The following is a 144,179-nucleotide window of genomic DNA, read 5'->3' on the forward strand; positions in this document are numbered from 1 at the left end:
TTATGCACTGTTCTTGAGCTGTAGATACATATTTCGCAAGAGTAATGAAAAGTTGGTAAAGAAATGGTATGAGAAGGATTTGGGTTTGAGGAGTATTATGAATGACAACTACATATACTCATTGAAATTTAGGGCTTGAAAAGAAAAAGAAGAGATTCAACTGACAATGAAAGTGCACTCTCAAACGGACTCATGAGAAACCTAGACATCTGATGATTAAAAAATCATCAGACGAGGGATTGTGGAAGTTGAACATTTTTCGTAAATTTACCTCATAACAATGTAGAAATGTGCTTTAATGTTGCTAGAAATGGGGTCTCTAGTTGGCAGTGGTTTCCACTCCGTCCAAGTAGGGACCCTCACTCTAGTCACGGTAAGGGAGTCACATAGCTAAGATAACCCCTGTTAACCCCCTTGGTTGCTTGGCAGGAGCAGCCAGGCTTATCTCAGAGGCAATGTGTAAAGCATTTGTATATACACACACAGTAATGCATTGAGAGCACATCACAAAAGGACACCACATTAGTTTAGAAAAATAACCAATATATATCTGAATAAAATTAGACCAAAATGACAAAAATCCAACATACACAAGTCAAGATATCACTTTTAAAAGGTTCACAATAGTTCAGTTCATAAGAAACTATGGGTGCGTCACGTTTAGCACAAAGTACCCGGGATGCGTCAAAATCAAGCCTTAAACAGGTGCAGGGGAGGTGAGGCACCGGAAAAGTAAAGCGATGCTTCGGTTCCTTACTCCTAGGGGAGGTTATGCATTGGTTCCTTACTTCCAGGGGAGGTGATGCGTCAGTTCCTTACTGCATCGCTGGGGAGGTGATGCGTCAGTTCCTTACTGCATCGCAGGGGAGGGGATGTGTCCGTTCCTTATGATCAGAGGAGGTGATGTGTCAGTTCATTCCTTACTGTGAAGGAAGGTGATGTGTCGATCTCTGGACACACAATGAAAAACTTGGCACCCAGGGATGATGCGTCAAAAATCTAGATGCGCTGTGTCAATGTGGTGGCAACAGAACACACACTGCGTCAATTTCTCAGCTGTGAAGTAGGTGATGCGTCTATACTTTCTGCCACACAGCAGGGCCTGAGTCAGCGTGCGCCACAGCCGTTGGTGACACGGTGCTCAGGATTCAGCTTGCGGCTATCTGTCAGCCACACAGCAGGCACTGTGTCGATTCTTTGGTCGCACAGTAGCGATGCATTGGTTTTTCAACCACACAGCGGAGTTGCGTCGGAAACAAGGGCTCTAAAAGTTAATGCATGGATTTTCTTCTCAGATTTATCAGATTCCACTTCCAAAGGCCAGGAACTGACTTTGCCACCACTTGGCAAGTCAGGGCTCTCTACAGAAGTGAATGGGCACTGGTAGGTGAACTCTTTGATGGCCATGAGACTTCTTAACAGGAGGCAGGCACACACAAGCACTTGGAGAACCTTGGAAAGCAGGCTATAGAGAGGAAACTCCAGTCCTTTCACTCCAGAAGCAACAACCAGCAGGCCAGCACAACAAAGCAAAAAGCAGAGTTCAGCATCCAGCTCTTCTTCCTGGTGGAATGTCCTCTTAGTCCAGAAGTGTTCTGTAGTTATGGTGTCACAGCTCCAGTGCTTATACCAGCTTCTGCCTTTGAAGTAGGCAGACTTAAAAGGACGGTCTCTGTAGTGCACAAGACCCTGCTTTTCCCTCACCTGGCTCCGGATACACGACGGGGTGGAGGCAGCTTTGTGTGAGGATAGGCACAGCCCTATTCAGGAGTCAGTGACAACTACTCCCACCACTCCAGCTCAGGGAGACCCATAATCCTGGTGATGGGTCATCAGTATATGCAGGGCACACTGCAGCTCCCTTTCTGTAACTGTCTACAGTGAATGCACTAATAGCCCAACTGTCAGCCTCCCACAGACATGGATTCCACATGCAGGCAGAGGCCCAGAATGGCAAAGCAAGAAAATGCCCACTTTCTAAAAGTACTGTCAGAATGAATAATGGAATCAATATAGATAATAAGGTGCACAATCGCAATAGAAGGGTTAAAATGATGTCAGAGAGAGAAGAAACCACATACACCCATGGTTTTAGTTTGATACAATCATATTTTATATTTTACAAACAAAATTCCATATACAGTGAAAAAGAAAAATGTGCGTAGTGTCCCCAGTGAGAAACAGGAACCTAAAATATTGGTGACATTATTGTGACACTATTTCACAAGGTTTCCAAGGTATTCAAAAAATTTGACCATTTAGCAACTCAATACATAATATACAGCAGCTATATATAATAATATGCTCTGTTAATGGTTTGCTTTCTTTTGTTGACGACGTTTCGACCCTATACGTGATCTAGGGTCTCATCAGGACCTATGAATTTAGGGACATCTGATGGGTAGAATGCGCAGCTGCGTGAGGTGTACGTGCCAACAGTGGGTGAAGGAGGAAAAGGAAAACGGGATAGTGACAACGACACCCAGCCGGGTACTCAAGTGAGAGTGAAGGCTGGCACTCTATGGGTAGCTGAGCACTGTTACTGTGTTGATGATACACAGAGACATGTATGAAGACGGTGATGAGGAACTCTGGAGTTGATGTTAATCACAAGCGGAGCTGTCGCGCTGGGGGGTGGGGGAGAGCAGGATCAAGGCTGATTTGCATATGGCTGGGTCTAAATGGAATGGCATGCCGTGCAACAAAATTATGGATTCGACCCATATCTGTAACTGGGGGTGAATGTTGGATTTGTTCAGCATTCCGTCCATCGTCTGTTCTTTTTGCAAAGACACCAGGTCAAACAAATGTTAGTCATAGAAAATGCATGTCAAAATAGTGGTTAGAGAAAATTTGCTTTTATTAAAAGTGCAAAAAGTTAAAATGCTGCTTATTTCTGCAGAAGGCTCCCATTTCTATCCTTCTTTCGTTGCTAAGCTTCACTATTTGCTTTATTCTTTCCTATCCCTTTAATAAAATAATTGCATTTTTGTAAATGCTGATTTAATGTTATAACTGAACTGTATAACTTGACACCCTCGTGAAAAGTGTTGTTTGCTGAAAAATGTATTTCTTTCTTCCTCACACCATATGATTTCATCATATTTTAGATAGTTTCCTCTGCCATGTGCTTATAATGAACAAGTATATTAAAGAAAGAAAATGCTTGCTGTAGGTTGAAATTCCATAGTCCAACCAGGACATGCTAGATGTTAAGGTTTCAATTCATAAGAGCAGTCCATTGTTACACAATGAGATATTGAATAGCTAACAGAGTAGGCTTGCACAGGTTCTCATGAGAACCTTCCCAGATGTATATATTTGTAATACGCTGTAGCCACATTCAAATAACTACATGTTGACATGGATGCTTACCGTTGGAATAGAAAAAGAAGATGACAGACCATCTGAAGATCCTTTCCTATTGGTTAGAAATGATTTAACATTCATAGTGTGCAACATGTTTTGTGCTTTCTATATAGTATGTGTTCCTAGCTAGAGTTAAGGCGTTCTATGCACCCCTACCCTGCCATGTCTCTTAGCACTTTGTTGTACTAACCCAGATTGCCACAAGCTACCACTAGCAGTAGTTTATTTGTTTTCCTTGCCCTTGTGAGGAGGCTTTCTATCTTTATGCTGATCATAGCAACTACTACGATTCATTACGTTTACCTGTTTTAACAGACAGTTGCTACAGCAGCTCTTAGGGAACTCAGGCGATTGTCCAGAACTACTCGTTATAGGGAGTTAGACTTTTTCATAGTTATTATTCTTTTGCTCTGAATTTGACTTGCTCTTTTCTAAAAAGAACTCTTTGAGTTCTCGCTAGGAAAGGTTAGGTCCTTTAGATTAAGATGGAGAATAATTCCTTTATGAAACATGCTCTTCTTTTTGTATGTGTGTTCTAATCAAATGTTCTCAACATTTTTGTAAAGGTGTTTATTTGACTAATCTGAATAAAAAGAAATACACACTGATCTCTTAAAAAGAAAAGAAAACTTTTAAAAATTCATTAAACCTGCCATCATTGACTGAACATTAAATGCTGTCAAACAATGATTATTTGAAATATGTTTGGGTTGTGCTCTGTTCTAATACTGTGGCAAAGATTCATCCATCAGAAGAGCCATGGAAATTAGAGTTTCTTAGTTAGTAAGTTTAAACTGGATATATTTATTACATTTTTATGCGGTATCCCTGCTCGCAGGAGTTACGTCTTCAGAAAATATATTTGGAAGTATGTTCAGTGACGAGACTTTCCTCCGCAAAGGGGCTTATTCGTCAGATGGGATAAGCTGAATTCTCGTTTTTAAAAAGAAGTGTGAAAGGGTGTGTGCGCGTGGGGGGGACAAGGAAGGAGAAGAGCTGCTGATAAAGAGGTGCTATGAGCTTGGCAGTTGGATAAGCCCAGCTTCACCGTTGAACGTACTGCTTGCTATCTGCAATAACCAGAGCAGCCCCTCCCTTCTCGAGAGGAGAATGCGCTGTCTCCCGTGCCAGTTTTGGAGGGTCAGAAAGCGGGCAGGGGATCAAAAACACGAGGCTCCGGCGCCCAGCTGTTCCGCTCCGTCTGTCCTTTACTTCTGGACAGGTTAGCGGACACTGAGAGCGAAACCGAATCGATGGCGTCGACGGAGCCCTCGCCGGTGGACAACGGCGCACGTGAGTAACGGTTACTGCCGGGTGGTATTTATTTGTGTTACCACGGAAGTCCATTTCCGGTGAGGGAACGTTAGGCCCGTTCCACTGCGACAACACTTGAAATATTATTAAAGTTGTGTTAGGTTTCCGTCTACTTCCACACGTTCGAAATGGCAACGAGTACTGCCTGAAAATTGTTCTCGTAATTATCGCAAAGAATAAGAACAGTGGAACATCCTAATACTTTTCTTGTTTGCTGTCGTAGTAAATACGATGCAGTTTAACACGAACGAATGGCAGGATGTTCATATTATTTATTTTTCTGACAGAAATTCCGAATTCAAGTGAATTCACGTTTCGTTTTTTGTACTTCACTTGAAAAAAGACAACTGGAGCTAGCCCAACTAAATAATTAAGGGGTGGGTTATGAAAGCCTGTGCTCGCGAAGATAATACCACTGCTCCTAAAAGCTGTCTCACTTCATTCGTGTTTCAGGCCCACCAATCAGGCCATGGCATCCTGTAACTTGATGCTAATGCTGAGGAAAAAGCTGGCAGGCCTGCGCATGCTTAAAGAGCAACTAACTGAATTTTTATTGAACATAGTGAATGCTTACAGCAAGGAAACATTACAGTACACTCTAAAGAATATATATATATATATATATATATATGATGTCTATATATATATATATTTATTTTTTGGGGTTAAATTCACCTTATAGTTTAGTTTCATATATCAGTGAAAACCTAAACGTTTTGAACTAACAAATCTACAGAAATTCTACAGTGATAGCAGCGCTTTCTAGAACTTGTCGGGGAGCAGGTTTGCATGCCATGCACTGCTTATGACATCACTGATGTCATGTCCTATGACATAATTTATTCTTATGTGCTCCCAATGCACCATAGGTGTGTAGAGGTATTGAATAAATTGTAAATGTTTGAATTGAAGACTAACTGTCTGCAGGTCAGTTGACTTTTGTTCATTATGGTTCACACACGTTTTTTGGTAATGCAAAAAAGGTTTACAGCAAGGCAAAGATTCCACATGCTGCATACTAAGTACTGTAAGCAACTGTACTGTAAGTAATTGGACAGAATCGGCTGGCATGAACATTTCTACTTAACATAGAATACTGTGTGCACCTGGTACTAACCTTTGTACATGAGCTTGTTTTGCTTCAGAAGATGAGCTATCAGTAAAGTTTTCACCACAGTATGAAGGCTGCAGGTAGTATGATCTATAGCACTCCAGACCTTGGTCATTTTAACCCCTTGCATGCTGATGACGAGCTCAGCTCGTCATCAGCGTTACCTGCCGTGTGCTGATGACGAGCTGAGCTCGTCATGTAACGCGGTAATTTTTAAAATGCCGCATACCGCGGGAAAAGCCGCCGCACGCATGCGGTTAAGGGAAAGCACAAGCTACAAAATCCACATGATAGAACAATATGGAGTCACAAAACTAAATTGTCTTTCTCTGTTTTGATGATTTATTTTCAGCCACTTTGCCTCTGCTTTTCAAACCTCATTCATGCATTAGCCAACACGTGTTTCGTTGATTTGAACAGTAAATTGCACAACAGTTATTCTGGGTCGGAATTACAACTTTAAGTTGAGAAATTCCCATTAAGAGATCCTAAGCGAGACCGCCCTGATCAAGTCATAGGTAATGCCCTAAGACGACGAAACACGTGTTGGCTAAAGCATGAATGAAGTTTGAAAACAAGAGGCAAAGTGGCCGAAAATATATCACCAAATAAGAAAAGACAATTTTGTTTCGTGACTCCATATTGTCCTATCATGTGGATTTTGTAGGGGGTCCCTTAAAGTTATGCAATTTGTTTGCTGATCCTCGATTGGGATTGGGTGAAGTGGGTAAATCTTCCCTCTTTAAGAGCACAGCGGTTGAAAAAACAAATTTTAGGCAACTCTGTGTGGTTTTCTGCGAGCCCCTTAGTCCTATGAATTCACCGAAATCATATTACAATTTTAAGTGTATAGTCGCTCTTTAGATGAGTTTTGCATAAAGTGTACACTGTACTTAGTAGAAACTTTTTATTTAATTGATTTTTTAAATTAATTTTATTCTAGGAGTTTTATATAGCACTGACACGACCCAGGGGGTATCAGAGTGCTTTACAGCAACGTATATAAGTCATAAATAGTCAACAGTACAATAATAACCAGAGATTCTAGATAGGTTTCAATTCAATAACATGTAGCAAAAGTTCCGTTCAGTCAGAGTGAAGTATTGCTCTTGAGGAGTTGAGGTAACATAGGGCAGTTATTGTTCAGAGGGATAGCGATGAACAGTTGAGGAGCAATTATTTTAATTGTCTCTTGAAGCTCGTGAAGGAGGGGTTGGTTCTGATATGTATTGGGAAAGAGTTCTAGATTGTAAGGGCATTGCTTGAGAAAGAGCGTGAGAGGGGTTTTTGTTTGTGTCTTTTGGGGGGGGATGAGAAGGAGCATATTGGAGCTTCTTAGGTTTCTCGATTTTCCTGCTTTTGTGAGTTTGGCTGTGAGGTAATCTGTTCTGCCAGTGTGTAGGACTTTGTGGGTGAGACAGGCCGTTTTGAAAAACACTGCGCTTCGATGTGAAGTCACTTTAACATTTACAGTGTATGTCATTTGGTTTCTTATATGTGATAGCTGGACACAGGTTGTGTCCCGCTTGGTAAATTGCTCTACTATTTTTTTATATACATTACTATTCATGTTATTAAAATCTGTCCGGCTGGACAGCAAAATATAGATTTCAATTTTGGTCTATATTCATCTGGATTGTCCTATCCTTGTTGATGTTTGGGACCATTGTTTTTTGTAACACTATATACTCCCAAAGGTCCCAGACCGATTGCTACTTTTGGGTTCCCTTGTTTTCTGTAATGAGATGTCTTTAACTTTTACAACACAGGGGTGATGTGGTCACGTTTCTTAGCTCCTGTGACCCTTCTTACTGTTGCATTTAGGGTCGCTCTCATGGGGGCTACGTGTGCTTTGGGTTCTCCAGTGAGTGTGGCATTAGCTTACCATAGTCTAGCCTGACAGAACTAGAGCTTGTGTTGCTGTTTTAGGTCATTAGCTGGTAGGAAAGGCTTGATTTTGTTGAGGAGTTGTAGGCTGTTGAAGGAGCTCTTTGCTGTGGAGCTTATGTGAGAGCTCATGTTTAGTTTAGTGTCCAGAGAGATCCCCAGAGATTTAGCTGAGTCAGCTAGAGTAAGCTTGCAGTTTAGGGAGTCTAAATTGTTTATCCATTCTTGGATTTGTGTGCAGTGGTTGTGATTGGAGAAGGCAAAAAATTTGTTTTTTTCTTGGTTGAGTTTGAGGTGGTTGAGTGATAGCCAGTTTTGAACTTTTATGAGTGTGGAGTTAAGTCGTTGAATGTCATTAAGGTAGGATATTTCTAGGTAAAGCTGGGTGTTGTCGGCCTATAGGTGGTCGGAGATATTTGCTTGTTTTGCAATGGTAGTGAGGAGTTCCATGTAAATGTTGAAGAGAATGGGAGAAAGGACTCAGCCTTGTGGGACACCTCAGGTTATGGGAGAGATGTCGGACATGGAGTTGTTGGGCCCGATTCACAGAATGAACTTAAAACTCAATCCTAAACTTACTACTATTTTGGTATTCACAGAATGTACTTACTACTTTTGGTATTCATAGAATGAATTTACTACTTTTGGTATTCACAGAAGTTAGGATTTTGTCTTAAGTCTGTCTTAAGTCTGTCTTAAGTCTGTCTTAAGTCTGTCTTAAGACAAAATCCTAACTTCTGTGAATACCAAAAGTAGTAAGTTCATTCTGTGAATGCCAAAAGTAGTAAGTGGTTTCTGTGAATACCAAAATAGTAGTAAGTTTAGGATTGAGTCTTAAGTTCATTCTGTGAATCGGGCCCGTTGATTTTAATGAGTTGTGAACATTTAAGTAGAAATCAAGAAAACCATTTCAGAACAGTGCATCATCTCCGATATGTTTTTGTAGGGCATCTAAAAGTAACCTGTGATCAACCGTATCAAAAGCCACCGAGAGGTCAAGTAGGACAAGGAGGCAGCATATGTTTGAGTCAAGGGAATTGTGACTGTCATCTGTTATACTCAGTATAGCTGTTTCAGTGTTGCAATCCTTCCTGAATCCAGACTGGTGTTAATCAAGTAGGTTGTTGGAACCCAAGTGTTGGTTGAGTCTGGAGAGAACACATTTCTCAAGGATTTTTGCTAGGAACAGAAGGTTGGTGATGGCTCTAAAGATCTTGAGATCGTTCTGGCCTGCATCAGATTTTTTTTTGAAGGGGGTGACTTGGCCTTGTTTAAGGTAGTCAGGCATCAGTTGCTCTAAGAGCTGTCAATGATCTTGGTCCATACAGGGGCTAAGGTGAGGATGAAGTTTTTAGCCAGGGTGGCAGGTAGTGGGTCTGCATAGTAAGGGGAGGGTTTGGAATTGGCAATCACCAGGAAGATGTCCTCATCTGTGATGGGTTTGAAGACCTTCCCCTTTTGGGCGTGGAGGAGAGTCTTGTGAATGGATTACTTTGGCGGTTAAAGAGGGAGGAGTCTGTTTTGGGGATCATGGAGTGAACTAGGGTTGGGTTTATCTCAATTTTGGGTGAAGAGTCGCTGGATTGAGTCTGCAGGTGATAGTCTAAGGAGAGATCGATTTTGGTGATTTTCTCATTGAAGAATTTGGCCAGGTTGTCACATTGTAGTTTTGACGCAGGGGAATTTTCTTTGGCAGGTTTTATTTCAGATAATGTTGAATGAGCTCTTTGGGGTCGTTTTTTGGCTTTGTCTAGGGCACTCTGGAAGAAGGTAGTTTTCTCTTTGACAATGCTTTTTTTTGTAGTGCCTGCATTCTTTTCTGAGTTAGAGAAGGTTGGCCGAGGATGGGTTTGTTACCCAGAGTCTTTCAGCAGCTCTGAGTTGTCTTCCTTCAGAGTTGAGGTCTCTGTTGAGCCAAGCTCTCAACAGGGTATCTCTGACCTTTTTGTGTTTCAGGGGTGCTACTCTTTGGTGTATTTCTCATGAGAGTTTCACTGTCTGCAAACTGTGTGGTACAGAGTAAAGTATCTCCATAGAGTAAACAGTGTTAACAGTCCCTACCTTTCTACTTATATCCACTTCATTTCTCAATAAAGGTTCAGTGAGGTTTGATGCAGGTAAAGACTCTCCGTAGTATTGCATTAGTTAAATAACAGGGCTTGGGTGTCTGGAGGAACTTGTTTTTCCTCAAACAGTTGTATACAGGCTGAACACCGTGTGCACTATAGGTTACCATTTTATTTGTGGTTCATAGTCACCATGAACTCGGCTACCCATGATGTGTATGGAATAGGGGCAATGTTGCAAATAATACAAACTTGCTTTACCTATGGAGGTTCCTCCATGGCCTAGCATGCTTGTTTGGGGGATGGGGCACACAGCCCCTTTCCCTGGGCAAATTTCGGCCGCAGGGACCCCATCCCCTGGGGCCTGGCGCAGTTATCAGGAGAAGGGGGCAAGCAGCCCCCTCCCGGGCCAAATTTGGCTTCAGGGACTCCATCTCCTGGCAACATGTTTAGGGGGATGGTGGAACGCGTGCCCCCATTCTCCAGGCCGATTTCATCCTCGAGGACCACCACCCCTGGGGCTTGGCACCATTTAGAAGGGTAGGGGGCCCCTCCATGGTCCGATTTTGTCACCAGAGCCCACATACCCAGCCACTATATTGAAGGGGGAGGAAGAATGTGCCCCCCCCAGGCCGATTTCAGCCCCGGGGGCCCCATCACTCGGAACCAGGCACTGTTTAAAAGGGGAAGAGGTTCGCTTTCGGCCTGGGCCCTATGTTAATATTAGGGGGAGGTGACACACAGACCCCCTTCCTGGGCAGATTTCGGCCACAGGGACCTCAAATGCCAGGGCCCAGCGTTAATGTTGGGGGCCACGTGGCCCCCATCGCTCGGCTGATTTGAGCCTGAGGACCCCATCTACTGAGACCGTAATTAATATTAGGGCGAGGGGCCATGTGGCCCCCCTTCCTGGGCCCATCCCCCGGGCCCTTCACAATAAAAGGTGGGTGCCCACCCAGGGCACCCACCATAATCTCGTTGGGGGCATCAAGTGTAGCCTAAGGATCCCATGGCCCAAGCCAGCTCCCTGGAAGCTCCCTGGAAGCCGGGGTGAGCCTGCATTGCTACTGCCCTCAGGGACCAGTAATAATGCTGCACCCGGCAGGAGCAATATTTAAATCTATTACCCTGCCTGCATCACTGCAGGCAGGAACACTGAGCTAAAGTTCCCAACCAGTGGGTAGAAGCATTTTTGAGACTCCCACCAACTGCGACGGACAGCAATCACCATGTCCAAGGGGCAGGGACCTCAGGATCTAGACTGTGAGCCTGCCCTGGGGGATGAGCTCCCCAGGGCCAGTAATGGCTCAGGGAGGTGGGCCGGGTGGCCCCCTTCCCTTAAAGGAATTGGCCCGAGGAGGACTCCTGGGGCTTTTTTCAAGCTCAGGGAGAGGGCGGTCTCGCAACCCTCTCCCCTTTAAGTTACATTATGGTCCCAGGGGTGGGCTCCCCGGGTCCTTTAATGGCTTGGGGAGGGAGCTGCACTTCCCATCTGCCCATGCAAATTGTTTTGACTCCAGAGGTCGGATCGCTGGGGCCTCTGGATGCTTAGGGAAAGTATGGTGATGGATTAAACCCAGATCAGTTGACTGGGGGTGAGTGTTTGATTTGCTCAAACGCTCCGTCCATCATCCCCTTTTGTATCGCTTTGTTCACCCTAAGTTGGCAGGATATGCTCAGACGTGAGTCCCTTGCTCACTTTGCCACTGGATTCAAGCTAGCCTGGCTGATGACGGCTGAAATGCCAGAAACCGGTCCCAGGATGCTTGTTTCCGGTCCAGGGAAGACATGGCTTTGTCAGTTTGGGCTGGACTGTTCCCATGAGGCACAGGGTCAGACTGATTTGCATATGGCCATGTCTGAACTGGGGTGGCGGAGTGAGCTAAAGAATGGTGATGGATTAAACCCAGATCAGTTGACTGGGGGTGAGTGTTTGATTTGCTCAAACGCTCCGTCCATCATCCCCTTTTGTATCGCTTTGTTCGCCCTAAGTGGGCAGGGTATGCTCAGACGTGAGTCCCATGCTCACTTTGCCACTGGATTCAAGCTAGCCTGGCTGATGACGGCTGAAATGCCAGAAATGGGTCCTAGGATGCTTGTTTCCGGTCCAGGGAAGACATGGCTTTGGCAGTTCGGGCTGGACTGTTCCTATGAGGCATAGGGTCAGACTGATTTGTATATGGCCATGTCTGAACTGGGGTGGCGGAGTGAGCTAAAGAATGGTGATGGATTAAACCCAGATCAGTTGACTGGGGGTGAGTGTTTGATTTGCTCAAACGCTCCGTCCATCATCCCCTTTTGTATCGCTTTGTTCGCGCTAAGTTGGCAGGGCCTGCTCAGACGTGAGTCACATGCTCATTTTGCCACTGGATTCAAGCTAGCCTGGCTGATGACGGCTGACATGCCAGAATCCGGTCCCAGGATGCTTGTTTCCGGTCCAGGGAAGACATGGCTTTGGCAGTTTGGGCTGGACTGTTCCCATGAGGCACAGGGTCAGACTGATTTGCATATGGCCATGTCTGAACTGGGGTGGCGGAGTGAGCTAAAGCACGGTGATGGATTAAACCCAGAACAGTTAACTGGGGGTGAGTGTTTGATTTGCTCAAACGCTCCGTCCATCATCCCCTTTTGTATCGCTATGTTCGCCCTAAGTTGGCAGGGTATGCTCAGACGTGAGTCCCTTGCTCACTTTGCCACTGGATTCAAGCTAGCCTGGCTGATGACGGCTGAAATGCCAGAAACCGGTCCCTGGACGCTGGTTTCCGGTCCAGGGAAGACATGGCTTTGGCTGTTCGGGCTGGATTGTTCCCATAGGCACAGGGTCAGACTGATTTGCATATGGCCATGTCTGAACTGGGGTGGTGGAGTGAGCTAAAGAATGATGATGTATTAAACCCAGATCAGTTGACTGGGGTGAGTGTTTGATTTGCTCAAACGCTCCGTCCATCATCCCCTTTTGTATTGCTTTGTTCGCCCTAAGTTGGCAGGGTACGGTCAGACATGAGTCCCTTGCTCACTTTGCCACTGGATTCAAGCTAGCCTGGCTGATGATGGCTGAAATGCCAGAAACCGGTCCCAGGATGCTTGTTTCCAGTCCAGGGAAGACATGGCGTTGGCAGTTCGGGCTGGACTGTTCCCATGAGGCACAGGGTCAGACTGATTTGCATATGGCCATGTCTGAACTGGGGTGGCGGAGTGAGCTAAAGAATGGTGATGGATTAAACCCAGATCAGTTGACTGGGGGTGAGTGTTTGATTTGCTCAAACGCTCCGTCCATCATCTCCTTTTGCGTGGATTAGGGAAAGGGGCCACACACCCCACCTCCCATTTATAAACACAGCCCCAGGGTAGACTCCCCATGGCTTATAATGAATAAATCGGACCCTGCCCCCACGTTTGTTTTTGATCCTTCGAGTGTCGCGGGATTGCAGCAATTTTTCTTTTTTTTCTTTTTTGGTCTCGGGGGATTCCTCTGGCCCCCTCATGGGGCCTAGGTTATCAAGGTTACTCTATCCTGCTCCCATATATCAGGGCCGGACTGAGAACACAAAGCAGGCCTGGCAATTCAATTAGACTGGCCCCGAAGGGGGTGGTGCTAGTGTGAAGCACTGGTGCTTCACTAAACCGGCCCACAGTACTGCTGCTTTTGTTAATGGGGGCCAATATTGCAGCACTGCTGCAAAACTGGCCCACAGAAACAACAATGCCCCCCACTGTTCCAAAACCGGCCCCCACCCTTCTTGCCTACCGGGAAAATGCTAGATGGCCAGTACGGCCCTGCCATATATTATTTTTTTAAGAGCTTCAGGACAGGGGATTAAGCCCCCTAGTCCTGTAATGTCTGTCTGCAAATTGCTTCTCATGTTCTCAGCAAAATTGTTCTCATGTTCTCACTCTCTTGGGAGTCTGACTCCTGCATGAGGGAGATGGCAAAAGGTAAATAAAGCTCCCTGGACCAGTCATAATGCTCAATTTTTAAATTGGTGCTCCTGTGAGAGTTTTGTTGACTCTTGTGAGCCCGACTGCCAAAATATACATTTATTTTTTACCTTAATTTCTCAAAAACTATTAAATAAATTTACACCAAATCACAAAAAGCACAATCTGTGGACCAAGATGTAACTTCCTCCCGAATTTAGTGTAATTCCGTTCAGCAGTTTTGCTGTAGCCTTGTCTAAAGAAGTCTATAGAAAATGCATGGGGATTTTGTGTTTTGTGACCCCCCCTTTTTTCTCGGCCCTGCTTGACTGATCACTCCGAAACTTTACAGGGAGAAGCTTAGGTAAATGAACGTTTTTTTAGAAAGTTTTATGAAGATTCGCCAAACAGGGCCAAAGTCAGTAGCAAACCAAAAAACGTTCTGTCTATGGAAAAGCAGACCTAACTATAACTACCTAAGTGGTTGAGTAGTTCTGTGGGTATGTGAGTAGTTGTATGGGTGAGTGAATGGATTATTTCAGAGGATGTTTGGGTGAGTGATTGGCTGTGTGGTTGAATAGGTGGGTGTTTGAGCAGCTGTATGGGTGAGTGAGTGGTTTTGTGAGTGGCAGTATGAGTGAGTGTGTGTGTGTGTGAGTGGCTGTATGGATGATAGAGTGGTTGGGTGAGTTCTTGTATGGGTCTGTGATTGGTTATGTGAGTAGGTGTATGAGCGGGTATATGGGAGGTTGAATAGGGGTGTGAGTGGGTCTGTGAATTATGTCATCAATGATGTCACTGACCATGTCATGAGTGATATAAATGTGAGGTCATAAGCAGTGCATTGCACAGGCGTAAGTTATAATGAACTCAGGTAACTATAATTTCTGAATTTCACTGGTTTTATATTATTGAAATCTTAGCCTAACTATAATGTCACTATAACCTTTGTTTGTTTTAGTGAATTTTTAGGATTTTTTAAAATATTGTTTCTAAACTATAACATCCCTGTAGCCTTTGGATTTTTTGAGGGAATTTATAAGGTTTTTCAAATCCTATTTCCTAACTGTAACCTTTGAGAGAGAGTTTGGGCGTGAGTGTCTCAGTGGGTCTGTGAGTGGGAGCATTAACCTCTGAGTGGGTCTGTGAGTGGGTGGGTGAGTCTCTTAGTGGGTTTGTGAGTGGCTTTATGGGTCTGTGAGTGGGTGCAGGAGTGTCTGAGTGTATCTGCCAGTGTATGTATGAGTGCCAGAGTGTGTGAGTGGTTGTCTACGTGTCTGTGTGGGTGTATCAGTAGCTGTGTGAGTGACTCAGCCACAAAGGGACCACATCTGCCCTTTTATCCAACAAGAATCCACAGTTTTGCACAAAATAGCTACCAAAGTGGATTTCTTTCTACTGGTTAATTACAAAGTGCTACCTCTTTAGGTAAATGTCCCGTACATATTCTACACCACAGCTGCGTAATGAAGCAAGTGGAATTGTCACCAGTTACCTTGTGTGTGTTTAGCAATGTGATGGTTCCTTTATCCAGAAATATGTGATAACATCAATCCTTCTATAGAGAAGATGACAAGACCACAAAGAGGTAAATCTCCATCAAGCAAAGGTCCTTCCTCTTAACTATATGAATAAGTGCTTCTCTGCTTAGTAGAGAAGCCCTCATATTCCTCAGCATCAAGAATTCCTCACCAAAATCGGCTTGTTAAGTTGTCCCTCATCCTGGGAAAAGGCAGGAAGACCTTTGGAAACTACTAAGGGCAGGGCTAAATGGGGAAGCATCCAAGGGATTTCCACATTTGCATACTCCTAGCAATTAAAAGGGAAAACCATGGACTCTGCTTTCACCAGGAGAAAACAAGAAATAACCCACTTCTCACTGTCACATACAGATTGTGCTCCAATAGATCAATGATTCAGTCACCTTTACAGAGGATTCCAGATTGTTTTTCAATATGGAATTGTGAGAAAGCACACTTGCTTTGCATTCACCAAGCCCAGGAGTTAGGATCATATGTCCTTTACAAAAGGGACGCTTCAATGGGGGCACCTGCTATGTTTATATGTAAGAGTGCTTCCTGTTGAGGTTTAATTTTTGTGAAATGAGCATCAGGGCCAGAACGGCCCCTGGGACCCCATTTCCCCCCTGGCCGTTACTGACTTAATGGGGAGAAGGGCTGAGGATCCCCTCCCCAGCAAGATTTCGGCTCTGGAGACCTCTTGCCCTGGGCTTGGCTGAAATTTAATCGGGGAGGGGTGCCCCTTTCTCCGGGCTGATTTCACCCCAGGGACTCCATCCCCCAGGGCACCCAGTGTGCTTTGGGACTGATGGGGGAGCCTCAAACCCCTTGCGGTCCCAGCCGAATCCTGCCTCCTACGCAGGGAGCTACTGGAAATGCAGCTCCCTGCATGTGAGAGCAATACTTTAATCTCTTTCCCTGCCCGCATGTCTGCTGCAGAGAAAACAATGAAATGTCCACTTCCAACAAGGGGGAGCGGTTTGACTGCTCCCGCTTGCTGGAAGCGGAGTGATTGCTTTTGCCTGGCGGGAGCTATGTCCCGGGGATGGCACCTGGGCCATTAATGGCCGTGGGGAGGTGGTGGTACCTGGGGCTCATGGAGTTCTGCGTGTCCTCCTATTCATTTTATCTGTAGCCCAGGGGAAGTAGGGGGACCCAGGGGGTCAGCTCTGCCATCCTGCATTAATATAAACCAGAGCCCCGGGGAGTGGGTGGTACCCTGGGCATATATAGTCCCTGTGGCATAAATAATCCCTAGGAGGGAGGCCCTATTTGCCTCCCTCCTTATTTATTTAACTACACTTGCCCCCGGGGCCAGGCCCACACAGGGGCAATATTTAAAGCAAGTGCAAGAGACCATGTTTTTTTTTATTCACTGGGATATTAGCAAATATTTCATGAAACTCGCTGTGAATTTGGAAAAAAATGCTTTTTTTGCCTGGAGGAGAGCGCGACCTCTAGGACCCCAGTACCAGAGCTAGAGGGTCGGGGTATTCTTACCATGCCCCCTTTTCTTCTTTGTCTGTGTTTGTTTTTGGAAGATGACTGCCAACACTTCCTGGTTAAAGTGTTTGCAGCCAATCAGAGCTCTGCAGATCCCTGGACAAGCTTGTCATTATTCGCAAAGGCTTCGGATCGCAGATATACAAAATTGAATTTCCCTTCATTTCTTAAATCTTGAATATCTCTAAAACGATGGAATGGATTGCACCAAATCAAATAAACACGCTTTCTGGACCAATGTCTAGCTTTCTGCCAATATCAGTGTAATTCCTTCCAGCGGTTTAGGCTGTAGTTGTGTTCAAAGCCCCTATGAGAATTAACATGGGAAATGCACTTTTTCTTTGCCCCTGCTTGATAGATTGCCCCAAAACTTTCCATGCAGTACTAGAATTACCGGTGTACGGTTTTTTAAACATTTCGTGAAGATTCGGCAACTGGTGCCAAATATAAAGGCAAGTCAAAAAATGCATTTCCTACAGAAACATGTATATATATATATATATATATATATATATATATAACACCAAAGAACAACTCTGCTGCCTCACGACGTTAGAGATTGTAGAATAAAGACGCACCCCCTCGTATATTTAGAAGTTCAAGGCTGCTTTATTTTAACACGCTGCCTTCCCAACGCGTTTCACCTTCCCCCTGAAGGCTTGACGTCGTGAGGCAGCAGAGTTGTTCTTTGGTGTAATTGAAAACCGGCTTGGTCCTGCCGGAAAAGACGCACCACTCATGAGGAGAGTGCCGGCGTCGCAATCTTTGGGCTACACAGTAGCTATATATATATATATATATATATATACCGCTCCACTGCACCTAAGACCAGCGCACTCACGGACTGGTGCTATGACGCGGAGGTACAACCACGTACAAAATGCGCGCTCGCTCCTTTTACCAATTAGGTTTTCGAAAAAGCACTCGCAGGGGTCTTTGTCTTCTTGTCAAGATTTTTTATTCATTCAGGCAACATAATTATGTTGACTGTTGGCTGAACCATATATATATATACATATATATATGTGTGTGTATATATACATATATATATATACCCCCCTCAGCTAAAAAATAGTATTCCCTACGGAGAATTACTTAGGCTCCGAAGGAATTGCTCAAGGGACTCTGACTTTGAGGCGGCTGCCTCAGAGTGTCTAGCGCGCTTTTCCATTAGGGGATATGGTGAGAAACTATTGAGCAACACATTAAAGAAGGTTAGAAGGGTACCAAGGGCAACACTCTTGACTGCAGACAATCAAGCTGCAGGTCGAGAGAAGAAAGCTGCTGTGAATGAAGGGACGTTCAGGCTGATCACCCCCTATTCATCAGGTGCCAATGATTTAAGAACTATGCTCAATAGGAACTGGCACATATTACAGACAGACAGCATACTAAAGGAGGATTTACCAGCTCACCCTCTAATAACGTTTAGCAGAGCTAGATCACTGGGCGACATGTTGGTCTCCAGCCACCTGGAGAAACCAACACCAAAAACAAATACCTTGAAGCTAATGTCGGGGTTTTTTCCTTGTGGGCACTGTAAGGCCTGTGCCGGGAGTAGAAGAGTGTTATCGTACACCATACCCGACACGGGAAATACAGTGCCCATCAAGAAATTCATAACCTGCAGCTCCCAGTTTGTACTATACTGTTTGCTCTGCCCGTGTGGCCTTCGCTACATCGGCAGTACAATTAAGGAACTCAAACTGAGGATATTGAAACACCTTCAGGCAATTGAGAAGGTAGACACCGCATACCCGGTTGCCCGGCATTTTGCCGAAGAACATGGCAAAGATCGCAACAAACTCCAATTCTTTGGGTTGGATATTGTCCCACCCAATGTTAGAGGAGGCGATCGGCTGAGAAGACTCCGCAGGTTGGAATCGAGGTATATTATAGATCTTTCCACCAAATACCCGAGAGGACTCAATAGCGGAGAGGAATTGTCATTCCATCTAGGTAAATGATATTGAAACATCTACATTGCCTCCGGGGAATGGTCTACCTCCATGCTGTCTTTTATGAACTATGAACTATATGATTGCCATGTATGAATTCTACACTTCTCTTTGCTTGGTTTGATTTCTCTTTGTTGTGCCCTGCATCTATTTACCATCTATGCAGTTATTGCAGGGCTTATGATATGTATATATTTATATATAGAGAACTTTGAAAAGAGAAATCTATTATGATTATGGACTACATCCAATATCTATGAAAATAAGAAAGAAAGAATCTCATAAGCTTAACTTACTTTCTTCATTAGACTAGACTGAAAGAGATCAATAGACTCAATGTAAATAGTGTGTATAATATGCCTTGGATATTTTGAATATTACATTGATTGTAGTTAAGCTTTATGAACTTTGATAATTTTGATGATCCATATTTTGATATATTCTTTGATGAACTGCATTGTTATTTTCAGTATATGTTTAATGTAAGAACCATGATTAGACACCTTGTACGTAGGACACTAGCCGATCCACGGCTTTATTGAATGTCATAATCAAATGATATTTAATAATTATTACACTCCCTCAATGGATATAACACCATTCCAAGATGGCGCCCACAGTGGTGCATGAGGGTTGAGTCCTATGTCACTGTCAATGGATGCAAAGTAACTTTTTTAACTTGCTGTTTGCATGTCACGAGTGACACACTGACGAAGGCTCACGCCGAAACGCGTCTTGTGCTTTTTTCCCCACAATAAACCACCGTGAAACTGCTAAGCTCCTTGAGTGCTGCCTCTTTTCTTACCAACTGAGAAAAGTTCGAGCGTCATATAATATATATATATACACGCATATATATATGTGTGTGTGAATATATATATATATATATATATATATATATATATATATATATATATATATAAAAATATGTATATATATCCAATTCAGACCACCCCTAGTGGGAGAGATTAGAGGACTCAGCGGGGAAGGTTCTCTTTATTTGGAGAGTGCGAGGCATAATGCATTTCGGCGTTTAGGTATGCCTTCTTCAGACGCCCTTCACAAGACAAGGATTTCACACACTCACACACACACACACACACACACATATATATATATATATATATATATATATATATATATATATATATATATATATCTATACTACTATTATAAAGGAAGAACTTTGAACCTTTGAGGCGGGTAAACTCGGGAACCACAGCGCCAATCCACACACCCGATACATCGTTGTAATCGTCAGGGTGTGCAGATGGACATAGGCTATATAAACTTAATGAATATACGTTATTTAAAAAATTTACCGAAAAAAAAGTAGTCCCTTGGAAGAAGCGCCGTCCGCGACGTGCGTGCCGACGTGAGGAGCGCGGGGAGGAGCAGCGTCCAGGAGCGCAAAGAGGAGCGGCGGACATAGCGCGGGGAGGAGCGGTGAGGAGTGGCGGACAGGCGGTGAGGATCGGTGTACAGGCGGTGAGGAGCGGCAGACAGGCGGGGAGGAGCGGTGAGCGGCTGATGAGGTAGGTTATTTATTTATTTATTTAGGAGCGGTGAGCGGCGGAAAAATGAAGCAAAAATGAAAATCGTGAGCAAGAGGAAGCAAATGGAGCATTACAAAAGTGAGCCAAACGGTGCATTACAGGAGGAAAAAAGTACGCGTGCAGGTTACAAAATCGTACATCGTGAGCAAGAGGAAGCAAACGGAGCATTACAAAAGTGAGCCAAACGGTGCATTACAGGAGGAAAAAGTTACGTGTGCAGGTTACAAAAGCGTAGAAAGTAAATATAGAGGTATAGGAGGACAAAGTGACATGTGCAGGTAGCAAGAGGAAGCATATGGAGCATTAAAAAAGTGAGCCAAACGGTGCATTACAGGAGGAAAAAGTTACGTGTGCAGGTTACAAAAGCGTACAAAGTAAACATAGAGGTATAATACTGCAATATATGGAGGAAGGCTCCGGGGGACCCACGGACAACGTCGGGGCGGGCGGGGGCCCTGAAGCCTAATTGCTCCCGGACAACGTCGGGACGGGCTGCTAATATATATATATATATATATATATATATATATATATATATATATCGTAACAATCCTGACCGCTATCAGCGCTGTTTAAGACAGGCGCAGACCTCTTATCCAGTATTAGGGTATCTTTCATAGATTCACATGCCTGAATCATTCCCCGTCGTCGAGGCGGGAGTCCCACGGTAAATAAAATATATAATAGCAGTGCCTAAAATTTCTTGTAGTAGGCTGGAAAAGCCTAAAGGCCTAACTAGGCCTCAAAACTTAGCAGCCTATCTACATCATTATGTAAAAAGACCTGAAATATTAGCCTCAGCCAATCAGCTGTCCTCACCCTCTAGAACCTTCCCTGCTCAGGCAGTTCTCCTCAGATTTTCACCGCACTTCGTGTGTAAGGGAGTCTCCCTGAGTGCCTACTCAGTTTTTTGGATTTTCTAGCTTCAAAATGTCTGAAAGGAAAGCTCTTTTCAAACCCTGTGGAACCTGCTTCAAGAAGAGAGTCCATGTGGATGACAAGCACTCGGATTGTATTTATTGCCTACACCCTTTACATGTGGTGAAGGACTGTAGAATTTGCCGTACCTTCCCTCAGAAAACCATCAGGGATAGGGAGGCAAGGGTTCTTTTGTGGCTGAAGTCTTCATCTGCTGATGAGGAGGACAAAGCCTCAACTTCTAGCAAGAGAGCTAGATCCACGGACAATGCTTCTCCTGAGAGAAAGAAATTGTTGAAATCCTCTCAGAAAGCTTCAGAACCCTCTCAGAGTGCATCGGCTTCTTCACATGTGAGTACTACCCAGACCAAAACTTTAACTCTGGTGTCTGTACCAACTACTACTTGGACTTCTACCTCCTCTTCTACTTCTGTGGTTACCACTTCAGCTATCACGTCACCTTTGATGTCTGTTCCACCTTTAATATCAAAAACCAAGTCACAGTCTTTGAAATCCTTCTCTGCGAAGGCTCCATCGACTAAAACGTCTGCTCCGTCGACGACCGCACGGCCGTCGTCGACGAAAACAATGTCTCCAAGGGATTCGTCGTCAAAGACATCATCGACGACCTCGTCGACGAAGATCTCGTCGACGAAGACGCCACCATCGGACGCGTCGACGACGGCGTCGTCGGCGAGAACACCATCGACGACCCCGACGACGAAGGGATCGTCGACGAAGACACCATCGACGGCTCCGTCGACGAGGGATCCGTCGACGAAGACACCATCGACGGCCCCGTCGACGAGGGACTCGTCGACGAAGACACCATCGACGGCCCCGTCGACGAGGGTCCCGTCGACGAAGATACCATCGACGGCCCCGTCGACGAGGGACCCGTCGACGAAGATATTATCGACGGTCCCGTCGACGAGGGACCCGTCGACGAAGACGCCGGCGACGGTCTCGACGACGAGGGACCCGCCGATGACGGCCTCGTCGATGACGGCGTTATCGACACTCTCAACATCGAAGGACTCGTCATTGACAATACCTTTGACGGCCTCGTCGACGACAAAATCTTTGGCGTTGGCAGCGCCGTCGACGGAGAATCCGTTTACTGGGGCTTCTGCGCATCGGCTGCACGGTTCCCCACCTGCAAAAATACAATTCACTCATTTCCAAATGAAGACTTACAAAAGGCAGGATTATTCACATATATCTCCGCTCTTGCCATCACACATTTTGGAGACATACATGCAAGGAGAGTCAGAAGAAGGAGAAGAGGATGATGACCCCTTTGGGATTGCCTGTCACCCTTCTCAATTGCATATTAAACTTCAAGAGGATGATGAAGAAGAGTTTCAGGAGCAATATACGCATGACGTATACTCCACTCCATATCAGTCACCTCGTTCTAGACTTCCTCGGTCTGAGGACACAACACATTTACCTACTTCCTTAATACAGGACTTGCAAGCTATGTTGGCAGATTATCGACAGAGATTTCCGCCAACTGAGGGTGCGCCTGCTGGGTCATCTGCTCCGGCTACTGTGCCACGACCTCCGTCGCCAAGAGCTCCTTTGTCTCCACAGCCACGTACTTCGCCAATTCCTCAGGTTTTGGACAGTTCGTCCTCTGATGGTGACGAAAGTAGAGAGGAGGGAGAATTGCCGGATAACACTCCAGTGGACCCTTGGGAGGATTATGTCATCCCTACACCTTCTCCGCCACCTCCCCGTCCTTCAGACTCTCCACCTGAAGATATTGGGGGTTTTCACAATATTATGCAGAGAGCTGCTAATAGATTTCAATTGGTCGTCACAGTTGAGCAGTCGGACTGCTTTTTACATGACTTTAAGGAAGGGTATCGGAGAGTGATCAGAGCCATACCTATTATTGACTATATCTGGAAGGAAGGCCTCAATATTATGAAAACACCAGCCTCCATTCCAGCAGTTTTACAAAGGATTGATAAAAAGTATCGAGCACCATCCGATACACCTGCTTGTTTGATCGGCCATCCTCGACCGGATTCGGTCATTTCTCAGGCGGCGCAGCAAAAGTCCAAGAATCCTTCTGCTCCCATCTCAACGCCACCTGACAAGGAGGGAAGAAGGCTTGACGCCATTGGGAAGAAATTTTCTGCAAACGCAGCAGCATCCATTAAAGCAGCAAATTCCTTAGCTATCCTGGCTCGATATGACAGGCAGATGTGGTCGGAGCTCTCGGAATATCTTGAGCTGATCCCGGAGGATCATCAGATGGATGTACGCAGAATTGTGCAGGAAGGTGAAAGGGCGGCCTCAGAGATTATTGATTGCGCCCTAGACATTTCTAATACCAACTTTCGACAACTGGCTGGAGCAATTGTCCTTAGACGTCAAGGTTGGCTCAAGGCTACCACCTTTAGACCTGAGGTCCAAACCAAGATCTTGGACATGTCTTTCGATGGTGAGTCCTTGTTTGGAAAGCACATTGATGACGCTTTATTGGCTATTAAAACCGATACCGACACAGCGAAATCTCTGGGAACCCTGCAATACAAGAGGGGGTCCTTTAGAGGTGCAAGAGGTCGTGGTTACTCCTCCAGAGGAAATTATTCAAACCAACAAAATCGACAATATCAATCATCCTACAACAAACCATACTATCAATCTTCTAACAGGCAGCCTGCTTCTGGTTCTTTCTCTCGGCAGGGAGGACAACGGCGCTCAGGTAATCAAAGGAGAGATTCTAACAAGCGCCAATGAGCTTTGCCGGATGTCGGCCACTCCTCTTTCCCTTCCCGTGGGCGCCAAGATTTCCGCCTTTTACCATCAATGGAGGAAAATAACTTCAGATCAGTGGGTCCTGGATTTGGTCAGCAAGGGACACACTTTGGAGTTTTTACGAAAACCTCCCACAACGCCGCCCAGGGGTCCCCCTCCTCCTCGTCTGCGCTTACTCTTCAAAGAAGCCTTAAAGATGCTACACAAGAATGCAATAGAACTAGTCCATCCTTCTCAGAAAGGGCTGGGCTTTTATTCACGTTTCTTCCTTGTGGAGAAAAATTCAGAAGAGTGGCGTCCAATATTGGACCTGCGCAAACTCAACAAATATCTAAAGAAACAGAGTTTCCGCATGGTCACGTTGAAGGACATTCTGAATTGTCTGAACGAAGGAGACTTTCTGGCTTCTCTGGATATGCAAGACGCATATTTTCACATCCCTATTCACCTCAACCACCGCAAATTCCTAAGATTTCAAGTGGCCGGCGTCCATTTCCAATTCAAAGTCCTCCCATTCGGCCTCAAATCGGCCCCCAGAATCTTCACGAAATGTCTAGCCCCAGTGGCTGCAATGTTGAGGTCCCTGGGACTCCAGGTGTTCCCATACCTTGACGATTGGCTGTTAAAGGGTCCCACCAGTCATTCGACCATGGAGGCAGTCAACAAAACACTTTCACTGTTCTCGAACCTAGGATTGACCCTCAATTCTCAAAAATCTCAGCTCCACCCTCAACAACGACTAACTTTTCTGGGTGCAGTCTTGGACACATGCCAGTGCAAGGCATACTTGACACAGGAGCGTCAAAACAAGCTCGTCAAACTGGCAAAACAAATATCCGCAAAAAAGTCACTTTCAGTGCGGATGTATGCTTCCCTTCTGGGGATGTGTTCAGCTGCGATCAATCTCATTCCTATGGCAAGACTCAGAATGAGACCGTTGCAGGAAGAGTTGCTTCGTCAGTGGAAACAGGTCGAAGGATCATTCGACGACCGCATCAAAGTCACGGTCAAAATGAAACAGGCTCTTCTCTGGTGGTCGAAGACACACAACTTGTCGCAGGGTCTCACCTTCCTCCAAGAGATTCCGGACTACACTCTGACTACGGATGCGTCCATGGAAGGTTGGGGAGGTCACCTTCAGGACCTTCAGATCCAGGGAAGATGGTCTCATCAGTACCAACAGATGCACATCAACATATTGGAACTCAGGGCCATTTTTCTTTCCCTGCAAGCTTTCCTACCGAGGATCGTGAATTCGTCAGTCCTGGTGCGCACCGACAATACCACCAGCATGTTCTACATAAACAAACAGGGAGGAACGAAATCTCTTACCCTGTCACTGCAAGCTCAGGAAATGTGGGAATGGGCCTTACAGCACAACATATCCCTCAAAGCAGAGCATGTTCAAGGGATTCGAAACTCTCTAGCAGACAGTCTCAGCAGAACCTTTGTGGACTGTCACGAATGGGAACTCGAACAACATCAAGTAGACACAGTCTTTCGCCTTTGGGGGAGACCAACGCTGGATTTGTTTGCCACCCAGCAAAACAGCAAGTGCCTGTTTTATGCCAGCAGGTTCCCAGGACGGGGGTCAAGAGGAAACGCCCTCCTCATGAGATGGACCGGAATGTTTGCGTACGCTTATCCTCCGATTCCGCTCATTCCGAAAGTCCTGCAAAAGATGAAGAGGGAACACTGCACTCTCATTCTCATTGCTCCACGTTGGCTGAGACAATATTGGTTTCAAGAGCTTCTCCTGCTGTCTCAACAGCCTCCGTTTCGGCTCAAACCGACTATGTCGATGCTGACAAGAGAGGACGGTCAGATTCAACATCCAGATCCTCAATCGCTGCACTTGCACGCTTGGCTCCTGATTTCCTAGAGTTCAAAGACCTAAACATTCCCTCGGAATGCAGGAAAATATTGTCACAAGCACGTGCACAAAGTACCATCAAAACATACCGTTTCAAGTGGAAGAGGTTTTGTTCATGGTGTGGAGATAATGATGTTCATCCGCTGCAGGCTCCTCCTGAAGCCATCCTTCCATACCTGCTTTCTCTGGCTAAATCAGGTCTAGCTTTTTCTTCCATTAAAGTACATTTGGCAGCAATCTCCAGATTCAGGAAGCACTCCAACAAACCATCCTTATGTTCTTCCTCCTTGATCAAACAATTCCTTAAAGGTCTCTTTAGAGTTTTTCCTCCAGTTCGTCCTCCTCCTCCGGAATGGGATCTTAATGTAGTCCTTTACCAACTTCTTAAAAGGCCCTTTGAACCAATCCATAAAGCGGAACTGAAATTTCTGACTTGGAAAGTTGCAATTCTGTTGGCTCTTACTTCTGCTCGCAGAGTTAGTGAAATACAGGCGTTCACTATTACTCCACCTTTTCTGCAGTTCTCTAAGGACTTTGTTACACTTAGGACCAACCCTAAATTCATTCCTAAAGTGCCAACTCAATTCCACATTAATCAACCGGTCAAGCTTAGAACCTTTTTCCCGGATCCGAAAACTCCTGCAGAAAGGGTTTTACATTCTCTAGATGTCAAAAGATGTCTCAAATTCTATCTACAAAGGACAAAAGACATGCGTAAATCTACACAACTGTTTGTTGCCTATGGAAGACCCACCTTCGGTCAAGCTGTCACAAAAGCAACTATTGCCAGGTGGTTGTCCTCCACAATTACCTTCTGTCACGACAAAGCCAATAGACCTTTATCAAGGAAGGTTAAAGCTCATTCCACGAGAACAGTGTCGACCTCTACGGCCCTTTTCGCTGGAGTGACTCTAGAGAACATTTGCCGAGCTGCTACTTGGAAAAGTGTGCACACTTTTACCGAACATTACTGTCTGCAGTCGGCAGTTCAAGATGACACAGCTGTTGGTGATGCAGTGCTGCAGCATCTTCTTCACTAAGGTTGGAAAGATTATATATTTTAAACTTTACATATTTATAATGCTGTCCTATCTGTTATATTCGAAGGTTTTGATGCATATGTTATGTTGACATGTTTTGTACTCTATTACCTTCCTGGTTGTGTGGGGATTGATTTATATTTTCTTTGTCTCCCACCTTCCTCTATCGACAGACATGATGTTACTGCTTGCTATTCTGATTCAGGCATGTGAATCTATGAAAGATACCCTAATACTGGATAAGAAAACGAGTTACTTACCTGTAACTACGGTTATCCAGTATTGGTATCTTTCATAGATTCACATGCACCCACCCTCCTCCCCGGTAGGGCAGTTCTGGCTATGGATACTACTTCTCACTTGTGCTGGGAAAATCTGAGGAGAACTGCCTGAGCAGGGAAGGTTCTAGAGGGTGAGGACAGCTGATTGGCTGAGGCTAATATTTCAGGTCTTTTTACATAATGATGTAGATAGGCTGCTAAGTTTTGAGGCCTAGTTAGGCCTTTAGGCTTTTCCAGCCTACTACAAGAAATTTTAGGCACTGCTATTATATATTTTATTTACCGTGGGACTCCCGCCTCGACCACGGGGAATGATTCAGGCATGTGAATCTATGAAAGATACCAATACTGGATAACCGTAGTTACAGGTAAGTAACTCGTTTTCTTCTCCTCTTTTTCAAATGGATTCAAGCTTTGAAATAAAGCGCCATCACACCATAAATCGTGTCAGCAGTGGTGGTTTATTTTCAGCAATTACAGAGCAAGTGCTCTCCTCGTCGCGTTTCGCTCCGCAGGCGGAGCTTGGTCACATGATATATATATACACAAAAAAAGGAGAGAACTCTGGGTGGTATAGGGGGACGGGAAAGTCATCAATGGCACAGATTTGGTGACAATATCCCAGGCTGTAAGAGTAGTAGCTGTAGGGATACTAAGGTAGACTTTCCTTGTCTTATTTCAGTTTCCAAGGAAGGTCCCATATAGTTCTCCCCGGCACCAGCCTATCCATATGGAGCCAGTATTTATCTGCGACCCTGAGGGACCATTCAGACAGGACGCGAAGCTGGGCTGCTCTATAGTAAAGGAGGAAATCTGAAAGGGCCAGCCCCCGTGCTAATCGTGCTCTGGTCAGTAAACGATGGGATAAACGAGCCCTGCGGCCTTGCCAGATAAAGTTTGTCAACATTATCTTTAATTCAACAAATAACTCCTTGTCTATGACAATCGGCAGACCCTGGAAAAGATAGAGAGGCCGGGGCAGGACATTCACCTTCACCGCATTTATTCGGCCTATCCAAGTGATGTAAGCAGAGACCCAGATTTAAGTTGTCGTAACAAAGGGGGTACATTTGCTTAGTATAGGTCAGCTGAGTGGGGAGTAATTTTAATACCTAAGTAGGTGATTTCTTTGTGTCCCCATCTAAAAGGCGAAGTTGCAGTTATGGTGGTTACCACCTCCTGCGGCAGAGACAAAGTAAGTAGGAAGGATTTTGAGAGGTTAACTCTAAAACCCGCCACTTCCTCAAATCTAGTAAGTTCAACTTGTATGACAGGGAGGGACGTGATGGGATCCGTGAGGGGTAAGAGGACATCACCTGCAAAAAGAGAGATTTGTGTTCATCCAAGTCAAACCTGATCCCGTGAATGTTGGATACGCCCTAATGCAGGAGTCTCCAAACCGGTCCTGGAGGGCCGGATCCATGCCAGGTTTTTTGGATATCCCCATTGAAATACATGTAGTTATTTTAAAAATCTGGCATGGATCCGGCGCGAAAAGCATGGGTGAGAGAGGGCACCCCTGCCTTGTGCCCCTTGATAGACTAAAGAAATCCGAGGCTACTCCATTAACTAGAACTCAGGACTTGGGACGGTGATTGTTAGCTTTCACCATGCCCAAGAAGGTGTCGCTAAACCTGGAACGACGCATCACACTCATCACACTCATCAGGAAGGGCCAGTCAACCCGGTCAAAGGCCTTCTCTGCATCTGGGATATGCTTCTTCTACACTTTATCAATGAGAAGCATAATCCTGCGCAGGTTATCATGGGTCTGACGACCTATAATAAAGCCAGATTGGTCTGGGTGGATCAAGTGAGGAAGAATCCCCTCCAATCTGCTAACCAAGTGCAGTTAGCCTATATAAGGCGCACTGTTGGGGGCATTTTCCTGCTTTGGGGATCAGGGTGATTAACGCCTCTCCCATCGACTGAGACACCCGCCGAGAGGACCCAATTTCATTAAAGAGATCTGTTAGATGGGTAGTCAGCTCAGCGGCAAATGTCCTATAGAACTGGCCGTTGAACCCATCAGAACCCAGAGCCTTTTGAAGTTTAAGACCGTCTATGACTCTCTGAACTTCATTGTGTGTTATGGCCTGGGTGGGCCATGATATTGGTGGCAGGGTGCACCTGGGGGATCTCCAGTGACCCCAAATATTGGGATTGGGCTCCCTCATCTAGGGAGTCAGCTGTGTAGAGAGTTTTATAACATTGATGAAAGTCTCCTGCTTTCCCTTCCTCGCTATGGTGCGTGGCACCCCAGACATCATTTGTCTGATGTATTCCTTTTCCTGCTTGGTGCGAAGCTGTCGTGCTAATAGCGTGCCAACTTCGATTGCTACCATCATATCCCTTAGCTTGTAGACGCAGGAGGGACTTTTCTGCCCTATTGGTGTGAATGGAGTTTCCCTCTTAGTGCTGTGACTTTCCTTTGGGTCATTACGGATGGGTGTCTTTATGTAGCCTCTCTGTGCCTTGCAAATCCCTCTCTAGGGACAAACGTTGCGCTGCTTCTGCAAAGTGGTAGCAAGGGCAATACATTTGCCCTACTTGACAGATTTAAAGCATCCCAGTTATTCAAGAGGGAAGTGGTGTCTTTAGGATTATTATCGGTGACGAATTCCTTGATCAACTGTCTCAGCTCGTCAAGGAGGAGTTGATCCCTGCTAAGCATGTTGGGGAAGTACCATCTCTTGACTTTAGAGCGAGGTGCGGGCCAGTTGATCCTTATTTCTAGAGGAGCATGGTCTGATAAGCAAATTGGGTGCAAGGGTGCCACTGAGATCGCCTGGTGAAGTGCCTGACTAGTGAATATGTGGTCTATCCTAGAGTATGATCTGTGGTAGTAGGAGGAAAAATGAGTAATCCCGGGCCGAGGGGTTGAGGGATCTCCAAGTGTCTATCAACCCCAATTGTTGTGGTGGTATCCACAGCAGGGTCCCTAATGAGATTGAAGTACCCCACTAAAATGATGTCCCCCGTAGCACCCCCCGCGTCGTAAGAAATGTGAGAAAAAAGTCAGACTGCCCTGAATTAGGTGCATAAACCATGGCAATGGTGCAAGGGTGACCCATCAGGACCCCTTTAACCAGGAGAAATCTCCTAGACGTGTCCTTTTTTGTGTCGTGGGGTAGGAATTGAACCAAGGAGTGGAAAAGGAGTGCGACCCCATTTTGCTTAGTGGTGGCCGAGGAACAAAAGATCAGTGGGTAAGACGAATGTCCTCACCCTTCTTCAAGTAGGTTTCCTGGAGAGCAACCACCCCCACACCATGGTCCCCCAAAATGTTCAAAGATGCTGTCTCTTGTTGGGGTAGTTAAGCCATTGACATTCCAGGACATACAATTAAATGACAGGGCAAATGATGGGTCTCCCTATCTGCTGTCGCTGACGTTGTTTGGGACCCAGCTCCATTGCCCCCTCCCAGTGCACACCGCCTCCCTTCCCCCCGCCCCTCCCCCACCGGAGTTGTGCAAACATGTCACAAGCACAACGGAGAAAACAAGGAGAAAAAACAATAAACCAACTTACAACTGCTTTCACAACATTCATTGGCATGTTAGCAACATTCCCTTTGCTGGCGGTAAACTGCTATGGAATTTCTGTCAAATGTGTGGTAACTTTAAAACAGCTGGATCTCGAAAACCCTTGTTTTGCAACAACACTTCCACACAGGGCAACACTAACCATGAAGATGTTCCACCTCCACCTCTCCCAACCATCCCCTCACCAACCCAAACTCTCCCTCCCCATCAATGTCCTTCCCTCTCTGTAAGCCTCACCCTAGCACCGCTCCCCTTGCTTTTGTATACCACTGCAGTTGATACTGTCTCCCCACAGTCCCCTTTCTGTCTTCCCCTCTGCCGCAGTGTCCGCTGTACAATCAATCCTCGCTGTGTGCAGCTCTTATGCATGGTATGAATGAATCCCATACCTGCATTGATGATTCCCTATGCAGTAACATGGAAACGTGGGCTACTGTTTTTTTTCTTTTGAGGAAGGGGTCGAGGTGTGCTAGGGGGTGGGTTAAGTCTAAAGAGGCCTATTTATTTGCAGCTCCTGGCACTAATGTAGGAGAGGATGCGGCCTAAAGGTTAGAGAGAGGGTCGACCTCCAAGCTGGGGAACCGGGTTCGAGTCTCGGCAGGGACGCTCAACATCCTGTAATTCTGGGCAAATCACTCAATCTCATGTGCCTACCAAAACAAATGTGTCCGTCTTTACCTCAACAGGTGCTCATGTAAAACGCTCCGATACCTGCGGGTCGAGTTCTTGCTCTATATAAAACTCAAAAAAAGAATCTCGTTTTTTTCACGTTTTAGTATTGCAATTCACCAGCTGTGACTAAGAATACCAGAGAAAGGTGTGGTAGGAATGTAACAGCAGATAAAGATTAGCGTTGCAGCTAGAGACACATTCCACTTATCATTGTTTAGTGTGAGATTAGCCGCCCCTTACCAGGAAATATTCATTACCAACACCAGATCCACCTGTGTTTTCCACCATTCGCTTTTTCATGGAAGACTCAATTCTACTGGACTCAGTTTTGGAATTATGTTAGGCTGCACTCTCATCAGACCCGCTAAATTACATTTATACAGTGCTTACTACCCCAGACGAGGTGTTGAAGTGCTTTAAGAGCACATTTGATGCCCGATTCGAAATTGTACTAGTGCGTTTGCAGTTTTGAGCTTTTTCTATTGTTGCTCCTTTGAAGAACCCCTTCAGCACATTCCCACCAATTCTGTGGAGCAGTCTTTGTCATCCCCTGCTTTTCAGTGCATTTCTGACCTTCAGGATGTCTCATTGCGTTTACTGTCTCTACTGACACCTGCCGGGATGAGCATGCAACAGGGTCAATGTTAGGAATAGGGCGCCCTTTTATTTACAATGCTTAGAAAGGGCAGAAGTGTGGTACGAAGCGCTAGGTAATAAAAAAGTTGTTATTGTTATCATCAGCAACATCCTCATCACCCGGGTTGGCAGTGTGCCTTCAAAACGTTTGTGAAAACCCACATTCAATTTTGTGGAAGCTTACCTACTTTGCCTTGAGTGCCAGTCCTAGACTGTGTGTAACCCACCGCAGTTAGCAGCTCTGCTCACATTGAAGATTCCACTTTGGCGGCAAAGTTTTATTTCTGAGAAAGTTCAGTTCATGTTTTGTGAATCACTGACGTGAATTTGAACTTGTAAGTGGTGATATCTGTGCCTCAGTGATTCATATGTTAGGTGACCAACGCCCCATCTTAAGAAATATAACATTATATTGGGTAGACGATTAATTCCGGCCTATGGATTGAACATTTTGAAATGCACAGAAAGGAAAGATTTATGAAAAGCTGCACAAGACTTGTATGCTTTTTGCAGATGTGTGTCATTGCCCTATCGAATATCTTGGTGTGTCACATTTTTTACACCAGGTTTCTTCAACGAGTAACTAACTCTCCAGCTATTTGTAAGTAGCTCTCCTATGTGCATGCCTATCAACTAAAATACTCGGTCGAATTTAAATATGTATACCAAATTTGAAAAGTGCATGTAAGACGGAAAGAATGTGTATTTTCAGAATTCCTTTTCCGATGTCTGTAGAAAATGGTTGCATTTCCAAATATATTTAAAGCGTTTGCGTGATGAATCTTTCTACATTCGGAAGCATTTTAGTCATATTAGTGCCCTTGGTGCCTTATTATTATTATTATTATTATTATTGGGACATTTGTAGAGCGCTGCGATTACGCACACCGGCGTGTCCACGCGCTAAAAGTGGGAGAGGCAGCTAACAGGGGACACAGAAACTGAGCGGACAATTATTTAGTGTAGAGAAATGTTTTAAGTTTCGCTCGGAACCTAGCCTCCTCCGGTTCCAGGCGCAGGTCCATTGGCAGTTTATTCCAGTTAGTTGCCGCTAGGCATCTAAAGGACCTACCTCCCATGCGGGCTTTCTTGATTCTCGGGATCCTCAGTAGGCCGCCCCCTGTGGATCTAAGCGCACGTGTAGGATTGTACACTTCGATCAATTTAGTCAGAGGGTCGGGTGCCCTACCATTCAAGATGCGATGACAGGTGCAGAGGGCTTTGTATTCCACTCTCCTCCTCACAGGGAGCCAGTGTAGCTGCTGAAGGGCCGCCTTAGAAGGCGCCCTTTTAGGCAGTCTAAGAATCAAGCGCGCTGCCGCATTCTGCAGCACTTGCAGGCGAGCCATGCTTCAAGGGGTGTTGCAGCTGTTATGCATTACCTAGGAAGAAAAGCCTTTTTGACATTACAACTGGCAACCCTGCATGACACAATGGGTGATCACTGCTGGTAATGGTGCATGGGATGACCACTAATGTAATCTTGTCTCATGTGGGCACTATTGCAACCCTGCTACTGTTAGTATCTCAGGAGTATTTCCATTGAGCGCACTTAGCTCCTATTACAAAAAAAAGGTTGGAGACCCTTGTATTAGACTGTTGTGTCAGTCGATAATCACAGTTCTTTGTCAGTGAGCACCAAAAGTAAATAACCTTACACGGAAAGTCTTAAAGTTGCTAAAAAGTTTTATATTGTCACTCAATTGTATATGATCTAATCATGATGCTTTACAGCGGGGGTCTCCGCCCTTTTCATGGGTGAGAGCTAGTACTGATCAGAGAAAATCCTAGTGAGCTACTGAAGGTTAAACAACTTACATATTGTTACAAGCCACCCCCACACCTAGCTTCCTTGACTTTAAGCCTAATGTTCATAGAGCCGGATACCATGGTTTAAACAAAATAGTTTGACTAGGGTTACTATGACAGGGCTGCCATGCGTGTCAGAGCGTGGTCTTTGGAGATGTATGAACAAGGGTGTGCAAGAGTGGGATGTATGTGTAGTGTGACTGAGAGCCTGTGTGGTATGTTCTTGTGACACAGGATATGCCTTTTTGTGCAGGAAGGGAATCCTTAGCGGTGAAATAAAGTTAATTCTCCTTGTTGCGCTTCCCCTTGGGAATGCTTACATTTTTGAGGCATTGCCAGGTTTACTATTAGTAGTAAATCTGGGAAAGTACTAAAATCCATGGGTGGATGCTTGAGAACATCCACGCTTCACCCATGGAACATCTTCACAGGGCAGAGTAAAGCAAGGCAGCGACTTGCACTGTGTTGCATTACTCCAGATTTACTATGCTACCCAGTCTCTGGGCTGGAGGTTTGCTCAAAACCACATAAAAAGGACAGAATGCAGCAATACAGTTTACTGCCCAGGGTAAAAACACACCTAAATAATGCTGACTGGAATTCAATAAACACCGCCAAAAACATAGATAATAGTCTCGTAGCCCCGTTAATTTGGTCTTCATAACTTTTCCTCTAGCTCGAGCTAGACATTCTTTGGGCACGCTTGGAGTTTAAACCTGTTCACCAGGTAGATGCAAGCTGTAGGCACAGGAAATACACATCTTGTCCTGGCATCTTGGTCAGTGGACCCCCAGCAGAAGTGGTGCACATCGTCGGGTATCTATTACGGGTCAGAAGGTTCTGTCCTTCCTAAGATATGCTTTATTAGTGTGGACCGTGAGACCCTTTCCGACATCTTGAATATCACTCCCCTTTGTATAGTGCATGTCAAATGCTCCCAGTATGTCTCTGAGAGAAAGGAAAGCTTTAGCCAAGGGACCAGTGGATGTTGCGTCCACTTAAGGTATCTCAGTGTGAGGTCAACCACATCATATGACCTAAGGTGTCCAATGGGGGTCTAACACCTGTTCAATGTGCTTACCCATTACAATATTACTGTTTTGAGGAGAATATTGGGATGGTTCCTGATACAAACTAATCTTGAACTAGAAGTTAAATCAGTTTAGCAGCCTGCCCATCTTGGTGAGTTGCAGAGGACTGAGTCCCACTGCAGACAACAGAAGGTTAAATCACCCGCTTCCCTCACCTAGTCCTACTGTTACGTCTCTTGGTTCCAAGAGCCAGACCCGTACCAACCATTATGTAAATCTAAGGTGTACCTTGGCCTTTGTCGCTGGGCTCCAGAGGAGCTCTGCTTTGACGCCCTCACCTCCTGTGGTGGCTGGAATTTGAATGGTGCACAGGCAGCCTGAAGTACGTGTACTCAGCTTATTCCTCCACCCAAGAAACAAGCAGTAGTTTCATAGATCTAGCGCTGTTAATAGCCAAACTTAGTCAGCAGGAGGGCCACACTTCCTGAAATTGAGGTATGAAGTGTTAAAATGGGTCACATTAGAGAGCATGACATTACACATAGAGTAAGCATGGTATGAGCCTTTACAAGAAATAACACACACAAGAGAAGAGGAAGATCAAGACTGATCACATGAGAAAGGAGAAGGTGTACATATGAGACATGCAAACTAGAGTAAAAATGACTGGTGGGGTGCAGTAGGAAACTGGGGCTCCCTCCAGTATTTGCGGTACTGAGAGTCTTTTGCAGATGTTAAGTTATGAAGCAACATAAAAGATAACTTCGCACGCAGTTGGTTCTTCAAGGTTTATTCCATAAATACTCAAGCACCCCATTGGTACAGGTCACAGCCTTCTATTCCAGTGCCATCCATGACTCCAAGCCTTTAGATTCCACCACCCACTTGAGAATATTCAAGTGCATGAAATTCCAATAACCTAATACATCTCCCATCAACAAAGGAAAGGAAGATTAATTCAATTGTTGGGATGGGTGAATGAAATGTTAATGAATGTCGTGATATGTGCAGGCCCGACAACGACAATATCAGTAAATGCAATGTGAACGTATGCCATAGCCTGTGCCCACACACCTGCGACAACGCCCGGCAACGCAATGTCAATGTATACCGTAACTTGTGCCCACACAGCAGCGCCAGCATCAGCAATAATGATAATAATTAATGTCATAATCCATACTTGTACGATAATTTTATTGTTTCCAATAAGAACAATGTCAATGTACGTTCAGACCAAGGCAAACATAACTTCGACAACACCAGTAAGAGCGATGCCACGGTGCAGGATGACAACTGTATGCACAATATTGATAATGTTGATAACAATTATACCAGTGGCTACCATATTATTCTTAGGAGTTCCAACGAACTCACATCATTGCTGTTGGATTCACCCAAAGTGACCGTCCCATCAACCGCAAGTCAGAGATACGTGGTCAGGCCGATCCTGTGAACCATGCCCACGCTTATCAAGTAACAGGTCACAGGTGGGGTCCCCCATAAATTACAGGCAAACACACACCCAGGGAAAACCCTGTTTGATTCCACAGATAGATAGTTGCACCATAAACAAGTGTAAAGTAGTTAGCCTCCATAAAACCAATTTGAGCAAAGGCTTGCACTCCCTAAAAATACCATAAAGCTAGATACCTCATGCAGCTAGGTACACTCAGCCAACCAATCAGGACACGACATGCACATCACACATAGCCATCATGCGCTCTTCACACCAGACATTTGGACACATACACACTGGCCCACATTAGCTCTCCCAGAGGTCGAGAGCCATCTGTGTCCTATCAGATTTTGCATATGTAATTGATTTACAACTAAGATGCTCTTTAGTAATGTAGAGAACATTTTATTGTACCCCATGAACTGTATAAATTGACAGCCAAAACTTTGTACATCGAGAGACTTTGATCAGAAGCATTCTGTACAGGCTCTCCCGGTCGCAGTGTTTAATTAAACCAACTTGTTCCTATTTTGCCAAATGCTTCTTGTCTTTTCATTTATTCAAGGTAAATTCATATCTAAGCACCATAATACCTTTAGAACTGCCCAAAAAGTATACATAAATGAATGTGCAGTTAGCAGAAATGAGAAGGAAAAAATATATATCAATACTTAACCATATGAATTCTAGCACACAAAAGAATTAAAGCGACTAGGCTTAACAAAAGCCATTCCAGATCTCGCTATAAAATCCTTAGAACAACCTCTTCCTATTGCAGGATGTACATCACCACTGGTCACAGATGTGAAAACACTCTGTTCAATCTCAAAAGCAGACTGTACTGTAATAATGGGTTGCACAGACCGAGACTGTTTTGCTATAACAAGTAGTGTACTCTGACTAAATCATCCAACCAATCATAATTCACAACTTTAGGTACAACTCCTTTTAACTCCTTTCCTTCTGTTGAAAGGCAATCTACTAGCATGCCATACTTACAATCACTCAGCAATGGAGCATTGCACAAAGGTTTATCAACATGAAAAGGTTTGGTCAACCTGCTCATACTATTCTTCACCAATCTTCCTTTTTTGACTTTGATCAAATCCCCTACCATGAGTTCAACTTTTTTCACATAGCAAATTATACATATTCTTGTATTATGCTTGTTCATTTCCAACATGTTCCGTAAAACTCCTGGAAACCAATCAAGTGTACTTGTGTTAAGTATTCAACCCATGTTGTCCTTATTACTTCGCGTCCTTCCTCCCCTCAAATAAAAAAGGAACATGTCCGGTTGAACAGCATAAGGTAATCCTATATGCCCACACTGTTGGACATGGCCCATTTTCCCAAACTTTTTCGCTTTTCACCCCCCTATTTTAGAATGTCTCCACCATGGTAGAGAAATGTATAGGCCATGTATGGTGTGAGATGTCATGTGAAATGTAATGCAATGGTGTGCGCACCTGTAATTTCCCCATCAAGAGAATGTACCCTGGTAACATGCTGCGTTTAAAATGGATGCCAAGGCTGTGTGTAGTGCCACCTGACTGTGGTGGGTTAGCAGTCTAGTTGTTCGGTTCCCAGCCATCCCAGCTTTTGGAGGGAAAGCCTGGCACCCAGGGTGCTCTACTCCTCCCCCTGAGCCAGTTAAAACCAGTTCCCCAGACGCTTCTAGAAGCTTCAGGCACTGTATGGAAGGTGGGGTGAGGGGCGTATAATTAGGGGGGCTGTGCCACCATGTGGTCAGTCAGAGCGTAGCCTTGAGAGAGAGGGGACCTGCTGCCAGGGGGTGCCGCCACATGGGCCTGTGTGCTGGCCCATGAGCCCATCTTTAACCCCCCCACTGTCCACAGGGCCAGTGAGAGCCCACTGCTGGAGTTCAGGCTGCTGTAGAGGAGGAGTGCCACGTTACAGAGGAGAATGGTTTCTAAGACCTACCGCCCTTTCCTGATGAGTGCCCACTGACTGCTGACCTGGCCCAGAAGTGCTTGCTGCTCCCCTGCCTAGCTCTTCGCGAGTGCTACAACTGTGCCTGACTGCTGGCAAGCGCCTGGAGAAGAAGAGCGCTTTACCTGGCTGCCAAGGAGCACCTTTGACTGTGCCCAGAAGGAGGCGGGTAGCGCTACAACTGTCCCCATCTGGCCTGGTGAGTGCGCCGCTATATTTTGAGCGCCGGAGGTGAGGAGCTGATTCCTGCGAGCGCCTGAACAGCGCCAGGAAGAACTGTTCTATTTAGAAGCGCCGCAGGAGCCAACCCCGCGTGATCGTGCCCTTGTGCCGACTTAAAACCTGAGCGGCACACACGCGGCCTACCCCGCGTGTGTGCAGCGATGTGGTGCTTACTGAAGTCAACGGGAGCCCACCCCGCACTTCACTGCTGCCCAGGATCACCACCGCCGCCTGGGGGTCGCCAGAAGAAGAAGAAAGGAAACTGGTGCCCACACCATGTATTGCTGCCCTTTTGGTGCCTGTTTGAAATTGACGGGAGCCTACCCCGCATGGTGTTTCCACATCGGAGGGAACCTACCCCTCATTGCCATGTAAAGGATCACCGTTGACGGCCCGGGAGTCCCAGAGCGCTGCGCCGGCTTCACCACTGACGTCAGGGGAGCTGCGCTGGCATTGGCTGGAGCGTCCCCCGGAAGTCCCGCCCCGCCACCGGAAAGGAACTCAGGCCTCCTGGAGCCAGATTGGGGGCGGAAGCAGGAGGAGAGGAGAGTTTGGAGCTGGAGAGCTCTACACCCAAGTCCCAGGGTCCCAGGAGGGGAGGGGGCCCGGGTGAAGCTTAGTGAGATGGGGCTCTTCGGGAGAAGAGGAGAGCCCGTGCTGGCGCTGTGTCTGCTGGCCGGTGAGGAGCCTCGGGAGGCAGGAAGACGTCAAGGGCCTACCCCCCCAGAGCCTGGTGAGTGGGGCTCATTGGGGGACCAGTGAAGAAGGGAAGGGGCAGCGGGGCACATTGTCGGTGCCCGCCCCCGTGGGTCCTTCTCAGAGGACCGGAGTGGACGTGGGGGTCTTACCAGCTGCCCCGCTCAGCAGTGGGCAGCTGCAAGGTGCATCCGCCGTTACGTGATAGTCCACGTGGGGGCCACAGTGTGAACTGGGACACAGGGTCCCGGGAGCTCCCCAGTGCCACCGCCGTAGTGGGCCGCTGCAACGAGAGCACCTCTTCCTTTAGAGACACAACGAGGGGGCTCCCTAGGCGAAGTGGCGCCGACAGGATAACCCACATGCTGATGTGACCACTAACTTGGTGAACGTCATGCTATGAGGTTTTACAGCAGATGTTCCTGCCTAATGTATTATGTCACTGTGATTCATGCTTCTCGTTCCTACCTTATGTCGAATGCTAATGCTTTAGGTCTTTATTGCAGCATTGAAACTGATGGACTTACCTTTTTCATTTATCCTTTATCCCTTTGCAATGGTTCTGGCAGCGGCCCGATTGGCCCTGCCATGTAAATAATCCCCTTGTATATATTGCCCTGGTGCCAGTTGGCGCTATAGAGATTATTGTGATGTGATTACTATTATATGCTTGACACAATACAAAAGTTATTCTTTTCACCTTATCTGGTGTGGTCTCTTTATGTGGTGTGCCGTGTGTGTCGCCTGTGTGTACTGTGTGGATGCTTCACACATGTCCTCTGGAGTTTGGCCCGCCCGCTCTGCACCATGCTACCCCATTTCTAACACACACCATTTCCTTGATTTCTTATTCCAAATCCAAATTGTTGTTGTGAGATAACTCAGTGATACCTTTGATCACATGATTAAAACATTCCACATTACCATTCACTTCGGGGTGATACAACTCTATGTTCCTTACTAGCCTTATCCATTAATTCTCAGATAAAAACTCCCCCCTTGTCACTAATGACAGTTTTGGGAACCTTCCCTGTGAAAAATGTCTTCTAGAAATTCCACCACTGTGTTAGCAACAGCTTTGCACGCAACCTTGAACTCTGGCCACTTCGAAAAGTGATCGATGACTACAAATGCAAATTTGGGCAAACCATTCTCTCCTTGCACAGGGCCAAAAATGTCCTCACCAATTCTTTCCTATGATATCTGGGGCGTCTCTATGGGATGTAACCTTGTAAATCTCCACCACACAAAACTGCCACTAAGCAGTCACCCCATTCACTATTCTAGGAGAAGCATCAGTGAGACCATGTGATGTAAGTACTTTGGTTAGAGGCTTATTATCACACCTCAATACCACTTTAGCTCCTATATGAACTTTCTAAAGTTTGTGAGACACCACACGCAACCCAAAGTCTCCCTTTCTATTAGAGTATCTTTCCAGCTTGGATGTCAAAGCCCAAGAGGCACAAGCAATGACGTGCCACACCCTGTTATCGAGTTGAGACAAAACTTCCACTAATTATTTAACTCTAGCATCAGTGGTGATGACATTTTTGCACCTGGGATTAAACCTCTGTAAAGCTGGAACCCCACAAAGGTTTCTCTTGATAATGTCAAAAGCTTCCTGACACCACCTCAGACTCGTCAGATTCAGGACTCCTGTATGGCGAACCTTTAACACTGTTCTATATTTACGCCCCACATCCACTTGGGGCAACATTCCTAAAGGTCATCCCTAGACTGGTGGGTGAGGTCCCAGAGAAGCTCCTGGTGTTAGGGGGGAATTGGAATGGAGTTATGGATAAAATAGTAGACAGGTGACAAGGTGAACGGAGCAGGGTGGGAGGGTGCTCTGTTTTAATGCTCTTCACTGAAGCCATGGGTTTGCTGGATGTTTGGAGACTACACCACTCGAAGGAAGCAGGCTACACCTTCCACTCCCACGTACACCACTCAGTTTCCCACCTTAACCTCTTTCTGAGGCCTCAGGAACAGTCTCACAAAATCTTAGGGGACATTCGGATCACTCCCCGGGTAGTCAATGCTTCAGGCTGCGACACCAGTACCCACGAATTCGATGGAGCATGACCACGTGGTCTCTGCTGGACTCAAAGTATAAAAAATATATTGGTGAATCATTCGACTCATACTTCTCTCACAATAACAGCTCTATGAACTCTACAGGCACACTATGGGAGGCCTTCACGGCCACCTTATGGAGAATGGCTATAAGCTAGTCAACAGGGGAGAAATGGAGATGAGCTCGAACCATATCCCTGTGAGAGTCCCGTATTCTTGATCTGTAAACACAAAGCCGGAACTGTCAAGATTTGGTGACATAACACATAGAGAACTGTCCCACATATACCAGACTCTCTGACAGACCTAGACGGATGAACCAAGGCAAATATTGGGGGTCTCACAAAGCTGTAGCTAACGTAGGGGGAAGTACATTTTTACACTGTCTTTGCTACAATTTTAGGCACCATACACCAATCTCACAGACCCAGCAGGCCTGAAAATAACAGACCTTAGACTTATCGCCCAACAGTTTGCACAATGCTACCTATATGCCCCAAATGACACACTACCAATGGAGAAAATAGAGGCGTTTGTTTCTGATCTCCTCCTTCAAACCTATCAGACCAGGAATGGTTTTCCCTAGAGGATGACCTCACAGCTGATGAACTGACAACGGCCCTAAGCCAACTAAAATTGGGGAAGACCACAGGTCTGAATGGCCTCCCAGGCGAGATCTTCAAAGCATTCATGCATAAAGAAGAGACCCTCTTGCCAAGGTACTAAGGGAAGCCACAGAGAAGCGGCAGCTGCCTCCCGATTTTCAGAAGGCAGAAGTAATAAAGTGCCGAAATATGGGCACCCACCAGTTAACTGTTCTTCGTACTGTCCAATCTTCCTCTTCAATCTTGAGGTCAAAATTATTGCTAAGTCATTGGCAGACAGGATGCAAAGAGTGGTCCCCATCCTGATGCATAACTACTAGCTGGGCATAATGCGCCACAGCACTACCAGGCCTAATATTAGGATACTCCACAATGCTTGGCCCTGGTGAAAGATTGGGGAGGCAGAGGGTAGTTTTGCTGGCCAACATGGAAAAGGCATTTGACTTTGTAAGTTGGTTATATCTGCTTGCCCTGTATAGCCAACCTAACTTCGGGCCCAAATTCACAGCATACATAACATCATTATACACTGACATCACCGCCTTGTTGAGCGTGGGGAATTATTCCTCTGAGATCTTTCCAATACACTGGGGTACAATAGAGGGGTGCCCGCTGTCTCCACTTCTCTTTACCATCATGGCAGAGCCATTAGTATAAGGTTTAGACTAGATTCGCAGATAAGCAGGGTTGAATGGGGAAAGGGATTATCCTACAAGGTAGCACTATAGATGGACAAAGTTTTAAACTTCCTAACTGACCCTGAAGTGACTGGTCCCAGCGCACTCCAAATCCTTAGTATCTTTTAAGGACCCTCAGCGTTCAAAGTCCTCAGTATTCCTGGCAAACTGCTACCTCCAGAGCCAGGGATGGGGGGGGTAGCCGACCTCCAGGTGGTTAGCCAAGGGTTCAGGTTCCTAGATGTGTATGTCACACTAGATTCAAAAACAGCATGGGGACCCTGCATCTAACTCATAATGGAGAGATTAAGCTCTGCCATTAAAACGTGGTCACTGCCCCCCTCTCATTATTAGGTAGGGCTTCCAATTTTAAAATGGTATCCCTACCCCGGTTTCTCTATCAATTGCAGAACTACCCTTATGAGATCTAGTGCTTTCTATCCCATAAAATGAACTACATTCTCCACAGCTTTCTGTGGATCTAAATTTCTATGGCCAATGTCGAAGTCTAATGATTGTCAGTGGGGCAATGACACCCAAGGTGACCTGGCTTACACTGTAGAAAAATGGGCCCTCTGGGGACTCCCGGTCCACTTCATGTGTACTGGGGTGGAGAATCCTGCTAGACTCTAAACTTGTACTTCTACATATAAGCGAACACCTGGACAGTGATAGGTACAAAATGGCCCTACTGCACCTGCGTTTAATGGTTGCTAAAAGAGATATGCAAAAACAACAAGTGATGGACTGAATGTGGATCAATGTCACACACTCCCCCAGTCAAAAGATCTGGGCCCAAATCCATCGTTTTTTTGCACTCCACACCACCCTGGGTTAGACAATGGCGAGATGCAAATCAGCTCTGACCCTGTTGCCCCATGGGAACAGTCCAGTCCGAACTACAAAAGCCATGTCCTTCCCAGAACGGAATCAAGCATCCGAGGACCGGACCGGTTTCGAGGTAACACCTCTCTTCAGCCCGGCTAGCTTGACTCCAAGTGGTGTGGAGTGCCTGGGACCCACGTCTGGGCATCCCCAGCGCACTTAGGGCGGCAATTGCAAAAACAACAAGTGATGGACTGAATGTGGATCAATGTCACACACTCCCCCAGTCAAAAGATCTGGGCCCAAATCCATCGTTTTTTTTTTTGCACTCCACACCACCCTGGGTTAGACAATGGCGAGATGCAAATCAGCTCTGACCCTGTTGCCCCATGGGAACAGTCCAGTCCGAACTACAAAAGCCATGTCCTTCCCAGAACGGAATCAAGCATCCGAGGACCGGACCGGTTTCGAGGTAACACCTCTCTTCAGCCCGGCTAGCTTGACTCCAAGTGGTGTGGAGTGCCTGGGACCCACGTCTGGGCATCCCCAGCGCACTTAGGGCGGCAATTGCAAAAACAACAAGTGATGGACTGAATGTGGATCAATGTCACACACTCCCCCAGTCAAAAGATCTGGGCCCAAATCCATCGTTTTTTTGCACTCCACACCACCCTGGGTTAGACAATGGCGAGATGCAAATCAGCTCTGACCCTGTTGCCCCATGGGAACAGTCCAGTCCGAACTACAAAAGCCATGTCCTTCCCAGAACGGAATCAAGCATCCGAGGACCGGACCGGTTTCGAGGTAACACCTCTCTTCAGCCCGGCTAGCTTGACTCCAAGTGGTGTGGAGTGCCTGGGACCCACGTCTGGGCATCCCCAGCGCACTTAGGGCGGCAATTGCAAAAACAACAAGTGATGGACTGAATGTGGATCAATGTCACACACTCCCCCAGTCAAAAGATCTGGGCCCAAATCCATCGTTTTTTTGCACTCCACACCACCCTGGGTTAGACAATGGCGAGATGCAAATCAGCTCTGACCCTGTTGCCCCATGGGAACAGTCCAGTCCGAACTACAAAAGCCTTGTCCTTCCCAGAACGGAATCAAGCATCCGAGGACCGGACCGGTTTCGAGGTAACACCTCTCTTCAGCCCGGCTAGCTTGACTCCAAGTGGTGTGGAGTGCCTGGGACCCACGTCTGGGCATCCCCAGCGCACTTAGGGCGGCAATTGCAAAAACAACAAGTGATGGACTGAATGTGGATCAATGTCACACACTCCCCCAGTCAAAAGATCTGGGCCCAAATACATCGTTTTTTTGCACTCCACACCACCCTGGGTTAGACAATGGCGAGATGCAAATCAGCTCTGACCCTGTTGCCCCATGGGAACAGTCCAGTCCGAACTACAAAAGCCATGTCCTTCCCAGAACGGAATCAAGCATCCGAGGACCGGACCGGTTTCGAGGTAACACCTCTCTTCAGCCCGGCTAGCTTGACTCCAAGTGGTGTGGAGTGCCTGGGACCCACGTCTGGGCATCCCCAGCGCACTTAGGGCGGCAATTGCAAAAACAACAAGTGATGGACTGAATGTGGATCAATGTCACACACTCCCCCAGTCAAAAGATCTGGGCCCAAATCCATCGTTTTTTTGCACTCCACACCACCCTGGGTTAGACAATGGCGAGATGCAAATCAGCTCTGACCCTGTTGCCCCATGGGAACAGTCCAGTCCGAACTACAAAAGCCATGTCCTTCCCAGAACGGAATCAAGCATCCGAGGACCGGACCGGTTTCGAGGTAACACCTCTCTTCAGCCCGGCTAGCTTGACTCCAAGTGGTGTGGAGTGCCTGGGACCCACGTCTGGGCATCCCCAGCGCACTTAGGGCGGCAATTGCAAAAACAACAAGTGATGGACTGAATGTGGATCAATGTCACACACTCCCCCAGTCAAAAGATCTGGGCCCAAATCCATCGTTTTTTTGCACTCCACACCACCCTGGGTTAGACAATGGCGAGATGCAAATCAGCTCTGACCCTGTTGCCCCATGGGAACAGTCCAGTCCGAACTACAAAAGCCTTGTCCTTCCCAGAACGGAATCAAGCATCCGAGGACCGGACCGGTTTCGAGGTAACACCTCTCTTCAGCCCGGCTAGCTTGACTCCAAGTGGTGTGGAGTGCCTGGGACCCACGTCTGGGCATCCCCAGCGCACTTAGGGCGGCAATTGCAAAAACAACAAGTGATGGACTGAATGTGGATCAATGTCACACACTCCCCCAGTCAAAAGATCTGGGCCCAAATCCATCGTTTTTTTGCACTCCACACCACCCTGGGTTAGACAATGGCGAGATGCAAATCAGCTCTGACCCTGTTGCCCCATGGGAACAGTCCAGTCCGAACTACAAAAGCCATGTCCTTCCCAGAACGGAATCAAGCATCCGAGGACCGGACCGGTTTCGAGGTAACACCTCTCTTCAGCCCGGCTAGCTTGACTCCAAGTGGTGTGGAGTGCCTGGGACCCACGTCTGGGCATCCCCAGCGCACTTAGGGCGGCAATTGCAAAAACAACAAGTGATGGACTGAATGTGGATCAATGTCACACACTCCCCCAGTCAAAAGATCTGGGCCCAAATCCATCGTTTTTTTGCACTCCACACCACCCTGGGTTAGACAATGGCGAGATGCAAATCAGCTCTGACCCTGTTGCCCCATGGGAACAGTCCAGTCCGAACTACAAAAGCCATGTCCTTACCAGAACGGAATCAAGCATCCGAGGACCGGACCGGTTTCGAGGTAACACCTCTCTTCAGCCCGGCTAGCTTGACTCCAAGTGGTGTGGAGTGCCTGGGACCCACGTCTGGGCATCCCCAGCGCACTTAGGGCGGCAATTGCAAAAACAACAAGTGATGGACTGAATGTGGATCAATGTCACACACTCCCCCAGTCAAAAGATCTGGGCCCAAATACATCGTTTTTTTGCACTCCACACCACCCTGGGTTAGACAATGGCGAGATGCAAATCAGCTCTGACCCTGTTGCCCCATGGGAACAGTCCAGTCCGAACTACAAAAGCCATGTCCTTCCCAGAACGGAATCAAGCATCTGAGGACCGGTTTCGAGGTAACACCTCTCTTCAGCCCGGCTAGCTTGACTCCAAGTGGTGTGGAGTGCCTGGGACCCACGTCTGGGCATCCCCAGCGCACTTAGGGCGGCAATTGCAAAAACAACAAGTGATGGACTGAATGTGGATCAATGTCACACACTCCCCCAGTCAAAAGATCTGGGCCCAAATCCATCGTTTTTTTGCACTCCACACCACCCTGGGTTAGACAATGGCGAGATGCAAATCAGCTCTGACCCTGTTGCCCCATGGGAACAGTCCAGTCCGAACTACAAAAGCCATGTCCTTCCCAGAACGGAATCCAGCATCCGAGGACCGGACCGGTTTCGAGGTAACACCTCTCTTCAGCCCGGCTAGCTTGACTCCAAGTGGTGTGGAGTGCCTGGGACCCACGTCTGGGCATCCCCAGCGCACTTAGGGCGGCAATTGCAAAAACAACAAGTGATGGACTGAATGTGGATCAATGTCACACACTCCCCCAGTCAAAAGATCTGGGCCCAAATCCATCGTTTTTTTGCACTCCACACCACCCTGGGTTAGACAATGGCGAGATGCAAATCAGCTCTGACCCTGTTGCCCCATGGGAACAGTCCAGTCCGAACTACAAAAGCCATGTCCTTCCCAGAACGGAATCAAGCATCCGAGGACCGGACCGGTTTCGAGGTAACACCTCTCTTCAGCCCGGCTAGCTTGACTCCAAGTGGTGTGGAGTGCCTGGGACCCACGTCTGGGCATCCCCAGCGCACTTAGGGCGGCAATTGCAAAAACAACAAGTGATGGACTGAAGAGAGGTGTTACCTCGAAACCGGTCCGGTCCTCGGATGCTTGATTCCGGTCTGGGAAAGATATGGCTGTTGTAGTTCGGACTGGACTGTTCCCATGGGGCAACAGGGTCAGAGCTGATTTGCATAAAGCCATTATCTGACCCAGGGTGGTGTGGAGTGCAAAAAAACGATGGATTTGGGCCCAGATCTTTTGACTGGGGGAGTGTGTGACATTGATCCACATTCAGTCCATCACTTGTTGTTTTTTGCAATTGCCGCCCTAAGTGCGCTGGGGATGCCCAGACGTGGCTCCCAGGCACTCCACACCACTTGGAGTCAAGCTAGCCGGGCTGAAGAGAGGTGTTACCTCGAAACCGGTCCGGTCCTCGGATGCTTGATTCCGGTCTGGGAAAGATATGGCTGTTGTAGTTCGGACTGGACTGTTCCCATGGGGCAACAGGGTCAGAGCTGATTTGCATAAAGCCATTATCTGACCCAGGGTGGTGTGGAGTGCAAAAAAACGATGGATTTGGGTCCGGATCTTTTGACTGGGGGAGTGTGTGACATTGATCCACATTCAGTCCATCACTTGTTGTTTTTTGCAATTGCCGCCCTAAGTGCGCTGGGGATGCCCAGACGTGGGTCCCAGGCACTCCACACCACTTGGAGTCAAGCTAGCCGGGCTGAAGAGAGGTGTTACCTCGAAACCGGTCCGGTCCTCGGATGCTTGATTCCGGTCTGGGAAAGATATGGCTGTTGTAGTTCGGACTGGACTGTTCCCATGGGGCAACAGGGTCAGAGCTGATTTGCATAAAGCCATTATCTGACCCAGGGTGGTGTGGAGTGCAAAAAAACGATGGATTTGGGCCCAGATCTTTTGACTGGGGGAGTGTGTGACATTGATCCACATTCAGTCCATCACTTGTTGTTTTTTGCAATTGCCGCCCTAAGTGCGCTGGGGATGCCCAGACGTGGGTCCCAGGCACTCCACACCACTTGGAGTCAAGCTAGCCGGGCTGAAGAGAGGTGTTACCTCGAAACCGGTCCGGTCGTCGGATGCTTGATTCCGGTCTGGGAAAGATATAGCTGTTGTAGTTCGGACTCGACTGTTCCCATGGGGCAACAGGGTCAGAGCTGATTTGCATAAAGCCATTATCTGACCCAGGGTGGTGTGGAGTGCAAAAAAACGATGGATTTGGGCCCAGATCTTTTGACTGGGGGAGTGTGTGACATTGATCCACATTCAGTCCATCACTTGTTGTTTTTTGCAATTGCCGCCCTAAGTGCGCTGGGGATGCCCAGACGTGGGTCCCAGGCACTCCACACCACTTGGAGTCAAGCTAGCCGGGCTGAAGAGAGGTGTTACCTCGAAACCGGTCCGGTCCTCGGATTCTTGATTCCGGTCTGGGAAAGATATGGCTGTTGTAGTTCGGACTGGACTGTTCCCATGGGGCAACAGGGTCAGAGCTGATTTGCATAAAGCCATTATCTGACCCAGGGTGGTGTGGAGTGCAAAAAAACGATGGATTTGGGCCCAGATCTTTTGACTGGGGGAGTGTGTGACATTGATCCACATTCAGTCCATCACTTGTTGTTTTTTGCAATTGCCGCCCTAAGTGCGCTGGGGATGCCCAGACGTGGGTCCCAGGCACTCCACACCACTTGGAGTCAAGCTAGCCGGGCTGAAGAGAGGTGTTACCTCGAACCCGGTCCGGTCCTCGGATGCTTGATTCCGGTCTGGGAAAGATATGGCTGTTGTAGTTCGGACTGGACTGTTCCCATGGGGCAACAGGGTCAGAGCTGATTTGCATAAAGCCATTATCTGACCCAGGGTGGTGTGGAGTGCAAAAAAACGATGGGTTTGGGCCCAGATCTTTTGACTGGGGGAGTGTGTGACATTGATCCACATTCAGTCCATCACTTGTTGTTTTTTGCAATTGCCGCCCTAAGTGCGCTGGGGATGCCCAGACGTGGGTCCCAGGCACTCCACACCACTTGGAGTCAAGCTAGCCGGGCTGAAGAGAGGTGTTACCTCGAAACCGGTCCGGTCCTCGGATGCTTGATTCCGGTCTGGGAAAGATATGGCTGTTGTAGTTCGGACTGGACTGTTCCCATGGGGCAACAGGGTCAGAGCTGATTTGCATAAAGCCATTATCTGACCCAGGGTGGTGTGGAGTGCAAAAAAACGATGGATTTGGGCCCAGATCTTTTGACTGGGGGAGTGTGTGACATTGATCCACATTCAGTCCATCACTTGTTGTTTTTTGCAATTGCCGCCCTAAGTGCGCTGGGGATGCCCAGACGTGGGTCCCAGGCACTCCACACCACTTGGAGTCAAGCTAGCCGGGCTGAAGAGAGGTGTTACCTCGAAACCGGTCCGGTCCTCGGATGCTTGATTCCGGTCTGGGAAAGATATGGCTGTTGTAGTTCGGACTGGACTGTTCCCATGGGGCAACAGGGTCAGAGCTGATTTGCATAAAGCCATTATCTGACCCAGGGTGGTGTGGAGTGCAAAAAAACGATGGATTTGGGCCCAGATCTTTTGACTGGGGGAGTGTGTGACATTGATCCACATTCAGTCCATCACTTGTTGTTTTTTGCAATTGCCGCCCTAAGTGCGCTGGGGATGCCCAGACGTGGGTCCCAGGCACTCCACACCACTTGGAGTCAAGCTAGCCGGGCTGAAGAGAGGTGTTACCTCGAAACCGGTCCGGTCCTCGGATGCTTGATTCCGGTCTGGGAAAGATATGGCTGTTGTAGTTCGGACTGGACTGTTCCCATGGGGCAACAGGGTCAGAGCTGATTTGCATAAAGCCATTATCTGACCCAGGGTGGTGTGGAGTGCAAAAAAACGATGGATTTGGGCCCAGATCTTTTGACTGGGGGAGTGTGTGACATTGATCCACATTCAGTCCATCACTTGTTGTTTTTTGCAATTGCCGCCCTCTGTGCGCTGGGGATGCCCAGACGTGGGTCCCAGGCACTCCACACCACTTGGAGTCAAGCTAGCCGGGCTGAAGAGAGGTGTTACCTCGAAACCGGTCCGGTCCTCGGATGCTTGATTCCGGTCTGGGAAAGATATGGCTGTTGTAGTTCGGACTGGACTGTTCCCATGGGGCAACAGGGTCAGAGCTGATTTGCATAAAGCCATTATCTGACCCAGGGTGGTGTGGAGTGCAAAAAAACGATGGATTTGGGCCCAGATCTTTTGACTGGGGGAGTGTGTGACATTGATCCACATTCAGTCCATCACTTGTTGTTTTTTGCAATTGCCGCCCTAAGTGCGCTGGGGATGCCCAGACGTGGGTCCCAGGCACTCCACACCACTTGGAGTCAAGCTAGCCGGGCTGAAGAGAGGTGTTACCTCGAAACCGGTCCGGTCCTCGGATGCTTGATTCCGGTCTGGGAAAGATATGGCTGTTGTAGTTCGGACTGGACTGTTCCCATGGGGCAACAGGGTCAGAGCTGATTTGCATAAAGCCATTATCTGACCCAGGGTGGTGTGGAGTGCAAAAAAACGATGGATTTGGGCTCAGATCTTTTGACTGGGGGAGTGTGTGACATTGATCCACATTCAGTCCATCACTTGTTGTTTTTTGCAATTGCCGCCCTAAGTGCGCTGGGGATGCCCAGACGTGGGTCCCAGGCACTCCACACCACTTGGAGTCAAGCTAGCCGGGCTGAAGAGAGGTGTTACCTCGAAACCGGTCCGGTCCTCGGATGCTTGATTCCGGTCTGGGAAAGATATGGCTGTTGTAGTTCGGACTGGACTGTTCCCATGGGGCAACAGGGTCAGAGCTGATTTGCATAAAGCCATTATCTGACCCAGGGTGGTGTGGAGTGCAAAAAAACGATGGATTTGGGCCCAGATCTTTTGACTGGGGGAGTGTGTGACATTGATCCACATTCAGTCCATCACTTGTTGTTTTTTGCAATTGCCGCCCTAAGTGCGCTGGGGATGCCCAGACGTGGGTCCCAGGCACTCCACACCATTTGGAGTCAAGCTAGCCGGGCTGAAGAGAGGTGTTACCTCGAAACCGGTCCGGTCCTCGGATGCTTGATTCCGGTCTGGGAAAGATATGGCTGTTGTAGTTCGGACTGGACTGTTCCCATGGGGCAACAGGGTCAGAGCTGATTTGCATAAAGCCATTATCTGACCCAGGGTGGTGTGGAGTGCAAAAAAACGATGGATTTGGGCCCAGATCTTTTGACTGGGGGAGTGTGTGACATTGATCCACATTCAGTCCATCACTTGTTGTTTTTTGCAATTGCCGCCCTAAATGCGCTGGGGATGCCCAGACGTGGGTCCCAGGCACTCCACACCACTTGGAGTCAAGCTAGCCGGGCTGAAGAGAGGTGTTACCTCGAAACCGGTCCGGTCCTCGGATGCTTGATTCCGGTCTGGGAAAGATATGGCTGTTGTAGTTCGGACTGGACTGTTCCCATGGGGCAACAGGGTCAGAGCTGATTTGCATAAAGCCATTATCTGACCCAGGGTGGTGTGGAGTGCAAAAAAAAAAAACGATGGATTTGGGCCCAGATCTTTTGACTGGGGGAGTGTGTGACATTGATCCACATTCAGTCCATCACTTGTTGTTTTTTGCTAAAAGAGATATGGCATGATGGAAAGATGCAATCTCCCCCAGCGTTTAATGAATGGAAAAGGGCCAGGATTATTACGTGGGCATGGAGAAATCAGTATATATAACTAAGGGTTGCCCCAGGAAATACACCAAGATCTGGCAGGCATGGGCAGTGTAACAGGGGATTTGCCTGGAATCGGTAAGCCCTGCAATCAGTCCACTGAATGATGAAATCAGAGCTTTCGGGAGAAAGAACTTCTGAAATGGGGGATGTCACACCACTCCGATTTAGGAGGAAACACCAATGCGTCCAAATACCCCTTGGGGTGACAGTGTTGCGCTTTACAAATACTGATTGATTAAATATGGGGTGCTTTTTATCTTGTTTTGTAAACAAAAAGAAATTATTGTACTGACTAACCTTAATGGTACTGATCACATCAAACTCAATAGAATGTGTTATAAAAACCTTTTCTTTAAATTGCGGAATCCAAGTTCGTGTTTCGTTTGTTAATAACACCTATTCACAGCAGAGTATTAGTCGAAAGTAGACAGCTGATTCAGGGCTTGAGTGTCCAGCTCGTTGCCTAACTTGTTAAATTGTGAAGCGACGTAAACTGCACACGAAATTCCTTCTTCAAAGTTTGTTCTTTAAATGCTCAAGCCCTCCAGCGGTACAGGCCACGGCGTGTTTTTCCCGTGCCAACCGGCTCTTTGAGCCTTTCCATGCCACCACCCATCCTTACATTCTGAGAATTTTCAAGTGTGTGAAATTCCATTAACCCAACATGAGACACCCCACAGAGGTCGTAAACAACCCTAGAGGGGTGAACGCGACAGGAGGCACCATGTACATGGACAAAAAAAGCATCTTTCTACACAAAACAGTATTCTGCAAAGTAGGGATTTGCAATGCATCTGTAGATTAGTTTGGCTAGCCTTTCTCAGCAAGCATTACATTTCTGAAATGTATACCGTATTTTTAAAAGTCGGTTTGTTCCTGATTGTTGGCAGTCTAGGATTACTTCAGAAGGGCTGCACAGGTGCACTTTTAAGCTCCACCTAACGGAATCCAGAGAAGTGAACACGGTGTTCCTTTTCAATAGACTGATTTTGTGAATATTACTGAGAAAAGCTTGTAAGCACTATGCAAATGCATAATAAAAATGCTTAAAAAGCTAAATGGTGCGGTGTGTACACACCAGCTGACTCTGGTAACTAGTGGGCAAGTTGTGCTCAAAGTGGCACTGTTCATGTTAGCGCCACCATATTCTGGTGGCCCCTCTGACCACCTTAGCAGCAAGGAACCCTTTGGATACTGACCCATTGGGTACACTGTGGCAGGCCCACCCGGCCATTTTGTAGCCTGCCATGTTATGCCATGGCCTGATGGTGCTCGGAAGCTGACAGAAGAAGGCGACCCATCTTTAGGGAAGCTGCATGCATAACCAGGAGCCATGCAACAGCTACCCTGTATTTCCAGTTTAACATGCGGAACAGAAGGGTCATAATCACTTAAGCTATGTTGCTCAGCTCTTTCCCCTTGGAAATGGAACAGCCATTGTGCCTGGTACATATGTATCGCAGTCAGCGACTGCTGGAAAAGAGGAGACTTATTGTTGAACAGGGTAATGGTGCAAAGGGGCTTCTTTCTCTACTGTCCATGGTTAGGAAGCATGTAAAAAAAGAGGGGGGACCTAAAAAAAATGACTGTTAATGTGAATTGAAGCTTGATTGTAGGTGTACTTAGAGCCCTCCAACCAGATAAGGGCAAACATGTATAAGGGATTGTCTTATGATCACACATATTTGCCATACATTTTACCAAACTCACTCAAATGTACACCTTACCTGTGTTCCCAAGAGTGGGCTAGGTGTCCTAACTCACAGAAGGTCCTTTGTTAATGGGATTTATGCAAAATGTTTTTTGCATATTTCCTTGTGGAAGGTGGAGGTTTACGAAAACTGCAAACCCTAAATCTAAACCGGTCGATTGTCCACCTGTGAGAAATTCACCAAGTGAAGGATATGTGTTATGAAGTGTAATCCTGGAAATCTACATTTGTAGATTTTCATAGCTCATGCCAAGGAGTTTTGTGGGTCAAGTTCAGCCTTCCAAATTCTGAATGCGTTGTAAATTGAGTCACTATTATTTAATCTCAAGGATGAGAAGACATTTATACTGTGATGATGTGATTATTGTTTTGAAGGCAGAACATAGGGTTAGTAAGTTCACTAGAAAGGCCCAGCTTCATTTTTCCTCTCACAAGTGTGAATTTAATTGTGTAATTTGGGTGCCCAAATGCCTGCACTGGTCTTCAGTGAAGGTATGTGATAGTAAATGTCCTGGGTAGCATGAATTTATAAATGTTTACAAGACGGTACTCCTACAGTCCTCTGATTGGCTAAAACTGAGATACTATTTATTAAGCATTGCACGGTAGCAGAGTGTGAGGAAATATTTTACCTGTCTTTTCTGCAAACTAAGGAATATATTTTGAATGAAAATATTGACTGCACATCATCTTTACTGGGCAGTGGAGGAGCGTTTTTTATAGCTGCAACTAAAGAAGGTTTAGATTTGACATCAACTTGATCAATCATATGTGCTAAATAAATGACACTTTTGGCAGCAAATGTACATTTAGAGCACTCCAGGCTAAGGCCCCTTTCCCCAAAATTCTCAACACTCTTTCCAGCCTCTTGTCATGTTGTTCCTTATCTGTTGGTTAGGAACATGTGATTCAATTATTTATTGAATATTAAAAGACACACATATATCATATTAAAACATCAATCTTTGTTGTTTGAAATCGAAAAACTCATGTGCAGTAATGAAAGCTGCATATTTCTTCCTGTCGAGGTGTAGTGTAAGCGGATGATAAGCAGATGATAATTCCACAGTTGAAAAGCATATTGCACCCTTAACTAGAGTTAACATTTTAGCAATGCGGGGTAAAGGAAACCTAAATATGTTGCTATTTAGGTGATGACGGCTAACACACAACCTAATCTTGCTGTTGGTTCGTTGGACCTGGCCCTCTCTGTAGAGTCACCCCCAAACATTTTGCATTCACGCCTCCTGCATGTGCTGTCTCCTTTAAACATAGTAGCATTGGCTTACACACAATTGGCACATTTAAACTTACTTCTAGGACCCTAGTAAAGTGGTATTACAGGCATCCAGGGACTTTAAGTTAAATGCTAGTGGGCCTGAGGCACTTATTGTGCCACCCACTAAAGTAGACCTTTAAAACATGTCTCAGACCTGTGTGTTCCACTTTAAACTGCCATTTCGACCTGGCAATGTAATTTTTTATTTATTGTCATTCAGGACCTGGGAGCATACAAGACAGAATTCCAGCACCAACTATCGAATAGCCGGTACTATCAACCAATTGAAGTAGACCCCATTACACGGTTATCTATCAAGATCCAGTGCCTAGTTATTGAAGCAGAGACGGAAGGTTGGATTACCGGGGATGAAGCGGCTTTTCTGACCAATGACGATCCACTCCTCCCGTATTTCTACTGCCTACCGAAAATTCACAAGGGGCTGAATCCACGGCCAGGACGCCGCATTGTGTCTAGAATTGACTCCTTACTGGAACCCCTCAGCAAGTTTTGTGATTTTTTTCTTTCGCCCCTTGGTCACAAAAACTCCTACGTATTTGAGGGACACCACCTGATTGAGAATTTTGAAGAAGCAAGGTCCATCAATCTCCTGGTAACGTTGGATGTCGAAGCACTATACACAAACATCCCCCAGGACTCCACAGTCACAGTCCTGGAAAGGGCCCTCTGAAAACTCCACCCATGGCCTTATGCCACACCTGTCACCTTCATCTGTGACTGCGCGACCATTGCTCTTAAAGAGAACTTTTTCGCTTTTGAAAAGAAACTATGCCATCAAATACAAGGTACGTGCATGTGGAGTACCTTCACGCCGAGTCTGGCATGCCTCTACATGGCCAATTTCGAAGAAGAATATATTCTAAAAGCAACCAACCCCCCATGGGACCAACATCTTATTGTGGCAACGCTACATTGATGACATCATTATCTTCTGGAAAGGGGCAGAGGAAGAATGCAAGAACTTCTTTGGATGGATTAACACCCTTGATCCCTTCTTAAAATTTACAGGCTCAATGTCACTTGATAACATTCCATTTCTAGACCTTCTCATTTCTCTACAGGAGGACACCCTGCTGACAACCAACTTCAGAAAACCCACTGATAGGAATAGCCTCCTTATGTATCAGAGTCATCACCCTAAGGCATTGAGGGACATTTTACAAGTGGGTCAGTTTCTACGCCTCCGTAGAAATTGCAATACCCTCAACGTATTCGAGAACCAGGCTAGAATACTATCTGACAATCTGAAAGCAAGAGAGTACCCTAAAAGAGTCATTAGACAAGCCCATAAAAGAGCCAAGAAGGGGAACTCTCTTGGAAATCAAAGAGAAGACTAAAACAGACACCCTGAATTATGTAACTTCATACACACCTAATTCCAATCGTATCCAAAAGATTGTGAGAAAACATTGGAAGATATTAGAGACAGGAGTTTTCAGTCCAGGACCTTCACCTTTGTTTGCATGTAAACACACACAAAATCTAAACGATATCCTTGTGCACATGCGTCCCAAGAACACCATTCGACAACAACCCACCTTATGGGCTCTACCCCCAGTGGTGGACACTACCCGTGTGGGTCCTGTGCTGGTTGTCCTCAGACAAACCCATCCAAAGAGATAGACTTGGGTATGACGAGACCGTGGCAGCAAAGACGCCATACTAATTTTAACACAAACAATTGTGTACATTTGATCACGTGCCCATGTGGCTCCAAGTACATAGGCATGACAGTCAGACCAGTGAAGGTCCGCATCGGAGAACATAAAAGCACGATCCGATGCAGGAGGTCCACGACAAAACTACAGAATCATTTTCTGGAGAAAAACCATCCTCCAGAAAGCTAAACCATCCTCCAGAAAGCTTACAATGGACTGTGATCGAATCAAACCCAAATGGGACAAAATCCGCGCTGTTCAGACAGAAACAGGGTTGGGTGTTTAGGCTACAGAGTAATGTGGGTGGTTTAAATGATGACATCCCCTGGGCAGCGCTGACGTCTTGATGTCTTCTGACACAACCATCACTTTGGACATATGTCATCATTACATATTTACAAACTACTGCAATTTGCACCAGATGAATTACAAGCTTTATATTGGCACATCCAGCTGTCTGCCACCATCCAGGCATGGAATAGACTGTCCCCATGACATCAACTAGATAACAGGCATCTCACTTAATAAACATCATTAACACTAATTGAGCAATTGACGAGGATTATACATTACCGACGCTATTAGCTCTCCATCGATTTCCCTTCCAGATTCAGTTGTCGAGCGATATGAAATATTACAACCAGGGATGCTCCTCTGTACAGCCTTCACATACCCCACAATAATCATGACCACCTCACGACATGGTAGCTAATTAGACTACGAAGATAGAGCACATGAATACAAAATCACACATGACTTTTAAGAACCAGACATAGTTAGTGTGAGTTCAGATATCGAGACATCAGGAGCACGTTTTCATTTTCTGACTCCTCTTTTACATTGATTTTTACAATTATGGCACAGTCTTATCTGCATTTTTAGACCTTTTGAGATGGTCGCCGCTGTATGTTACAAACGCCATTACGCGCTCTACTGATGCAAAGAGGGATACATACGCCCACAGCGCACCTCAATACAAGATCACACATGACTTATGAGAACCAGACACATTAACTGTGAGTTCAGATATCGAGATACCAGGAGAACCCATATTTGTATTATTTAATTTTTTATCCTCCAGTTCCATATTACTCCTCACATATAGTATGATGGGATTATGGCACGGTTTCATCTACACTTGAAGATCTTTGAAGATAGCCTCCGCCGTGCACTACAAACGCCCTTGCTCGCTCCACTGATGCGAGCATGGACGCACACGCCCACTCACCAGACCAGGAAGCAGTCCCACTATATTTACTGGGCTTTCCTGACATACAGGCACCAGCGAACCTGATCAACGGACAGGTTTACAGGTTCCTGAAGGAGGCTTTCCACTCTCTGCCAGATCAAACGCCGACGCGGCCCTACTTCATCTCGGGGAGGGTATGGTTACCATTTCTTATATTAAATTCATTTAAGCTATACTCGTACGAGCATTTCAAACGATGCATGTAGTCACACCTGGGCACTGCATTCCTATTTTAAGTACCTTGAGGCTGTGCACATGGGTTACGCAGAGCCCCAATAACCCTTGGGTAAGAAGTATAAGGCACAATAACCTCATGAGCATGATGACCTAAATACGAGTCGACATCAGTCACAGCCCTTTCACAATGCTATGTTTCTGCGTTTAAGAGAAACCAGTATGACTGAAATCATGTCGAGCAGATTCTGTGTAAAATTGACGAGCATGAACACCCCCCCCCCTTTTTGGGACCAAGTGGGTGGCCTGAGGGTCACTGTGTAAACTGGTATTATGCCACATTCGATCTTCCAGATATGACGGTTACACAGCACGATGAGTATATTGTGAATAGATGTAATTATATTTCTCCCACTTTCTTATTTTTTCTTTTTCTTTTTCTTGTCTCCACTAGGCTTGGATTTTGAGCACACGAACAAGACGTGTCTCGAACGCAAAGATGTTTTCCTGACCTTTGAATAGGTACACTGGGATTATAGGGTGTTGTTCCCTTTGTCCCACAATCAATACTTTTGATTCATGGTCCTGAAGAAGCGCATAGGGATCCATTAGGGACCCACTGGTAGCCTGAAAGATGTCGACCACCCTTCCCTTTTAAAAACACTACACACTTTTTACGGGATTAGAGCAGCGGGAATAGATCTGTCCCTCCCTTCATTTGCTTAAGGCGAATCTCCAATTTCGTCAAATATTTTAGCTTAACCTAGAGGGCCCCTCACTAAATTCGCTGAGGTACCAACAGGTTATTTTATCTTCACTTACACCAACTCACTTGGCCCACGCAATCTCATGCACAAGTGCGGCACATCCTTAAAAGATCTCCAACAAAAAGCCCTCTTGTATGGCCCGTGACAGACTGCAGCATCACCCCCATGAGGAGCACAGCCCAATGATGATGCTTTACACTCGCAAGGGTGTGTGAGGGCACAAGAACACACAGGAGGATTACTTCCCACTCACGCACACTCAATCTGTCTTTGGAGACTACCACATCACGTGCAACCGACAAGAGTGTTGTAGACGAATCTAGGACCTTATTTAAATATTCCCGATTTATGCCCTTATGTGGTTATATCAAATCATATCCTTATAAAGGCATAAGAATCATACCCATATAAAGTAATAGCCAATGCAGTCCAAATGCGGCAAGGCTACTCCCATAGACTCCTAGAAAGCACAACGCATTCTTAAACAAACCAAGCCTCCAGCAGCCTGGGAATTCCCCCTGCTTCTGTATTGATTTGTCCTAGAACTCCTGGAGTCCTGAAAGAACTGCGAGTTCTTAGTGACATCTTATGTCCAACCTTAGGTCAAACTCGGCACCTTCCAGGTATAAATATACCAGCATCTGCCCTAGCAAAACGCACAGTGGTTTGGAGCAGATCGGCTATTTACTTGCCCGATGCCCTGCTGAAGCGAGTGCCGAAGGAAGCCGACCCTCCCATTGACGCACTGAGAGAGACGCTGTTTTTTCTCCTGCCGAGAAATCCAGCTCCAGTGTTTCCCTGTCACCCTTGCGGGTTGCTGGGAGATCGAGTCCTGAGAAAGAAATACAAGACCTCCTTCATTCTATAACCAAGGTACGGAGCTGATTAGACCCTTAGAGAATTCTTGATTCTGATTCTTGGCAGAATCTATCATAACTCAAACTACAACTCATTTACTTCGTCCCTTGTACTAGGCTTAGGTTAGGTACACCGGGGTAGGCTTATCTTAGAAGCACCATTTGAGTACGTTTAGTCATCTTTTATCTTTGTATGTATTTTATCAGTTTTAAGTATCTTATGGCTTAGAAACCATATAAATGCTTTTACAGTATTATTTCATAATACTTTTACTGTACGCACTTTACTTTATGACAAGTATTGCATTTGTGGCAATTCACTTCTCTTGCATGAGAAAGAAGACTGCTCAATAAATAACCACTTTTATTGAAACCGCCCGTCTCTCTGTTTCTCTGCACTTCTGGTGAAACTAAGCATGCACGATTGACTGAGTAAAATAGCTATCTATTGTTTCCGCGACTCTGGAGATATACTCCTTGTTCTAGGGGATCAAAGCTGTCATGTTTATGCGGTTGTCAGAAACTAATCCCTTCTAGTGAATTCGAGAAAGTTTCTAGTGACCTCTGAGCTAGCTGGCATTCATAATTAAGTCTAACATATTCAATAGAGACCTAGTCGACCTCAGTCCTACATCTAAACTATCGTTTATGTTATTCCAATGCGCAGAGCCTATCGGGAATATAGGAACTACACTACATGGCGCCCAACATTTGGTAAGGCGATAATTTAACGCTAGATACTAGAGTAACTCAGTCGTGCTTTTCACACAGACCCATTTTCCCGTAAAAAACACCAATAGACGTCTGGAGTGGGTGAAAGGGTAATATCCGCCAAAACTTAGTAGGAAGAGAATCCTATGTATTAGTTTTTAGTTTAGTCCACGTTGAAGGATACAGTGTTCCAAAATATTGTTCACCTAATCCCTTGAAACTTGCTCTGCAAACTTTCTGTCAGCAAAAAATGACGGAAAGTGACGACGAAAGAACTAGAATAGCAACTCAACTTTTAGCGGAAGGCACAAGTCTCCAACAAAATGACCCGAATGCAATACTCATCCCGGTAAATGTAAGGAAAACCATAACTATAAAATGTATAGAAAATGGAGTATCACCAAGAGGTGGTACAGTAATATTTGTGGTAGAGGCACATGAATATCGGCAGACAGAGGTATTCTATTCATGGATACATTTTCCAGCAGCAAATGCTTTGACACGCGAGTTCCACTACTACAAAACAGAGGAACCTCCAACGGAATACGTTCCTTTCGAGGACATTGAAATTCCACTAACTTACCAGGAGCATGAGCTCTGGTTTAATGGCGCCCTAAAACATAAAAATCACATTACCAGGCTCGGTCCACTAGGTAGACCAGGAGCCACATGGCCGGTTCTAGCCAGCTATACACCACATCCTGACATTGAAGAAATGTCAGACCAAGAACTTTTAGTTCAGCTAAAACAATGAATTAAAATACATAGACAATATGTCATGCGGACTTTAACAGTCCAACCAGCAATAAAAATTCCACAGCACACCCCTCACCAGGGGAAACACAAATAAAATTACACCACAGACTATACAGTCAGTCATTGGCAAATTACCCGCAAAACGGGAAGAAATTCCATTCTGGTTAGCTCAGAAAATTACTCAAATAGAGTCTTTATTCCCTGATAGTACACCTTATGAAAAACACAGAATTCTGACAATCTGTCTACCAATGGGGATCGCACCACATGTGGAGGACTGTGACACTTGGGGAACAGTCTTTGCTTTAATATACACAAAAGCACATGGTGTTCCGTCTATGGCGGTTATACCAGACGTACTAAGACAGATTCAAAATTGAATACGGTCCAGAACCTGCTTTTAATCTAGGTATGAAATGACTGAAAGACTTTAAGCAAGTCTCGGCTATACTACTAGCCAACATAAAAGGAGAAGCAGCATCTGTGGCGATCCGCCAAAAATTAAAAGAAACAGATATAGCAGAACAACCTTTTGAACTTGCCAGAATAATTGAAAAATCCTATGAAGAATTAGGTAGAGATAGTTTGGGTGGGAAACCACTAAAACCACAACTAACTGAAAATCCTGAAAAAACCTTTATTAAGAATAATCTCATTACTCCAAAAAAAAGTGGGAGGGTAATAAACAAACTACCCCCAGAGAAAAACGGTTTCAGACCTGAGGAAGGTCTCCCCAACGGAGAAATAGATCTCCAGGGCAAGGGGACAGGTTTCCACAACGGGAGCCCTCTGAAAAAAGATACAACCTTAGAAATAGGGACAATTTGAGAAAACCTGACAGATATCAAGATAATGATACACGTCCCTCTCGATCTTTTCAGACTTCCTCACAGAAATCGGAAAGAAGAGGACGGTCAGAACATAAAGAAGAGCGCATCAAGTCCAAAGACAAGGAACCTGCTCATCAAAGTAAAAAATTACAATTTCCCAAAAAGAAGGTAGCTAGTATTAAAATAAAACATGCCGAGGATTCTGAGGACACAACTCAAGAACGGAGAATGGGCCCAAACAATGCTAGACAGTGCAGCAGAAGTGACCATAGCTCGCAAGATCCTGATGAATCTTCTGGAGACAGTGGACACGAATGAATACATTCAAGTGGAAACTGCAGACACTAGAGTTAGTGTACCCCATAAATTATATGAAATAACATTACGTATAGAGGGGGATAAAACTAGGAAAATCTATCTAAAGGCTATGATATCTTGCTAGCAGAAAAAGACTGGCCACCAGAGTTTGTCAGGGAGTGCCCACATGGCGAAGAAATGATTATGCCTGCCTTCTCAAATCACATTCCTATTCATAAAAAATACACATATGCTAGGAAATGGGCAGTGGCCAAAGCCCCTGCATTATATAAAAACCATGTAGGATGGGATGAGGATTCTCCTCACCATAAAATTCAGTTAAAAAATCAACCTACTGCACAGAGGCCGTATCCTGTTAAGCAAGAAGCTAAAAAACAAGTCAGGGAGATCTTAGATCAACTTGAATACCAGGGGGTGATTGAAACATGCACCTCACAAATGAACAATCCTTTGTTTCCTGTCTCCAAACCAAACGATTCATATTGTCTAGTTTTGGATTACAGACACCTAAACTCTTGTTGCAAAACATTTGCAGTACAAAACTCACACAATGCAGCACTAATGAATAACATCGTGCGCAAAAAATATAAAACGACATTAGATATTTCAAATGGTTTCTTCTGTCAAAACATTGCACCAGAAAGCAGGTATTTGACCGCTTTCTCTCCCCCAGGGATTCAAGAACAGCCCATGATTATTTTCAGCCAGGGTAACAGAGTTACTACAAATGCATGATGATGAGGCATTATCTTATGTCGATGACATCTATCTTAAATTTCGGAAGAACTTACATTCTAAACTATGCAGATAGGGTTAAACCTCTCTACGAATTAATAAAACCTGATTTCAAACCAATTAATTGGACTCAGAAACACACAGAAATGTTACGATCAATACAAAACAGACATGTTAACTAAAACAAAACTGCAAACACGTGAAAACGAACGCAACCTTGTAATCTGAGTCATCCCAGGAAAATGCGGATTTATGTACCTGACCTCTAATGAGGGAGAAACGGTACCAATAGCTTATAAATCACACTTGTACACACAAGCTGAAATGAAATTCAGTTCTACTGAAAAAATTAGAACTGCGGTTCAAACTGCTGTAGCAAAAGAAAGAGCCCTAGCCCAAGGGAAGAGCATATCTGTTTTTGTATTTCAAAAGTTTTTATTGAATTGAATAAGTTTCACATATACATTGTATTCAGTTTTTTTTTTCCTGGGCAGCTTTACATGTATACTTGGCCCAGTGGTACCAAAGAGAAAGAGAGAAAGAAAGAAGAAAAGAAAGGAGACGAGAAGAAAAAAGGGGGGGGGGGATGAGCATATCTGTTTTAACAGCAATATCAACCCTTGAGGCAGTAACAAGACCAAGCATTCCAATGCTATGGCATTAGATCCAAAGTGGATACAATGGGTTGATTCTCTTGCTGCAACAAACGTGATACACGCATTTGATCCCAAAATGAAAAAACTAGAACATCTAGAATACAAACATGAATGTCCTCTGTCGATCGAAATTCTGCCCCTCGAACATTACGCCTGTGTAATCTACACAGACTCATCTGCACAACACTACGTTGTGGATAAACAAGTTCACAATGTGGCATGCGCGATTGTTAAAGGTCGCTGGCGCATAGGTAAATTCAGACCAATGGTCACTAAAACTGAATCACTCACAAAATGTACAACTCAGCGAGCTGAACTAAAAGCTTTAAAGATGGCGTTTGAGAATGCCGATCGCGAATTCCCCCCACTAATAGTGGGCGATTCGCATTACTGCATCCAGTCTTACAATAATTTCATGCAGACCTGGATTGAAAACGGTTACAAAGATGAGACAGGTGTCACAATAAAGCATAAAAAACTATGGGAACAAGTAGTTCTTTTACAGAAAGAACTACGAAAGACTCACGTGATACATACGCAGAGTCTTCGACGTTATGACGTTCACGTTGCAGGGAATTCATTGGCTAACAAAGTCACAGCGGGAGCTGTTCAACCGGCTTCCGTAGCTACAAAAAAGCGTTCTAAAAAACAAATAGATGGAGAAACCATGCTGGCAGTAACAGCCTCATTAAAAGGCGACTATGCGGCATTACCTCTAAATTATCCACTCGATAATACATACATAATTGATGCAAACTCCGTTCCTTTTGCTGGAGTGGGGGACAGAGTAATTCCAAACACGAACCGGAGGGCTTACTTGATTCAAGAAGCAAACATGGGAATGGGTCTGAGGCACCAAGAGATCTTGAAATCTCGAATAGAATTGCAATCACAATACTGGTGGCCGGGGATGAGTGTGCAAATGTATAACTTTGCAATGGATTGTCAGGCCTGCAATAGAGATCGCAGTTGTATACCGGACCAGATACCAGCCCAGACACCTCTATCAGACAGCATTAGGCTATCTACACGCAGACGTCCACACGGAAAAATGCGATCCCATAAATATTAAGACGAGATTCATTTGGATGTGGCCCCAGCGCTCGGCTGACGACAGAACTGTTATAAAAGATTTGCGATTCTTTATCGGCACATACGCAATTGGCATGCTACATTCTGACCAGGGTCCTGCGTTTAGCTCTCGAGCTTACAAGGAGGCCATGGCCAGCTTGGGCATTGCATTGCGGTACTCTAGTCCATTCCATCCTGAGGGAAATGCGGTAGTGGAGAGAAAAAAACGTGACATAAAGCAACCTATAACAGCAAGGGTATTAGGTTTGGGTGATGGGTGGGTCAAACATCTAATAAGTGTCCAACGTAGTCTTAATAATCTGCCAAGACATTCTCTGGGTGGAATCACTCCGTATGAACTTTTGTTTGGTACAAGAATGATAATCGAAGACCTCGATAGTCAGACTTCAGTGGTGGAACAAAAAACTTTTGATATCAAAGATCGTTTGGCTGTTTTACAGGACTTAAATGAAACAAGAAGAAGTCTAAGTAACACAAAGCTAAAGCCAACGGCCACTGAAGAAAAACCACCTGTCCCAGCAAGACCTGTCTGGATTCCAAAGATTGGGGATCTGGTCAGAGAAAAGATCGCGGTGAAGAAGGAATTTGGGCCTTCTTACAGAAAAGCAGTACCTGTCTTAGCAATCAGCGGAACAAGATCAGTAGTACTACCGCCCCTTGCTGGTAAAAAGGAGAACTGAGTTGTATCAATCGAACGGGTAATACCACAATCATGTGGCCGATAATAAGTAGTAGGCCAAGTGGACTCCCAAAAAGTAGCAGAAGACCAAACCTTGCTACAATCCAAGAGGTTCAAACTGAAAGACTAATCACATTTGATAAACCTGCAGTGAATAAAAAAGGACTATGCAACAAAGCCATGAAACTTGTGCCTCTTGAAACCCAAATTGCAACAGTTCGTCAAGAAACACCTGTCTACAATGATGTAGCCTCTGACTATACTAATATGACAAAGGAAGATCCAAAGATTAATGAAAATCCGGAAGCTATTCCAACAATTGACAGAACTGCATCTGGCTACTTTATCAATTTCAATGACTTTTCTGATGATCCAAGTGAACATGAAGACAAGCCAGGAAACAAAACTTTCAAAGACAAAATTACAGAACTCTTTCATCAACTTGGAGAAACATATCTGATTTCACCATGGATTGAATTGTGGATTGTGTTAGGTGTACTTTTCCTCCTGCTCTGGCTCATTTTGGTTTTAAGCTTGGGAAGAATGATTGATGGAAAATACAGTACAATGGACACAGCAAGTCAGAACATCAACTTGGTTCTAAAGCCTCACAGGTCTTCTCACATTGAAAAAAGAGAACTATCATCAGTGAACATCCCAGCCATTCCTATACCTGGTGGTGTAGCATGGGACGCAACTGAATACGACATCTATGGCCCGGTTGAACTATTGAAATATCCATATCAGTTCAAGGTTTCTTTAAGTGACTTTGTATCACCTAGTACTTTCTCTGATGATTGGGACTTTGAAAATATTAATAATATGATGTCAGATTTAGAAATGTCAGCAAAATTACCAGGACATGATTATTTAGAAGGTTCATCAGTTTATGAAGAAATGTATTGCTTTAATCATTATGGGCATCACTATTTGCATAAATCTGCTAATCCTAGAAATGTTTTTAGTTATAATCAATGGGAACATTGTCCAACACCGGCCAAAGGCAGCTCGAAAACATTTTATGAGAAATTCCCATACTTCTCAGGGTTTAATAACACTGATGCAGAAACGTTTTATTTTAAAATTATGAATAAGACAGGAATGAAAAACATGTTGACAAATACTAAACTGATTTATTCTGCAAAATTTTATGAAAATTGTCTACATTTGGTTTTGAATTTTGGAAAAAAAACATTGAGACAAAAACTGTCCTGGGTACAAAAGACTGGCAGGTACAAGGTCTAGAATCACTAATCAGAGCCTGCATGATCCCAGAACAAATAATGTTCCTGATTGACACCATTCAAAAAACAACCTGTCTTGGCCTAGCCAGGATAAAGGACTTAAACAAACCGTCTATACCAAAGCCCATACCTGATAGTAATAGCACTACAGATGTGGAGATAGACATATCCCATATTTTACACCAAAACAGAACTAATCCTGATTGGAAAAAAATGGTTGATCTGGCCCACAGACACTAATAACTGTCAAGATAGATTCCTGAACAAAACACAGGGGTTCAAACAGAACAGGCCAGACCCAAGATATTCCCAGAGACAACATCCAGGGATAATAACAACATACAGTGTAGGAATGCTATGCCTCGAATGGCTACAGAAATCCACACTACCTGAAATTAAGCAACACTTGACTTTACTTAAAGAAGGTGCTGACTTGCGAAATTTCTTACTGGGACCTCGCAAACAGCGTCAAAAACGTTTCATATACGCCGGTATATATGCGGCTTACAACGAAGCTTGGAAAGTAACGCAAATTGGAACTGCTGAAAAAATACGAGAAATTGATCGTGTTAATTTGGAAAAAACACTGTCCGTAGTGGACAATGGGTTAACGACTCTGTCCTCCAGAATTTATTCACTGGCCAGCATTGTATCATCTGCTATTGATATAATAGAACAGGATATGCTAATGTTACAACATGGCCAGTCCCAATTACGTTCTATTGTACAGTTAGGCTGGACGTTACAAAATCTCCGTTCAGGCTACGTGCCATGGCGTCTAATCAACACAACGTCATTATTTTCTATCTTTAACCTTACAGATAAACAAATCTCATTTGCACAAAGAGGGGCCGACTATACAGTGCTGAGCATTGAAAAACTAGAAAGATTACCATTGACAGTCTCCGAAAATCCTGTCATTGAATGGATAATACATGGCACCATTACAATTGTGATAACGACTTTTCAGTTTCAATATTGCCAAAACTATATACCAGCGGGCCTGTATGAAAGGTTGGGTAAAGGGTACATCAAGTCAACCTGGAATTTACCTTACACACATAAATGTTATAGTGAAGGGAAAAAAGAGGTATTTCTTAGTGGTAACAACTGTAAAAATTCACTAAGCGGTACACTTCTGTGTCAAGGCATTAACTTGCATGGAGCCTGCGAAGGTTCATCAAATAACCTTTCATGCCACCTGCACGGCACCCCTACTACACAGATAGAGCCTTTTTTCAGACAACTTTCCAACGGCAGTTACGTTATAATAAGTGACTGCAGCAGTTGTGGCATGGTGCCAGGAACGGCCTATCTCGTGAGTGTTACATCCAGGGTCACTTGCTGCAAGTATTGTATCCAAACAGCAAACCAGACAAGGAGGCAGCAATATGGCCTTCTTGAATATCTCTTCTATTCGAATTGATACTTTAAGCAGAATGAAGTCCATTCTTTTACAAACAACTGTGCCTTTAACCTCGTCTAGAGAAACGTACGATCTGCAAGTTGCAAGGACAGCAGCAGAGATACATGCATTATTATCGACAAATTGCCCCGTGCATTTCGTAGAAATGTTAAGTCAAATCTTAAACATGTCAGATACCAGTGGCACCGCACATGTATTTAAGACAATTTTTTCGGGACTGTTAGCACCCTTTGAAGCAGTCCTAATCATTTTCCCGAATTTCGTGCACTCTGTGATTCAGCGGCCTGCCTCTCATCTTGGGACTCGTAGCAGGAATCTTGTTTTTGTTCCTTCTGCTCCGATATGGCAAGTCCAGTCACAGACAAAACTCAGGCTACAATGGAAGAAACGCTCCTAGCAATGCGATACCGAGATTGGATTACTAAAGTCCTCGGCTTGGCTCGGCTAAGGGATCTGAATAATACCTGGTTTCTTTCATTCAGACCAATCTGGCAAAGATTGCATCCTACCTGTTCTACGATGCCTGCTCTGCGGAGAAGAATGCGTGTTAGACGTCTGTCTCACACTCCCATCAGCAGTACCTATGGATATCGATACTTTGCTTGGTTCGGTAACGGCTCATGCAACGTGTTGTCCCCAGCGGCTACCTATTCTGAGGACGGCATTCGTTGAGACCTCACCATTACGATTAGGTGGCGGTGAGGTACGAGATGAAAGTGGCACACAGGTACAACCTTCTGTGACCATTGCTGATCTAGACACCGATGACGGCAATGCTTCTCACATATGCACTATTTCTACTTTTTCGGACCTGGTCCAGTTTTCACCTACTGTTGTAGACGAAATCTTTGCCAGCCTATCTGAGTTAATGTTCTCTCCTAATAACAAGAATAACTTTTGAAAACACGAGCACACAGCGTTCCCTGAACTATGAATTCGGCCTTCAGTTTTTGATAAACAGAACTTCAAAAAAACACTGGAACTATTTTTTTTTCCTGAAAGCGAGATTATATTTTTTCCCGTTCCCAAAATATTTACCTTTTTGGCACATGATACTCTGCTTAAAGTAGAACTATTCTTAGAGAACAAGATTTCTATTTTTAGAAATTCTAGAGACAATATTTTGACTTAGCCTCTAGCACATGTACAGTCTTGTATAAATATGTGATGAAATGGTCTCGACCTTCTCTTCTGTATTAAGAGCCATTTCATAAATGTAAATTTCGTGATTCGTTCAGTCAAGATTCCAATGTACAAAAAAAATTATCTGAATGATACCACTGCTTGAAAACGTACAGTATAATACTCATTTTTCGTGTATATACCATTCCAAATGCATTTTATGTATTTTGGGATGGGCTGGAAAACACATGCATAGAAATGTTTCAAATTGCTTAGTATTTAGTAATGATGGACATTATACGTGGAGTGGGTGTTGTAGACGAATCTAGGACCCTATTTAAATATTCCCGATTTATGCCCTTATGTGCTTATATCAAATCATATCCTTATAAAGGCATAAGAATCTTACCCATATTAAGTAATAGCGAATGCAGTCCAAATACGGCAGGGCTACTCCCATAGACTCCTAGAAAGCACAACGCGTTCTTAAACAAACCAAGCCTCCAGCAGCCCGGGAAGTCCCCCTGCTTCTGTATTGATTTGTCCAGGAACTCCTGGAGTCCTGAAAGAACTGCGAGTTCTTAGTGACGTCTTATGTCCAACCTTACGTCAAACTCGGCACCTTCCAGGTATAAATATACCAGCATCTGTCCTAGCAGAACACACGGTGGTTTGGAGCAGATCGGCTATCTACTTGCCCGATGCCCTGCTGAAGCGAGTGCCGAAGGAAGCCGACCCTCCCATTGACGCACTGAGAGAGACGCTGTCTTTTCTCCTGCCGAGAAATCCAGCTAAATTGTTTCCCTGTCACCCTTGCGGGTTGCTGGGAGATCGAGTCCTGAGAAAGAGATACAAGACCTCCTTCATTCTATAACCAAGGTACGGAGCTGATTAGACCCATAGAGAATTCTTGATTCAGATTCTTGGCAGAAACTATCTTAACTCAAACTACAACTCATTTACTTCATCCCATGTACTAGGCTTAGGTTAGGTACACCGGGGTAGGCGTATCTTAGAAGCACCAGTTGAGTACATTTAGTCATCTTTTATCATTGTATGTATTTTATCCGTTTTAATTATCTTATAGCTTTGAAACCATATAAATGCTTTTACAGTATTATTTCATAATACTCATTTTACTGTACGCACTTTACTTTATGACAAGTATTGCAATTGTGGCAATTCACTTCTCTTGCATGAGAAAGAAGACTGCTCAATAAATAACCACTTTTATTGAAAACGCCCTTCTCTCTGTTTCTCTGCACTTCTGGTGAAACTAAGCATGCACGATTGACTGAGTAAAATAGCTATCTATTGTTTCCGCGACTCTGGAGATATACTCCTTGTTCTAGGGGAGCAAAGTTGTCATGTTTATGCGGTTGTCAGAAACTAATCCCTTTTTGTGAATTCGAGAAAGTTTCTAGTGACCTCTGAACTAGCTGGCATTGATAATTAAGTCTAACATATTCAATAGAGACCTAGTCAATCTCAGTCCTACGTCTAAACTACCGTTTATGTTATTCCAATGCGCTGAGCCTATTGGGAATATAGGAACTACACTACAAGAGTTGCAGAGTGTCCCATCTTTTTCTATCTCTCTGAGGAACTGAAACCACTTATTGTGTTTGACGATGTCTTTTGGAGCATTGGTACAGGACCTAAAATAATATTTCATAACAGCTCCTAGACCCCCTCCTCTCTTTGGATTGTGTTTATAACATAAATATTTTGACAGGCCTAAACCTTCCTTTTTAACACAAATACATCACCCCATAGGGAAAGCCCTAAACAGCCCATAGGGCAGGGTGCACTGTCATTAAAAAGTTAGACGTACTTTTAAGTTTTACATGTCCTGGCAGTGAAAAACTCTCAAATTTGTTTTTCACGATTGCAATGCCAACTTCTCTCAAAGGATAACGTTGGGAGCAAGTTGGTACATTTAATAAGTGATAACCTTTGGTTGAGAGCAGGTAGGAATGTCATAGAGAAGGAAAGGGTAATGGATATCTTAAAGGTTATTGACAGATGCTTCTGTATCGAAACCCAGTATGAGTCTAACAACTTGCATTCAAAGAACATGTGTTGGTATGTACCAAGCTTCTAGTTACCATTCCAGCATTTATCATTATCTCGTAAATATAATTTGTGTGGGCGAGCAGCGGTCACGTGTAAGAGATTAATTGTGAATAAGAGACGGAACACTTTTATTACACAAAGAAAGTTTTCCAATCAAATGCCAGGCATCTGGTGTAATTTGCTGAAAACCCCCCTCGTCGAAATGTTTAGACCATTTGGCACAAGTAAGTGAGTCCTGTGGGCATTGAGGGTCTGATAGAAATTTATAGATTTTGGATGCCATATTCCCCGAGCATTGCCAGAGGGCAAGGTGTGTGATTAGGGCAGACTGTCTAGAATGGACAAGTTAAGATGGTCTAACCTTGATTTTTAGAAATGTATAAAAGTCCATGTTAGTGAGATTGCGTTTCCTAGCTAGGGATGAAAAGAGGAGGGGATCATGATTATTATTTTAGAGGTCTCTAATAGCCTGATGCCTTTGATGGCCCACTCAGTTGCGATGCTAAGATCGAGATCTGTATTGAGTTTAGGGTTGAACCATAATAATGCCCATCTGGAGTTATGGATAGACTCCAAACGGCATTTGTCTAAGGTTTTTAAGGCACTGGCTGTATCAGAGAGAATATGGTGAGAGTGTAATGTGGTAAATTTCGACATTGTGATAAAGGAGGATGTGCTAAATGCGGAGCAAAGCTTGCGTTCAATATACACCGGGGTGGAGTTTTTTGTGACTCTAGAGACTGCATCCCCCTAATGTAGCTGGCTTCCTGAGAGATTTGTAGGAAATCCTTACTCTCTTATCGTTCTAAAGGAATTTGGAGGTGAGCTTATCAAGTTCTTGGAAGAAAGAGGGGTAAAGTTTTAGGTTGAGCATGGATGATAAAAAATTAACTGTCAAGTACTCGACATTTTGAGTTTTTGGAGTCTAAATCACCAGGAGATATATTTGGGTGATCAGGCCTTTAGAAGATCCCTAACATTTGCGATAGTGTGAGATTCATTAAAAAGTACTGTATCCGTGATATCCCTACAGAACCAGATCCCCAGATATTTAAGGCATGTTGATTGCCATTTAAGACCTAAATCACCTAGGTGTAAATGGAGCCATAGTAGATTTAAGGGGAATACCTCAGTTTTGTCTATATTCAGGGTATAACCGGAGATCTCATAAAACTCCTGGATAATGTTGATTATAGGAGGGATTGCCGATTCAACTTTCTCAGAGAAAATAAGGATGTCATCTGCGTATACAGCTGTTTTAAATTTGTATGTTCCGAATTGAAGGGCTTTGATTCTCAAGTCTGCATTAAGAAACCTAAGTAATGCGTCGATAGATAGAAGAAAGAGCAAGGGTGAGAGAGGGCATCCTGAGGCTTGAGCCGGGAGTAGAGCGAAATTGTGTATTTTAAACCTAAAGTGACAAAATTGTTTCATCTTTTTAAAACTTGCACTCACCTGCCCTGAGCACCTCGCGCTTTCACGAGTTCTCTGACAGCTGAATTAAAAGCTGCCTCTGGCGAGGGTTTGTTTTTGATTTCCCTGCCGCCATTGTCCAGGACACAGGCCACGCCCACCTGGCCAGGCCACGCCCACCCTCCCTTCCCTCGCTATATAGAGCGCGCTGACTGCAAGCGCTGCTACTATTAAAAAACGGAACCTCCTGAGGCTTGAGCCGGGAGTAGAGCGAAATTGTGTATTTTAAACCTAAAGTGACAAAATTGTTTCATCTTTTTAAAACTTGCACTCACCTGCCATGAGCACCTCGCGCTTACACGAGTCCTCTGACAGCTGAATTAAAAGCTGCCTCTGGCGAGGGTTTGTTTTTGATTTCCCTGCCGCCATTGTCCAGGACACAGGCCACGTCCACCTGGCCAGGCCACGCCCATATTTTATCCCCCCTGCCATCTATAAATCATGTGCTTATACAGGAAGCGCAGCGGACGAGCGCAGCGGGCGCGACGATTGCGCGCCGAAGGCGCGCATAAGGCAAGCTCGTCTGCGCTCGTCCGCGCCGAGTCCGGGCCAGGGGCCACCTCCCCTACATCCTATGCCAAACATCCCATAGCCTACAGTGCGGACGTTCTCCACGGCATGAGGTCCTCAGGTCCGGTCTGTGAGCTGCATCGCTACGAGGTAATGTCCCTTCTACCCATTTGTCCATATTGCAACGCCCCTTTTACCCGGTGGCAGACCAAAACACCGAAGCAGGAATACCGGATGTTTTCACTAAACTGCAGATCTCTGCCAAAACATAAGGTGGAGATTTCGTTTCTACTAGAAGAGCGTTCGCCGGACGTAGTATTTCTATCTGAAACATGGCTGACACCCGATTCTGACCCGGCTGTTGTAACCTCCCTCCCCTCGGGCTTTCAAATCATCCGACAAGATCGTTCGGAGGGTAGAGGTGGAGGGTTAGCAATCATATTTAAAGAGCAATACCACTGCAGACTCATCCCCGAAACTATTCCAGACTGTGAGAGCCTTGCTTTCTCGCTGGAGTTCTCCCCTAACCATTGCTTTTCGGGCACATTGATATACCGCCCACCTGGTCCCCCTAAACAATTTCATAATCTCCTACCAGTAATCATGGCGCCACACGTTAGCGCTTCCGCCAACTATACCGTGTTAGGCGACCTCAACTGTCATTTTGATTCACCGCTGGACTCTTCGGCTATCACGTTAGCCGATGACCTGGCTGCACTGCAACTTAGCCAACGAGTAAAAGCATCGACCCATGTGAAGGGTCACCTGTTAGACCCAGTGTTCAGTAATTGCGAGGATCTTGTGGTTGGGCTTCCGCTCCCCCTCCCATGGACTGACCACTCTTTGGTGCCCTTTACTTGGTCTACTCAGAAATCCGGTTCAGTAAAACCATCGATAAGACTTGCCAGATCCTGGGCACGGATACCTACAGAGGAATGGAAAAACTTACTTATGGAAGAACTTCCCCCTAACAACGAAGATCCATGTTTGGCTAACCAGGCCTATGAAAACTGGATCCTGCACTCTCTCGAATCCATCCTCCCCCTCAAGAAATCAACGGTAAAACGCCTCCATAAAACAGCACAGTGGTTCTCGGAGGCACTTAGGAACAAAAAGCGCCAATGCCGCAAAATTGAAAGAAAATGGCGCATAGACTACTCCATGGAGGAAAAGACTCGATATCGAGAGGAGATAAAAGCACATAAAAAGGAACTAAAAGCCGCCCAAGCAATGTACTTCTCCGACAAGATTTTAGCTGCAAAATCTAAACCTAGAGAAATTTTTCAAACTTTGCAAAAGCTCACAAAACTCCCGTCTCCAATTGTTTTGAAGGAAAAGTCTGTTTCCCAGTGCAATGACTTGGCTGAATTTTTTTCAGCTAAAGTAAATAAAATATATGCCTCTTTCCCCTGCACTCTCACTCCCACCCCTCCGCTAATTCAGGATAAAATCAAGACCCTAGACTCCGCTTCAGCTCCACCACCTCTGCTCAGCCACTTTCCTTGCATGGATCTTGAAGTATTGGAGTCCATGGCTCGGAAAGTAAAATCCGGATCCCCATCTGACCCGGCACCCCCTGAAGCCATGATGCTGGTCTCTCAGACTGTCCTACCAATCATTAGGAACCTGCTAAATTCCTCCATTGCCTCAGGCACTGTCCCTTCTGCTTGGAAACGGGCGATGGTCCGAGCGCTGATAAAGAAGCCCAATCTGGAACCATCGGACTTTGGGAACTATCGTCCGATTTCCCTGCTCCCCTGGGTGAGTAAGATCGTGGAGAGGTATGTCAATCTCCAGCTGGTCAGCTTCCTTGAAGATAACCAGCTGTTAGACACCACCCAGACAGGGTTCAGGCCTAAGCATGGAACAGAATCCGCCCTCCTAATGGTCATCGAGGAGTCCAGGAAAATCCTTGATAAGGGAGGATCAGTGGCAGTGATCCTCCTTGATCTCAGCGCGGCGTTCGACACGGTCAGTCATGCCACCCTACTGAACCGCCTTTCGAATGTCGGCATTGTGGACAAGGCGTGGCTCTGGTTACAATCTTTTTTGAGCAACAGGTCATTCCAGGTGTTTGATGGACAGACAGTGTCTTCTAGCATTCCCCTGAAGTGTGGAGTCCCGCAGGGCTCCTCATTAAGCCCCGCGCTCTTCAACGTCTATATGAGGCCACTGGCTGAGGTAGTTCGTCCGTATGGAGTCAAGATCATATCCTATGCGGACGATACCCAGCTGGTGGTCTCATTAGCGCAGGAGGCTCTCCAACCACGATCAGGGGGACTTACCGAATGTCTGGAGGAGGTGAAGACCTGGATGACTCGGTCATCATTAAAACTAAATGGTGACAAAACGGAGCTCATGCTCTTGGGCCCTGCCGACCCCACATTCTTCAATTCACTGTGGCCCCCCTGTCTAGGTCCCCCTCCGGCCCCGAAGGATAACATCAAAAGCCTAGGGGTATGGCTGGACAGGAGTCTCTCACTCAACACCCAGGCCACAATGCTTTCAGCCACCTGTTTTGGAATACTCAGGACACTGAAGAAAGTCCTTCCTTTGCTCCAAATGGAGGCAAAGAAGATAGCCATACAGGGCCTGATACAATCACGGCTGGACTCCAACAACATCCTATATCTGGGTGCACCAGAGTACACCTTAAAGAGATTACAACTGGTACAAAACTGTGCCGCGCGTACTCTGCTGCAGATCCCTCGTAGATTGTCAGTAAAGGCGGCTCTGACTAATCTTCACTGGCTCCCAGTGCGCAAGAGAGTCACTTTCAAAGCAATGTGTATTGCTCACCAGGCTTTCTGGGATTCGGGGCCCCTAATCACCCGTGATCTAGTAAGCCAGTATCACCCAGGGAGAAATCTACGTTCTAGTCAGGCCTTTATGGCAGTAGTCCCCAGAGTTAAAAGGTCTAGATCTGGCGGAAGGACGTTTGCCTTCAACGCCGCCAAGATCTGAAACTCCCTCCCGTCTCACTTGAGATCCAATCCTGATCTCGTTTCCTTCCGTAAACAATTAAAAACACACCTATTCAATTCCGTTTAATTTAACTCAGTTCTCCCTCCTTTTCTGGTTCTCAACCTCTTTATCCTTCACTGGTTCCTTTTTTAGCGCTTGGACGCCTCAGGGCAGCAATCGCGCTGTTATAAATTCACTTTCATTCATTCATTCATTCATTCATTCATCCTTGTCTCGTACCTTTTGGGATTTCAAACTATGAAGAGGTAGTGCCATTAATCCTAAAATTTGCTTTGGGATTCGCATAAAGCGCCAAGACCATGTTAATGAAAGAGTCACCGAGGTTGTGAGTATGTTTGGGTATGTACCTTTCCAGCCTATTGGCTAGGATTTTCGCAAAGATTTTTGCTTCCATATGTAGTAAAGAAATGGGACATAGATTTTTTGGATCAGAATGATCCTTTCCCTCCGTGAGTATGACTACTATGGCAGCCTCAGCGGCCCTACCTGAAACCTTGCCCGACAAAGCACATTGATCAAAAATGTTTTTAAGATGCTTGATGATCGAGGGTGTGAATGTTTTAGAGAAGGCGCTAGGGTAGCCATCCAGGCTGGGTGCTTTGCCTGAACAAATGTCTTTAATCACTTTAACAATCTCCTCTATTTCAATTGGTTTATCCAAGCACAATATTTCTTCTTCAGAAGCTGTGATCATAGGAAGAGAGCTAATAAGATATTTTGCTTTATAGCAAGACATTTTCGGGGTGTACAACTTTTTGTAAAATTCTCTAAAGACTTCAAGAATCTCTTGGTTGTGGAATTTTGTGAAGCATCCTTGTCCGTGATGTGGGTAATTTGGGTTTTGTGGTTGCTAAATTTAAGAGAAGAGACTAAAAGTTTACCAACTCTGTTGGGTAATAGCAATTGTTGAGATTTGTGGGTGTGGGTACCAAGGTAGGCTCTTTTACTGACAATGGAATTAAAGGAGTACTTCAACTGTTTTATTTTGTGAAAAAGGGACTTGTTTTTGGAGTGTCTGTACAATTCTTCTTTCCTTTTAATTTCATCCCCAATATATTGGAAAGTTCACTTAATTTCACAGTTTTTCCTGAACATTCTTTTAATGATTTGCTCTCTCATAGTACATTTAAATGCATCCCATAATATAATCAGCGAGTTGACCAAGTGTTCATTTTCCCTAAAGAAACGGTCAATCTTGTGATTGAGAGAAATAACCTTAACTTCGTTCTCTAGGATCTCAGTGTTTAGGTGCCAGGTTCGATTCCTACCTTTATCAGCAACCCTCTTAATAGTAAAGTCAGAGTTCTGAAAATTCAATTTTCAGAAAGTTGGCTTTTTCTTGTCCTCTGCATTGATGCCTTCAGCGTGTGTCCCGGGTCACATGAGCAGGTATGGTTGGCAGTTGACTTTTATGTATTCCTCCCAGACAGTATCACAATAGAGTGTTTGGGTGTTGGCAGGATGAGCCATCCTGAACTAACGAGAGGTCTGACCACTCTTGCACTTCAAATGCACTACTTAGCTCACACACAAAGGACTTCACATTAGCCTATTGTGCCTGTAGGCAGACTGGGACCAGCAGAGAGAAAGAAAATTCCAGACACTTCTGAAGGGGAACACTTCAAAAGCTTTTTCTACTTCAAAGGGGGCCCCAAGTATGAAATTGGGCTCTTAGACCCACTCTTCAGTACACTCCTTGACTTGTGGATACTACAGAAGAAGCACTGCCCCGTTGCCTGAGGACTGGCCTGCTTCTTGAGGCATATCGTGCTGTCTGACTAGGAGGGCGGTCCCTGCCCCTACCATCCCAGGCAGAAGTTACTCCAAGGGTCAGCTTACTGACCTGTTACGACCTACAGGGACACAGCAAGCACCATAGACCTCTCTGCAACTGCCCAGCTGACCTGCTGTAACAGGACCAGCCTATTCTATTCTTTTCTATTCAAGATGTCTTCTATAGCGCACAGCTACCCTGAAAGGCCTCCTGGCTCTGAGACAGACCCATACAAGGCCTTGGCCAGTCCTGCCAGAATTAGAGTAAATGAATTTTGAGAAGTTTCCTAAAAGAGATTTCTGACTTGGCCAGTCTTGAGATTAGCAGACAGGGCATTCCACAATATACCGACCAGAAAGTTAAAGTAACAGCCACTACACCTAGCCTTTTTGACCTTAGGAATGGTAAACAGAAAGGAGTTCTCGGAACGTGCCTGAGCCCTGCTTGCCTGAGCTCTGCCAGCCTGCTGGAGTGAGTCCCTGATCCCCAGGAGGTGCCTCGCAGGTCCTGAACCCTTGGTGTGGCACAGTTGCGTAACCCAGGCCCGCGCATCACCCGCGGTGTGGGGGGGGCCCCCTCTGCACAGCAGTCAGGCCTGAGAGCTCCGGGTTCAATTCGAAGCGGGGGCCCCTCCATGTACCTTGCAGGGGGGCCCCCTTAACTTTCGTTACTCCCGTGGTGTGGCATCAGTGGAGCGCCTCTTTGAAGATAAGGAGAATTCCTGAAGTTTTGGGCTGTTCACGACTGAGAACAGGGCTGTTCACCCAAAGATCTTGCCCCCGCACTGACTGTCAATACAAAGCTCTGGTGAACCCAATTCTTCACACTACAGCGACCACAAGCAACGACCAGCAAAACAAGATCTGCACTTCGTAATAAAACATCGTCTGACCACGGTGACCGCCAACACAAATCTCCATCAACGACCGTCCGCAATACCCGTCAGGATCTTCATGCTACAGTTACGACCATCTGTGATGCCAGGCCTGTTCTTCATGTTGCTTCGTTGTCCATTTGCGACGCTCTCCCTGCTCCTCGCTGCCTCCTCTACCATGAACAGAACTGTTCGCTCATGACTTTACATGGTAACTTTTTCAGCAGGATTAACCTGGTCATTGTATCTAGCCGGCGCTGCATCACAGTCAGCCTGAACTTGTGACTTTCGCCCGGTCTCGCACGACCAGGTAATGGCGAGAAGCGCTTTGTGATTATAAGTGCTATACTAGCCTTAATTATTTTTAATTGCATATCTCAGGTTCTACTGATTGGATTGTTGGTGTCAATTTAGTATATTTTACTCTAATTTGCTAAATTGGTGTGGGATTTCTCTTGTGATGTGTTTTCACTTTGCTACTACTGCTGCATAATTACTTTACACATTGCCTCTAAGTTAAGCCTGACTGCTTTTGTGCCAAGCAACCAGGGGGTTAAGCACAGGTTAACATAGTTACTTTTGGATTCATCCAGACAAGGATTGTGGCTCTTGCTTGAGAATGGCTCACACCCCCTCAACCAACAACCCAATTTCTCACACACACTTTGTGATATAGCTAATGGTGAAATCCATTCAGACGCTACATCCGCCTCAATGGCATCATAACTCCACAAGTTTCCCTTAATGACCATACAGCTCTTCCCTTAACAGCCTCGGAACATTGCTAACTTCATGAATTTTAAGATATGCATCTTCCTTTAGTAAAATCTTCTGCTCTAACCCATTCACCCTTCCAATCACACCCTCAATAAAAACAGAAGGAAGCTTGTTTAACACGCACACATCTGTAGTCTCCCCTTCATCCATCACCAATATCTGTTCTTTGCTAGTGGGATCCAACATTATATGAATCTTCTTCTGATCCTACCACCCCAATACTGAAGGTCCCTTCCTAGCCACATATAGTTTACCTACTATTTTTCTATCCTTAATTTTGGACACCAAATTGTGGTAGCCCAACATATCATTTGCTTCCCTGCTGTAACCTTCAGGATAAATGTCAGATGGAAATAGTGACCTGCCAATCCTATTAATAAAATTATTTCTCCAAACGTCATCCTCTACAATTGTTTAAGGTGATCTGGTGTTGTTATACATGTGTACCTCAACCCCACAAATAGTCTATCAAGCAAACTGGTTTGTTTTTTTACAGTCTCCACTCGCAGTGTTTAAAATGTAATTCTCTCTCACTCTCATCACATGTTCACGTTTGTTAACTTCATTCTCACCATCCTGTTATATACTGTGCAATTGCTGAATAGAAAGCAAGTTAAAAAAAAATAATACTCACTCGATATCTGCTACTTCTCAGTTCCCAACACACTTTGCCCTATCCAACCTCTACCTAGATAGTTTTGTAATGATAATTATGCCACATACTGTACAGTTTTGTCTAATCGCAGGACATGTTTTATTAAGTACTAGATGACCCTTGAACAGTAACTTCTAGGAACATCGCTTTAATAGTCTTTGCTTTGAATTCCCCTTGTTGCAAAAATAACTTATTTTGAACTTTATTTCTTCTGGTTTCCTATTGAACTTTACAGTTCCTTCACACTAAGTACTTTTCTTGTAATTATTTTCAGAATTTGCGCACCTGCTGGACATATCCGCCTTGCACTCAATGGCTATAATGCAGCAGCAGTTGCTCCCGGGAAGCATCAGTGGGTGGGAAGGGTGAGAAGGGAAGAGGGGGAGTTAAAAAGAAAATTCACTTACCTGCTGGCAGGCCGGCCAGCCGCCGTCTCCTCTCCGTCCTCTTCCTGTCTTATTCTGTGCAAACAGGAAGCACCCGGGCTCCCAGGCTTTCCATAGCCAATCACGACTCTGGACTGCAGCACTGTGATTGGTCTCTGCGCCGTAGTTCAGTGCTCAGACCAGGAATGGGAGCCTGGGCATGTTGGCCACCCAGGCTGCAATGAAGCCTGGGTGGAGAACATGCAAAGTATGCATGACTGTTTTGCAGTACCTACTCCTCCCACTGCTCTGAGAGCAGAGCATATCCACACCGCTCCGTCCCTAAAAGACGTCGCAGCAGGGACAAATAAAATGATAACATCGAGTTAATATTTTATTTTTACTTTTTTCATTCTGCGAAAAGCAGTGGGGCAGCGCTTCTCGCCTTAGCAGAGAAGACGTTACTGGTAAAATATCCTTGAACTCCTAGTCATCATTTACCTATAACCGCTACATCATGGTTTACCTCCAGTGGGCCAGAATGCTTTCTGTTGAATGCTCAGGTATGCGTTAAAAATGTACTAATTTCAAAGCCCACACTAACTGCTTGAATGCACAAGTGCACCAAAGCACAGTGTAAAGTGAATTAAAAGATATTATAAACTGTACAATTATAGTAGTAATAGTAGTAGTAGTAGTAAAACGTTTATTTCGGGCACAGTCCATAAAATAAATCAAATTGATACAGCAAGAGTACTCTTGAATACATTAGGAGATTAAGCAATATAAAAGCATAAAAACATCATGGTACAGTTGCCATACTATAAAAAGCAAGTTAAAAGTCAATGTAACACATTAAAAAGAGAGAAAGGACATCATCTAAATAAATAAGTAGTGGGTCTGGCGAGGCAACCAATTATACAATATGATGGCTACTATTACCACCAGTCAAGAGAAATTCATATATTTACAGCAGGGGAGATGTGCAAAATGGCAATCATGGGGGGCGATGCAGGAAAATATATATATATATATGTATGCGTCATTTCATAATCATATATTAGGTGGATAAGAAAAATGGATCAATAGTTAGGGAATAAGGAACAAGATTGACGAAGGCACACGGTATCCTGACAGGGCTTGTGCTTATCGAATTCTCTGTCATGCTTTGAGGTTGAGAATAGCCTTATTCCTTAATACCCAGGCAATGTGCAAATACTGGGAGTCCACAAAAGCTAAACGTTCTCTAGTGTCACTCTTAAAGAGTCTCTCCACTTCCCAGTTATGTCTCACACCCATGAGATTGCATGCGGCCAACAGCCATTTTTTGCAGGTCTTTCTGTAAAGGGGACAGAATAACATAAAATGGGACTCTGTTTCCACTAAATTTGGGCAATTTGAACAGGAATCGGTCTGACGGGTTACATTAGCCCATTTAGAAGTGTGTGATCTCAGGGACAGAACCCCGCACCTATATTGCACATGCAAACATTTTTACTGATATGGATACATCCTGTTCATGTATAGTTCGTACCTTGGTGTACTCTTGTGGTTCAAGAACTTGCCTGTAAGGGTGTTAGTCTGGTGCACTTCCCACCTTTGGACTAAAACTGCCTCCCAATAAGACTGTTTGCATCTCCTTTTACTATTGAGTCAGGGGCTGACCATAGCTCATTCATGCCTAATCTGTGTGTTATTTCTTGAATGTATTTTAGCCACGGTGTTCTCAAATTTCTATTGAGAGCCAAAAGATCTTTCACACACTTTCTGTATGCTGCAAATTCATGAGTGGGCCAGAGTCTGACCCAATATAACAGAGGTTTTAAAACAGCTGTCAAATGAACAGGGTTGTGGGCCAGGTCTAGGCGTACTGGAGTGGCAGGGGAGCTTAAGGGAGGTTTAAAAAGTGTTTTAATGAACCTATTTTCTACTTTTGTTAATCTTTCTACATCAGTATATCCCCAGATCTCGGCTCCATATGTTGCTGATGCTACGGCTGAAGCTTTGTATATGGTGATAACCGGGGAGACAGCTCCTCCAGATGCTGCCTTGTAGTGCCTCGCTATGGCAAAGGCTTTCTGATGGAGAATAGTTTTGATTTTTTCCATCTGGGGGGCCCATGCTTGGGTGTCACTTAGCCTCACCCCAAGATAGTCAAATTGATGGACTACCTCTAGATGAAGCACCTCAACAGTCACAATACCTCTGCACCTTTTGTGGGGATTAATCATCATAACTTTGGATTTGGACGAGTTTACTTCTAGTCCTTTTTCCCCACGAAAAGTGACAAAGGCGTTCAGTTCAGATTGGAGGCCCATAGGGGTTTGGGAGATTAGCAGGGTGCCATCTCCAAACATTAATATTGGGGTTGGTATTCCCGCCACTCTAGGGGCATCATGTTTGCATTCCTTCAATCTCTTTACTGCACCATTGATGTATAGGATGAACAGTGTTGGGGTGAGAACGCACCCCTGTCTGACCCCTTTCACAATCTCTATCTTTTCTATCATGTCCCCTGTGGTGTGCCATCTCACCCTCGTTTATGTGTTTTCTTGAAAAAGATTACAGCATGATCAAGCAAAATAACACCCAAGAATCATCAGAACGAGAACACATATGATCAAGTAAAACTAACATCCAAGTAGGAGATTTGTTGGAACAGAATAGAAAAACACGATGTTCATATAAATACATTTCCCTCAAAAGTACTTATTCCAGAACTGGAAAATAGGACAATTAATTAAAAAAAAAAAAGACCCAAAACACACATTTCTTGCAGAAATAGAACTTTTTCCCATTACTGCTGGAGCCACTATTCTTTTGTTACACGTCAATGGGTGCAGACAGTGCTGCTGTGCTTCCAACCCAGGTCACTTGAGAAAACCCACATGCAATATCACGTTACATGACCCTAGGCAACGACATGACATCAGAGGAAAGCCTATGATGATGAATGCAGTCGCCGATTGCAGGCTTTTCATGCTGGAAGGAGAATGTGTGCTCTTGATGATGTCAGGCTTGAGCTGCACAATAGCTGCATTGCAAGGTATTTTGTGTGCTGCAGTAAGTCAGTAATAGCTTTGAAAACAATATTTTCTGTCCACAACACTACAACAGGCACACACTCCATGGCAACATTGATAGACGTACCATCCAACAGGTGGTGAAGGAGCCACAGATAGAAGAATAGAAGAACTAGGAAAAAATATTGGTGCTAATGTTCATGGTAAGGATACACGATTTGAAGGGGGCTGAACCTATGCTTCAGATGGTGCTAAAAATGGGCTCTGTGATGGCCATATCTCTGGAAAGTCAGATCTAGAGATGCATTCCCACATGAACAGGTGGATAGGAAAGTGGAGGGGTCTAAAAAGAAGGCATAAGATAGAACAGATCATTTTCTTGATTTTGGGTGTCTTTGCTACTTCCTACTGGGAGCTCTTTAATAAAACTTCCAGAAGAGGTTTTAGGACCATTCAACGGTAGAAACACTATACTGGCTTACTAAAAATAAAGGAGCTATAAGAAAAGATTATTTTAGATGTGGCATTCAGCAAGGTCAGGATGTTGGCTTTAATCTGGAAGACTACTGGCTGCAGGAGCGCAGCCAGGAATACCTACTCATCCTACCTTTTCTGGGTCAGCACCGTTTTGAAATATAGATGGGTTGGTGATTTCAAGAATGGTGCAGGAGAAAATGGCCTAGGTGAAGAAAACCTAGGCCACTTTCACAGACATGATCCCTATCATCATCGAAGCAGCTAGTATTCGAAGGCTGAGCACAGAGTATTGAAAAGAAGTCGTGGAGTCAGGTAAGTTGTAAACTTCTTCTTTTATTTCCAACAGGACGGAGAGGATAAACAGTGCCACTTCTAATGTTATATCAGAGTGGAACCTAACAAGTATAAATCTAGGAGAAATGCTGCTACAAAGGACGTCAGCCCTCCAATCCCAAAGATACAACGTTACTCAGTATGCCAAGTCAAGGGCACATGGAGGTTTCCTTTATTTGACAGATCCAAAGGATTTTCACCACAGAGGTGCAATCAGTGATACATAGATAGATCCTGAAGGTAGGTTAGAAAAGGCAAAATAATAAATTCCATTTGAACACCCTGGAGGTGAAATAATGCAGATGCCTTTCCATCTACAAGTATTATTTACCTAGCATTGCATGAAGAGATCCGGAAACTACTTCAGGAGATAAATTAATGCAAATCACTCAATTCTTGCAAAACAAGCTCAACCTTTCCCTAATTCATGGTGGAAGACTCGACAGGCTCGGCAGGCTTTTTTCGACTTAAAAGGGACCAACCCCTTCATTCCCATAGGACATTTTAAAATGGAGACATTACAAAAGTTTCTAATTGGGGCCATTCCTGAAAGATTATTGGCTATACCACATCCCCAATATGTGTGCCTGCACTTACCAATGACGAAGGCTAGTTATTTGTCTGCTTTGGGAGTTTGGATCAGCAGTAACATGTCTACCCTTTAGCCTGAAAAGTATTTTTAAAAGCCACAGCACCACTGCAGGACCATCAGGGTGGATGAAAAAAATATCAAAACTCCTTAACACGACCTGAAGACATAGGGGTCCATATTCAGAACTAAGGCAGGAATCTCCAACTTTTTCTGTAATGAGAGCTACTTCTGATCAGTGAAAATCCTTGTGAGCTTCTGATGGCCAACTAACTCCCGGATTGTTACCAGATATCCCCCTCGCCCAGAATCATTGACCTTAAACCTAATGTCCATGGAGCCCGATACTATGGTTTTATCAAAATACTGTGACTAGGGATACTATGATAGGGCTCCCATTTGTGTCAGTGAGTCCATAATCTGTGGGGATGTATGAACATATGCGTGAATGACTGGGATATATGTGTATGGGTGACTGAGAGTCTGTGCCGTATGTACCTGAGGCACAGGACATCTATCACCATATGTAGCACTGGTAAATATGCAACACAAACATACAACCATTTTTTTTTATTCTACAAAAATGTTCATAATAAGTACATTTTCTGTACTTTAAATTTCTTCTATTTAAAACAAGTGCCTGTATTTTTTAGTTATAAACATAGCAGTGTGCCTACCAGCCATTGGGATCAAGGTGGCTGCTGTGGTGTGTAAATGAGACACTTTGAAATGGGAGAATTTCTCCATGGTAAAAGTGTCTTTACAAACAGCAAGCATATTACTGCCAGTGCCCTGGAGATATGGTGCCATATTTAAAGCAGGAAAATACAGTCATTTGTTTAAAAGTGGGGAATTTTAAATTGAAGAAACATGCTTCACAAAACATTAGGACTTAATTGGCTTAATTTAAAGTACAGAAAAACATTAAGAAAATGTTTCATAGAAACATTTTTCTGCTATTCAAATTTCTCCCTTTTAAAAGAAAATGGCTGTATTTTTCAGGTATAAATATTGCACTTTGTCTACCAGCCACTGGGAGCAAGATGTATGCTGTTTGTAAATGTGACACATGAAAAGGGAGCAAATTAAAACGAAGAGTTAACTTAATCATTAAGTTAAATCTTCATTTTAATGTTCTCTCATTTAAAAGAATTCAGAAATATCATTTTATTCTCATGCTCCAATATTGAGTTGAGAATTACTTCTATTTAGCAGTTAAATACCTCAGTGCTTCTGTTCTGAGCCTCTGTGACCAACATGGGTCATAAATGTGAGTGGAGCACTGCTCATTATCAGGCTCTGCTATCTGCCGCCTGATAATAATGTAAAATAAACATAGCCTTTCCTTAACTTTAAAAGGTAAAGCAACACTTATTTATTACACCTCTTAGTTAAATATGAACTCAAGGCAAAGAGCTACTCTGAAGGTTACTGTGAGCTACTGGTAGCTCGCGATGCACTGGTTGGAGACATCTGAACTAAAGTTTATGCCCCTTCCTGTGAGAAGAGCACTCTGCAGTCCCTCTTAAGTCAGCTTTGATGTCAGATACACATCTCTACTCAAGCTTAACTGAGAATCCAGAGGCATATATTAGCATCAGTTTCCTGACGTGGTGGACTAAGTTACACCCATAGCTAAAAGATGTGGCTTTCAGTTCTTGGAACCACCACAACAGGATTTGGTAAGAACTGTGGTGCCTCCAGAAACACAAATGGGAATGAAGGGTGGTTGTGATCTCCCATTTTGGAACCACCCTCCCCCTGGACCACAGAGGTAATGACAACAGATTCTAATGGGAAATGCTTGGAGGAAGGCTGGCGATAGTATTGGAGCCAGTCTTCAAGAGCAGAGAAGGACATCCAGTTGACTAGTACTGTGATCGCTGTAAAATGTAAGCATCTCCTGGGGGTTTAGTGGTGACACACATAGGCCCTGCCCATTACACACCACTGCAGATTAACCCTTGCCTACTCCCTGCTTAGGAGGTGTGTTCCCAGAGTAAAGGTTTTCCATTTTGAGGGATGACATGCAGTCAAATCACACAACATTTTGGTTGGTATGATTGAATGTCCTTGGGTGTTTAATACCACAGTGCTTAGTGCAAACACCATTTGCCACTGTATGAAACAAGTGGATTTGTGATGGTGCTGATATGTGACAAAATATTTCTTCATGTTTAGACAGAAGGACTGCAGATTAGTCACAACATTGATGCATCAAGGGGGGGTGTGGCTAAGCCGCCTAAGATGGCGGACCTTTCCTCCTAAGGCTCCTGCTGCCGGCCCACTCCAAGGGCTTACTACGAGACCCTCCATGGTGTAAGAGCAACTCAGGGGGCAGATATAGCCGGCGGAACCTCCGTAGACGGCCCGGAGGTACCGGTAACCCAGGAAAACCATCTACGCCCAGGAAAACCATCTGGCCCACGGCGCCGTGATGTATTCCCCGAGCGCGCCTGGGCAAGATGGCGGCCATAGAGCGGAGTGGCGATACTACAATGTCCCGCAGTCTGTGAGCAGGGTGGCCGGGGACCTTCGACGAGACATCGGCTGGTCGGCGGCTGCTGGCGGAGAGCAGCGCCAGTGAGGAGTGGTGGAGCCGCTACGAGCCAGCATTGCGGGAGAGAGGAGCGGAGCACGAGTGAACCGCGCTCGGGGGAAGCCCATCCCCCGCTGAGCGGGCCCGTCTCCCCGGAGGCCCTGACTACCAGTAGTGCCGCCACCAGTGCACCGCGAGTTGCCCGCCCCGGTGAGGGCCCCTGCAGCCCCCAGCTGCACATCGGGGGAAAGTGACCTGAGGAGCTGCGCTGCCAGACGGCCCTCTCATCATCAACAGAGGACGTTCCAGGCCCGGGAGTTGGACATAGCACCTCCCCCGAGGTAGAGATCGCGGTGGAACCCCCGGCGCATCACCCACAGACGAGCGGCAGGTGAGGGGGCAGAGCGCCAAAGGTGGTGAGTAGACACCATACGCCCTCATAGTCGGAGGGATCCAAGAGACGTAAACGGCCTCTGCGTCCGGGGGAGACCCTTCCCCCACTGGGAAAGCCCCTCAACCCCCCCCCCCCTACAACCTGGATGCTGGAGACGCTGTTGGGACAAGGCACGAGACACCCGGTCACCAGCATGGATCCCCTAATGCTTTGGTGAGGCGCGGACCGCGATGCTCCCCCTCCCCCGACACGACCCCCACCTGGGGCACGATCCCCAGCGCGACGCTCACCAGACAGCTGTACCAACTCAGGGGAAACCTAACAGAAGACCACGAGTCACGGGGGAAATGAGAGACTGGAGCACTGCAACCACCCTAATCGTGACTTTGGGGCCACCCTGCCGCTGCCGCCACTAGCAACCCGCCCACAGTGCCAGAACATCGCCAATTCCCGACAACGTAAAGCACGGAGTGCCGCCACCGCCAGGATGCCCCCATCTACCTCCTGCAAGGCCCACAAGGACTGAAATCGGGAGAGGAGTCAAACGACTGAGGGGTTCGCCCGGACCTCGGCGCCCTGACGTTAGGATATCGCACACGGCCGCCGCCCTGAGGACACCCTACGGAGACCCCCCCACCCCTCACGATGGGCCGCCGCACAGCGGCGACCATGTCAGGCACGGACCCACAGAAAGCGCAGTGCCTAGCGACGACCCAGACAACTCAGAGGGACGATCAGGACAAGATGGACTCCACATCTAGGAAACTGGACCAAGTGCTCGCAGCAATAGAGCACTCCAGAGTAGCGATGGAACAAAAATTTGACTCTTTAGCTACGGACCTTAATCTCCTCCGAGACGACCACAGGAAACTGTCAGACAAAGTGTCCCAGGGTGAACAGGAGTTACAGACACTACAACCGCAGGTGCAACAACACCACCGCGACATTGCTGACCTCCAATCCAGACTCAAAACCTTTGAGTACAAAACGCACGACTTGGAAGGGCGCTCCCGTAGGAGCAACATCCGCATCATGAACTTACCGGAAGGGGCAGAGGGGACTGACCCCATACAATTTGTCACCGACTGGATCACAACCTTCGCGCCGTCCACAGACTTGACCCCCTTCTTCTCAGTGGAACGGGCTCACCGAGTCCTGACACGCAAGCCAAAACCAGGCCTACCCCCAAGACCGTTTCTGCTGAAACTCCTCCACTTCAAAGATAGGGACGCAATTGTTCGAGCGTCCAGAGCACACGGGCGAATACAAATGGAGGATAAGAAATTCATGCTCTTCCCTGACTACTCCCGGGCAGTGCAACAACAAAGAGCCACCTTCCAGGCGGTGAAGCGGACGCTCCGGCAAAAGAATATTCAATATGCCCTCTTATTCCCGGCCAAACTCAAGGTAATCCACGAGGGCACCACACACTTCTTTACTGACCCGAAAGCAGCAGACACCTGGGCGGAGCAGCACACTTCGCGCTACGCGACACCGGCGAGCTCACAGAATAATCCATCTGGGCGGCGGCCGCAGGGACAGAGCCGTAAAGTCACCCTGACACAACTCAGCACCCGCTCCACCCCACCGAGGAAAGGCTCCCCAGACCTCAGCCAAATCATAGCGGAACGTAGAAGAGCGCTCAAAGCCGTGGCCGCACTCGGCCCACCTGAGGAGGCATCGGACTTGGACAACGGACCGCATTTGTTCAGCTCAGAAGAAGAAACCAGCGATGCTCGGGCCTCCCGGGAGGGGTCCCAAACACCCCCGAGGGTGACACCCCAGACCTCAGACTTGCTGATGTAAAACAGGACCATTATACGGAGGTTCACCCACTACAATGGCTCGGCCCACGCTGCTCTGCCACTCAGATCCCGAGCAGCCCGAGATAGTGTAAGTGAGGTCGGGTCTGACGACCGAACCCCGGGTGCAGCTGGATTGGCATCGCGCTACTCCGGACATGCCTGGACGAGCCTCAGACACCAACAGAACCACTTTCTCAGTCACTCACTTCTTGGTGGTGAAGTCGGCGGCGCCTGAGAGGAAACCAAGCCACCACCCCGCAACAACGGACTAACAGACTTACATGTTTTGCAGTTTGGACGTATTGCCTCACGTGATAGGTCCCCCTAGTTGGGAACGTTTCCCGAAGTTAAAATTTATCCCCTCTGTATGTTATTATTTTCCTAGTCACAATGCAACCGGCGGACATGGGGGTGTGGGGTCGGTGCGGGGGGCGTTGGGTCGGCGGGGGGTCTCGGGGAGGGGGCCAGAGGATGGGAGCAGGGGCGGATGGCCCACGTGCCCCTCACATGACACAACCGTATCATGACAACCACGGCACCACAATCGGATCTTATAATCATAACATTAAATGTTAGGGGGATGCACACAGCCGCTAAACGATATTCCATCTACGCCTACATTAAACGACAACAGGCGCAGGTGGCCCTCCTACAGGAGACTCACCTGAAGGACCAAGAGGTAGGCCAACTTCACCGTAAATGGCGGGGAATCAAATGTGCCACGAAATACTCCGCCTTCGCAAGAGGCGCGTTGGTATGGATCAGACCTGGAGTGCCTTTCAAGGAAGAAACCCGACTGATAGACAGTGACGGACGATACGCCTTTATTAGTGGCCTAATAGAAGGACAGCCAATACTATTCTGTAGCATCTATGCCCTGAACACAGAGCAAGACAGATACTGGGATGAGCCGACTGGAATCCTGGCCCGCTATACCGCGATTCCTTGGCTGTTAGGAGGGGACTACAACTGTGCACTAGATTTACTCCTTGACAGATCACACACACCCCCACGAAGCTCCCCAGCACACAAGCAAACCGAGAGTTTCCGCAATTGGGTGAGTCGCTGGACGCTGATAGATGCCTGGAGAGCGCATCACCCAGCGACCAGATTATACTCTTTCCACTCTATCCCACACAACCTTAGGGTGCGCCTAGACAGATTCCTCTGCTCCTCCACACTATTACAAACAATACAACACGTCGACTACCTCGGACACACAGTGTCGGACCACGACGCAAATGTGGTGTCCCTGCGCTGGCGACCGCCCCACCCCCGGTCCCCACATGGCGACTCACTCAGGAGTGCCTTACCGATCAGGCCTTTTGCCACACTCACGGGGACTTCATCAGTGCACACTTCCAACGCAACGCGGGCTCGGCTTCCACCAGAGGCTTAGAATGGGACGCGTACAAGGTCACTGCACACGGACACTGTATCCAGCAGATAGTGGGGGTAAGGAGAACACTAGAAAGGGCATTAAGCGACGCGGAAAAGACACTGGCAGGATTAACCCGAGATTCGGGTCAAGGCGGGCCACCCCAGAACAAATAGGAGCGGCAAAACTGACCTACATGGCAACACTCCGGGACCTACGGAAATATAACTTCCGTAAATACGCAATCCGCATGCACAGGGAGGGTAATAGGGCCGGCGCCCTCCTAGCATGGATGGCCAAACAGGACACAACTTCGCAGGCCATCACGGAGCTGATTGACGAAACAGGCATGCTCCACTACTCTCCATTGGGCATCCTTAGTACATTTCGCACCTACTACATAGGGATATACCGCAACCTCGGGCCAGCACCACACGACGCACTACAACAATTCCTAGGTACACACAGACTTCCAGCCCTAACCCCAGAAGATCAAAGAGACCTAGACAGAAAAATCATAGCGCCAGAGATTAAATGTGCCATAGGGACCCTCGCTCGAAAGAAATCACCGGGGATGGATTGGCTCATGCTGGAATATTATAGCAAATTCAAGGCCCAGCTAGTGCCCCATCTCGCACTTACATATGAGGAGGCCCTGTCAACAGGGATCCTACCCACATCGTTCCGGGAATCTCTTATGGTGACGTTTTTAAAACCCCACAGGGACGCCACACAACCTTCCTCGTACAGACCCATCACACTCCTCAACGCGGATTGTAAAATCCTCAGCAAAATATTAGCGGACCGTTACAGTCCACTCATACCCACATTAGTTCACCCCGACCAGTGCGGATTCGTTCCCAGGCGCAACACCTCGCACAATCTGAGGAGGCTCTTCCACATCCAGGACAGCGTACGCGACAGGTGCCCTCGGGCGGCATGCCTAATATTTGATTAGAAAAGGCGTTTGACACACTGCTATGGTCATACCTCTTCGCGGTCCTCCAGTCACTAAATTATGGCCAGACCCTGCTAGCATACACGTGGCTCCTATACAATGGACTCACCTCTAGGGTGCGAATCGGTAAACTAATATCAGATCCCTTCCCAATCGAAAGGGGCACCAGGCATGGCTGCCCGCTCTCCCCCCTGTTGTTCGCGTTAGCGGTTGAACCATTGGCCATACGGCTACGAGGAGAGGGAGACGCCTGGGGGATACCGATAGCGGAGACAACGCACTGTGTCTCCCTATACGCAGACGACCTACTGGTCTACGTCCGTGACGTGACTGGGGATCTCACCCCAATATGGGACACTCTGCAAGCCTTTGGCGCTATCTCAGGACTCAAGGTCAACTGGGAGAAATCGACCGTCTACCCGCACAGCCCCCATCTGGCACCGCACACGGTGACGCTAGGCACACAATCGCTCCATTGGGACAGAACGGACCCCGATACCTGGGAGTGCGACTGTACCAATCCCCGACGGACTTGTACGAAGGCAACCACCGCAAGGTGCCGTCTTTCTAATCATATTTCCTGGCTGCGCAACTTCAGTGGCTATCCCATTGGACAGCGGGGTGCCATATACTGGAAACTACAACAGAAACCTGCAAGATACCTCTCCCAGTCGTCAGACGCTTGTTATTGCCGGGTTCCAAACCGTCCTGCACCTACCCGCTCCAGATATCCATAGCACGTAAGTGTATGATGCGCATTCACCGACTCTCCAAGGACAAGCCGCTCTATTCCCCCCTACTACCGCTGGTGGGTCTTCCTAGAGGAGGACATCACTTCACCACCAGGAGTTTACAAACCTGGACCGACCATCACGTCACGGAGATAGCGGAGTTGATACAAGACGGACAACTGCGCACCCAAGGCCAAATGGTCGCATGGCCAATTCCTCATGCACAGGCAGCTCCTAGAGAACACACGACCGTTCTGGGACCTACGCGAAGGGGAACCGCCCACACACCTGGTGCTTCATACAATACTACAAATGGGATCCGGCAGGCATCTAGTAACGTGGCACTATAAAGCCATTAGAGAACTGACAAACATCTCCCTAGACGCCCTAAGACAGACCTGGGAGGATGACGTGGGTAGGGTGTTCCACGACGCTAAATGGAAACGCGCCCTGGAATACACAAAAAAAGTATCCAGTAACGCGAGATTTAAGAACATACAATTTAATATTCTCCACCGAGCTTACCTCACGCCAGATAAACTTCAACGATACTACCCGGACACACCATTTCTTTGCCCGCGTTGTAACCTGCCACCAGCACATTTTAAACACATATTCTGGGATTGCCCCTTCCTCAGCCAATACTGGAACACGGTACACCAGACCCTTTGTACGCTAGTCAACCTACCACAAATAGAATCTTGGAAAGCTTGTGCGTTGGGTATATATAACAGAAAGAAATCAGAGAAACTGCAATGGAAGTTCGCCTCCTTTGCCCTTCTACTAGCAAAAAGGGCTATCGCCATGCACTGGAGGGCCCCTTCGGGCCCCCCGGAAGCAGCCTGGATAGGTGCGGTGAATAAATGGGGGGCGGCAGAGGAGGAGCTGTTGAGAGACGAGGAAGTCAGGGGAATGCGAAAGCACCCCATCTCTCTAAAATGGGCACAGTTGCTCATACAGTTTAAACACGAGACGACCCCAGAAGACATCCCAGATCCATCTCCCCCACACACCCAGGCCTCCCCGCGGCACCCCGCTCAGTTACCAGATACCTGGGCCCCCCACGGGCAAGGCGGAGCAGTTCGACAATAGGCCCCTCTTGCAGCTTGGTCGCGATGACTCCGCAGGATGCCCCCCTTCTCCCCACTCCCCGGTTGGCCTCTTCGCTCATGGCTCTTGGCGCCCTCTGCGTGCCGCGCCCACTGGCCCCGACCGATGAGCCACACACGTCCCTCACCACATACTACACTAGGTAAAGTTTTCCCCACGGTTCCACGTTTTTCTTTTTAATTGCAGGCCGGTAGTTTTGAGACCGGCGCACCTTTCCCTCATCAGTATCTATCACGGGATTACAGATCGACGACGACACACACAGGGACGACACTCATACACGCCTCTACTGATACGCACACTCCGAACATGGAATCGAGGACATTGGCAAAATACACTCAAAACTTCACTTTACACACCAACGGACCCATCGGTTGCAGCAAAATCAGATGAGGTCGGAACTACTTGTCACGAGAAGACCACTACATGTATTTCTATCCATTGCTATGTAACCCTCTAATGTGTGTAATAATGAGTTAACATTTTCTGCCTTTCCCCCCCGGGGGGCGTAATATGAGAAACCTCAATAAAAAGATTTAAACAAAAAAAAAAACATTGATGCATCAAACCAACAGTAAAAGCACAACACCACCACATTATAACACAACAATACAACGTATTGCTAGGCTAATGCAATGGAACTATGCAGCAACAAAACTGCACTCAGAACAAAAACTGCAAAACACCAACAACATACAATACAGCACAATGAGATAATTACACCATAAGACCACATCATGCCAACGAAAGAACCCAACACAGCAACCACAATGCAATAATACACAACACACTAATACAGTAAAATAAAAAAATAGACAACAAAACAACACACTAATGTTGTATTTTGTGTTGTTGTGTAGGATGTGTTTTGCATTGTTATTCTGTTATTTTGCTGTGGTCTGTGTGTTACTGGGATGTGCTAATGTGCTACTGTGCTCTGTTATTGTGTTGTGTTGTTCATGTGGTGCATTCAGACTGGCTGTAGCGGTCATCATGCGTTTTCCCGGGAGGCTGGAAGGGTGGGGCCTTCTTAGATCTCGCCTAGTGACGCAGCGCATGCGCTGCTCGCCTTGGCACACCTATCGTCGTCAATTTCTCTGCCGAAGGGAGACAGGAGATGTGTAGACGTACGGATAGGAGATGTGCACTCCATACGCGTGCACATCTCCTGTCCCCGCGTAGGGCTGGTGTTTGAACTCAGCGCGTGCATGGCCCGCTTTCACTTTCCCTCCCTCCCTCCCCCGTCCTTCTAGCTAGTTTCAATGTTGGGCCCGTACGGACAGGAGATGTGCAATTTCTCTGCCGAAGGGGGACAGGAGATGTGCACTCCATACACGTGCACATTTCCTGTCCCTGCGTAGTGCTGGTGTTTGATTGAAATAGTCACTGAAATGCAAACTGAGATGGCATTTCTTGCAAAGCTAGAGACAAATCTATAGTTTATATAAATATCCAAAACATTTTGGTACCAATTATCTACCGCAGAAGCATGCTGAGTTCACCAGGATTTCAGCCTGTACTGTAAATAACAATCTTAGCCACTCGTGCATCAGTCCCCTGGGTTATTTCGTGATCCGCTTGAAGGCTGATGAATGCACCTGAGGGCTGCAGCGTCACTGGTCAATAATGCAAGCGAGGACAATGTTCCCTGCCCTTGGTTGGCACAAGGGACCCACAGTGGGGTGCAGTGGGTCCCTCACACCCCTGGGACTTGGTACAGCAGAACTTGCTGCATGAATCTGCAGGGTTTTTAAGCAGTTTTAAAGCACTATAGTAAAAAGTAACGCTACGGCTTGTTTTGGACTTTGTGTTTATACATTGCCTATGGGCTGCTCAGTCTGAAATACAACACACAAACTCCCGGGCTGCTGTCAGGGGTTAGCCGCCGCGCCTCGGCGAACCTGGGGCCTGCTTCTCCATAAACAAAGCTGCTCGCCTCTTTACGACACGTTTATTGCTACCCTGAGACTTTGTTTCCAGTCTTACAGGCGCAGCCAAATACGCAGCGATGCAGGATTTGTCTAACAGGTCGCTGCTCACTTGACAAGAAACTTTTTTTTTTGTTACTGACAATAAACAAGCACTGCTAGCGCCCAAAGGCAGAGTAAATGTTAATGTCCTGATTATTCACCTTGTAATCTTCAGTACTCCTAGTCCTGCTCACGCCACTATTGCTAGTCAAGCGAATCCACCTCCATGACCGACCTTTAACATGTGCGAGCTGGGCTCACGCCCAGGACGGCTGCTTCCAGAGGGGCGCTGGAACTTCCTGCAGTAGTCTCCCTATGATTTAGCTTCAAAGAAGTGGCCCAACGGCTACAGCGGTCGACTTAAAAGCTGGGGAACGGGTTTGAGTCTCGGCAGGGACGTCTAACATCCTGTGATTCTGGGCAAATCACTTAATCTCCCGTGCCTAGCAAAATGAATGGGTCCTTCTGTAATATAACTGGTGCTCATGTAACGCGCTCTGATTGATATCTTCAGGTCGAGTTCACGCTATATAAAACGGCCAAAAATATAAAAGGCTCTTTTCTGCTTTTTTTTTGTTTACATGGTGGTTCTTAATCTTGCCCCCTCACTAAAATGTTTAATACAAAGACAATTAAAAATGACAAATGGGGTGGGGGCCCTGTTCATCTCTTCTAGACAGGTTGATCGAGGAAATTTTGAAATGAAAGCCTTGCCCCCCTCCCGCCCAAAACTGGGTGTTATAAAGAAGCTGGCATTCCCAGCGTCTTCCTGACAAACCAAGCCTAGGTGAAGGCCTAAGTCTAATAGGCAGGTGGGTAGGTATAGAGTGGAATGAGTAAGTCTAGGAGTAGTGAAGCTTATTGGTAGTAATCAGGACATTATCTCTACCTCCCTCACCCTAGCCATTAGTAGCTAGCAATACCGAAGCAAAGTGGTCATCGTCTTTGACAAAAAAGACAATTCTACTTCCCAAATCTACAGCCAGTGATTTATTCGTGTGTCTGTATATCAAGAATTCCCTGAAGATTTACCAAAGGGATGGGACTAAAAACACCTCTACCAAAGTTCCTTTCATCAATTTCCAAACATTGAAGTCTTTAATGGTTTCCAAAGGTGGGAAGCGTAGTCCAGGTATCCAGCCTACAACATTTTGAAAGAGGAATCATTTGACGCTTAGCCCAAGAAGCTGGAAGACATCTTTCTGGTCGATCTACCATGAATGCTCTCTGGAATCTGTACATCTGCGTAGGAGTAAACCAGTGGAATTTTAGATCTAATCCATTAGCTTATTGTCAAAACAAGTGCTGAAGCTCTAAAAGTCCTAAACAGGTTATCAGTTCAAAAGGAACGTGAACAGTCAAGGTATTTTTTTATTAAACATATTTTATTAATTTTCTTGATATGGCCATTTACATCGACTTTGGTATACATTATATCGTTTCAGTACCAATAATCCAATAACATAAGACTTAACAGTGAAGGTAAATACTCAAGGTTCTCCTAAAATCGAAGGTGAGCAGGAAAGGAACCCGAAGGGAGAATTGCTGGAGGAGCAAAGGGCCTTCCTGATGGACACAACAAGTAGAAACCTTGAAAATAAATGCTCACCATTACCCAAGCGCCTTCAGAGTTTCATAAAAGCTATTATGGCTGCCCACTACACCTTCAGCACTGAAAGATAAACAATTGTGGGAAAAACACATTGCAAAGAAGCCATTATGGGAAACACACAAATTCTGAAAAACGTTCCAATGTTGCGCATATGAATTAAGCGTGGAAGGCTCACACAAATTCTGAATAGATTTGGGTAAATGAGGGGTTAATCCCTTATCGTGCAAGCCCCTCCTCTCTGGGTCCAAACAAACAATACTAATCTCTCTTGATCTGGAGTCTCCAGTGAACTAAGAAGAAAGGGAGATGCTGGAAATCTCAATGGAGGGCCCAGCTTTTGAGAGAGGAGGTAAGAAGGGCACCACTGATATCCTCAACCCTCTGTTCCTTCTGAAGCCTAGCTAACAGTTTGGAAATCGAAGGAATTGGAAGGATTGCATTATATAACATCTCCTGAGTTCTGCTCACTTTCAAGGCATATATGCCCATACCTGTGTGGAGAGGAATCTCAAGCAAAAATGAGGAACTTGTACATTGTCCTTGGTTGCAAAAAGGTATTTAAAGGGGGTCCTAAACGGCCTGCATATTTCTGACAGAACTAACTAATGGGATGAAGGAAACTCTGCTCAAGAGTTCTGCATGTGTATTGTTTATGCCTCATATATGGACTGGTTTCAAAGAACGCAGATGATGCTCTGCCCAAAGACCAAAATAATGCACTATTACACCCAAGGTTTTGATGTGAGACCCGCCCCCCTGGGTATTTCCTTAGGGACAGTCATCGCATTGTCGGATCTTATAAGCATAATGATGATCCACAATGTGAGTTTCCACGATCTTGACTGTTTTAAAAACAGTTGGCAACTCCTTTCTGTTGGAATTTTGTTGCAACTCCGCGAAGGACAAGCACGCCGAATCAATGATTCCTGAAGAGTGGCTCCCCACTCTAGTGAGTTGATGTGTGAAATCTTTGGACGGTCGGGATGCAGAGGTAAATCCTTTTGGAGGATCAAATAACAAATATGGAGGTTAAAATTGTATTTTGAGTTATACAAGATCTTTCACACCATTACAGTTTTTTACCTTGTAGTAGGATTTACATAGGCCTACTCCTTACAAGGTGCTTAAGCACTGTGTAGATTGGTAGCCAGCTGCCCTGTGGGATACTTCCAACAGAGATATTTGTCATACACATTGAGTAAACTATTTGTGATGCTGTTTATCACAAAGGTGTGACACAGTTCGTTAGTGGTTTTCCATGCAATTTTTCATGCAATATGTTATTTAGAGGTGTTATAAAATTGTAATGCAATCGGTCATACCATATATATCTTTCCCAGGTTATGCTATTTGTCATGTGGGCATTCATTTAAGTGAATGTGCATGCTGTTCTGTCGAGATTAATGTAGTGAGCAATCATGCAAGAACATAGCTACCATCTGAAAATAGTGGTCCCGGGGGAAGTCTATATACAGTAAACCAGAAGTGACAGAACCCCAGATTCTGATGATAGTTCTAAGCCACAAGGAAGTCCATTATGGAGTAAAACAAGCAGCAACAGAATCCTAGCCCCTGGTGGCGCATTATGCCTGCGTAATTTAAATTTCGCCCAGGCCTTGGTTCAGACAGCCAAGATAAGTGGTAAATGCAGTTTATAGGAGTGACAGAGGACAGCATTTGGCATGCACTGGTTAAGTGGAGAAGTGTGGCTCAATGGTTAGAGCAGGCAGACCTTGATGCAGAGCTCTGGCCAGGGACCAGGGTTCGATTCCCGCCTCGGCGGGTCTCCGGCTCATTAATTCCCCTGACTGGATATTCTCGCCTCAGTGCCTGTTCTGGTCATGGGTCCCACGCTGCAACTCTGGGCAATAGCTTGCTTAGTCTCCACAACGGCCCCAAAAGCGCTGGGATGCCTGGCTGACCTGGGGGGTGCCCAGGAGTGGACATTTCCCAGGAAAGCCAGGAAGGGTTCCTAAGCGGTATACGGACAGCGCCGGGACACCTCCGGTGGAGGTAGCTGTGCGCTTTACAAATTCCGACATTTACATTTACAGGCAACCTAATAAATGCCCAAAGGGTCCACCCAAGAGGCCCCTGTGGCGCTCACTGATTGCACGCTTCTGGGATCTATTCCAAATGCAGATGTACAGTACTTGGCTTGCAGTGATTGTAAGCAGCTAGATAATTAGCCAGGAGGTCCACCCGGGAGTGACAGAGGGAACAATTGGTTTATAAACCGATGTAACACAAGGGTGTTTATTGATAAAAAGGTTGTACATTACCAGGATGCTTCTTGTATGTCTTACATATGCTGGACAGTGTGTTTATATATTTAACGATTGATAGAGTGCTCAGTGGCACCAAGGGACGTCCCAGCTTTCTAAAGCATTTGCAATGCAATAGGTCTCGCATTTGCGAGAATTTAAGCTATTAACATTGTAAATTACAATGCCTTTTATTTATGTTTTAGAAACTAAAACATAAATGTACAATGCCAGTAGCTCAAACAAGCGTAAATGTGAGACCTATTTTACTTATAAAGTTTTATATAGCGCGAACTCTATTGCATTGCAAATGCTTGTTTCTTTGTTACTTAGGGTCGGTGTTGCAGCAGTGTTGCAATATCAGACCCCAATAACAAAAGCAGCAGTGCTTCAAACTTGCACCCGCCCTTCCCCCTCTCCCTCTCTCCCCCACCCCCAGTGAGGAGGGGCAGGTCCAACAAAATTGACAGGGCTGCTTTGGGTTCCCAGTCCGGCCCTGCCTTCAGTTTTCCTTTCAAGCTAGTGTTTACCAAAAATACACAAAGGCCTGGAACTACCAGAGGTTGCGTATTCACAGCACACTTTTGCAGCATTTGTCAGGGCTTTGAATCACTTGCCTCGTCAGGGGCCGTACACGCCTTTTATTTTTTTGTCCTCATATCATCTCCAATCAGTAATAAGGACCATTCTGGATTCTAGAGGCCCACGTGCTTAGAAATTGGACTCTCTTCTTCAAGCAGAATTACTGGGTTAGCTTAGGTACGACTCACTGCATAGCCCAACTGCTTTAAGAAGATGTAATCATTGGACAGGTCAATTTATTAAGTCTTCAACATATCCCAAAAGGCACCACCATCTTTTCTCTTATTTTTCCACCTATCAATATTGTCAAAAAAGGCCACCAAACTTTTCCAAGCATGCCAAGAAGGTGGGGAGGCTTGAGTTCATAGTTTCATATATATTTCCCTTCTCGTCATAAGCACTATATAAGTACATTTGCAATTTACAATTTACTTTGTGCCACATGAGCACCAGCACAAAACGTTAGGAAATAACCTAAAATACATGTTTTATAACCACGGCATCTTCGACATTAATTAGAAAGATGGTAGGAGCCATCTGCACCCCCTTCACGAGTAGAAAGAGGAAAGCAACACTGCTATCACTGCCGAGTACTATTCTCGGCCTGGCTTGCCCTGTGATGATATTTGCAGTAAATTACACCATTACTACAGATGCCTGGGCCATTCATTAATTTGCCCATAATAACATCAGCTTTGTGCGTAGATGCAGTCTTTCTTTCATTGATAATAACGTATAATTTCATTCAGTGTATTGTAAATAAGTACATGTACTGTGCACAGTATTGAGTATTCTGCTGTCATTCCTCGCTCTTTGTTTCAAACTAACTTTTCCCCATGTGTACTGTTTTGTAGCTGATGCCAACAGTGCCAGTACAATGGATTCTGCAATTATTGGAGGTAAGACAATGTGCTTTTTGCAATACATATAAACAATTATTGACGCAGGCAATGTTTTAGCTTGTTTATAGTCAATTGATTTTTGTATGTTGTTCACTGGATATTTTAATGTATATTCTGTTCATTAAGGCATTTCTAGACTTGAATGTATGTGTGTGTATGTGCAAGAGTAATGCTCGGTATCTTCAATATGTTTCTCATTTACTGCGTTTTACCTTAAAGCAGATACTCTGCTTCAATTTTGAGAATGCATTTCTCCTGAAGGTGGGTGGGGGCTTTATGTCTGAGGATGTAAAAAGCAGCATTGGGCTCTCACACATGGACATCGATTTAACAAACAGCCACGGTTGGCGGAAATGGCATCACACACCCTATGACCTCTATGTTATCACAGGAAGTGGCAACATATGAACTGTGAGCCAGAATCTGCCCACAAACTGATGTCATATGACCTTAACCCTAATGACATCAACCGTGCTTGTTACAATTTCAGTTTTTTACCACAGGGTGCTTTTCAGAGTTTGTAAATGCTCATGGATTATTAATTGCGCATTGGATTGGAAGTGTTGCTTGAATGGGAAATGTTGATTGAATTTGTTTTTTGTTTCTGCTCAATAGCACTGCTTGTGGTGATGCCATGTTAGGCCTGCACACTTCTGCCTGGGCTGGGAGAGTCAGTCTACCCGCCTCAACCATTTAATAATGAGACGCATGCAGGTGGCGCGCCAAAGGCAAGGCCGTCTGCGCCCATCCACACCCAGAATGCAACCAATGCCAGTCAGGCTGCCCAACTTTCTACAGACTTGGCAAGGAGAATGATCTTTAGCAAGGAGACCCTCCTAAAATTTCATCCGCCCATATGTGGTCACTCCCTCTTGTGTGTTTCAGAGGGATGTAGCTCCAATACCTACCTCATTTGTGGTTTCAAATTGCCTTTGAGCGCAGGATCTCAGAACCCAGGCAACAGAAGAACGGTTTAATTCAGCCCCATTCTATGTAAACAAGATTTTCCTAAAGGTCAGTTGAATTTAAAGACAAGTTGAAGATATGGTACATCTTTTACTCTTTGGTTAGAGACCAGTTGGTGAGGTGCATCAAGAGTACCCGTGTCCAAAAGAAGTTATTGTCTAAAAACCTGTCCTTATCCGATGCTGTTGCCATAGTAGAAGGTAAGGAGAACACTTCTTCGTGGGTAAAAGAGATGAAAAAAGAATTGAGAGGATAAAAAAGATGGTCAAGGAGATGTGAATGCTTTATTGGGTTCTGACCGTTCAGAGTCTTGTCACAATATAGCCAAGGTTTCACCTAAGGACAAGAATAAGGGTACTGAGAAGGACGCACGCATTGTATGTGGTCCTAACAAAGGATTTTCAACAAGACTAGTGCGTGAAGCTCATTTTCCTAACGCAGATTGTAATACTATTTGCAAAAGTGTGAGTGATTTTCAGAAACCAAAGTGTTTTAGGTGTGGAAGTTTCTCACACTTCTCTAATTGTTATGCCAGAGGGTCAGTGTGCAACAAATGTGGTGTCAAGGGGCATTATGCTCATTTTTGCAGATCCTCTGGGAAGACCCGTGTAATGGAAAGTGAGCCTGTAACTGTACGTACTGTTATCTTAAATGTCAAAGGAAGTGAGAGTGGTGTTGATGCAGGAAAAATAGTAATGCCAGAATGCGATATAGTGGTGGATTGACATGATTTTGAGGTGTTAGCTGGCTCTGGTTCACCTTTCACAATGATCGGCAACAAACAATGGGATGAGTGTGTGGGGTTGAACAGTGTGACACTTTTACCTCCCGACATTAATTCTGTCAGTTATGGGGGTACAAGGATCAATGTTTTTGGATATGTTGAGGCTGAGATACAATTCAAAGGCAGACATGCAGTTGGCAAAATCTACGTAGCTGAGAGAGGCGATAACCTATTGGGATGGAGGCACCCGCGGGATTTGGGTATCATGCTTAACCCAAGTGCAAGCGATCCTAGAGATAAAGTCATGTTAGTAGATTCTGAGAATCAGGATTATGAGTATTTTGATAAATTCTCTGATATTTTTTCCTGATGCCTTAGGTTGTCTCAAGGGCTTCCAACACCGCATCGTTCTAAAAGAAAAGGCTGTGCCCTGTGTGCATAAGGTGAGGAGACTGCCCAATATGATGGTGGAACCCTTGAAGGCTGAGCTCAAGAAACTATTGGATTTGGGGGTTATCGAGGAAATAGAGGCATCAGAGTGGCTCGCTGCCATTGTCCTGGCCCCCAAGGATGGTGGTGCCAACGTGAGGATGTGTGTGGACTTGAGGGGGCTGAACGAGTGGATCTGGGTTGATCGCCAACCTTTACCAAATATTTCAGAGTCTATTAGCATGCTCAAGGGAGCCCAAATCTTCAGTGTGTTAGACCTATCGTCAGCCTACCACCGGATCGTTATGCATAAAGATTCCAGACACTTTGCATCCTTTGTGTCACCTCTGGGAGCTTACCGCTTTCTGAGAATGCCTTTCGGCTTGGCTTCGGCTGCGCCGTACTTCCAGAGGGTCCTGAAAATGGTCTTTGGTGGGATGCCTAACATTCTGTTCTTCCAGGACGACATTTTGGTTTATGGGAAGAATGTAACAGAACATAGCGCTACTCTGATTTGTGTTTTGGAGAATTTGAAAGAAAAGGGACTTACTGTTAAAAAATAAATATGTTGCATCGGATTACGGTCTGTTATCTCCGGAGAGGGGATTCAGCCCAAAATGGAGCTCGCAGAGAGTTTCATGAAAGCTCCTACTCCCAAAGACAAGGATCAAGTGAGATCCTTCTTAGGACTCGCTGAGTTCTTTTCTAAGTTTGTGTCCGGATTTGCAAGTGTTGCTGAGCCCATCAGGGCTTTGCTTAAGAAAGGTGTACAGTTCTCATGGTCTGATGAGTGCCAAGAAGCCTTTGACAGCATCAAGAGTGAGATTGGGAGGATGCCCACTCTGGGGCACTTTGACGTCAAGTGCAAAGCAATCCTGACCACTGACGCCAGCCTTAAGGGATTGGGGGCTGTGCTCTCCCAGATTGTTGGTGATGAAGAGAGGGTGGTTGCCTTTGCCTCCAGGGCACTCAGAGAGGCAAAAGCAAATCACTCCTGTATTGAGAGAGAGGACCTGAGTGTGTTTTGGGCTGTACATCACTTTAAGTTCTATCTCTGGGGTGTCCCTTTTCTGGTCAGAAATGATCATCGCCCACTAGGGCAGGTTTTCTCATGTTGCCACAGTGAGCACATCACACCCGGCTCAAGCACTGGAATGAAGGTCTTCAGGAATTTAATTTCTGTGTACAATATATACCTGGCCCAAGCAACAAATTTGCTGATTGCCTTTCCCGGTTGCCTTTAGAGGGTAAGCCGAATGATGTCGAAACTGAGAGTGTGAACTTGGCTGCAGAGCCAGCACTATCCAATGGAGACTGGTTGGAAAGCATGAGGAAGGACAAAGTGCTTTCATCCCTCAAATTGTTGGTAACTCAGGGGTGGCCTGACTACAAAACTTTGGATCATGAAATGAAATCTTACTGGTCTATGAGATATGATTTATCGTTTTATTGTGAAAACATCATGAGGTGGGACAGAGTAGTTCCTCCCATTGATTTCAGGAGTAAGATAATTAACCTTGCTCACGAAGGTCATTTGGGGAGAAGTATCACAAAAGCTAGAGTGAGGGAGAGATACTGGTGGCCGGGTATGGACTACATGACTGAAGATGTAGTCAAGGACTGTGTGTCCTGTGCCTCCATCGATGTGTCCTGTGCCTCCATCGACAAGACTCACGTCACCAACCATGTGCTCTTGTCTCCCGTTGAGGTCCCGGATGCTGTGTGGACAAAGTTAGGTCTGGATGTTATTGGTCCCTTTGAGCTTATGCCCACCCATGAAAGATTTGTCCTCTTATTGGTGGATTATACCTCTAAGTGGGTTGTAACGAAATGTGTGTCTGTTGCTAATACTAAGACTGTGATTGAGTTTCTCAGAGATGTTTTTGTTTCTGAAGGATTGCCCAGGTTTTTAGTCATGGACAATGGGGTACAATTTGTGTCCCAGGAAATGTGTATTTTCCTCAAAGATCTCAACATAGTCCATCGGAAGACGGCTCTGTATTCACCACAAGGCAATGGTTTAACCGAAAGGATGAGTAGAGTGGTGAAGAGCTGTGCCCAACGCGCACTAGAGTTAAGGTTTTCCTTTGGCAGTCTCTTAAGGGAAACATGGTGGGCACACCGCACTGCCCCTAACGTGGCCACGCGGAGTTCCCCTTTTGAAGCGTTGAGGGGAAGAAAAGCTTCTTCTAAATTGAACCCATCTTGGTTGCCTGCATGTAACAATATGGGGATTTTTCTTGAGGCAAGACGTTCCAGAATTTCTAACTATCAGCATAATTACAAGTTGAGTTTTGATTCCAAGATGCGTGTGAGAAGTAAAAAGTGGTATCTTGGTGATCAAGTCCTGGTAAAGAATCCCAGACATACCTGCAAAGGAAATTCAAGCTTCATGGGTCCATATACCATTGTTGCCATCAGAAAAAATATTGTGAAAGTTAACACTGGTTGCATGTGGAGCATGTCCCGTCTGGTCAGGTATACTGGCAAATCTTTAAATGCTCATGCACCTGTCTCTTCAGATGGTCAGGACCCTTGGAGTAAGAATACCCGTGATGGAGTGGCTGGCAATTCTGATGGTAGATGTAGGAATCTGCGTACAAGACTGAAGGATTATGATTTGTACTAACACCTTACTTTTCTTCGCAGGTTGTTATACCTATTACTTTGTTTTTTCTTTCTTGCTATTTAATATGTTATCTTTATCCTTGTTTCTTTTATCAGCTTTGCTCTTCTCCTTTATTGTGGGGGAGATGTGTTTTAATTTATGGTTGTGGAACTTTGCCCATGTCATGGAATGCAGGGATGCATGGCATTTCATGAATCTGGCGTTTTGCAGTCAAGTGGGTGCTGATGTTGTGGAATAAACCCTCCTCCACCAACCTGTGTCAAGGAGCTTTATTTGGTGAAGTACAACTTTACACTCTCCTCCACAATGAAAGCAAAAAACCATAAATATAAAAAGCTAGAGAGGGAATGGCAACGTACCTTTGACGCGGAGGGCAAGCTTGCTTATAAATCCGCCCTTAGGAAAGATATCAAGAAAGCAGAAGCTTGTACATTCTCCACACAAATTGCAGAAGCAGACAATGTGCCCACAACTGTTTTCAAAATTGTAAATTCTTTCCTAAATCCCGATGCTAGTAAACAACCCACCGCGTCATCTCAGCAGCTTGTTGACAACTTGTCGCCCTTTTTTCATGAAAATGTTGATAAAATGTATTCTAAGTTTATAAATTCTAAGAACTCTGATTCTTCTAAGTCTCTGCCTGTACCAGTTTCTCAGTATAATGCTAGCTATCTGTGAGAAGATGTATCTAACTAATTCAGAAATGATCATTCAAAAAGTTAAATCTGGTCCCCCATTGGACGTTTGTCTAAACTTGCAGATTAACTCTCTATTTAATCTGTCACTAGTCTCTGGCTCTGTTCCCACAAGCTGGAAAAGTCACTAGTTTTGCCACTTTTAATAAATGCTAATCTTGACCCACTAAACCTTGGCAACTATAGACCCATCTCTTTACTCCCTGCCTTAGAGAAAATGTTAAAGTCTTTGGTCAACTGTCAGATTACTAGGTTTATCATAAACACTAAGGGCCAGATGTAGGTAATCCCATTTTACCCACTCTAAAATACCGAATCATACCGATTCGGTATTTTAGAATTGGAAAATGGGATGTAGGTAATTTTTCGGTAAAAAATACCGAATATAGACCCATAGGAATGAATGTCAATTACTGAATCGGTAAATACCAATTCGGTAAAAGGGGGAAAACATTGAAGGGTGGCAGGGTGTCACTTTGACACCCTGTTGCAGAGGCCCATAGGAATGAATGTCAATTACCGAATTGGTAAATACCGATTCGGTAAAGGGGGAAAACATTGAAGGGTAGCAGGGTGTCACTTTGACTCCCTGTTGCACCCCTCAATTGTGTATACATACATGCCCTAAGGGCATGTATGTCTGCAACATGGCACTGAAGCAATTTGCATTAAATTGCTTTTTGTTTTTTTTCGTTATTTACCACCAACTTGTAGTTGGTGGTAAATAACGAATCCTAACATGGGATAAGCACTCATTTAAGTGCTCCCTACATTAGGAATTCAGTAATTTACCGAATCGGTATTTAAGAAATCGGTAATTTACCGATTCCTTAAGTTACCGATTCGGTAAATTACCGAATCCTTATTTTCGGCCCCTACATCAGAAAAGCCTATTACTGGTCGTTAACGGCCGAAATTAGTTAATTTCGGCCGTTACCGACCGGTAATAGCCTTCCTACATCTGGCCCCAGTTCTCTACATCCATCGCAATTTGGCTTTCATGCTGGTTTCAGTACAGAACCAGCCTTTTAGAGGTAACAGATTTTCTTAAAACTAGGTTCGTTCTTGGAAAATAATCGATAGTAATACTGCTTGACCTGTCTGCCGCTTTCAATATGGTGTCTCACAACATCTTACTGCAGCGGTTGCAAAAGGCTGACATAGTCAGCACTGTCTGGAATTGGATCAAATCCTTTCCTTCCGACAGAAAAAAAGCAGTTTACTTACCTCATTATACTCCTTCCGATAGGGAAGTGAACTGTGGTGCCCCGCAAGGATCGGCCCTTAGCTCATGCTCTATTTAACATTCATATGGACCCCCCTCTCCTCCATTGTACAGGTCTGGGGCTTTATTGTTGTGTCCTATGCAGATGACTGACTTTCAGCTGATGTATGCTTTCAACCATCTGGATGACTCAATTTCAGCTAACCTCCATGGCTGCTTTCTGGCAGTGACTGAGTGGATGCAAATAGCTTCCTCTGCCTCAACTCTGACAACTCTGAGATACTCGTTTTTGGCACCCCTTCTTCTATTGATATGACCAGAATATGGCCTAATGAGCTGGGCAAACCTCCTCCCACACTTGTTGCGAAAGAACTTGAGGTGAAAATGGACACAGCCAGACATATGGATAGGACTCCCTCTCTCCCTACTAGGCAGGATATCGATAATGAAAATGGTGGTCCTGCCCAGGCTACTGTATTTATTCATGAACATACCAATGGTCTTACCAAAGTCACCCCAGGCTTACAGTACTGATGAAAGTAGGACTGGCATCTCTAGTTGTTAGTAGTTTTTAAATAGAAAGATGTGATTGAAAATTTGCTGATAGAAAACACAAGTCTTAATATTGCAAGATCCAAAGCTGACCCTTGGAACAACGCTGCCTGGCCTTCGGGATGTGGGCAGAAAGGCTGTGTGCAAATCCTTGAATGATATGCTACTTTAAATGGCGGTGTAAGACAAGATACTTTTCTTTTGTATGCTCTGTTGATATCACAATAAAAAAAATTATTTAAAAAAAAATGGACACAGCCCTTTCATATAAACCCAGGTTAAGTCGACTGCCGTTGTCTGTTTTTCTTTACTAAGATCTTTGAGAAAAACCTTAACATTTCTGCCAGAAAATACTCTGAAAGATATTGTCCATGCTCTAATTACATCAAGATTGGACTACGCCAATGTCTTTTTCCTTAGAGCACCACAGGAGCTGATCAATAGACTACAATGGGTTCAAAATTTGGCTGCTCAACTTGTATCGAACATTCCTAAGCAAAAACTGATTTGGCAAGGTCCGATACCACTACATTGGCTACCAATCAGGCAAAGAATAAAGTTCATAACCCTCATGATCACCTACAGGGTTTTACATCAGATGAGCCCAGCCTAGATCCAGAATAAGATTAAAAAGTATCGGCCCTCTAGGACCCTTTACTGTGCGAGTCAAGGGTTTTTGTGTATTCCTAAGTTGAAAAAGCAAGGTCCTGGCGTTAGATCCTTCTCTTATCTGGCTCTCAGTTTATGGAATTCAATTCCAGAACATCCTAGGTGTATCCCCAAAGAGTCCACTTTCAAGGTACTTCTGAAGACACAGGCCTTCCTTTCCTTTTAGAGATCCTTCTGTGGCTAGGGACTTGCTTCCCTTCATTAGCTTAGCACAGGGAGGCTCCGGTTGGAGCAGTTTGTTGCGCTTCACAAACTTGTTTCATTCATTCATTGCTGAAGTTCCATAATAGCGGCCTGATTCGTATCAAAACACAGCATAATAAAGGTACTATTACGATGTCAGGCGGCACTGTCTCGTGTGAGAACCGACCGAGCATAGGTCGGTGGTTCCGCACACCTTATTATGAGGCTACTGCACATGGTACGGCCGCAAACTCCCATTTCTCAATGGGAGCTTGTGCTGTGAGTGGTAACCGCCTGCAGCACAAGCTCCCAATGAGAAACGGAAGTTTTTACACATCCTTGCACCTTGTGGCAGACATTGTGACAGACCAGGGATGAGAAGAGGGGCACCATAGTGCTTCCTAGGGCTTCAACCCAAGTGCCAGGGGAGATGAGGGCCCTACTAGGGGACCCCAAAGTCACTTCTGACTGCAGTTCCATGTCTGAAAGGCGGAAAAGTCCTTCCTAAAGGGATTATGTTGCCTTTCTGACTGGCCGACAGGCTCCTTGAGCCCGTTGGAACCCATTCGGTTCCCCAGCCGGTTTACACTCCAACCGCTGACATTATAATTCAGCGGTCGGAATGTAAACCTACCTTGCAGGTCGGAAAGCCTCCAACGAGCGGTAGGAGGTTTTCCGGCCTACATCGTAATCAGGCCCTAAATGTTTATTTTATACTCCACCTTTCGTTTTAATTAGGTGGTGATATGATTGTGATGGGGAAGATTACTAATTTCTTTTTGTATTGCATGAAAGATTATGTGTTTTTTAAAGAGGAGGATATAGTGCCACAAACAAAGAAACACTGTAAAACCACAAACTGTCATGATTTAATGGTTCTCGGAGTGTAAACCTGACTGAGAAACGCACTGATAAATCATAGGGGAGGCAAAAAAAGAAATAAAAAAAACTGTTGTAGTTATGTCCACCATTTTTTATCAATATGGACCATGGGGTCTAGTCACAAAGGTAAATGTAGTAATAATATAAGTTTACAACCAAATGTATCCCACTCATGCCTGCTAGTAATTCATAAAGGGATATTTGGCAGGCGTAAGCGATTTTTTTGCATGTGGAGATCTCTCACACAAGTGAAGAATTATCTGCACTAGTAAATCAAGTAAATCCCACTCAGTTGGTGATATTCCTGGTTGATCCAAGCAGCGGCACCTTTCCCTTTAAGGCAGAGGAGCATCGCTCCACTGCTCTCGCAGCAGTGAATTAATGAAAAATAAAATGATAATAATGCAGGTTATTATAATTTGTTTTAACTCACTTACTTGGGCGGGCCAAGGTCATCCTGATGGACTGCTGCAATAAGGAGGAGGACTGGTAGCATTGCTGCAAGTGCGCATGCCGGTTTGGCCACACCGGCATGCGCACTTAGATCTCTCCACTCAAGCTGTGCTGTACAGCTGGGTGGAGAACAGGCACTGGGGCGTAGTCCCTAAGGAAGCACCGAATCAGCATGTTCAGACCAATTCACACCCTGCTCTCATGCTGGGCAATACTGGCATTACAGCAATGTCTGGATTGACGTAGGGGAGCCTGTGGGCTGCTGGGAGTCGAGGTGCAGAAGAGCAAAGAGACAGCAGGTAAGCAATTTTTTTTATATTCTTCTTTCCACGCTGCCCACCACTTTAATGACTCAACAGTTGCTACTGGTTCCAAGGCGTTATTTGTCTTATAATTTTGTAAACGCACTCAAACTAGTGCCTTTGTGGGCTTTCACAAAGTCCTATCCTTCCTCTTTTCACCCTGAGGAGGGGCATATTTGTACAACATCCAAGTGCTGACATAAATCTCTCTCCAGTGTTGGAAGTGGAATGACTCGGAGAATCAGGAAGACCGAAATGGGCGGGCGGGCTTTTTCTCATCTAGCCCCTGCCCACTGGAACAGATTGCCTGATGAGATCCGAGCGTGTTCCAAGTTGGTGCAATTTAAGAATCTTCTTAAAACCTGGCTGTTTTAATGAGCACTCCCTAATTATGTCGTCTGCTACCCAGGAGCCGAGAGATCCCCTTGGGGATGATTTGTTGCGCATTACAAATAATAAATAATAATAATAATGAAAATTCACTAAATATATTGAGGGATGTAGGAGAAGATGATTTCTTGATATGGAAAAATATTTTACCATCAGACAAAAAAGAAACAAAAATAATGTGCATTTGAACAGCGAAATCCATTCCCCCTGTGTGGTGTTCTCTGCCACAGGAATACGACACAGAGGAAGGGGATTCCAAACTTGGAAATCAAGTAATTTCCAAAAGAAATCAGCATGGCTACGTGCACCAGGCACAGTTTTGCAGGTGGACGCCAATAAGAATTAATGAACCTCTAATAGTAGTAAAACCACACTCAGACATAGATTTAAAAATCTACTTCTGAGTGTAATTTGACCTCTTTTTTCTATGTTGACCCCTGTACACTGAATATGAACTATGCTATCAAGTAAGCAATAATAGCATCTATTTTCAAATGTAATCATGTGCACGATGACCAGAGACAAAAGTAATTGTGTTCCACTGAATGCAGACCAGTCGCTCTGAAAAATCAAGATGGAACATGTTTCTGAAATGTTAGAATTGAGAAATTGCATAATCTTTGCTTTGAAATCGCAGTATCGGCTGATGGCATCTTTTACTACCATTTTGCTTCCCTGTGTTGTGCCAATTTTATACACAAGTCAGTATTGCTTTCAGTTCGGAGATATTCATCCTCACTTTTGAGTTTGGCGCTGCTAAGCGAGGATTCTCAAATGACTGGAAGTTAAGATTTCTTGTATATTTTTTATAGCCTTTTAGCACTTTTCTCAGGTGCAGGATGTGCAACTGTTAATCTGAGTTTCTGTCAAATGTATTATCATTTGAAAAAATGTCTGAAGAAAATCTCTAAAAAGTCATGCAAATTGGGGAGTAGTTGACAGTAGATGCTCAATGCTATAAAGGGGGCAAGCTCTACCTTTGCATGGCAATACTGCGCTTTTCAGACTTCATTTGGCATAGAACTGTTTCGTCTTACCTCTGACTGTCATATCTGAGGTGACATGTCACTGTTCTACAGCTATAAAGGAGGTCAAAAAGTTGTTAAAATTCGAAAATGGGCTTGCTCTATCATACTGATGGAGAAGGAATCCTCCTGATCAATTTCGTGAAATTCATTGTTATCATTAATGGCCATAGGTTTAGCAGTTTAAAGAATTTGTCACTAATAAGGTCCCAAATATGATTCATTGTCACAAGTGCTGCCCAGCCAATACCTGATTCCCTCCTATGTCACAGGGAAGGCAGGGAAACTCTTCTCTACCTGCCAACAACCTGGCCAATCCCCGGAGAACCACCCCATCCTACATTTGAGAACCACCCCATCCTGCATAGTTCTCCCAGTTCCATTTGCCACCTGCTGGGAGTAGGTGTTAATAGGAGAGGATTTTGCCACAGAATGAAGAATCTACAGGTCTAACAGGCCCAGTAATTCCAGGTGACTTTATACAATAGTTGAAGCTGAGGGCTGAGACTTGTAGGAACTTCCTCCAAACAAGTATTTATTATAGGATGTTGAGTAACTTACAAGGTGACGATTTCCATGGTGAGAAACCAACTAACGCAACCCGGATACTTTTCAAACCCCAACCCTGGCCTGACATCTGAAGCTATGAACAGTATGTGAAATAAAAAGATGTTAGACAGAGAAAGGTTGAGCCATCAAGAAACAATGTCAATGTGTAATATACCGGAGAAAAGTTTATGAACGGCCCTCCTTGAACCATACAGTTTGCGGTACAGATAGGACTATTGTAGGAGAAACATTCAGCTCATCCAATCTTGCTCAAGAAGCGACAGCACAGCGCATCACTACTAACCAAGCCCTTGAACCATTGACACTTGGAGAAGAAGGAAGTACCCAAAGAAAGAAAGCCCAGTGGCTTGTAGTGACTACGGTTGAGCTGATAGGCTTGACTGAAACATCCAGAAATATAAAGGTAATTTAATGACTCTAAACTCAGACTTGAATGAACCAGGTCTAAGTTGTGCAGAAAATACATTTTTATTCCGAATTTTCAACGTTGAATATAAGTATTAAGTAGATTAAATGGATAATATTTTCCTTGTGATTGAGAGGAAGGAATCAAGTTGAAAGATATTTTTAATATATCTTATTTCAAAACAATATACACATGGAGTATAAGATATGCAGAGATTTTCCACGCATAAGGTTAGTAATACGCTACACATCCCAGAATTTATACTTCTGGATCAGGTACATTAATTTATGAATGTCGACGGAGAAGAAAATATCCTTGGTTGGCAGGAAGTGCATGCCTTGCCCTTTGTATTTCTTAGAAAATATGCAATCAGTAAACGATAATGAATGCAATATTTTTCAGCAGTTAGGATCATAGCAGAGGCTTTTGACTTCATACTGACATTAATTTTTTCACTGATAGGTGTCATTGCTGCAGTGGTGGTGGTTGTACTCTGTCTCCTGATCGTGCTACTGCGTTACATGTACCGGCACAAGGGAAGCTATCGCACCAACGAGGCAAAGGGCACAGAGTTTGCAGAGACTGCGGATGCTGCGTTGAAAAATGATCCTTCTCTCCAGGAAGGCTTGACCGATAGCAAAAAGGAGTATTTTATTTAACCACAAAAATAACTTTTAGAGACATAAAACACAGGAAACATCCTTCTAGCCCTTTATGCTCTCTTTAATAGTTGAAGCTTGTGTGCATTTGAAATTGAACATGGAGCAATAGTAGAGTATCTATTATATGTAAAGAACCCAAGAAGTAAGGTAGTCCTTCAAATACTTCCTCCTGAGTGTCATATCTGTGTGCGTGGAGCAGTTCTATCCCATTCGTGATGAGTGTCCTGCCCCATGTGTGAAAATACCTGCTTTTCCAGATTTTCCAACAACACACTGAATTGAGGGTGAGATAACATCAAAAGAAACACTGTTGGCAACATTTTAAAACAAAATAAATGACCAATAATCTACACCAAAATACAGAAAATGCAGAATCTGGCCATTCAGAGCTCAAAGTACACAATCTACACAACTGAACAGCTTCTTCAATGGGCGTATTACAGTGCATGATGAGATACTCAAAGCAACAGGAAAAAGTCCATCCTTCTCAAAGCAGTGGCACAATGTTTGATGGTCTTTTAAGCATGATTGATTTTAGTTTTTAGTTTTTTATATTTTCTGCAAAGAAGTGTACTTCATATTAAAGAAAGAAACTCCTCTGGGGTGATAGTATGAGTTTGAGATTTGTTCTATTTAAGGTATACATTAATTTAAAATTGTGAGTGTATTTTGCAACTAACTTTAAAAGCTGTGTCTATAGCAGAGAGATAAGAACCCAATTGGTTTCGGGTGTACTTTTGTACAACTGTCCTCAACAATGTCCATGCTTGCTGTTCATTACGCTGTATCACCGCTTCTATCATTGATGTAAGTCACCCGATCGATTTTGTTTGTTGCGATGTTCATGTTTTTTAAAAGAAGCGTTATAAGAACGAAACAGTTAATGCAAATGCTTAAATAAATATTTGTGAAGTAGGACCTGCTGAAGCTATAGCAACTAGCATTACCCTCCCTGTTACCATGTACTTTGCATATTTTGTCTTTGATACTTTCCTGCTAAATACCATCCACTATGTCCATCGTTATCGGTGGGATGTTTTATGTATTGTAAAGTATTGGAAATACTTTTAAACTGGTGCATTTCATTATACTGCTATTTGCTTGAAATCTGATGGCTAGCGCTACACTTTATGCTGCATTGGAAGTGTTTTTTAGAATGGAATCCAAGGACGGACTTACAATATTATATTTAGAAGGGTAAAGTAAACGTTTTTGGTTACCTTCAACTCATTAACTTTGTTAAAACCTGCATATGTTGCTTAACAAATAAAAACAACAATTACTGCCAGGAGAGGGGCACAAAGACACAGATCCAAATTCTCAGAGAACCATATTTTTCCGAAGTTAGGAATCATCAGTGGAATGTTATCCGTCTTATTCTGATGTGTCAATTTTCTGATACATGGCTATTCATTAGTAAGTGAATATATACGAAAAGAGAAATTACTAAGATTGATTAATTAGTAATGTATGTATGTATATGGTATTTCTATAGCACGACCCTAGCCAAACGTCTGCAGAGCTCTGTACATGGTCAAGAATGAGCATAAACTCAGCGAGTACTAGGAGAGGTAGCTGGTTTTAGGATTCTTTAGGGAAATGTGTCTCCAACTCCTGCCGAAATTAGAGCAGTGTTAGGGTGGTCCTAAAGGGTACACGGATGTTGTCTCAGATCCTGACTGCATAGATGAAAAAAGCCAGTTTGCCTTGTTTCTTCTTTTTTAAATTATTTAGTTTGCATTTTGATGGGGTTCTGGCTAGGGATATGCAGAGACCACAAGAGATGGTGAGCTTTTATGCAAGATAAGCTTGGATGCTGGTCGTAATGACTTTGTAAAGATGCAGCTGGTTTTGAAGATGGTGCAGGCTGGTGAGGGGAGCCAATGGAGTTCTGTCAGGATGGTTTTAATCTGCGATATAAGAAAAGTGTAAACACTCACCCAGCCTATTCTAATGTTTAGGAAAAGGGACTTAAATCATTCACTTGTTTATGATGTTCATTTTCTTTATGTTTGTTTGTAGAGAATGACTTTCTCACCAGAACATGCAGCAGTTGTATGTTATTACTCTGCACAGGAAGTATCCAAAAATGATAGTCCTGGTGGAAATTGCAATCAATATGTAACACATCTTCCACTTTGAATCACTTCTTAACAGTGGCGGATAGTGAGGTTTGGGAGTGGTGAAGATGAGGTGGGGGTGGGAGGGGACCTCAGACAGCCAGACTGGCAAAATAACCAAGATTTAAGCTCACACTGCTGCCCCTCTTTTAGCACATGTGACCTAACGGCTGAAGCTGCAAGACTTGGAAACGTGAGTCCCTGCTTAACTCAACTTCCTGTGATTCTGGGCAAATCACGAAATCTCCAGATGCCTAAAAAAACCTGACTTGTGAAATGTAATCTGGAGCCCATATAAAATGCTCTTATGGCCTTGGTCCAAGTTTGCGCAATATAAAATAAAATAAATAAATAAAATAGCAGCAGAACCTGACTGTCGCCGGGGTTGAGAAAAACTAATAATTGCTGAGGAAAATGCGGTCCACCCTAAGGCACATCTACAAACAGCCATAACACATGCAAGTGTTCGTAGTACGAAATGCTTGCCCAGTAGGCAGTTCTGTTACATTTGTGTTGACAACCAATGATAGATGTTCTGGGTTTTTTTTTGGTTTTTTTTTGATGTTCTGGGGTTTCAGGAGAATAATGAGTCAGCCTGAGTCTGGATGCTACATCATGGGCCAATGTCTCTAAAACTGTGCCATATGTACTCCCTCCGTAATACTTATGGCTCCAAAAAGAAATCTAAAAAGGTTTAGAACCGACACAACAAACATACAGACCCTCAAAGTGAGAAGTCTACAGTCACATGTTATGAAAGCGGACTTTCTTGATCCAATATTTTGATACTGTCTGACTATGCACGGGTGAGGGAACCAGGGCTTCATGCTTATCTGGACTATTTCGGTATGAACGGGCAGGGGGAGTCAATAAGCTTTGCTTCCCCATTAAAGTGAAATCTATTTTAAAAATACACTACCTGATTTATGAACTTCTTGTTTTCTTTCTTTCTCTCTCCCACTATTTGTTATACTACCTGAATTCAGAACACTTTACCACTTTTACAGCTCAAATGCTGAAAAATGCGTGTCTAACCGAGAAATGTGACTGCAGGCAAAGTACAGTTTAACAGCGAGCAATTTCAAACCCTAAAATCTTCAAAGCCTGGTCTCGGGCTCGTCTAGGCTGAGTAGTTTTATATGCCTATCTGGATTCAGTCCCTAGGTACTGTGAGCGGGTGTGAGAGGGGGAGAAAAAATACAGAGAGCTAAGGTTAGACAGAGAGAGAGAGAAACAAAGATGGGACGAAAGAGACCAGGGGAGTGGCAGAGAAAGAGGGGGCGAGATAGAGAGTACAAGAAGAAGAAGGGGAAAAAATACCACTTCTTCCACCAACAGCGTCTCTCCTCCTGCTTCTCTGGTGAGTCCTGGAACCAAGAAGCACCCAGGCTCCCCATAGCCAGTCACTACGCTCCAATGCAGCATTGTGATTGGTCTGAGAGCGCCCTGGATCGGCGCTCAGATGGGTACTGGGGGCCTGGGCATGTTCCTCACCAGGCTGTGTAATGCAGTCTGGTGGGGAACATGCAAAGTGCACATGACTGTTTGGCCGGGCCAAGTCGGCCATGAAAGCAGTCATGTGCACTTGTAGTGTGCAAACCACACCTCCCCCTGTGCTTCCAGCCCCACCCTACTCTAACCCAGCCACTAACCTGCAAAAAATAAAATGTTAATAACCTTGTTATTATCATTTTATTTTTCCTGCTCAAAGAGCAGTGGTGCGACGCTCCTTCGCCTTAGCAGAAGAGCCGCCTCTGCTCCTTAATAGATCATTCTCATGGGGAAAGTAAGCTGCATGAGAAAAGAAGATGAATTCCAAACGAAACACAATATCGTGAATACTAGTAGAAACACAATATTCAGACTTAAATCATGACTTGCAAGCCACAAAAGCACAGAATTCCGGAATATCATTTTCTTTTTTATTTGCTTTTCAAATTATCAATAATTTGGCGTAAATGCATTTTACTTATTTGAGTAAAATTGCTATCTGTCAGCATCCATGACAAATATTGATCTCGCCTAAAGGGTGAAGGGATGTGATGGTAAATAGAGGGCTAGGTTTCATCTGTAAGGACTGGGTTCTATAAACATTACTTCTCAGGTGTGCTGGGAATCCTTTGTGCTTTATGAAGCTTGTAGTGTATATATGTGAAACATGTTATTTAGCATTTCAAACCTCATGTTGAATGTAATTTACAAAAGTAACTACATGTGTTAGAATATGAAAACATAGATTGAATAAACACAGACTATAAAAAATATAGACTCAAGCATATCAATTTGCTAAGTATTTACCATATTTTTAATATACGTTTATTGAGGTTAAAATACTTGTAAGACACAAATATTAAACAGACAATACAGTTTTACTAACAACAAAAAATACTGAGGTTGACTCTGCAGTATATTCCTACCAACCTACTTTAAAAGTCGATGACTCTTCTCAATAGTGATATTTCTGTGTGAGCTAACACTACATTACAAATCATGCCGGTAGTTTATCTCTCAGGTGCATTACATTTTGCATAAATAAATGCCACACAGTAAGGATCGTCCATGAATGCAAAGTCTCTGAAATCCATTATCATTATCATTCTCCCATATTATGCTGAGACTAGGATACTACAGTAGGTTGGAAATGAGTTTGGTTGGATTTAGGATTTTAGAATAGGCAAAGACATGTAGGAAGATATATAAGTATATTCCTTTTTTGCCAGTTTGTGTCGGGTTCACATTTTTTTAAAGCATATTTTTGGGTGTAGAAAACGTACCTGCCAAGCATCCTTTTGGCATCCTCATATGTGCACCATTAAGTAACTAAGTTCCAGCTATTTAGGCTACTCTAAGTTTGGGCCACCCAACCACTATCAGCCTAGTGGTCAGGAAAGCATACAATACAAAAGATACCTATGGTTCTCTGTGTCCTCAGTCCCAAAAGTGGACGCAATCTACTAGGATCGTTCCTCCCAAGTGAGGAATGCAAGCGAAGCCAACTGTGATATGGATTGCACAGCAGACAGAGGTTCACAGTGCTTACTATGTGAATAGTATGAAACCATTGTGTAATCATGATAATAGGGCCTGTATGTCAGCAGCAAGGAGAAGCCCAGCGAGAAACAAACACTTTTGAAGATCTACCAGATAAGCCTAACAGAAACTGTGTGAAGTTTGCGTTGGCCCCAGGAGTAGAGTTATCATACATTGGTGTGATGTTAGTGTATGCTATATGACTGCTATCATACAGATGATGTAGTCATATCTTTGGTTTATTAGCATTATATCCCAGAATGCTTTCATAATATGCAAGGGTCTGCCATCATATTTTAACAAAAATGAGAGCATGTGCTGCCTCCCACACCTAACTAGCGACTCCAGCCTGCATTGCTGAAATATCCTCCATTCTGAGCTTCTTTGGGATGCAAGATTGAGGACTACTTTGACCAAAGCACTGGTACCGCCTCTTCTAAATTTATAGAATGAGATGCCTTCGAGGTGACAATGTGGGGACATTGTCTAACCATACAAAGAAATATGAGTTAAATAATTATACAGACATTACTAAGTTAGAACGAACAAACCCTCCTAGACCTGGAGACTCGGTGGCTAGTGATCCTGGGGCTGCTGGGGAGCTGGCAGAAGCGCGGAGTGAACATGTCACACTGTTAGAAATATTGGGCTGCCTTACTTATGCTGCAAATCCGTCTCACAAGCATGCCACGGCTGACAGAGGTGGACGGCTCTTGGCCTGGCTTATCTGGCAAGATCAACTTTAGCAGCCCATAGTGGCATTATGCTCTGAAACAGGTTCCATCCTCTATACACAACACTCTATTCATGAGGAACTCACGCGAGACTGTACACAGGTATATCAATCAACTGCAACCTCAGGACCGGAGGACTATGACCCCTTCTTTGCCAACCTGACACTGCCCCACATTACTGCGGACCAGAGAACAGACCTAGATGGCCCTCTTAAACTGGTGGAAATCAAAGATGCACTCATAGCTTTGGCCACTGGCAAGTTCCCCAGTTAAGATGGTCTATCAGTGGAATTGTACAAGGCTTATGCAACCCAACTGGCTCCACACTTAGGGTGACAAACTGGCATGGGTGCAAATTCAGGATGGTGAGTGTAAAAATTCAGGACAAAGGGTCAAAATTCAGGACAGGAGGTCAGAATTCAGGACAAAAGGTACGTTTTACAGACACATCAGAGTAGGTCGCGCAATAGAATATAAGTAAGTAAATAGACAACCACTTAAGTACAAGTCAAAATAAGTTTATATTAGGTTGAGACAATCGTGCAGTTCACGGTTTTTCAGTACGCCTCAGCTAGGTGACTGCACTGGGTTGTCCAGTCTGATATTTTGTTTACAATTCATGGTCCTGAGCAGGCATGTTTGGTGAGAGAAATGTTCAGGAAGATCTGCTCGGATAGACATTGTGAGATGTAAAGCGGCACACATAGGATGCAGCTAATAGAGACCTGCAGTGCTGGACTAGAGTGCAGTCCTCTAGGTGACCAGCTTCATGTGTCAGATCGCTTCAAGCATTCCATTTCTTTTTAGCTGGTGATGACTGGTATAGGGCCTGGTATAGTACTTAGTGATGGATAAGACCCATAGTGGAGAGGTCTTGTGTGAGGGTAAGACCAATAAGCAGGAAAAGAGAGTTATTAACCAGACTGCAGGAGTTATAATTGGCTGCACACTGCTCAGTGTTATGGTATTATTGTGGGTCAGAGTGGTTAGATAGGGGTTGACATTATTATATCACACCCTGAGTAGCCATATATCAGCCCTCCTTATTTTAGATGTATATTGGAAATAGTATACTGATTGCACTGTTTAATTCCTGTGGGTCCGATTCACAGAACTAACAAGACAAAATCCTAAATTTACTACTTTTGGTATTCACAGAAGGTATTTAGTAGCAGTAAAGTTAGGATTTTGTCTTAAGTTTGTCTTAAGTCAAACTAAAGACAAAATCCTAACTTTACTACTACTGTAAATACCAAAAGTAATAAGTGTAGTATTTTGTCTTAAGTTAGTTCTGTGAATCGGCCCCACTGAGCTTTAAACTGTAGATTCTCATTGATGCACAGAAGTGTGCTACAAACTAGAAACTATATACGCTGTTGAGGCATTATTGTAGGGCAGAAGGAAGCACTGTCTTTTACATACAGAACATTTTCCATTGAAATGGAAGCAACATGTCATCATGCAGCTTTACTGATAAATCTAAATACCTTCCAAATACTAATGTGTGGAAATGTGGTTTCAGCAAATATGTATCATTTGAACATCACCAAGTAAAGTTTCTTGATTGTTTTGATGCTATTAAAACTCTGTTTCCAGTACACTTCTGAATTACAAACAGGTGGTCCATTTGTGGTTTCCTAACTGCAGATATGTTTTGAAACATTTGCACAGTTTATTTCCAGATATTTAAAAATAGTTTTGTGTTACAAACTGACAGCTTACAGCCTTTTTTTGCACCCCCAAGAAATTTTGGGAAAACCTGGTGCATTCTACAACACCTTTGCAATTATATATCAATTGTGTTAGCTTCTAAAGCATATTAAATAATTATTTTACTGTGCACCAGGATACAACAATCTTTGATGGGGCTCTTTAATGATTCCCACACTATCACCAACAGTGCCTCTCATCTCTCCACAGCCCCTCTCTCACATGTATTTCTTTTGTTTTATAGCCCTTAGTGTATCAGTATAAGATGTCGAAGCACTTTACATCACATACAGAGAAAATGAACCATTCATGTGTAAATCAGTGTATAGAATATTTTACATAAGGCAAAGAGCACTACAGGGTGTAAGATGCACATGTCACCTATACTGGTAGGCATTTTTTAAGAGTGCTTGGTATGAAGAAGCACAAACTCAGGATTCAGAACAGAACACCGTGGTTAGGGTTAACTCTAATGATAAGAAATTATTCCTACCCTAATAAACCTTTTTTTATGGTTTAAATATTTTTATTGATTCAACAGCCAGTGCAGTAATGTGATATGCAAAAGACTTCAATATATGGGCTACGCAGTGCCCAGGAGAGAACATTTTGCACAAAGCACTAACTGAAGATGTAAAAACAAGAGGAAGAACAATAAAAAATAACAATTCTCCCGCCAATATCCCCCCCCCCGTCCACTGCGTGTTGGAAATCGTGTCTACGTGTAAAAGTTCACCGCTGTGGCGAATCCCGCTGAGTAAGACCCTCCAGTGAGGTAAGACGTAAGAGGCGGAGGTTTCTGGGGCACGTTAGATCCCGGAATTCTTGGACCAGGAGAGCTAAGAATGGTCGCCAGAGTTCGCCAAAAGTCGAGCCCTTCCCTGCCAATGTGAGTGATATCTTCTACATCCCTCGTTTGTGCCACAATCGCTGAAGCCAACCCGTGTGGGTGGGATACTGAGGTGTCTTCCACTGAAGTAATATGTTTTGAGTGGCCATACCTAGCGCTATCGCTATCTGGCGCCCTCTTGTGTGTCTAGATGTTTGTCAATTTCATCCAAAATTTGAGACCAGTACTGTTGTAAATGCTCGCATTCCCACAGGAGGTGAACTAACAAGCCGCGCTATGCGTGGGGTCGGCTTGGTGCATGAGCTCCGGAGTGTAATACTATTAAGTGGCCAATTTGGTTAGTGTTTCTGTGAGACCCATATTACTTGCTGAGTACCGCGACCTGTAGTATCCCCCCTCCCATTCTTTGCTGCTGAGTTTGCGGCCGAGGTCCCTCTCCCAGCGCGCATGGCTTGCATTGTAGGCATGCATGTATTGAGTGAGCAGTATTTTATATAGGTCCGAGATCAATTTTTCTTATCCGATGACCGAATGATGAGCCATCGTTCGTACAGGGTAAGGTGTCTCTGTGCCTGCGACTTATTGTCAGGGTGTAGTGCCCAGTGCCGAAGTTGATAGTGATGTAGCCTTTCAGATTCCAGGAATCTATAGTCGGATCTAAGCTGAGGGAAGGGGATCACGCCCTCTATATCAAACAAGTGACCCAGTGCTCGACATTCTGTGGCTCTCCAGTTTATGAAAGAAGTCTTGCCTATCCCAGGTCTAAAGTCAGAGTTGTCAAAGAGTGCTGTGAGAGGGGAGGGCACAGTAGTCAGCTCGTGTCTCCTATTGGTCTGGTCCCATGTTGTTAAGATGGTGCGTGTAATGTGTGAAGCATAGAGGTTGGGGGATCGATGCAGCTTCTTAAGGAAGGGGATCTTCCTGAGGGATGTGCCTGCCACAGCTCGGTCCTGCAATACACAATGTTTCTCTGTTTCATTGCGGTTCCAGTCACCCAGATGCCGTAACTGTGCAGCTTTATAATAGAGCGTGATATCGGGGATCCCAAGACCGCCTTCGGTAGGCGGGAGGGTGCTACAACCCTCTTTACTCGTGGCTTACTACCCTGCCAAATGAAGAGGGAGAGCTCCCACTGTACTCTATTCAGCCAACCTGTGGCAGGCCGTAAAACTTTTTTTTAGCAACATCATGATAATGACAGACTGAAGAGTCCTGGAATTCCCAATGTTTCTCTGATTCAGTGCGGTTCCATTCAACCAGATGCCGTAACCGTTCAGCTTTATAAAAGAGCATGATATCGGGGATCCCAAGACCGCCTTCGGTAGGCGGGAGGGTGCTACAATTCTCTTTATTCGTGGCTTACGACCCTGCCAAATGAAGAGGGAGAGCTCCCACTGTACTCTATTCAGCCAACCTGTGGAAGGCCATAAAACCTTTTTTAGCAACATCATGATAACAACAGACTGAAAAGAAAACATAACTTTGTAACCTGTACCATGCAGCTTCAATGCAACTCTTTGATGGCAGTTCATAGCTCACTGTGCTAGATTACATATGTAACTTATGAACTGAACAGTAACAAAAGAATATCAGTGACAAAAGTAGTACCCCACTGAGATCTGCAAGTTAAATACTATTCTTTGATATGCATGGTACACATTCTTTGCAGCAGGCATATTAATTCTCCGTGCTACCATAGATGATTCAAAATTTTCACCTCCCTCCAGCAGGTATATTAGTCACCAGACAGTGGTAAACCATACCTGAATATAAGTGAGGCAACTTTTACTGTTGCCTGAAAACTCCTGGATATACAAGGAACTTTGCAGTGCCAGCCCCCAGTAACATGCCCATTCCCCCCCCCCACCCCCCCTTTTCAGCCTCCCGGATAAACGCCCGATGCCCGGTCCAGCCAGTCCGGCCTTGCTTACACCCTGCAATGGTGCCCCTCATCTTCACATAGACCCTCTCTCATGTGTATTTAATTTATTTTATAGTGCTACTTATCCCAAGTATGTAGGGCAGAATGTCGGAGTGTGTTACATCACACACATATTATATAGAGACAATAACTCATATACATGTGAAAGTCGATGTACAGGAGATGTTACTTAAGATAATTGGGGCTACAAACTGTAATCATTCTTTCATACAGGAGATGTTACTTAAGATAATTGGGGCTACAAACTGTAATCATTCTTTCATCCATCATTCAGTCTTTCACCATTAATTCTGTCCTTCTATCTGTGCTGATCCATATCCAAAGATATTCAACCATTTGAAAACCTATCCATCATGTATCCTTCCATCCATAATTTCTCTCATCCATTCCTCCATCCACCCTTTCACTCATCCATCCATTTTCCACCCTTTCACCCCACCCATCCGTAAACTCATCCATCCACTCTTCCACCCTTCCATCCATACAGTCATCCATCCAGCCATCCTTTAACTTAGCCATCCACCCAGTCACTCATCCTTCCACCCATTCACCCTTTCAGTCATCCATCCTCCATTTCTCTCTCCCTCCCCCTTTCACTCAATCATCCATCCTTCCATCCACCCATCTACTCATCAACTCATGAATCCATCCATTGACCCTATCACTCAGCCATCCTTTTACTCATCCATCCACCCTTTCACTCCTTCACTCATCATCCATCCTTTTGTCCATCTACCCTCCCTTTCACTCACCCATCCTTACATCCACTCTTTCACTCATCCGTCCATCCATTCACCCTTTCACTTATCAATTCATCAAACCATCAATCATTTTACTCATCCATCCACCCATTCACTCGCCCATCATCCACCCTTTCACTCATCCTTCCACTCATCCATCCACTCTTTTACCCCTCCAGCTCCTTCTTTTGCGTCACCATTTGGAGGCAGATTTAGCGCGCCCTTGCACTGAGAAGGAATGGGCTGCCTTATTGGAGAGCCCACAACACATGCCACGTAACGCCAATTCAAGCTTATTTAGCTCTACATTGTACATAGTGCTAATCTCACACCTGTCAATATCAACAGGTTTTATCACAGGGATGATGCAGCTTGCCCACTCTGTTCCCATATAGATGCTGATTTTCAGCACATGCTTTGGTCCTGCCCCCGCTTACATACATACTGGGCCAACATCGCCACCAGATTGTCTGCCTTCACTGAGCGCCCTGACCTGCATAAGTTGGAGATAATGTCTCCTGGGACTATTTTGCAGGAGACAGAAACATAGGATTATTTCCTGCTCCCTAGATTTGGGCTTCATAATGGCTAAGTGCTTCGGATAACTTTACATAGTGTTGCCACAAATACCGTTTCACCTTCCGGCAGCACCCCGTCAAGAAATGATAAAATTGAACTTGAAAACATTTACAACGTGGAGCACGTCAAAAGCAGCCGTTTCTACTTGTTGTAGAGATATATGCAAATAAGGACAGTTCACTTGTATTTCATGGAGGATGCACGTATTTATGCTTTAGATTTTGAGTTGTTGGGGACTTTATGTTAATAATAATGCACTATTTGCCAGGGGAGATGGATTTGGGCGTTTGTACACGATTTGAACACGATTAAGACAGGATTGTGGTTAACTGAGTTTGGTGAAGGCAAAGGAACCACAGAGTGAGAATGGGAGGTGGAATAGGACACGTGGGCAGTTTTGCACCTATGACAGCAGAGGTGGGGAGGATTACAATTATTTGAATCTGGGACGAACTGCATGCTCATTAGTAGCGATTATGAGGACGGTAAAGGAGGTTAAAACGCTGCGATGCAAAAATCAGGTATGCAAGGGGTTGGACTAGGTGGTGAACTGATGATAGGATAGAGAAGTAGCATGTTTGTAAAGGGGACAGGTTTGTTTTAATTACTGTATAAGTTTTAGCATGAGAATGTTTGGGGGTTTTGTTATTTGGTTCTGACTAGGGAAGGTATTCACAGCGTGGGTGGACACAGGGGTTTAACATAAACTTGGGCGACATAGAATGTTTAATACAATGGGCACAACGAAGTGGGGGGATTATGTGACACCAGATAAGGGATGTAAATGAAACTTAATGTGTATATTTCTATAAAATTTACAGATACTCCTGAAGAAGGTTTTTAAAGAACCGAAATGCATTGAGTTTGAAGAGCATGTTTTAAAGTGGAAACAAATTCAGCAAAATGTTCAAGTATAGGCCTGGATGGGCAATACATTGAATTACTTACATCCAAATACTGCGATAATATTTCTGCTTTTGACGTGATTATAAAGAATGGACTAATGATAAGAAAAGTGAAAAAAAGAGAAATAAATACGGATAAAATGGATCAGTTTGGATTAAATTGCATCACTTTTTGGATACAATATGTGTATACGGCTGTGCAACCCGCTGACCTGCGGAAGAAGCAGGTCTCCTTTTTTGATAGTATGATACTTTGGTGCGAAACGGAACGGCGCACGTCTCACGGGTGCATGCACGCCAAAACGAGAAAAAGGATCACCGACATATTTGAAATTAAACAGCACTGAGGGTGTGCTTCGGATAACTTTACATAGTGTTGCCACAAATACCGTTTCACCTTCCGGCAGCACCCCGTCAAGAAATGATAAAATTGAACTTGAAAACATTTACAACGTGGAGCACGTCAAAAGCAGCTGTTTCTACTTGTTGTAGAGATATATGCAAATAAGGATAGTTCCCTTGTATTTCATGGAGGATGCACGTATTTATGCTTTAGATTTTGAGTTGTTGGAGACTTTATGTTAATAATAATGCACTATTTGCCAGGGGAGATGGATTTGGCCGTTTGTACACGATTTAAACACGTTTAAGACAGGATTGTGGTTAACTGAGTTTGGTGAAGGCAAAGGAACCACAGAGTGAGAATGGGAGGTGGAATAGGACACGTGGGCAGTTTTGCACCTATGACAGCAGAGATGGGGAGGATTACAATTATTTGAATCTGGGACGAACTGCATGCTCATTAGTAGTGATTATGAGGACGGTAAAGGAGGTTAAAACGCTACGATGCAAAAATCAGGTATGCAAGGGGTTGGACTAGGTGGTGAACTGATGATAGGATAGAGAAGTAGCATGTTTGTAAAGGGGACAGGTTTGTTTTAATTACTGTATAAGTTTTAGCATGAGAATGTTTGGGGGTTTTGTTATTTGGTTCTGACTAGGGAAGGTATTCACAGCGTGGGTGGACACAGGGGTTTAACATAAACTTGGGCGACATAGAATGTTTAATACAATGGGCATAACGAAGTGGGGGGATTATGTGACACCAGATGAGGGATGTAAATGAAACTTAATGTGTATATTTCTATAAAATGTACAGATACTCCTGAAGAAGCTTTTTAAAGAACCGAAATGCATTGAGTTTGAAGAGCATGTTTTAAAGTGGAAACGAATTCAGCAAAATGTTCAAGTATAGGCCTGGATGGGCAATACGTTGAATTACTTACATCCAAATACTGCGATAATATTTCTGCTTTTGACGTGATTATAAAGAATGGACTAATGATAAGAAAAGTGAAAAAAAGAGAAATAAATACGGATTAAAATGGATCAGTTTGGATTAAATTGCATCATTTTTTGGATACAATATGTGTATACGGCTGTGCAACCCGCTGACCTGAGGAAGAAGCAGGTCTCCTTTTTTTTAAGTGTCTTATCACCCATAGATGGAAAGCCCCAGAGCTCCCACGGGTCACAGCTTGGTAGCATTCGATGCTCAACGGGGCGCAATCCAAAAGCGTATCCCTTCATAGGGAAGACACACTTGGGTTGCGAAAGTACCCCATTGCTGCTTACTGGGACACCATTTTATCTGACTTGCATTCTACTCACTCTTCCATGTCGGGCAGGAGCCCTAGCACAGTGAAAGAGGCATTGGTTGAGCAGACAACAGTTGTGGGCTGATGTTGCTTATTGCATTTATACTAGCACCCATCACACCCACTCCAATTTTCGGGGGTCCATGGTGGTGACTAATCCATGCAGCATCTGGCAGATATTACGGACAGGAAGGATGGTGGCGGGCTGTTAAGTAATGGGGACCTATAAGATGTGTTTTGGATTTTAATACTCCACGTTTATCAAAATTCATGAATGTTTCTAATGTCAGTTATGACTCTACTGGCGCTCCGCCTTCCCTATTCTTTATAGCAGGGGTTGCCATATAGGAGTCCCATTACTTGTGCAACTATATATATGTTGGTCGCATATCCTATTCTTGAGCTCGGCTCAAGGGTTTCCCATACTGCATAGACTTTCCAGTGCATTTCGCAAACACAAGGAGATGATGGACGGAGCGCTGAAACTTTTCATACACTCAGCCCCAGTCACTATTGGATCTGGGTTGAAGCCATAAACGTTCTTTAGCTCACTTCACCACTCCACTTCAGACCCAGCTATATGCAAATCAGCCTTGACCCTGTTCGTCATGGGAACAGTCCAGCCTGAACTGCCAAGCCAGGTCTTCCCTGGACTGAAAACTAGCATCCTGGGACCGATTTCAGGATAATACTCCTCATCAGCCAGGCTAGCATGAATCCAGTAGCAAAGTAAGCAAGCGACCAATGTCTGGGCATACCCTGCCATCTTAGCACGAACAAATCAAATACAAGGAGTTGATGGATGGAGCCCTGAAACTTCAGACATTCACCCCCAGACTAGTGCACTTCACCACTACGATTCAACTGCCTTGTTGGAACTACCTGATTATTGCACTGTGTTGTTACCATGTGCCATGCTGTCTTTTTCTTGCTCTACCATTGAGTATGAAACTGTAAAAACTTTAATAAACAGATTCAAACAAACAAAAAAACAATAATGAGAGCGTGTGCTAGTGTGATGCATCCCATTGAACGGTCATGCCATTATTTGCCAGAGCCCTTCTTATAAGAGAGTAATGCCATCATATGCTAGAGGTGCAGGTGCTGTCAACATATTGGCCTGTGCGACAACGATGCTATCAAATGCCAGGGCACTTTCATCTGCCAGGGTGCTGCAACCATGTTAGCAGTACTTTCAATATACGCCAAGGTCGATGGCATCAAAGGCCAGATAACGCCATGTGAATGCTTTTATATAATAGGTACTCAGCCATTGTCTGTGAGGATGATGGCTTCATATGGTACATGTACTGCCATCACATGCCAAGCTGATGCCATCATGTATGAGGGAACTAACATATGCCAGCTTTTCATCATCAGGGTATAATACCGTTATCATGTCCTTGGGGCCCTTTTGGGGGTGTGGCCTGAGGCTATGGCATTGGTGGCTGCAGGAGACTTTCAAATAGCTTTACCTCTCAACAGGGAAAGAGGACAGGAACTCCACTCCCTAGACTCTCATTTGTCCTGGATAGGAGATATAAGGATTCTCTAGAAAACTGTGAAGCCCAAAGGTGAGATGAAATAGTTTTGTGGCAGGCAGCAGGCATGTAAAAAAGGAACAAATAGTACTTATCTTGAATCACACCATGGCACAGTTTTTAAAGATTTTGCGTCAGAGTTGCATCACTTTTTGGCGCAGCCCAGACACAAAATCCATTTTGGGATTTATAAAGCCACACAAACCCTACCGCCTTGTGTTACCTTGCATCAAATAGGCGTTACTTGGGTGGTGCATGGGCATTCCCCGGCATCCACCCTTGTAAGTTGACACAAACCCATATTTACAAAGATTTGTAAACATGGGTTTAAGCCAAAGTGGTGCGCCTAAGTGAGGCTGACATGACAAGGAGAAATATCTTTATTTCTCCTTGTTATTTCTTCTTTGCAAGAGTGTTGCATTCTGAGGCACCCATACAAAGAGGAACAAGCCTCAAAGGATAGCTTTTGTGCAAGAGCATATCCTTTCCTGCACGAAAAGTAACCTGACCACATGCGCTATGACGAAAGAGTGCTGCCTTTGGCACGAAGTAACCACAAGTGTGGTAGGCATAGGAGAGAGCAGAACAGAAGCATCTCTTTAAAAATATGGCACTGTTCTGCTCTGTTTCACGCAACGCAGCAACTTCATTTGCTGTGCTGCGTTGCGTGAAATGTTAGTAAGTATATCCTCATGTTCTTGCCTCCTGCCTCAGGTTATCACTTTCTTAACACCATCTGTCATGGCTTTTGACTTTAAATGGCTCCTTAGACTAGTGAAAGACGTAAGAAGAACAGGGATTGCATATGACTTGTAAATAATCGTGTACAATCTCTCCCTTTTAAGAATGTCTTCATGACTAGAGGCTGCAGAGACCATCACTTAAGTGACAAAGAGACAAAGGGAGGGATTGAGGTTACAACTGCTAAGAGGGCATATTAAAGTCTCTAGCTGCTCAGGCATTATAAAGGTTGCCTATCAAGATGCTGACCTCAGGGATCTTGAGCCTTTGCATGAATGCTCTTCCTCAAACTCTGCAGTGATGCTGGAGGACGTCCAATGCACAATTAAGAAAAATCTGCCCCTAGGTTTATTAGTCATAGCTGCTTGTTCTCGGGCTAATCCTTTTAGCCCAAACATCAGATGGATCGGTGAGAATGTCACAGATTATCACTAGCTGAATTTGATACCAAAGGTTGAGACAAGCCCAAGCTCCAGGATGCATTAGCCAGACAAGCTCTGGTAATTCACTTGGTAATTCACTTATATCTCCATGACTGCACATCCATGGGTGACTTTACATGACAGCATTGGCATGTGGGGCTCTCTGCTAAAGCCTGACCCAGAAGAGGCTGCACGTGTCATGGAACCTGCGTGTGCCCGATGAAAGCTGTGTAGCACCTCTGACTAGGCTGGAGCAGAGTGGATTGCTTCAGCAGGTTGCAAGGCCAAGAACCTTACAGATTAAAGACTATAAGCTCTTTGGTTTGCATCTGTGCAGTTCTATTGGGATGGATCAAGCCACAGCTGGATATGCCCTACATTGCTAGCCTGATGCTTGCGATATAGAGGCAGGAACAGTGTTTACTAGAACAACAAGCACTGACAGACTTTATCTGTCATACAAGCTTTTGCCAGACAAGGAAATTGGGTGTGTGTAAAAAGATAGCTTTTGGCAAAATGTTGTGTTTTGAAATAGATTTGATGTAACATATGGAATGCATTTTGTTGTATAGGCAGACCACAATCTCTATACAAGACCAATCCCACATGGTAACACAAATGTAAAATTGTTCCAGAGGTTGGCAGAATGTATCTGTGTTTTATAGACCCAAATCTTAGAAACAGCAATGTGAACAGCCTGTCATGTATATTAAAAAAGTAACCAATACCGATCAAAGGACCATCTCTCACTGAGTGTACATATATGTGGTAGGTATGAATGTGAAAGACTGATAGTGACATTCTTGTCCTTCAGATTGGCTATTTCCCACGAGGAGTTTATAGATACATATGCATGTTTTTACAGATTTTCATTGGCACTTAAATGATGTCTTGGGGTGATATTTCAGGAATTGAAGAATATCTTTAACTCTTTCAAACATTTCATTCCTAGTCTTGATGAATAGCTGACATTATAGGGTATTTTGTAGTGTCTGTGCTGTTATTAAGGTGTTTGATATTGTATTTATCCATGTATTCACAACTCATTATTTCTACCTTGAATATTTATGCTTAAACATTTTGGGGGAGATTTACCTAATCTCCATGCAATGCAGCGCAGCCTCCTGCGAGGCTGCGCTGCATTGCGTGACAGGGAAGGAGCAGGAGAGTGCCATATTTTAAATGATATGGCTCTCTCCCCTTTCCCTTGCGCCGGTGCTGATTACAGCTGCCGTGCGCCACTCACCACCTTAGCGCCATAACGCTAGGGTGTGTGTGAGGTTAGCGTAGGTTTTGTAAAGGAAGGGTATCCTTCCTGTACAGAATACTATGCCTAGACACAAGGGAAAGCTGTTCCCACTTGGTATGCATGCTGCAAAGTACAGCACGCATGCAAAGTCGGAACAGGAAGGAGAAATTAAAGCATTTCTCCTTCCTTGCGCCTAGTTGAAAAGGGTGCAGTTTTCCCACGCTAAACCCAATCTACTGTGTTTAGTAAATTGGATTTAGCATGAGAAACCTTGGGTGGTTGCATGGGAACACCCATGCACCCCCCTTGACATGCCCCCATGGTGCGAATTAATGCGAAGCAGCGCTTAGCAGTGCTTCACATTACTTATTTCCAGCGCTAAACAAGTTTAGTGCTGGAAAGTAAATTAGGGAAAAAATATTTCGCGCTGTTTTGCGTCACTTTTGTGGTGCAAACACGGCGCAAAATCTTAGTAAATCTCCTCCTAAGTATCTTAGCACAGGGGGTAAGTCATTTTCAGTAAGTAAGGGATACAAGCCCTTTACTTCTGTATTTTGTCTAGACATTGTAAACACCACATCTTCGCCTTTAGTATGAAATTCTATTCCTTCCGGGGTACAATAGATGGAACAATTCATTTTGCACAACAAATCACACCCTAACAAATTTACCGGACTAGAATCACATACCACAAATTTATGTAAGTCTTCAAAAGTTCCAATCTGCACTTGCATAGGCTCTGTCACTGGGGTTAAAATCAATTGATTTAATACTTCTGCTACTTGGATTCTTTCTCCCAAGAGGGATAAGTTGGGAATTTCCACAGTTCTAACGGTGGATCGGGGAGCACCAGTATCTACAAGGAATGAAATAGGTGTTCAATTTACCTTGCTATCCACAAAGGGACCATTCTGATCTACCTCTAAGGATGCGCCAAGCACGCATTCCTCCTCATTCATTCTAAAACATTTTTTTAAACAAATTTTATTCGGCAATTTGCACAACAGGCGAATGGCTCCGCACTTGAGAGCCCACTGCAGTATCACATTCCACAGTTACATGACAGCAATTGACTTTTTTAAGAAAACAAGGCAACCAGCACATTCGACAATGAGCGCCATTTAGGATAACATCCCCATGTGCCCCAACTGTTCACCCCCTCCCCCCCACCCCCCGGGTTGCACAACCACCACCGAGACCCACCCGCCCGAGCACACACACACCCCAGACTCCCCCCCTGCGCCAGGCCCAACCACCCCGTCCCTACCCTCATTCCGCTGAGATATCGGAAATTTCAGCCGGAGGCTCCAGCCACAAGCCCCTATAGTTAGCCCACCGCTTCCAAATTTTGTAATGCTTACGCAGGCACCCCCGAGCCACAAAGATTGGCCAACCCCTTGCAGAAGTCCAAGCCGTTTTTCCAGGCTGCCACCGAGGGCGCCCGCACATCTTTCCACGTTTTAACAATATCGCGTTTTGCCAATGTGAGGCCCAACAGTAACAAGTGCTGTTTATAGATATTGCCCCCGATCCCTTCCATCACGTGCAAAAGGGAAAACTGTGGTGTACGTGGAAGCGACCACCCCAGGACTTCAGAGAGGCAGGTGAATATCCCTCTCCAAAAACGGTCTAGTGACAAGCATTGCCAGACAGTATGTAGAAATGTACCTTCCGTCCCACCGAACTGTAGGCATTCCTCGGCAGCAACCAGCCCCGCCCGCCACAATGGTACCTGAGTAAAGTAAACCCGGTGAAGATATTTAAATTAGATGAGGCGGAGACGCATTGCTATGGCTGCCCCCCGAGGTGCGGCTAAGGCCTCCCTCCAGTCTTCTTCCTCCAAGGCCCCACATCCTCTTCCCACGCCCCCGTAGTTTCCCCAGTTGGGACGCACTGTGAGTGACCAGGGTCTGGTATATCTTTTTGGTCTGCAGGTCTCCCATAAAAACATTTGCTTCCAGCGGGCTAAACTCGGGAATCGAGTCAAGGCCCTCCAGGCTAGGGGTACGCGCGTGTCTGAGCTGGAGGTGATAGAGCGCGCAGGTCACCCGACCAACAATTTTACCATATGCACATTTGGGCCCAAAAAGTCAATTCACCATTTATTAATCGGGTAACCTTACACTCTACTACCAGTAACCCAGTTCCTTCCTATTTATTTCCAATGTACCCGACTTACCAATCCACTGTTTCGGGTACCTATGATCACAATGGATGAGGGAGCTAGCTGTAAAAGAAAGGCAGACACCAAAATACAAATACTATATACTCTATTTGCACTCATATAATAACCACAGACTCAGGAAGTTTTTAAACCTTTATCTAGTTTTCATCAAGTTCAGAAAGTATAAGGTTCACAGCAAGTAAACTGTCAATAACTAAGATTATAAAGAGCACATATCCACATAGGAAGTAAATAAGACCAACCATTCAGGACTCTAAAGGAAGGTAAGAACAGGGAGCATGCTAGTAAGAATTTTCAGGAATTTAGACTTGACGTGGAGTAACTAAAGTACGGGTAAAATAAGGAACACGCTAGGAAGTCACAGTTTGTATATCCTTCAAAAGTGGGCAAGCAGGAAAACTTTAATAAATCTATAGATGCCTCGAAGGTAACATGTAGCTATAGGGAAGGTAAAAGTGGAACACGCTAAATATACCAGAGTAAATCACTTTATTTGGCTAAAGGAGGGTAAAGAAACGGAACATCTATATTTCATGAACTGTATGTAAGAACGTACTAATGCGATGGGTAAAAAATGGAACATGCTAGTATAATAACTATAATGTAGGACTTTATCATTTGTCAGTGTAAAAGGAGAGTAAGAGAAAAGGATACTGTGCAAGTACGAATTTTTTAAAAGCAAAGACATAGAGAATGCGAAATGGGTTCCCTCAGATTTATATTTACCTAGAATGGTGTGGAACCCAACCCTGGCCACGGGTCAGTTAAGGACAGGAGAATGGACCCCCAAGGAAGGACAGTCGCCAGTAGGCCAACAGGTGCAGAATGGAAACCCAGGACAGGAAAACCAGATTGGGATCAGGACGGGACCACCAAGGTAAGACCAGCACCCGCAGTTCAGCTGCAACGCCTGCGCTACACCCGCTCTGCAGTTATCAGTCAAAACCCCGATTGGGTTATCGAATTCCCCAGCAAAATGCTCCCCCAGCACTTAAGGTTCTCAAAACCCCCAATGGGTCTGTGAGACAGTCGGACAGAGTGCTCTGCAGCACCTCTGTTTCAAGATCAGCTATTGAGTGCGTTGGGTCAGTGACAGGTCAGCTATTCGGACAAGTCGGACAATTTCTCTAACTAAACCTAGGCTAGTTATACTGTTTTTGGGTCAGTGTACCACCCCCCAAATGTTGCAAGTGTAAGAATCCCCAATTTCGATTGGTCCTCAAGTAGGACAGGTCAACACACCAACCAGGATTTGATTTTCACAAGCCCCAATTTACATCTTTTGGGACCGCCTATTGAATTTGGGGTTCCCATGATATGTGCTCTTCTCCTAACAATGGACTATACAATTTAATATACAATTGTTACAAATGCAGTACAGTTCAGCTTCGTCTTGCTGGGTTACAGGTCTGTTCCCATGAGTATCTTGACTGTGGCTACCAGCTGGCTGGGTTCCACTGGTACAAGGTTTTCTTCCCTCTGCTAGGATGACATGCGCAGTAGGGACTTCAAATATGGAGTAGTAATCGCCTCCCCGGCCCAAAAGATTCGTCACATGAAAAGTAAAGGAAGACAATTTAGAACACAGAAATAAATGAGTACACTGTATACCAGGAATCCCTATATGACTCCCCTTACCTTATATTAACTATAACATTAAGATTAGTGCAAGACGAACAGCATAACAAAAGCTGCATGGCAAGCACCGGTCATGTGAGAACACAGAGCAGCCATTTTAGAGCTAGTGCGCAAGCACAAAGATTTCCCACCAGAACTGCGAGTACGTCACGTCACGTGAGTGTGACCGACGCATGCGCAGAAGAAATTCCCGCTAAGCAGCGGCCATTTTAGTGGCAAGCGTATTACAGTTAGTAAATACGTATGCAAGCTTCGCTGGGACACCCCATGTAGTGTAAAATGTGCAATATTAGTAATACAAACAGGTTGATTATATTTCGTTAACATTATTTGAGGTTCTTGATACAAGCAAGTCGCTGTACGTGCGAATCCTTGCTCCATCAATCCCCTCTTTGATGATATTTTATATCATCACAAATTCATGGAACCAGATGCCAACTTTTCACATTTTCCCAAGTTCAATCTCTTCAAACATTCTGTTCAGCTTTTCTTTAGTTTCTTTATTAGGGTGAGAATTTTTCACCCCTTTATAAATCTGATTATTCAGTTCTTCTAATTCAAGTTCATCCACATTTCTCTTAACTCCTCTCTTGTTCACAGTGTACTTCTTTTTGTGTTTGCGACATTTACAACAAATGAATATGATGAATACTACTAAACCTATTCCCGCAATTGACATCAGTACTTTTATCAAAAAACTTTTACCTAAGTTAGAAAAACAATGACCTATAGCAGAGAGACCATCAGTAAGTCTTTTCCAGGCACTGTCAACCTCAAGTGGTTTGAGCTCTTTTTCCAAATTTGTAATGTTCCTCACATACCCTTTGATTTCAACACTTTTATCAGGTATGTAAGTGCAACAATGTTGCGCTTTCAGCATTCGACAGACTCCGCCCTCCTTTGCTAATAACGTATCAAGAGCAAGTCTTTTCTGTAAAACCATTTATTTATTTATTTTTATTTTATCCATTTGTAGGGCGCAACAGCTACCCAAGAAGGGTTTCCCGGCGCCTAGACACAGCTAGTATGAGGACAGAGGAGAGGGGTGATGGCTATAAAGTTATTATTGTTCAAATAGCCAAGTCTTAACAGACTTTCTGAACCTGGCGTAATTTTCCTCCTTTCGGATGAAGGGGGGCAGCGTGTTCCAAAGTGCTGGTCCCAGATGGGCGAAGGATCTACCACCTACTCTTGCCCGTTTGAACCTCGGTACACAGAAAAAAGCTGCCGACTGCGACCGGAGGTTACGCTTGGGGGTGTAGGGGTGGGCGAGGGTCAGAAGATATTTAGGTGCAGTGCCCGCTTTAATTTTGAACATATAGTTCAATGCTTTAAAGCGGATTCTGGTTTCAATCCTGAGCCAATGGAGTTCCCGACGGTGGTTCGAAACTCCGGCGAATTTGGGGATATTGCATAGTAAGCGAACTGCTGCGTTTTGCGCCACCTGTAGTTGACCTACTACAGATTTATTTGCGCCCAGATATAGAATGTTGCCGTAGTCAAGCCTAGATGTAATAAGGGCATTGACTACGGTCTTTTGTGTGGAAACAGGCAGCATCCAGAGGATTTTCCTCAACCATTTGACTATGGTGAGGCATAGACCAGTAACTTTACTGGCCTGTTGATTCATGGATAAGGAGTTATCCAGAATAAATCCTAGATTTCGAACGTGGGTCACTGGAGTGGGAAAAGCGCCCATCTGGTCAGGCCAGTGTACGGGATTCCACAGATCTTGCTGTTTTCCCAGGACCAGAATCTCCGTCTTGTCGCCGTTGAGTTTTAACTGATTTTTGGTCATCCAGCTCAGAATATTTAGGAGTCCTTCTTTGAGTAGAGAAGGGGAATTGGGACAGGATTCGGATAGGGAGAAAATGATTTGGGAGTCGTCGGCATAGCTCATAAGAGTGAGACCCGATTTTTCAACAAGGTCGGCCAGGGGTCTGAGATATAAATTAAAAAACAGAGGACTAAGAATAGACCCCTGAGGCACTCCATGGGGTACCGACAGGGTCTCTGATGAGGCTCGTGAAGAGGTAATCTGGAAGGTGCGGTTTGTCAGAAAGGACCGGATCCAATCCAGTGCCTTACCACGTACACCGTGTTTGTACAGTTCTTTAACGAGTGTTTCGTGGGAGATGGTGTCGAAGGCCGCGCTCAGGTCTAATAGCACGAGCGCGACCGTCTGACCATGATCAAGTAGTTTTCGGATATGTTCCGTGACTCCGAGCAGGGCGGTTTCCGTAGAGAAACCGGTCCTGAAGCCGGATTGAGAGGGGTGCAATAAGGAGTTTTCTTCTGCAAAAATGGCTATAGCAGAATGCACATGTCTCTCCAAACATTTAGAGAAGGCCGGAAGCAAGGATATGGGTCTATAATTGGCAAGGGTATCCGGGTTTGCAGTAGGTTTTTTTAGAAGCGGCGTGACCATGGCATGTTTCCATAGAGCTGGGACAGTGGCGAGATCAAGGGAGGAGTTCAAAAGGTTAGTAACAATCTCCAAAGCACCGTCACCAAGTTGTTTAATGATTTTGATGGGAATCGGGTCCCTAGGGGAACCGGATTTGATGGTCTTAAGAATTGATTTCAGTTCGTCTACTGAAAGAAAGGGCCAGGATTCCAGTAAGTTGGCACAAGGGGAAGTTATTTCTGAGTCAGAGGAAGAGGGTGATACTGTATTGTTGGCCTTGATATCTAGGATGATTTTGTCAATTTTTTCAGAGAAAAAGCATGCTAAGGCCTGACATTGTTGAGTGTCTAAAGGGGGTGCTGCCGCTGTAGTGTGGGCACCAGCCAATTCTTTCACTTTGCTGAAAAGGGTTTTAGGCATATTTGTGGCTTCTATGATGGTTTTAGAGACGAAAGTAGCTCTTGCTTTAGCGCAAGCCGTATGATAACCGTTCCTGGCTTCCTGATAGCTTTTTTTGGCATCAGGGGCGTAATTCTTACGCCATTTGCGTTCTAGCGCTTTACATTTAGATTTTTCAATTTTAAGGCTATCATTATACCATGGGGCCGGGGGGCGGTGTCTACTCCCTTTAATGCAAGAGGAGGGCACACATTTGTTAGCGGCATTGCTAAGCCAGTCATGTGCTGCATTTGCTAGGTCATCCATGTTAGAGCTATAACTTGGGGAACTGTCAAGTAATGTTGAGTTTAGCAATTCTAAGTTCACTGATGTCCAGTTTTTCCTAGATGGATCAGGAAGGTCATGTTGCGATTTAGAGGAGGGTGAAAAGGTAATGCTGAATTTTATTAGGTGGTGATCAGACCAGCATATAGGCGTAGTGGCAATACATTTGAGTTCAGTAATGTTGGAGATTATCGGGTCCAGCAGGTGGCCCGCTTCATGAGTAGGGCTAGAGTTAATCAGGGACAAATTGAAGGCCCTCAGGTCGTCGAGTAGGTTTACACAGGAGGGGATGGTGGGATCCTCTAAGTGTAAATTCAGATCGCCCAACACAGAAAAATTACTTAAAGCAATATAGTAAGGGGTGATAAAGTTAGCTAAGTTGGATGCCCATTGAGAGGGATTTCCTGGGGGACGATAAATTAAAAAGCCTGACATCGTGAAGTTCGGGTTCAATGAAATTTTAAAAAGTCCCGCTTCGCAGTCTGGAATAGCTATTGGTTCTAGAGTGCATTTAAACTCTCTATTAAAAATAATTGCTATTCCGCCTCCTACCTGTTTGTTCCTGTCTAATCTGACAATGGCGTAGTTGTCAGGGAGGGCGGTGGCAATATCCGGTCCAGTGCTGTCATGCAGCCAGGTCTCGGTTAAAAAAAGGGCACTAGGATTGTTTTCAGCTAAAAGATTAAAAATATCGTGCTTATGTTTTGGCAATGATCGGCAATTTGTGCTAAAAAATAGGTAGTTTAGAGGTTCGTTTTTACTAGATAATTTACATTTTCTATGTCTTTTGGAGGAGTCGGGGTGGGGTTGACAAACTGAGATGGACAATTTACAGTCAGCGCAAGAGCGTGTTCCTACTTTATGAAGGTTAAATAGTGAGCACCTAGGCTTGGGGGTGGGACGTAGCGCTTTCAATTCAGAAAATGATCTTACCAGCCTGATTAATGCAGGAGGAGTGGGGGCCTCTGCCTCGTGCCCCGTCCTGACACGGACGGGCACAGACGGGCTAGTCTTTGGCGTGTCTTCGGCGTGCTGATGGTGTGCCCGCTGCGCTCGACCGCTGCGCAAACCATTGATCTGATCGCAACCACTTCAGTATTGACCATCAAGAAACCTCCAGCAGTGTCAGTAGATAACCGATCCACTACTGTTGACAATTTGCAAATTCTGTGTGTATTCAGAACCACTCCCACTGTAGGTATCAGTGCACTAAAAATATCTCCTACTATTTCACCAGCACTTTCTCTTTTAGTACGCGCTAATTCATTAGTCTTGTCAGTGCTTCCAGTGATATTCCCCACATGGGATATCTTTGGGAAGACAGTACCAAAATAACAACTCCCGTACCAATGATCGGGCAATTTGAAGTAAGCCTTATTTCCACATATAAAATAAATTCCAGGGAACACAGGCTCTGACCCATCTTTGAAACCCCAACCTCCAATTACCTTGTAATTATGTTCGCATTCACTGGAACCAATGAAAATATTGTTATAATAACTAGTTTTCTCTCTTTGAAGACAAAGTTTCCCTTTCTTTTCGAAATCCAGCAACATTGCAGCGTTAGCTCCACCATTTGAGATGCTCCCTATACTTTCTGCCCATTTAGGGATTTTCTGGTTCTTGTCCTTTGGAAACTTTCTCTTCTCTTTTCTACCATATCCAGAAATTCTGTCTCCTTTTCATGTAAAGAACAGGTCAAGTTATTTTTGTGTGCGTCATCTATATTTATTTTCCCTACGGTTAGAAAATAATCACTCATGTACTTAGCTATGTCTCTAGTTGTATGTACAGGGTTCAGGTTTCTTCAAACAGGAAGTTCTGAAAATGTTACGTCAGAGTTTGAATAATAATACTGTAAAGGTCCTCTTTTATAAAATAAACTAGTTAGTATACTACAGGAAATTCCATAGGTTAAGGGCAAGTGGTGGTAAGTCACACCTTCAGCTACAGAAGTAGGTACCTTCATGCAGACATAACAGTCGTCTATCTCCATAGTTTCTACATAATGTACTAACAGGTTTGCGAAAACATTTAAATGAGTCTTGTTTTTGATTTTGTTAAAGTGTAGTCCTTCCTCATCTGGTGCTTCTAAATCTAATTGTGTCTGTTTCAGGCTAATTGGTTTGTCCAATGCGTCTACTCTTCGTGGTGTACTTCTAGTGTGTGATTCTACAGTGTCATCAGGTAGGTTATTATTTGGGTAAAGACTCGGGTTTTTACTCATTATAGAAGGAATAGTTATTGTTAGTCCTATCCAAAGTATCAGTACTATAGCTACACTACATAAACATACTTGGCAGCATGTTTTAAAACAACCTCGTCTCGGTCTCCCATTCTCAGAAGAATCAGACATTTTGGCTCAAAAGAAGCTTCAACCCCTCTTTGTAACTCTGCACAGCTTGCTTACTCGAGTAACTTTTCAGGTTGGGTTTGCTTCTTCACTGGTCTGTTCAGCAATCAATTCTTCATCGCATTCGTCACTTTCTTCACTTATTTCCAGATTCTCAAATTCCTTCAACACAAAATAAGTCCATTCAGGAATCGCGTACTTGTTATTCAGTTTCTTGATGCGAGCACTTCTTCTCTTTGGTTTTGTCACCACTGGGTCAGTTTGACTCGAGACCTCATTTATCTGTTCAGACTCCTCGTTTACCGTCTCAGCCTTTTCACAAATCTAGGTACTGAGTGACCTTTTCTGAGTCTTTTAACGGGCACTGTGTCTTGGCCTTCGTCAAACACCCTTTTGTTTTCGTTCAGTTGTGGCACATTGGGATCAAGTTCGTCCTCTGTATTATTCCCTAACTGACTAGGTCCAGGTCTTTCATCTGTTTCTTCTGCCTGGTCCCTAAACTGGCCTTGTTCAGGTGTATGCTGATTTTGGCTTTGATCTGTTTCGATCTCTTCTTCCTGAACACTACTGTCTAATCCTACCTGTTCCTGTTCAAGCTCTTCGAGCTCTTGATTTTCTTCCGCTTGAACTTCCGCCCTAGTTTCTATCTGTCCCTCCTCTGACACAGGTGTTCTTGGAGGAGTGTCAATTACCTGCTCTTTCCCTATCTGGTCCTCCTCAGAATCAGATTTAACGTGGATTTCAATGATCTGAGTAGCTTCTTCTTCACTTGTCTAGTCCTCACTATCCCACTGTCTATCTAAATGGGTCTGACTTCTAGTTCGTATAGGGTCGATTGTCAGATCGATTATCGGGACCCAATCTTCTTGACTGGAGATCGGTTGTTCTTCTTCAGCTACTTCAGGACTGATATCTTGGGATCCTTCAGCTGCGCAACCTTCAGCCTCAGTTTCGTCAGGTTCAGTCACTTTCCTCGTGTGGCTGGCATGGATCCAGCGAGGTACTCCTGCACACTTTACAGCTGTGGTGGTTTCCAGGATCACCTGTCGTGGCTTTCCCCACCTTAGTCCAAGGCAACTTTTCCGAGTGTGCTTCTTTATTACGACCCAGTCACCTGGATTCAGGTCATGTGCTGGAGTCGTTGGCCTGGCGACGTCTTCTCCCCCAACCTGGCGAGAGATAGAACGCACTTGATCAGCCAGCTCTTTACAGTATTCCAGTACCAAATCATCAGATATGCTTATAATTTAATATCCTGGTACCCATGCTTGCCGCATTGCGCTTCCCATCAGGACTTCATGGGGACTCAAGCCCGTGTTCCGATCTGGAATACTTCTGAGTCCCATAAACACAAGAGGCAAGGCATCTGGCCATTCCAATTGAGTGTATTCACACATCTTTCCCAATCTTGATTTGATTGTGCCATTTATCTGTTCTACCACTCCATAAGCCTCTGGGCGATATGCACAGTGCAGTTTTTGCGTGATCTTGAAAGCTTCTCAGATTTGCTTTATTATTTCATTTTGGAAATGACTTCCTCTGTCAGATTCAATTAAGACTGGGAAACCGTAACGAGGTATAAGCTCCCTAAGCAATAATTTTGCTACTGTGATGCTGTCATTTCTACGTGCAGGGAAAGCTTCCACCCATTTTGAAAACAGGCAGACAATGATAAGTAGGTATTTCATTCCTCTACAAGGGGGCAACTGAATGAAGTCAAGTTGTAATCTAATAAAAGGGCCTTCTGCCTTTCCAATTTTCCCAGGTAACACTATAGTTTTCTTTCCAGGGTTAAATTGTTGGCAGATCAAACACCTCTGGCAGAGTGCTTCTGCTACGCTTCTGAATTTCGAATTGAACCATGTTTGGCGGAACATGCGAATCATCGCATCTCTGCCTACATGTGTGTCTCCATGTATTAACCTGGCCATAGGAGCAAGCATACAGTCTGGCAACACAGGCATACCATCAAGGTAAACAATGACACCATCTTCATTTCTCCTTCGGCAACCAAAGTTTCTCCATCTTTGTTTTTCCTGTGGCTCTGCTGCTTCCTGTAACTCTCTCACTTCCTCCCATGTACTTACTCCCTCTAGCATCAAAAGTTGGCAGCTGTTTCCGTTTCCCCCAATCTTTATATTGATTGAAACTCGGTATTTTGCACAATGTTGGGCTAACTGGTCAGCATACCGATTACCTGCTGTCACTTTGTCATCGCCAGATTTGTGAGCAGCACACTTGACCACCGCCAATTCTTTTGGTAACTGGATAGATTCCAGTAAATCCTGCACGTATTTTCCATTTCTAATAGGGGTGCCTGAAGAAGTCAGGAACTCCCTCTGCATCCACAGCTGTCTGAAGTCATGCACAACCCCATAACCGTACTGGCTATCAGTGTATATGGTTATTTTCAAATTCCTCCCAAATTTACAAGCTTTTGTCAATGCAACCAATTCGGCTATTTGTGCAGACTTGACTCCATATAAATAGGATACCTCCACCGGACCTCCCACTGTGCATACTGCATAGGCAGCGCTTAGGCCACCTTCCTCATGTCTCATA

At 44.9% G+C, this 144,179-nt stretch overlaps 1 protein-coding gene across 1 annotated transcript; it reads left to right on the forward strand.

Annotated features, from left to right (window-relative positions):
* The first annotated feature begins 4,361 nt into the window (after positions 1–4,361).
* Positions 4,362–115,178, forward strand: LOC144823213 (glycophorin-C-like). The gene is made up of 3 exons (XM_078681539.1): positions 4,362–4,662; positions 101,281–101,325; positions 113,891–115,178. The coding sequence occupies exons 1-3, from the start codon at positions 4,623–4,625 to the stop codon at positions 114,085–114,087; spliced, it is 282 nt and encodes a 93-aa protein (XP_078537665.1). The 5' UTR covers positions 4,362–4,622; the 3' UTR covers positions 114,088–115,178.
* Positions 115,179–144,179: the final 29,001 nt, after the last annotated feature.

Source organism: Lissotriton helveticus, chromosome 3_1 (assembly GCF_964261635.1).
Source record: "Lissotriton helveticus chromosome 3_1, aLisHel1.1, whole genome shotgun sequence".
NCBI lineage: Eukaryota > Metazoa > Chordata > Amphibia > Caudata > Salamandridae > Lissotriton > Lissotriton helveticus.

Excerpts from the sequence above, each read along its gene's own strand:
- LOC144823213 (XM_078681539.1), top strand. The coding sequence starts at position 4,623 with ATGGCGTCGACGGAGCCCTCGCCGGTGGACAACGGCGCAC. Across the intron at positions 4,663-101,280 it reads GCCGGTGGACAACGGCGCAC|CTGATGCCAACAGTGCCAGT; the intron begins GTGAGTAACGGT and ends ACTGTTTTGTAG. Across the intron at positions 101,326-113,890 it reads GGATTCTGCAATTATTGGAG|GTGTCATTGCTGCAGTGGTG; the intron begins GTAAGACAATGT and ends TTTCACTGATAG.